Source organism: Amphibalanus amphitrite, unplaced genomic scaffold (assembly GCF_019059575.1).
Source record: "Amphibalanus amphitrite isolate SeventyFive unplaced genomic scaffold, NRLGWU_Aamphi_draft 001256F_arrow, whole genome shotgun sequence".
NCBI classification, from domain to species: Eukaryota; Metazoa; Arthropoda; class Thecostraca; order Balanomorpha; family Balanidae; genus Amphibalanus; species Amphibalanus amphitrite.
The window spans coordinates 1-142,964 of record NW_024882749.1 but is presented as its reverse complement, the minus strand read 5'-3'; the positions used below and the strand labels follow the sequence as shown (position 1 = coordinate 142,964).

Below are 142,964 nucleotides of genomic sequence, written 5' to 3'. Positions count from 1 at the left end.
GATCCGTTAATTGGTTTGGAAATTCGAGTCTGTCAATATTTCTTTCTTCTCTGGACGCCAGAACCGACACGGAGAGCCGTTCGTTTCACCTAATCCTGCCTCACAGGGCAATACTTAACGTTGCGCATTGAAGCGAAGGCCAGGACATGACCCATGCATGCCATGGCTGGCAGCGGCCCAAACTTTAACCCCAGATGCCCGGTCACCGCCTAAACAAGTAGCCATGTAGGCGGATTGGCCACCAGCCGAGACGAGCACCTACATTTGGAGGAACTATTGCTTAGTTGCGTATAGTTTTGAAACTAACTTAGGTCTACATGTGCATATTTTTATGCATATTTGTGAAAACTGAAAAGAGTTTATATGAGTCGCATGTCTCCGCGCCTCGAAATTCAAAGAGCCCAGAGTCGAGTGTGGGAAGTGATTTCAAGTTCATGGCCTAGTGAAATTGGGCCCAATGTCCAAGAATGTGTTTATCTTTCTGTGTGGATTATCAACACGAAGTTGATGGTGAGTGTGAGTTTGCATGCTTCTTTTGCCGTCACGTGCATACAACGCACGTCCATACGCCTCCGTCCGTGGCCGGTATTCCCGACCCTGAGATGCCGTCTCTCCTCTCGCGGTTCTCCGCTGAAGGTGCGGCGGCCATTTTGTGGCTGAGCGTCACGAGACGGCGCCCGTGGCACAGCACCCGACCGGCAATGACAGCTCTGACACTATGTGAACGGCCGACACTGTAAAAAAATGTTACAAATTTCTTAGTTAACCGGCCACTTTTCACTAACAAATTGCGAGTACGTACACTTCATTGTTCACTAACAAAATGCGAGTAGACTTCAAGTCTACTCGCAGTTTATTAGTGAAAAGTGGCCGGATAACTAGGAAATTAGTAGACATTTTTTACAGTATAGGGGAGACCGGGGCAAAGCGGCCACCCTAACGCTTTTTATGATGCCGACGCTTTTTTTGATAAAATTAGAAAGATTCTTTATATGCCACTGTGATCCCTATTAAATTGGCTTTTAACCTGCGCCCCACTGGGGTCTGCGTATAACACAATGGCATAACACAGTGGCACTGGGGGGGGGGCTATTCATAGCCCCCCTCCTAACTCCGAAACTACTGGGCCGATCGTCAAAATTCAAACGGCGTCTGATAGCCCCGGGAAAACTGTCGAGCGAAACCTAATTTCATTGACCTCGAGATCACCGATGACTCACAGGTCAGGTCAAAGTAAAAATTTTTGCATTTTGGCTTGTTCACATTTTGGGCTCTGGCCGCCGTCTTACAAGTCAGATCAGGCTCATTTTTGGTTCACACACTCGTGAACAGATGCTCTAGATACCCTGAGGGTACCAAACTTGTATTTTGATTTTCAGGTCAAGGTCAGGTCATCACAGGTTTATATGCCTGTGACGAAAATATTATATCATGCGTCGGTCACGTGACACATGTTTTATGGTCCGTTTAGGCCAAAGATTTCGAATTTGATGTCGTCTGTGTCATTCGAGGTCATTTTGAGTCGAATTTAGCTTAGATCAGGTCACTTTCAGGTAAAAAAAGGTCAAATTTTGAAGTTAGAATTTTTCAACAGAAAAGGTGTCTATTAGATGCAGTTTGAGCTCAGGAACACGGTGGTGCTATTTATATGGCGTACGATGTCAAATACGTGCTGAAAAATTGATTTGAAAAATTAATAGTTGTGAATTTTTTGCAATAATGCGTATAACTTGGCCATTTTTGAAGATATTTAGCTAAAACTTGCTAGAGTTAGTCATAATAACGCGTTCTATCACATATATTCCGGTTTTTTCGAAAAGTCAAAAACTTTTTGAAAAAAAATGTAAAAATGTAAATTTTGAATTTCATTATATAACATTTTCGAAATTTTCAAAATTTCGAAAATCCGAGATAGCAGTTTGATAGCGCAGTCTATTTTAAGTCCTATCATGCAAATAAATTGGATCTAGCTTAAAAACTGAGCCCTTGGGAGCGATTGCCGTGGTTCAATGTTTTGCGTCGAAATCGGCCGAACATGACGTCACTCTGACGTCATTTCCGGCCGACCTATGATAGCTTCGAAGTTCAAATTTTGACACAAGGTGTCAAATTGATGCGGCCGAAGGTACTGAAAGTTTGGCGTCGATACGTCAAGCGGTTTGGAAGTTATTGCAGAAAAACGGGAGGGGCTATAAATAGCCCCCCCAGTGGGGCGCGGGTTAACGTATTTTAACCCGCGCCACTGGGGGGGGGGGCTATTTATAGCCCCCCCTCCCGTTTTTCTGCAATAACTTCCAAACACCTTGACGGATCGACACCAAACTTTCAGTACCTTCGGCTGCATCAATTTGACACTTGTGTCAAAATTTGAACTTCGTAGCTACCATAGGTCGGCCGGAAATGACGTCAGAGTGACGTCATGTTCGTCCGATTTCGGCGCAAAACATTGAACCACAGCAATCGCTCCCAAGAGCTCAGTTTTAAGCTAGATCCAATTTCTTTGCATGAAAGGACTCAGAATTGACCGCGCTATCAAACTGCTATCTCGGATTTGCAAAATTTTGAAAATTTCGAAAATGTTATAATAATATTCAAAATTTATATTTTTATTTTTTTTCAAAAAGTTTTTGACTTTACGAAAAAACCGGAATATATGTGACAGAACGCATGATTATGACTAACTCTAGCAAGTTTTAGCTAAATATCTTCAAAAATGGCCAAGTTATACGCATTTTGCAAAAAATTCACAATTATTAATTTTCAAATCAATTTTTCAGTACGTATTTGACATCGTACACCAATATAAATGGCACCATCGTGTTCCTGAGCTCAAACTGCATCCAATAGACACCTTTTTTGTTAAAAAATTTTAACTTCAAAATTTGACCTTTTTGACCTGAAAGTGACCTGACCTCAGCTAAATTCGACTCAAAATGACCTCGAATGACACAGACGACATCAAATTCGAAATCTATGGCCTAAATGGACCATAAAACATGTGTCACGTGACCGACGTATGATATAATATTTTCGTGACCTGTGATGACCTGACCCTGACCTGAAAATCAAAGTACAAGTTTGGTACCCTCAAGGTATCTAGAGCATCTGCTCACGAGTGTGCAAACCAAAAATGAGCCTGATCTGACTTGTACGACGGCGGCCAGAGCCCAAAATGTGAACAAGCCAAAGTGCTAATAATTTTTACTTTGGCCTGACCTGTGACGTCATCGGTGACCTCGAGGTCAATGAAATTAAGTTTCGCTCGACAGTTTTTCCGGGGCTATCAGACGCGTTTGAATTTTGACGATCGGCCCAGTAGTTTCGGAGTTAGGAGGGGGGGCTATGAATAGCCCCCCCCCCAGTAGGGCGTGTTATACACAGACCCCAGTGGGGCGCGGGTTAACTTCGTTTTATTTCTAAAGGCCTTCACATATAGGAAATATTGGCACACCTTAAACCTATGCATATTGGTTACTTTGCCCTAGACCCCGGGGCAAAGCGGCCACCGGCGATTTTCTTCTCCCCCATAACTAGTTACCTCATGTAGGAATGAAGTTATTGATGGTAAAAAGGTTTAAAAAAGGACGGACGTTTATTTTGCCATCATTCACTTGTAGGTAAACAATGCAAGGACATTCATGGAAAACATTGAATTGCATTATTTGGGTAACATATGTGACCGAAAAGTGGCCGAGATGAGCGCATGACGATACATTTCAATATCAAAAACGTTTTTTGTCCAAATGGAAGCAATTTATGGAATTAGGGGCTGTTCACATGTTCACTCCGCCCAGACCACTTTGCCCCGCTCCTACCATCCGAGACAAAACATCTTCCAGCTATGAGGGAAAACACATTAAAAGTGGCAGAGGAAATGTGCGATAACCACTCATTGCAGGAATGAGAACACTTAAATAAACTTCCAAACGGTTATGGCATCAAATAACGTTTAAGAGGCGTAAGCATATTAAGATAAAAAGAGCAACCTGGGAAAATACACCTTTCGTCTGTCACGGAAAATGGCAACGCGTCGGAAGCTCCAGTCTGGCTCATTCGAACGACCGCAAAGAGGAGCATAATTGGCAACCATAAACTGGAGCTGACGCCAGTTGTGCTGGGCTTAAGCGAAGGGTGACCACTTTGCCCCGGGCGGCCGCTTTGCCCCGGTCTCCCCTACGCCTTCCCTAAAACTGACGGTAATCGATCCAGTCATCAAGTTTTCACTGTTTTAAGAGGCCTCGCCCTTTTGCGCCGTTTACCTACGAAGTTCAGTTGTTGTTTTTTTAGGAGAGGGACTGTATTTTTATCGGAAAAAAGTTTGTTTAAGATAAAATCGGCGGTGGTTTCAGACGAAGGGTTGGTTTTATAGGTGAAGAAATAAGGGAAGGGACGATGATTTTAGAGGAAAGGATAGTGGTTTTGGAGGTGTGCGGCCGATACAGAGGGGAAAGGGCTGTGATGACGGAGTTTGGTAGGGGCGATGGTGACGGAATTTGGTAGGGGTGGCGGCGACTGAATGGTGAGGACGGCGGTGGCGGAAGGGGTAACACGAGAGGGTAACACGGGCGGTGGTGGAGGGGGTAACACGGGCGGTGGTGGAGGGGGTAACACGGGCGGTGGTGGAGGGCGTTCCCCTCCGTCACCACAGCGGTGGTAACGGAAGGGGACCACGGTGGAGCAGAGGTGCCGCGGCGGTGACGGAGGAGAGGAGCCGTGCCCGTGACAGATGGGCCCTGGTGCGGAGGTAGTGACGGCGCCGACCCGGTCCTGCACTCACCCTCTGAGCCGGGATAGCACGGTAGCCGGTCCAGATCAGGGATCAGCAGCCGTGTCCAGCGCAGCTCTGACACGGCACGGGTCGTGTTCGGCACCCCTGCTACCACAGACATCCGACAGCATCGCCAGAAATGATGAACGAGGAAATCACAGAACATGATCAACATGACAGCCTCTGCTTAACACAGAGGCGCAGGCTTTATCGTCGTTGTGTTTTGGGAAGGCCATGAGCGAGTGCTTTTCACCGGAAATTGACATTCGCTCCTTCTTTTGTCAACTGTCCACACCACAAATGTAAAGCCGTGTTGAAAAATATTAATATTCGCTAGGATTTCGCAGTGGCGGATCCAAGGGGGGGGGGTCACATGGGTCATGGCCCCCCCCCCTTGAGGCCCGGGGGCCCAAAGACTTGCCAGGGGCACCACCGGCCTATCAGGGGTATCACAGTCCTGACAGGGGCACCACAGGACCGCCAGGGGCATCACAGGCCTAGCAGGGACACCACGGGCCTGGTGCCCCTGACAAGCCTGAGGCGCCCCTGCAAGGCCGGTGGTGCCCCTGGCAGGTCTGTGGTGTCCATGGCAGGCCTGTGGTGCCCTTCCTAGGCCTCTGGTGCCCCTGACAGGCTTGTAATGCCCCTGGAAGGACTGTGGTGCCCTGGGCCCTGACAAGCCTGAGGTGCCCCTGACAGGCCAGTGGTGCCCTTGCTCGGCCTGTGGTGCCCCTGGCAGGCCTCTGGTGCCCCTGACAGGCTTGCGGTGCCCTTGGAAGGACTGTGGTGTCCCTGGGCCCTGACAAGCCTTAGGTGCCCCTGACAGGCCCGTGGTGCCCTTGTTAGGCCTGTGGTGCCCCTGGCAGGCCTCTGGTGCTCTTGCTAGGCCGCTGGTACCCCTGCGCCCGGAGAGGACTGGTGCCCCTGAAAAGTCTGAAGTGCCCCTCGGCAGGCCCGTGGTGCCCCTGACAGGCCCAAGGTGCCCCTGCGAAGCCGGTGGTGCCCCTGGCAGACCTCTGGTGCCCCTGGCAGGTCTGTGGTGCCCCTGCTAGGTCGCTGGTGCCCCTCACAGACCTGTGGTGCCCCTGGGCCTTGACAAGCCTGAGATGCCTGGCTATGACAGGCTCGTGGTGCCTCTGATAGACCAGTGGTGCCCTTGCTAGGCCTGTAGTGCCCCTGGCAGGCCTCTGGTGCCCCTGCTACCCCTGCGCCCGGAGAGGACTATGGTGCCCCTGAAAAGCCTGAAGTGCCTCTCGACAGGCCCGTGGTGCCCCTGGGCCCTGACAGGCCCAAGTTACCCCTGCGAGATCGGTGGTGCTCCTGGCAGGCCTCTGGTGCCCCTGGCAGGTCTGTGGTGCCCCTGGCAGGCCTGTGTTGACTGGTGCCCCTGCTAGGCCGCTGGTGCCCCTTACAGGCCTGCGGTGCCCCTGGAAGGACTGTGGTGCCCCTGCCCCTAGGGGTGCTCATGGGCCCAACAGGCCCGTTGTGCCCCTGACAGGCCTGTCGTGTATACTTGCTAGACCTGTGGTGCCCCTGCTTCCTGGCAGGCCTGTGGTGCCCCTGGCGGGCCTGTGGCGCCCCTACAAGGCCGTAGTTGCCCGTGACAGGTTTGTGGTGTCCCTGGAAGGACTTTGGTGCTCCTGACAAGCCTGAAGTGTCAAGGACAGACCCTTTAGACGCCAGGGTCAAGTTCGTCGGACTGACAACGATTTGCTTACCTGATAACGTTCCTGGTAAGTACTCACTACTCAGCGTCCACAACATATACACATAGCACATTCATATATACTTGCTTACAATTGGTAAATGTGGTTGTGGCTAAGAGTTAAGATGGGAGAGTGGGGAAAGATGCCCAGGGTTTTGCTATGTCATATATTATTCGAAAATGACGATCGGAAAGCAAAAACTTGGAGTTTCAACGGAAGCCGACATCATTTTTCTCCAAAAATATCACACTTTCGTGCCTAAAATATGATAGCTTTTTTGCTATTAAGCATTTTCCTGAAGAAGTGAAAGGGGCATCTTACCCCACAGGGTGGGAAAGACGCCCCCTGGGGTTGGGGAAGATGCCCCCTGCACTATAAGTGACATAAATGGGCACGTGAATCCCCTGAACGAATCAGTAGTCCCTTCGAGCCTGCAGTAGACACCAAACGTCATCGTAAGGGCCCTCAAAAGTAGTCGTAAGGGGCTTCAGAGGTCATCGTTAGGGCCATCATAGTCCAGCGCGGCCAAACAAGCCTCCGTGGTGGCGTTCGGAGACCACTGTGGGGCCCTTATAGGTCTTCATGATGCTTGAGGGCCCTCGAACCCATCGTGGGGACCTCAGATGCCAGCGCGGCCCGTGGAGCCAGCGTGGGAGCCCTCAAAGGATGTCGTGAGGGGCCCTGGAGCCAATAATGGGGCCCACAGAGGCCGTCGTAAGGGCTCTCAGAGTCAGATGCCGCCCAAAAAGTCGCTGTGTGGGCCGGGAGACCGGCATGGGAAGCACCCGACCGTACTGGACTCTCAATAGTCCCAGGTCGGCTTTTGTCTCTCATCACAAGTATGTAATAAATGATTGACGGGCTGCTTGAAGGACAGCCTACGGATTTAGGGGGCGTCTTTCCCCATCAGGACAGGGGGCATCTTACCCCAAGGTACCGAAGTAACATTAAATTAGTGCAATTTGTTAGTCATAAAACTACACCCTGAAACAAACTGTTTGGGACACAGTACACGCATATTAATGTATCACGACTATAGCAAGGGACGCCAAAATTATCTACCCTCTTTGATATTTACAATGTTTTGACACTAAAATATTTTTTGAAAGCAGCAAATAAAAAACATACAATCACCAGCCAGCCGTTGCCCAACTGAGCTTCGCAAATTGTTGTGCAGTTAACAAGGCTGGCTTCCGCTTTACGCTAAGAACATTAATTTCCAGGTTCGATTTTTTGTTTCGCCGCTAGAGGGGGTGGGGCGTCTTTCCCACCCTGGGCATCTTACCCCACTCTCCCCTACTGACTGAAAATAAAAAATAAAAAGAAAAAAACTGAAAATGGGGGCCCCACCAAAATGAAGTGGACGAAATCCGTTGAGTTTTTAATTTTGGGTATAGGTAGGGGTACCACTTCGATTCATGACCCTCCCCTTGGAGTTTTCCTAGATCCGCCCCTGGGATTTCGAAATCTCGCTATTCAAAACTCATTACGCAATACGCATGTCATTCTCTACCCTACATACATGCTGTAAGCCTCGGCCAGTTCATCGTCCAACGTTTGTGGTTTCTATCAGGATTACTATGCTAAATTTCCAAGAAGCAGTGGTGCATCCAGGGGGTGGGGGCATTTGGGGCAAAAGTCCCTTCGGTGCCCAAAATCGACGAAAATTAACAGTTTTCGAGAACAAAAAGAAAACTTGATAACTTTAATTAGGAAACAATTGTTTCAAACTGCACAGCAGTGCGTAAACAAGCAAAATAGGACGAGCTTTTGGAATTTAAAAAAAACTGTTTTGGGCATATTCCCCCGCAGCATCCAAGCCCGCCAAAACTCTCTGGACCCGCCAGTGCCAAGCAGTTTCCAAAGTTCCCTTACCAATAATTCAAGGTACGTCTTTTCGACTACTAGTCGTTTATTGTTTTCGTTTCGAATTTTCGTTCGAATTTCGATTTTTTCGAAGGAAACTGTTTCTTGCCAACGGCCTCGATGCGAAAGTCGAAAATTCGAAACGAAAATAATAAACAACTAGTTGCCGAAAAACGTACAATGAATTACAATGTCTATGTAGTCACAAAAGCTTGAAATCATACATTCCCTAATCAGGTTGTTATTTTCCTGTTGAATATTGCAATTCTAACTAACCTATGACGTTTCTTATTCATAATTCACTTATCACCCAAGGTGCATGTTAAAACTCAAATGTTCTGCCAATAAAAATACTTGAGGGCAGAGGAGAACTGAAAAGCAAAATGGCAATCGGTCGTAAAACTTTGCGGTTTACACATCCCGGCCATGTGGCGGTAAAACGAATTTTAGTCTTAAATGTTTCCCCGAGTGCCAAAATTTGGTTTGAGCCATGGACATTCCCCTATGCCTACACTTTCTACGAGCACACGTCCAGGGCGCACTAATGTGTGTTCGCTTATTTGTGGCCCAAATATGTAAGCCCAAAACCTTTCTAAATATGCAGACATTAAATAGGAATCACAATTCACAACTGTAAGTAAATGTTTGATACCAAATTCTGAGCAGCACCAGCACACAATCAGGTAAGGTGTATACAATCGTAGAAGGAGTTCTTGCGTAGAACAGCGAAAATGCATATACTCTGTTGGATATGCAACGAAAAACTGGCGTGCCCCATTCCGCAAAAAAAAATCATGCACCCAGAAATAAACTATAAACTACTGTAGGTGTACCTATACTGACATAGAGAAGACTATGACCCAGAGAATCCCAAGCTCGAACTTTGTGGACCAGCTACAAACGCTTATCGATCGTCTGACATCTCATTCCTTCCGTTAAACTCGGTTCGACCTCTGCTCGTATTTCAAGCGCAGACTTTTATAGCGCACAGAGACTCCACACTCACGATTACATTGAGGTAGTATGAATGGGCTGACCAGCGCATTACTGCCACTACTATCAGACTATAACTGTCGGCGGTCTGTCGGGTGCTGGGGTTGCAGAGCGCCGACACGGCGCCGCCCTGCGGTATCCGAGTCAGACCCGGCCCGCCGCCGCGCACTCAGGAAATGCTCCAGTACCGCGGCGTGGCCCCGTCAGTAATGGGGTTCGCTGCAGGATCGCTGCCTGCCGGCGGTCGCAGCCGCCAGTTACGCATTCTCCGAACGCACCGGCCGCCGCCGCCGCCGCCGTCTTTGTCCCCGGCGTCGGTAAGACCCCCGCGTGACCCGCCGACCGGTGCGTGACACCGGTCACAGACCGAAATTACAGAGGCGGCGTAGCCGGTCGGCGCCGGCGGCCGACGGTTTCCAGACGGAACCAGCACGGCAGTTCTGAGCAGTTTGGAAGTGGCTGGGATTGCCGTCTGCGGTCACCGGCTCAGGAGGAGGGCGATCCCGGCCGTCCGCGGCTCCCGGGAGCAGGGAGGTGGCACTGGCGGCCGCTCATAGCACCATTCTCGGGAAGGTCGTCTGGAGTCTGCATTGTCACGACGCAGAGTCCAGGGAACGTGACGCGCGCTTTGGGGAGAGAGAAGTAGAAGTAAAGCCATAACTTGCATAAGCATAATTCAATGTGTCATTGCGGGAACAAGCAATCGATGTGAAATGACGGAACCGGGACAATGAATCTGTACTAGGTCCGACGTACTCAAACTGTTGTTTAACCTTGCACTTTGTTCCCGGGGAGGGAGTCGAGGGGGTCGAGCGGATCCCCCTCCTTGCCTTTAAAACTCGCGCAAAAAGCAGTCGATCACGACGAAAATGTCAGTATCCCAGAGTTAATCAATGTTTTACCTAGCCTTAAAATTCAATGACCCTCAACCAAGTGACCTTTGACCAATGACTTGTCTCGAGGCTATGTCAGGCCGGAATCGCGATTCAGCGTAGGTCAACAAACCTCATCCGTTCGTGCTCATTCTGTTTGTGATTTTAAACGTTCCAACATGTGACTGCTGTTTGTCCCATGCATTGTGGTGGATGTTAAGGTCACGGTTATTTCAGGTGAAGGTAATTGAAATTAACTGCTCTTAGCAGGCACGTACCCAGGATTTCGGCCAGGAGGGGGCCACCTGCTTTCGAAGGGGCCCCCCACAGTGTATAGGGCCCCCCAGGTTCCCGGGGCCCCCGGGAGTCATGAAGAACCTTTTGATGGGGGGGGGGGGGGGGGCATAGTGGGTCCGGTCTCTCCTGCAGACGTAGGTGAGAAAACGCCACTGTGGGGAAAACGCAATTCAGTTCTTTACAACCTAATGTAGCATTTGGCTGTGATTTCTCGCGTTCAACTTCATCAAAGTCAATTAAAACGGTCTCTGTAACGGTCTAAGCCTTGAGAAAATGTGGAAAATTGGAAAGTAAAAATATTTTTGCTTGAGGAGTGTGCATGAAACGCACGGCATTTTATGAGCGAGCGCCTCAATTACTGAACATCCTCCAATTCCGGATATGTAGGTATATAATATAATAGTGGGGAGTAAATGTCTCGTTATCGGAATTCCACTATCTGGCAACTAGCCCTATGTAAACGCGGCTATTATATGTTTCACTAGGAAACGAGCGCAATTGTACTTTTAGCCAGAAAATAAATGCTTGGGTAATTCTGGGAGACTCTGTATTAATTGGAGGAATAGGACTTACGAGGAAATGCGATTGCAAATCGACCCACATCCCTGTGTTAGCCAATGACGCCTTTGGGGCCAAGGTTGGGGGGTATTCAGTTTAGCCTTTTTGTTTTTTCTGTGATATCTCCGGCACCGTGAAAGATATTGGCTCTATGAGACTGTAAAGTCATATTTAAACCCAGGTATATTAATGATAATAAATCGTTTAGCGGACTGACTCTGGGTGTAAAGAAGCTATTTTTCCCTGTACTTCGACCTTTATTGACAGGTCTTCAAAGGGGCAATGCGATTCAAAAAAACAAACAATAATCATGCTATACTGCCATCCACGAAATTCTCAAAATGATCGATGCTAAAACACGTGACACAACTTACAGACAGTTCGTACTCCAGTAGGTCTACTTTTTCAAAACACTATCCCATATAGGGCTAAGCGAGAACTTTCCGACACCCTGATTCAGTGATGGGTTGCATAATCGAGTCTCGATGGCCTCCCTTACGACACGGCGGGACCATGCTGGCTCGACCGCCAGCGTGCTAGCCTGACCTGGGTCAAATGGTTGGCGACACTGGAGCCAGTGTTCAGCTAAAGGGGATGTGTCTGACCTCCCATGCTTTATGGCTGCTACGTGTTCTTTAAGTCGCATGCTTTTAGGACGCCCGACGGGCTGCGACGGAGCAGCAGAGACAGGAGCTGACCGATGGCGATAACCGAGCCCAACCGACCGCTGGGCGACCCGACCGGACAGATCCGGCCGTACCGGACGACCAGACAACCGAACGACCCCGTAGTACGTACATTAGCATCCCCTACGTCAAAGGAACCAGCGAAAGAATTGCTAGGATTTTAGCGCCCCACCAGATTCGGTTAGGATATAGCTCGAAGCCAACACTCAGGGACAAACTAGTTAAAGCCAAGGACGTACCACCAAAGGATTTGCAAAAAGGTGTCATTTACAAGACTACTTGTGATTGTGGTGCCACGTATGTTGGCGAGACCGGGCGTCCTAAAAGCATGCGACTTAAAGAACACGTAGCAGCCATAAAGCATGGGAGGTCAGACACATCCCCTTTAGCTGAACACTGGCTCCAGTGTCGCCAACCATTTGACCCAGGTCAGGCTAGCACGCTGGCGGTCGAGCCAACATGGTCCCGCCGTGTCGTAAGGGAGGCCATCGAGATTCGATTATGCAACCCATCACTGAATCAGGGTGTCGGAAAGTTCTCGCTTAGCCCTATATGGGATAGTGTTTTGAAAAAGTAGACCTACTGGAGTACGAACTGTCTGTAAGTTGTGTCACGTGTTTTAGCATCGATCATTTTGAGAATTTCGTGGATGGCAGTAGGTATAGCATGATTATTGTTTGTTTTTGAATCGCATTGCCCCTTTGAAGACCTGTCAATAAAGGTCGAAGTACAGGGAAAAATAGCTTCTTTACACCCAGAGTCAGTCCGCTAAACGATTTATTATCAGATATTGGCTCCTTCAGATGAGTGCCTACTCCAGTCACTACTTATATCCAGTAGCCAGTAGCCACTCAGATGATTTGGTATCAATCAGGTGATAAGCGTACTTTCAGACGACCAGGGGCCCCCAGGCGACCAGGTCCTCCAGATGACTAGGGGCCCCACTGCCCCAGGCGACCAGGGCCCTCCAGGCGACCAAGGGCCAATGCGATCAGGTCCCCAAAGCGATCAGGGGCCCCCAGGCGACCAGGGGGCCCCCATGCGACCAGGGGCCCCATGCGACCAGGCCCCCGGCTACCAGGGGCCCCCAGGCGACCAGGGGCCCTCTAGTTGACCAGCGGCCCTCAGGCGATCAGGGGCCCCCCAGGCGACCAGGGGATCCCAGGCTACCAGGGGCCCAAGGCGACCAGGGTCCCCCAGGCGACTAGGGGCGACCGGGGGCCCCAGGAAACCAGGGCCCCATGCGACCAGGCCCCCCCGGCTACCAGGGGCCCCCTGGGCGACTAGGTACCCCCAGGCGATCAGGGGCCTCAATATCATGCAACCAGAGGCCCCCCATGCGACTAGGGCCTCCTAGGCCGACTAGGGGCCACAGACTATCAGGGGCCCATACGACGAGGCCCCCGGCTATCAGGGCCCCCTAGGCAACTAGGGGCCCCCAGTCGATCAGGGGCCTCATGCGACCAGAGGCCCCCATGCGACCAGGGCTCCCTAGGCGACTAGGGGCCACAGGCTATCAGGGGCCCCCATGAGACCAGGCCCCCGGCTACCAGAGGCCCCCTAGGCGACCAGGGGCCCAGGAAACTGGGGCCCTTGGATGACTGCAGGGGCCCCTCGGGTACCCAGGGCACATAAATGAAACTTTAATATCAATTTTTCTTCCGAGTAAAAGACGTTTTATCCAGTGTTTAAAAAATATCCTGGGGCCTGAGGGGCCCCCTGAGCGCCTTCGGCGCTCAGGGGGGGGCCTTAGCCCCCGTGGCCCCCCCCTTGGGTACGTCACTGGCTCTTAGTCACTTTTTCAGTCATTAACCCGGCAGGCGGTGGGCCTACCAGCCACCGCGGTGGGGGGGGGGGGGGCATTTTTTTGCCCCCCCCCCGTATCTCCGAAACTACTGGACGGATCCGGAAAATTCAAACGGCGTTCGATAGCCCTGTCAAATTTGTCGAAGGGAACCAAATTTCATTGACCTCGGGGTCACCGATGACGTCACAGGTCAGGTCAAAGATAAAATGTTTCACCGTTCACGGGCTTCTAGGGAAAGCGCTATAACACCGAGTAAAACGCATTTTGTCGAAAATCAGCGATAAGGCGTCAGTTGTCTAGTACATATGTTGCTATTAGAGGTCACTGGTCATACCAGGTCAGGTCACAGGTCAGGTCACCAAAGGTCACCAAGGGTCACCACATGAGCCCAACTTTACTAAGGTTATGCGATGCATGTTTTATGGCCAGTTTTTCATTTCCAACTCAATGGTGTTGGTTATAAGACCATCAGGTACGGTTTAGGTCACTTTCTGGTGGAGGTCAGGTCAAGGCCAGGTAAAAAAGGTCAAATTTCAAAGTTGATATTTTTGCATAAAATGGGTATCGATTCCATGCAGCTCGTCACGGGGAGTCTAATGGTGGTCTTTGTTTTGTGCTACGAGGTCTAGAATTGCTAAAAATTGAGTTTAAAAATTTGACGTCATCAATTTTGAACAGTTTTTTCGCTATAACTTGGCCAAAAAAGAGGTATCGATCTCAAATTTGGTATGTAGATAGAAGGCGGTAGGGACTATCACAAATATTCCGGTTTTTTTCGAAATTCAAAAAACTTTTTGGATTTTTTGGCTATTATATTCAAAAAATATATTTTTTGATTTTTGGGGGTCAAAATCCAAAAAATTCGAAAAACCGAAATAGCAGTTTTGTAGCCCTTTTGATTTCACACCTTTTATGTCTGAAACATTTTTCTGTATCTCTAAAGCTGTAGGCCTGACAGCTCTTCCCGCGAAACCTTGTTTTTGGGTCGAAACTGGCAAAAATGACGTCACTCTGACGTCATTAGCGGCCAACCTATCATAGCCTTTGGAAAAAATTTTGGCCACCATGTGCGCTAGCTGCTCCCGGGAGGGTACTGAAAGTTTGGTGACGATCGGCGCAGCGGTTCTCGAGATATATTGAAAAAACTAAAGGGGGGGGGGCAAAAAAAGGCCCCCCCGACCGCCTGGAAGGTTAACCCGCGCCCCGTTGGGGTCTGCCGAGCAACGCGCCCTGCTGGGGGGGGGGGGGCAATTTGGCCCCCCTAAGATCTCAAGAACCACGCAATATAGCGACAAGCGGCACACGGTGTTGGATAGCCCCAACAGAGAACTATCTTGTGACCCAATTTCATTGACCTAGGTCAAACCGATGACGGCACAGGTCAGGTCAAAGGTCAAATTTTCACCGTTTACAGGCATTTAAAGAAATGCGTTGTAAAATCGAGTAAAGTGCATTTCATTGAAAATCATTTATTAGGAAATGTTCGTCAAACACATATTTTGCTATTTGAGGTCACTGGTACCAGGTCAGGTCACAGAGGTCAGGTCACTGAGGGTCACATTATGAAAATATCATGTGATGCATGTTTTATGGTCCATTTTATGTCAAATACGATTATGTGGGTCAAGCAGCCTTTGGGGTCAGTTAAGATTATGTTCTGGTGAAGGTCAGGTCAAGGTCAGGTCAAGGTCAGGTCAAGGTCAGGTCAAGGTCAGGTCAAGGTCAGGTCAAGGTCAGGTCAAGGTCGGGTCAAATTAGGTCAAATTTTAAAGTTGATATTTTTGCATAAAATGGGTATCGATTCGATGCAGCTCGTCACGGGGAGTTCAATGGTGGTCTTTGTTTTGCGCTACGTGGTCTAGAATTGCTAAAAATTGAGTTAAAAAATTTGACCTCATCAATTTTGAACAGTTTTTTTTCGCTTTAACTTGGCTAAAAAAGGAGGTATCGATCTGAAATTTGATATGTATATAGAAGAGCGTAGGAACTATCACATATATTCCGTTTTTCGAAATTCGGATTTTTTTTTGCGTTTTTTCTTTTAAAAAAAATCATTTTTTTACCGTAGGTGGCCAGAATCAAAAATTACACACACAATGCGAAACTAATGCATGATAATTGATAAGCGTTGTCACCTTTCGCTGTCCTTTACACACGCAAACAAGCATAAGTGTCACAAGAAACACCTCCCCTCCCCCCCACACACACACCCCTGGCGAAGGATAGGTAGATCGTCGGTCTGACCCCAACCGTTCGTGTCTTTATTACGGAGCGAGCGAAGCGAGCGTAGTCTTTCCTTAGATTAACGGAAATTTCTGAGTATGAGCGGCCGGCCGGCCGGCCGTGGTCACGCTTTTGCGAGGCTTATATCTCAGCAACCACTTGACCGATTTACATGCGGTAAATTTTGTAGGGTAGCTTCATTCCTTCTACCAAGTATTGGACTATTCCCGATGCATGTGGGTGACCCCTTATGCACGTGCCACGTGCAAAACGAAGAGGTGTCAGTTTTGTAATTGTTGCAATATCTCGGTAACTACTTGGCCGATTGCGCTGAAAGTTGGCATGTAGGTAGGCACCCACTAGGCACTGCATATCCATGTGCCAGAGTTGGGGTGCTGTTGCACGTGCGCACGTGCAGGGGTCGTTTCCAGATCTCGAGAACGGCTTGACCGATTGCGCTCAAATTTGGTACACAGTTAGGGATCGGTTAGTAGGGTGCCGTGCACAAGTCAGTTGGGACCCATTTTGCACGTGCGCACGTGCAGGGTGCCGCTTCCAGATCTCGAGAACGGCTGGGCCGATTGTGCCCAAATTTGGCACATCGCTAGAGACCGGTTAGATAGGGTGCCGTGCACAAGTCAGTTGGAGGTACCCCCTCGCAATTTCGCACGTGCAAGGCCCACCCTCTCGCTCGCTCCGTTAGTCGCCCCAAAAGGTGTTATACTGGTCAAGCTAGGAGTTTGCGGAAAAACGAACATGCCCCTACATATGTCCCTATGTGAGCGCCCTCCATCAGTTCCCTGGGTGGGGGTGACCCGTCAGGCGTCAGCCCCGTAGGTAGGTATATACAAGGGTTGAGTGAGAATGAGTGAGACAGTGAGTGAGAATTTCTGAAGATGGATGAGACGAAAAATTAAAAGAAAAAATCCAATGGGTAGAAGCTCCAACCCGTAATCCGCAGAGGCCGGAGCAGCACTAGGTAGCGCAGAAGCCACCCGGGCACTGCAGGTGGAGCGATCGCCGCGCCACCTACAAGGTGCCTGAACCAGGGCGACATCTACGCACTGCGTCACAAGTCGCCGATACTTGGACGGAGCCTTGGCTTCAGAATTCAGGCATGGAGCCCGAGCGTGGGAAGTGGGAGCGTGGGAAGGGAAAAGGTGGTACGTGGATTGCTTTAACCCTCGCCGGACCTATTGGTTTTCTACATACGCGCCGGCCGAGGGGGAGGGAGGTCGCTTTCAGCTAGAGCCTCGCGGAAAGAACGAGCGTATGCAGTATGCATGGTTACGAGACGCAGCTACCGGTACCCAATTTTAAGGTCTCAGGTCAACCAGTGACCTCTGAGGTCAGGTAAGGTGGACCAAGGTACGGGTTCGGTTTTTGATAAACAGCTTCGCAAAAAATGGCAGCAGAGCCGCGATTTTGGCATAATCGTATTCGCCTCGCTCAGGCGCCATGTGAAAGCTGCTCTGGCACTGAGGGCATTGCGAAGTTGTGACATCTGAGAACCACGCAGAGGTTCACTTATGACGCCATAGGTCAGCGACCTGACCTGACCTAAAAATGCGCTCGGTGTCACAAGATCCGGCTTGAATCTAAGGTCAGGTATGCCAAGTTTCAGCTCTATATCACCGGCGTGTTCGGAGCTATCGCGAAAAAACCTATGGGGGGGGGGCGGCAACCCCCCCCCTCGGCCCGCGAGGTTCAAGAGGAAAGCGACCACTGGATGAACATAAACACCGATTTCCAGAAGCATGAGTTTGTTTTCATCAGACCTCGATTGCCTATGCATAATTACTTCGTTTAAAAGCACACAAATCTAAGTAATCTAGGGAGGTGATGCACCCCCAGCCAGCAATTCGCTTGGGCTGAACTGTGGCAAACGTCGGGCAGCTTGGGCTTAGCTTGGGTTTGCCCACTTTGATCAAAACCAATGTATTTTTTACTAGGGCTGAGCTGGGGCATGCCGCAGCTATGCCCACGTGCGGATAGCAGTAGCTCAGCCCGACATCTGCCCGCGCATCCAAAACAGGCTTAACTTGGGCGGAGCGCGGGCTGATCAAGCTGGCTGTGTCCTTCGGCTAACTGGAGTAAAGCCGGAGCTTAGCCATACTTGTTCGGCTGTTCGCGCATGCGCAGTTCTGCGCCAATCATGTGCAGCGTTTGTGACAGTCTGCGCGCTGTGCGACGAAACGACACACCGGTACTGAGGCATTTGGTGGTTGATGTTTGGGCGCGTGTGACAGCGCGAAGAAGGGATAGTGCTCACTGCTCTTATCAAGTGGACTGGCATGGAGTTTTACGGTAGGTAAGTGTATTGAATGGTGCGCTTGATCGTATGTAAACGTCATGATTTTGACTGAGTTTCACGCCATCAAACATGAAGCTGAATAGCTGTTCAGCCTGACGACTTATACCCTCGCTCAGAAAAGTCGCACTCCGTGCCTTTATATCTTTGTGAAATACCAGCACTTCTGAACCAGGAAAATGAAATACAAAACACAAATATTTATCTACTTATCACCGAGCACGCTCATTCTCTGTCCGCGTTGAAAATCGAATGAACATTTTATACGGATCAATGAGAAGTGCTTTTACAGTATTAATGCAACAATAAGTTATTCTTAAAGCAAATATGCAATGTAAATTAAACCAATAAATCTCTTTTTCAGGTACGTACCATTAGAGCAAATGGTTCCAAAAAATGGAATAGTTATACAAACCAGGACCGGGTGGACGCCGCAGTCGCCCTCGCCAATTGGTTTAGCGGAAACTGCCTGCTTATAATTAAGTAGGTATACCTACATATACGGAAACTGCGCCGAAAGCTGACCGACCATCTACTGCAGATGTGTGTATTTGTGTGTGTGTGTGGAGGAGCCAGACGCCTCCAAAGCTCTCATTCACCAAAGTGAAGTTCCTTTTAAACGATTGTTTGCTTATTGCTTTATGTCTTATGAGCGATTACTTGCTGTCCTTACTTAATGCTTTCGGTTGGGTGTTCAACTAAGTATTATGAAGGGGGAGGGAGGCTAGCGGGCCTCGTGATTGTTTTATAGTTTTGATGGCGCTTTTTCATGACTCATGCCATATTATTGCTGCAGTTTGCAGTCCACTGTTTCATGTATTTGTGTTTCATTTGACGTGTCTGTAGTCGTTTGAAATATACATTCAATCAAAGTCAACCACTACTTTCCTTTCGCAATGCTCGATGACCGGTTAACAGAGCATATGAGTGACTGTAACAATTTTGAATATGCATTGTAACCGCACAACCTGCTGAAAGTGCATTGGCTGCTCCTTGCTACTTGATCCAGTGTGAAGCAAAAGCAAGATGAAGTCAAGTCGAGACTTGAGAAAACAGGAGCCGTCACTCGAGCTGAACCCGAGCAAAGCCACAGCAGTTTGCAATGTATAAACCCCATTCACTTCTATGGCTTAAGTCGGGATAGACAGGGCACACAGAGTGGGCTTGCCGGAATTCAGCCCGCTCGGGCCCAGAGTAATCTCCATTATATAAATGGATTCACTGCTCGGGCTTAAATCGGGCTAACGCCAATCATCGCTCAACTAGGGCTAAACTACGGCTGTCCGGAGCTCGCAGAGCGGGCATACCTCCGGCAGAGCATGGGCTTTAGTCGGCGTTTTTGTGTCATACGCCGACTTTAGCCCAAGCCCTAGCCGACTTTAGCCCGACTTAAAATCTCGGGCAATCCGCACTTGAGCCTGCTTGGGCCCGGAGCAAAATTGCTGGCTGGGGGCGTGTTCAGGTTCTTTGCAGGTGAATGCATCTATCCCCTTCCACCTCAGGACCAACACGTCCTCATTCTTGAGCGCACTCGTTTGGTCCCCGCTGACGGAAACTCACACAAGCTAACCAGTGAGGGGGGGGGGAGGGGTCCAACATGGGTGTGGTGACCGCTCCATCAGCCAGGTTCCAACTTCCAATCTACAGGCGGATAACGGGTTTTCACAGCCCTGCACTTTCAACGAATCCGGCTGCATGGAATAGCTTACTTTGCAGCCAGTGTCAAGTCGTGGCCCTGCGCCCAATTGTGCGCGCGGACAGCATAAAGCCCGCCTCGTTATCGGCTGAGGACAGCACGAGTCTCGGGTGGCGGCCCCGGACCGTGAAGGACCGCCGGCTCACATCCGTGGCCGGGCGGCAGCGCGGCCGGCCGGCCGAGACGGGCCGCGCACGGGGGAGGCATTGTTAGCGGCCAGGCGCCGCGGGCCCGCAGATATTGGGGTATATAAAGACTGAGAGGTAGTGTTCAGGTACACTCATACATCAGTGCGTGCACCGGCGACTGCTGAGGTCCTGACACCGAGCGCTGCCACCGGGGCGACAGTCAGCTCGGAATTCGACATGAAGGTACGTAGCGATGACCCCGGTGTTTTAGTTAGGACAAGTGATTGATTATTGATTGAGAGAAGCTCAAACAGAGCTTACTTTTAGAACGCCTTTGTACCGAATATTTAAAAGATGTTTTAAGTTTTGATTCTTCCCAGGGAAACTAGCTAGTTAATTCACTACATTTGCGGTGGACAGAGCCAGTGTTAAATCGATAAATCGAGCCTGCGAGTCACTGGCTGTCACCCCTCTAACCCACCTCAGCCCCACCCCTTGTCGCCCCTCTGACGGCCAGCAGCCCCGCTCGCTGTCACTCCTCTGACCCCCTGCCGCCCGCCCCCAGGGTCTGCTACCGCTGCTGCTGCTGACAGTGCCCCGCTCCCTGTCACTCCTCTGACTCCTCTGACCCTCTGCCGCCCGCCCCCAGGGCGTGCTCGTGCTGCTGCTGACAGCGGCCCGCTCCCTATCACCCCTCTGCCTGCTCCCTGTCACTCCTCTGACCTCCTGCCGCCCGTCTTCAGGGCGCGCTACTGCTACTGCTGCTGACTGCCCCACTCCCTGTCACCTCTGACCCCCTGCCGCCCGCCCCCAGGGTCTGCTACCGCTGCTGCTGCTGACAGTGCCCCACTTCCTGCCACCCCTCTGACCCCCTGCCGCCCGCCCCCAGGGCGTGCTCGTGCTGCTGCTGCTCACTGCGGCCGTCGCCAGTGCCGACTACCGAGACGACATCTACTCGCCCACATCCTACGTCCGCTCGACCGGCAGCTCGGTCATCCGGCGGGGCAGCGACGGCTACGTCAGCCTCTACTCGCGGGGCGGGTACGGCAGCTACCGGTCCCGCTACTACCGCCGGTACGACGACGATGACTACGACGACGACTACGGCCGCCGCTACTACAGAACGTCCTACGGCCGCCGGCGCTACTACGACGATGACGACTACTACTACGGACGGCGCTACGGACGGCGCTACGGGTACCGATACGGAGGGCCGTACAGGAGATACGACTACGACGATGATAGATACGACGACGATCGCTATGATGATCTTTATGATGATTAGCGATAGAAATGAATGCACAAATGAATCGACTATTTTAAACACCTTATGGTACCATCAATACGAACCAGCGAAGATAAACCAATCTATTTCCTAGCGTCATCGATATAGGTATATAGCTCAATATGTAGCAGTGCAAATACAGCTCAACTAGCAGCGTCAATTCCGTTTTTGGCTGGAACACGCATGGAATACCTGATTGGGACGGCGCATTTCAGCAGCTTTAGTACGTCGCACAGAGTCGCAAATGGCATTCCAGTGCTACGCTGTCAATATAATTAACGAAATATAATTAACGAACTACATCAGCAAGCTTTAACTTGTATTCATTTACATTGAGACATATTTATAAACACAGCACACTGATACACCGGAGGCGGGCTCGCTCACTGGAGCCATAGAGCGGTCGGAGCTGCCCAGACCCGAATGTGATCGGACCCACCTGACAGGCCCGCCTGCAGCCAGGCGCTGCGGGAGGTCACACTACCGCGACTCAATGGTGACTTTGAACTAACACTCTGGCAAACAGTACCCTGATGAGCCAGCGGCGCAAGCAGAGAGATGACACTTCTTTCATCCTTCGTGCTCCGATAAATACCCTACAAATGAGCATAAACAAGAGATAAGTGGGAAACACTCTGCGCAGTAAACAAGGCTTAACCATAGTCCGAGACCCACCTTAGCGCCAAGGCAGTCTTCAACGAGAGCTCCTGATCAGGTCGAAAGCACAACGGGACGAAGCTGTTATCTACAATCTCCGTCGGAGGACATAAAAAACATGCCGCGTGTGAGGATGATACACAAAATAAAGAGCAACTTGTCCGTAATGTAGCCTAGCAAAGCTCACAGCCACAACAGAAAACAAAGAAATCTGGGTGCTAAACTGATATTGCCCACACGCATGAAGAAGCCGAAAAAGTTGGAGTCCGTCAGAATAAATGCCTTCTCTCTGCCACCACGGGCACATCAGACGCGCCCTATAAAGCGGGATCGACAAATCGCCTGCAGTTATTCAAAGGTAACCGGTTCAACGGATCGGCTCTCGGCTACTCTGATAGATTTTCTCACGGTCCGAAGCAGGAAGATGCTGAAATTTCTAGATTGTCGATCTTGCCACGTGAGTGCTCTCAGAAAGCAGCCGCCACGACCGGCCGCCCGGATACTCTGCGCCAGCGCCTGACAGCCGACGCCTTCTCGCGGAGCTGCCTGAGCGCCACTGGGGCGGCGCGGCGGGGCGCTGGTCTGGTCTGCGCCGGTCCGCCGCCCTCACACCGGCACATACACGCGGTCATACACTTTGTACACACACTGACGATGTCCCTCGCATCACGCAGAGATCATGGCGGGCCGGCCTGACGCCGGCACAAATCCCGTCCCCGTGCCCATCTCCCTGGCACTGACCGCAGCACTGTCCCAAACCGTCCGCGGCGCCGGGCGGGCGGCTCGGCGGCCCACCGCCGGCCGGGCCTCCGACGACCTCCGGACGCACCGGCCGGTGAGAGACGCCGGCGGCGGCGGCGGCGACTGCGGGGCAGAGGTAGCGTCACACACAGCGCCCGGCAATACAGGAACACGGCTGCACCGGGGTAAATCGCTAGGCGAATCGTCAGAACTCCTACTGACCGTTTAGATAACGTCGAATCAATTTGGCAACACATTGGTATGAAATATTAACCATATCCTTTGCTCAACACAGATTCATGAGCACGACTTACCGAAACCATCAAAAGACACTGAGCGAAATCAAACCATACAATTAAACGAAACATTCAAACTGCCCCCCCCCCCCCCAGAAATTTGCTAATGCAGAACATGAATAACAATAAAATAACTCGGAAAATAAAAATACAAGTTGTTGAAGTCACATTAATTTTCTCTGACTAGTGACCTTCCACTTTCTTTGACCGAGTTGTTCTGATCACATAGACGATTTGCGATTCTTACCTTACGCCGTGAAGATATAAAATGTGTTCATAGTTCAATCAGTTCAATGTTCGGACAATACACGTCATCGGATTTCTTCTCTGAAACAGGCGAGACATAGGATTGTTATTGGAACGTAACTTTCATCTTATTTCGGAATCTCCCTCAATTCGATAGAGAACCTAAGGTCGTTTGACATACAGCGAAACTCAAGACGACTATAGACTCGTTGTATCGACAATGACAACAACAACAAAAATTAAAAGTGGACATCTCATTTCCGCAACGTTTGAGTGTGATTAAATTACGAATCCTGGACAAGACAAGCATAAGGGTTCCCTGGCATGTCCCATTTGACTATAAATAAATAAATAAGTAAATAAATAAATAAATAAATAAATAAATAAATAAACAATTCAAACCATTACCCCACCAGTCTCTATGACCGGTAGCAGTGTATCGCGGCGGCACCCACCTGGGGCGGCGCTGACCGCCAGCTCGCCGAGGTCGTCCAGCTCGTCGTCGCTCATGTCCGACTCGTTGAGCAGCGTCACCTCCAGCGGCAGCTTCAGCCGCCGGCGCGCCGGCGCCGCCTCGGCCTCGGCTGGCCGCGGCGACGGCGCCTTCTCGGGGGTGGTGAGGTCGACCAGCGCCGGGGCCAGGTCCGGCCCGTCGCCGCCGCCGCCGCCGCCGGACGGCCGCCGCACAGGCACGCCGTCACAGCGCAGCAGGGTGGGCGGCGGCCGGCCGACCGGCGGACTGAGCCGCGGCGCGGCCGGCTCGCTGGCGTCCGTCCGTGCCGTTTGAGCGTCCGCTGCTGCCGAGGTCTGCGGTGGCGGCGCTGACGGGCTAGCCACCAGCCCCTGCGGCCGGCTAGTCCGCGGGATGTCGGACTTCCTGCGAGCCCGCCGCCGGCTGGCGCCCGGCGTGGTCCAGCTCTGGCGCGCCGCGGGGTTGTCCCAGGAGCGTCGGCGCGGCAGGATGATCCCGGCCGCTTTTTCGACAGCGTTATCTTCGTTGGTCCAGCTCTGGCGCGATGAGGGCAGGTCAGCCCAGCTCTTGCGCCGCACCTTGGGCCGCGCTGGGTCACAGATTCGCGCAGCCGTTCCGTTCGGTGACAGCGGACCTGTTGGTCTTCTGCGCCGAGAACTCTGTCCCGGTCGTGCGCGAGGACCTCGCACCGAAGCAACGGGTGACACAGACTCGGTCGTCTCGGCGATGAAGGATCGTTTCAATAGCGACCGATTGGGATTGACGTCAACGCCAGCCTTTGGTGCCTGTCTTCCGCTGAGTGGTTTCGCTGGGGTAAATGACTTCATCTTTGGCTTTGACTGCCGGGCATCCTTTAGTACTTCAGCAGCAGAGCTATCCTGGGAAAACTCTTGAGCCGATGTCGCCGATGATAAGTTGGCCGATTCTCCCACGACCGATGACGAGCTCTCGGCAGGGTTTGTATCGTTCTTAGAGATCTTCTGTATCACCGACATCAGCACTCCTGTTGCCGACATTGGTTTGGAGGGTTGGCCTGTCGCAGGGGTAGACGGCTTTTTCCGCATCAACGGGGACACTGTCTTTACCACCGTCTTGGGCAGCTTCTTAGTGAGTTCTGTCTTGTCAGCTGTCGGTACCACCTCAACTGTCACACTGTGTAGGCGACTCATCAGCCAGCTGGGTGTTGGTACAGATGGTACTTCGGCTTCCGTGACGGGTGCCGGCATCTCGCACAGCATCCGAGCTTTCTTTGCCGAAACCACCACCACATTATCGCTATCTGCGGTTGCCTTACTGACGTTTCCAGTGGTTGGGCGAGAAACAACCAGCGTTTTGGTCACTGGCTTTGTCGCAGAGAGGAACTTGCCGTTGCTACTACGAGGTTGTGTGGACGCCAACAGGGCCTTCCTCTGCTTGACCTTGTCATCGTCCTTCGCAGTCATTGACCGACGTTCGCTAGACCCACGTCGACGCTTCTTTTTCACCACGTTGGTGTCCCCGCTAGCGGTCCTCTTCTGGCAAGTCGCGTGCTGCTGTTGCTGCTTCTTAGACCTTCCTTGCACGGTGCCGATTACCTGCAGTTCAGCATTGCTATCGTCCACGGTCAGCTTCGTCGATCCGGGTGCGGTGTTGCTGCCTGACTCACCGGAGCCGTGCTGTACCGACTGGGGCGCACCACTTACCTCCGAGCCGGACTCCTTGTCAGGGTGTAGTGTCACCTCTGGCGGCAGGGCACCGATCACCGCAAGCTGCCCAGCGTCCTCCCTTACCACCACGGTGCCCGTCTCGAACACCTCCCGTCTGCCTTTACACCCGACAGCGACACGGCGCAGCCTGTCTCGGCACATCACGCGTACTCGCGACGGCGAGAGCACCAGGCCACCATCCGAACCACTCATCAGCATCTGACCTTGGGAGATGCTGCGGTTGACATCAGCTAGTGACAGCTGAGTCACATTGCCGGCCGGTTTCTCCACATCCACGGAATCCGTGCAGTCGCGATCCTGTGGGTTCCGGAAGCGGCGGCCGTCGGCAGCTACGACAATCACGTCGTCAGCTGGCTGCATTCGCCAAGCCTCGCCCGCGTGGACGTCACCAGGCCCAACACGACAGAGATCGCCACTGGCCAGACGCACACTGTAACACGAGGAGCCGTCACCTGGCCGGACCGGCGTCAGCACCACCACTTCTCGCACATCAGAGACCCGTACGTTTTCCGGAAGACGGAAGCGACGCAGAGGGGGTCTGACGGGAGGCAGCCTAGTCACTGGGAGCGGTGCTCCGTCGGGGATCGGAAGCAGGGCAACACAAGATTCGGCCGTGTGTTTCACACGCACTCCCTTGGGCCGAACACGGCCAAATGTGCGTGCCGTGTGCTGGTGCCGAGCCGGCAGTGCCGGCAGGCGCCCAGTGCGGATGGCCAAGTTTCGCTGTAGTTGTAAAATCCGCGAGCGCTGGGCAGTCATGAAACAGCTGCCGCCAATACGGTATTCCGGGCAGTTGTGCACTTCATGGAAGATGCAAAACGGCCGCACCGCAGTCGGATGAAAACGGGGAAGGTGGACGCATGCGCGAAGGGCTGTTGCGATTTCCGTGTCACAGTCTGAGACTGGAAGTTTCTCCGCCTTTGTTTCATGGGTAATCACGGCAGAGCTTGGACCTCCTGCCCTGGAGAGGGGACGAAGGTCGTCTTTTTCATCAAAAGACTCATCGTTCTTGCAGTTGGCGCTGTCAGCTTGCAGACCTCCCGCGATTGAAGCTTGTTCCCCTGATGCAATCACTTCAGTTTTACAGAAAGAGGCACTGCCGCCACTCAATTTCTGAGACTGGGGTGAATTGGTTTCTTCGCTGCAGGTAGGTTCCATTTTGATCTCCTTCTCACCCGATAGGTCGCGATTTCTTTCCTCGTTTTTGTCAAGCGTCGTCGTTGTCACAGCGCTAGTGGTTTTAAGAAGGGATGCTACCAAAGCCTTTGCCATATCGAGGCCTTCTTTTTTCAAAAACCGGTCGGAGGCACATTCAGTTCCTGAACATGTGCCAGACCCCATCGACACATTCTGAGTGGGTGATGATTGGTCAGTTGACACAGCAGTCTGAACATTTTGGGGCCGACTATATTTCTCCAGCAATGACTTGAAGAATGAAAGGCGATCCACTGGCGAGGCGCTCTCAGACGCTTCATGAGCTGCGTCGACACTTGCAGATTCGGCTGCACTATGCAGTAACACACCAGCATCAGTCGAGTTTTCCCTCTGTAACGCTTGCAGATCGACAGTATCATCATGCTCATCGTTCTCGACCACTTCGACATTTCCTGAAACATTAGCCACAGCACTGAAATCCTCCAGAGTATCTGGCCCGAGGCAGGCTTGTACCTCTGCTTCCTTGCTATCGCTCCGTTTCAGGACAGGTTCGTGGAGAGCCCGATTGGAATCGCATATGAACTCGGTCGTCCCGAAAGTGTCTTTTGTTGTGTCGAAAACCTTCGTCTTTTCAGGGGCACTGTTGGGTAGATTGACAGTCGAATCAGTCTTCTGGCTTTTCGTCTCGACCTTTTGCTGGTCGTTGCTGATGTTGTCTTCCGCGTCGTAATCCTGGTCCCTGTCATACTTCTCTCCATCAGCACAGGTAACGTCATTCTGCTGAGCAAGGGTATGTTCATCGCTCTCTGAAACATGGGAATCTTCCAGCGCCTCCAAACAGCTCCCAGTTGCGCCTAGGTTAACATCAAAACAGCCGGCGACCTCCACCTCTTCATCGGCGCTGTGTGGTGGGTTGGCAAAGGAATCAACATCTTCACTTTTCAGTTTGTCCTTTTGCTGGTCGTTGCCGGATTTGTCGTCCGTGTTGCCCCTGTGGTCTTCTTCACTGTTACCTTCCGCGGTGCATGCTTCGTTCTTTTGGACAAAGACATTACCCTTGTTGTCGGAAGGAGTGGTTTCATGGATGACGACTAAGGCATCCTTTGTTCTGTCTAGGTTGTCATCCCGATAGTCGATAGCCTCAGTCTGTTCAATGGTGCTGCTAGGTGAATCAATTGTGGCGTCGATCTCGTCCTTCTCCAGCCCGTTCTTCCCGTCGCTGTTTTTGTCCGCCATGTCGTTCTCGTTGCCATTGCCAACGGTGTCTTGAATGACACAGGCATCGTCATTCTGCTCGACAAAGGGTACGCCAGAGCTTGAATGATTCTGAACCTCCTCTTCCGAAGCACAGTCCCCGTTGGAATCGTAGCTATTTTCTTTGCAATTCACTGAGGCGTCAGCCCTTCCATCATCATATGTTTCAGCTGCGTCACCGGCTATCCCAGCTTTCTCGTCTGCCCTGCATTCTTCCGCACCAGTCACAATGCCTTCGCCTTGGTGACCTGCCACCTCAAGACGAACACAATCTTTCTGTTCATCAGAAACAGAGCTGTCATGTACACCTTTGTCAACTGTAGCTTCCGCCAGCTTTCGGATGTCACTGCACACAGACTTTTCATCGATGTGACTTTGTTCGTTGGGAACCGACCGAGGCGTGTTATCAACTCTGTGAATCTTTGGCTCGAAAGAATCGATTTCGACTTCAGCGGTCACCTTATCTTCCGGTAAAGACGTTGCCATGTCACCCGAATAGGAGTCCGCAGTTTCGTCCGCGCCTTCAGTTTCCAGTAACAGGCGTCTTCGCGGTCTGGGAGTACGAGAGCTGTGGCGCACAGCAGCCGGACTGAGTCGCAGACTTGGAGTGACGTGACTAGAAGTTGCTGGACTTGGCTGCTCTCGCGAAGGAGTCGGTGGCATGTCTTGGACTGTGGCCGCCGCCAGCAGAGCCCGCTCGCGGCTTACCGACTCCGTCAACACCTGGAAGTCATTTTCACGCCAAGCGTTCACCTTCTCCTCCACCGACTCAGGGCGCAGCAGTTTCCCATACCCACGAGTCGTCGGTCCATCGTTAAGGGATCCAGAGCCGCGGATACGCACCTGGCGATGCCCATCGTATATGAACTGTACGCAGTCGGCGCCCTCTGCTGGTTTGTCCCAGGCTCGCCGCATGTCCAGTGACTTGTGCATGACTTTAGACAGTGGGAGAAGATGGCGACCTCTATGCACTGACAAGTCACGCGAAGATCGAGCTGGGGACAGGTAGCGAGGCGGTAGGAGAAGGGAGTACAGCGGCAGAGCATCAGTCGAGTCGTCTTTGGACGGCGACTGCGCCGGTCGGAGAGCCCTCAGATCCTTTTCGTCGCGCATTCCTAGCCACACCTGCTTCTCTAGCAGTGTTTTGAAGCGCGGTTCTCCTCGTGGCCGCACGATGGCAGGCGGCGGCTGAGCAGGTGGCGGGTACTCTGCATCTCTATCAGTCAGCTTCTCCTTAGGCATAAGACAGTCTGGTACGGGAAAGCTCAACTTCAGTGGAGCCTTCTCCTCGAGAAATCCTTCCAGTGCGCTACTCGTGAAAACACCCTCAGGATCTGAGCCATCAGCCTCGACAATTTTCTGCATACGCTCGGCCAGCTCCGGGTTGCGTGGCAGCGTCACAAGATCGCCGGGTGGCAGAGGGAGGGGAGCAAACACTTCTCGCTTGTGTTCACTGATACTCACGTAGCCGCACTGCGAAGCGACATCGTCCAACGGCACTGTAGGTACTGAACGCCACCCTGTCGATTTGATGCGCTCGTTATCACCTGCACCAACAAAGCGACGCTGATTTTGCACGCTGGCCGGTCTACACCGAGCTGCGCCGCTGCGACGACTCGGCTGACTGCCTGAGCCCATGCGACGCGCTAACGGTCTGTCCTTCCTTACGAGAATAGTCGTCTTCTGATCGCCTTTACAGCTTTCCTTATTTCCGGGAGACAGGGCGACAAACAAATTCTTTTCCGAAACCTGACGATTGTGTGGGCGTGGACCAGCGGGATGGTTTTCAATTTTCTTACTGTCCACTTTAACGGAAACCACACCCGACTTGGACGGCGTCCTTGGTTTGGGAGACGCTCCATCGCCTCCAGTTTTCCCACATCCAGACAGCAGAAGTGTAACGTCGTCGTCTTTCCCGCGGCTGGGGAAATCAGGATGTACCGTGCCACCTTTGTGAGCTTTTTTAGCAGGACTACACTCCAGCAATGACTCTTTCAACATGCTGCTGTCGACCGTGTTTCCAAAGAAGCTCCTTTTGCGAACAATTCCTTTACGTTTACGAGTAACGGCTACCTCTGCCAGCAGCACTGGTGGTTCCTCAAAATCACACGCCGGTTCTTCGTCATCAATGGTAATAACCTCTGGCTGAAGCACAGGCGGCGCAAGTGTTGGTTTCGTGCTTTTGTTGCAGGCGCCGAGCTTCTTTCGGGGCGGCAAAACTTCCCTGTTCTGCTCCGGGTCTGCTGGAGCGTCTGAGGCCGTATAGGGCAGCAATGCTTCCGTCTGTAGGAGAGGCGGGCCAGCTTCATCACCTGACCCAGCGAGATCGCCACTAGCCATCACGTCCACGGTAATGTCAACCGGAGCGTTTGATGATGATGGGCCAGCTTCACGTACATCTTGGACGGTACTGATGGCACAGGTAGCTGCGCTCTGCTCTTCTGAAGTCGAAGCGCTGTTGTTAGAGGATGTCAAGCTAGCTTTGGTGCATGCCTCTACAACTGAACCACTTTCGGGTGAAGCCATCGATGGTACCAAATGCGAGGATGATTCACTTTCAGACGAAAGTTTTGAAGCAGTCCCGACAACGTCTTCTGCCGCCACAGAACTGTCATGCTCAACGGGCTCATCTGGTAAGATCAGCAGTGGTATCTCTGGTGGGCCGCTTTCCATGTTTTGCTTTAACATCTATGCTCTCGGTACAGCAGACCTTCCAATACCTCCCCTACCATATACCGAGCGCATTCGAGCACTCATCGACTTTGATGTGGCAAGCCACCAACACAGCTGACTCGATGTAAGGCTGGACTTTCTTCAGTACTGTACAAATTTTTGCCAGGACCACGTATCCAGCAAACTCATACTGTTCGAGCCTGTTGGGTATTTGAGCTCTTAAAAACACACACAAATAAAGCTTGGTTGGCTTAGTTCTCGGCGACACATCATCCAACAACGCCAAGCAAATCTTCAGTCACATTTAAGTTGCTGGGAATCACTATGGCATTCTTGAATATGATCTGGAATGAAAAACAGAAACAAACATAAGTGCATTGACAACGGCAAAAGGAAGTTCGTGTGGATTTCACGAAAAAAGAGAATGCTTTACTACACGAAAGCGATCACCCACAATAATACGAGTGGATCAATCAACACTCATGCGTGAATGCGGCAGTCGCTGAGCTGATCGGAACCGTCTGAGGTCAGGGAAGGTCAGAGGCCAGTTTTACCAACAGAAAAATAGCCGCCTGCCGGAATGTTTTGCCTAGAGACCGCTTCACACATGGAGCGTAAACGGTAAAGCCCTATCCGCTTACGTGCCCAGCACGTTTACGCTCCGTATGTGAAGAGGTCTTAATGCAAAAAATTTCGGCAGGCGGCTATTTTTCTGTTGGTAAAACTGGCCTCAGGTCGAAATATGGCGGAAAATGCTGGTCGCTCTGAAATAGTGGCGATGAGTGATTGTGGCGCAAAACGCCCATCCTTCATCATTTACATAGTAACACACTGCAGAACAAATGTCTGTCATGCAGGATTGTCAACGTGAGATTAGATGTCCGAATCGGCTAAATTCCATTGCCTCAACTATGGATGGCTGCCGGGTCAAGGGACGCACCATGACATTTATGCAATTAACCGGAAACCATAGACTATTCATGGTTAAGCAACACCCTCCGAGATTTCCACGCCCTGCTGGAGGGGGGGCGTGGAGAACACCCCCTCACTGGCGAGAACATTCCCTCACTGGCTCGGCTCCTGAGCCACTTAGCGACACGCAGAAGACGTTAAAAAAGCACAAAAAAGCATGAGGAAATTCTTTGATTTTGTCAATTTTTGTCAGGTCACCAGAGCTCATCGAAGGCTAGTTTCAGTCTCTTTCGACAATGTTCGACAAATGGGCGCTTAACTCAGAAACGGATAGAGCTACAGCGCCGCGGGAAAGCACATTCGATAGCTCTTTAACCCTCGCCGGCACAGGTCATTTTGCGTACCTACTTCGACGACACAAGGGGGTGGGGGTTGGTACGGCCCTGGTACGACCCCCCCCCCTTGCGTTTGGCCCCTGATCGAGTTAGAGCTTCGAGGAAAAGACGAGCGTGTTGCCCGTGACGAGAGGAAGCCGATGATACCCAATATTAAGGTCCTAGGTCATCGGTTGACCTTCCAGGTCAGGTCAATGACCCAAAAGTCGGGAAATTGGGACCTGTTAAAACGTCGTAAAGTGTGGCTGCTAGGAGATTTTTCGGGGTGTTGATAACGATTATCATGTAAGTTTTGATCACAGATGATGTCTTTGTGCATTTAGGCCATTTCGGGTCGGGTCAGGTCAACCAGAAGGGGTCCTGCCGGGTATTCGTAGTACCTACCTACGTGCCAACCGCCTCTGACAGCTTCGTTACATGTTACGAAGGCACCAAAACTACTTCGTAAATGTTCAAATGGTTGCTAAATTCGATATCAGCTCCAAAAACTAGTCTAGAAACATGTAAAACACGAACAAGTAAACCGAGGTCATCAAAGACCAATGAACTGACCTGACTTTCAGGTGACCTTTACACCCAACCTGATCCATGGGACCAACATCATGTCACATGTTTGAACGCTTGAAACCACGAAGACTGCAAACGCGCGGCCACGGATCACCTAACGGATCGGCAACTCTCCCCGCTTCCCATTGTTATCGGTGTACCCGCGGAGCGGGCTGCCATCTAGCGGCGCGGATATCTTCACTAAGGAGGGAGCCGGCCGCCCGCCGCAACCAGTGTTAAAAGGCACGGGGAAACGGGTGTGAACGCAACACCCGTCCGTCGTTTACATCCTCAGGATGTTCAGATCAAGTTCAAATCCTTCTCCTCCACGCAGCAACTCTCGATCCGGACTGGACAGGCAACTTTATCTCATGCGGGCTGCTCCCTTGAAGCGCACCACTGCTCCCTAGGGAGCACACCCGTAGCCGGGTGCAGAGAGTGCTTGGGGGGCTGGTCGTCCTGTCCATTGGGACGGGCTCAGCCCCGGTGACTCTCTAGGGTGCCTGTCCATACCAATGTTTCCCCCAATTCCTATAATCCTTCCGGCTCTGCAATGGTCTCAATGGACCGAAAGGGCCTAACCCAACAAAACAAAAACAATCAAAGGTTGTGAACGGATTAAATTACAGAGTCTCTCTAACAGCTGGAATGTTACCATAACATGGAAATGTTACATACTTTATTCCCTAATCAGCTGGAGCATGCATAATGATACAAATGTTTCTAGTCATGCTTGAGTTGTATGAGCAAGAAGCACGTCCTCGCAACTTTAACGTCGTTTTTGGCCGTACACGAAGCCACCTTTCCTCATCCGTCTGCCCATAGTACGAGTTCATCCTCTGTTCCTATCTCGATGGTCACAGGCTACCAGTTGGAGTAGATAACATCGGAGCAAATCCAACGAGCTGGCCATTAACGTGACTATAGGTGGATCTCGGCCCCTGTTTCACGATACGACCCTCCCCGCCGCTACAAGGTATTGACACTTAGCCGGTTTCCATTAAGACGTTGGCAACATTGTGAAGTTTGCTTACGTTTCCATAGGAACGGAGGCACCCATACCTGATGATGCTAGGTACTGGGTAACAGCGTGCTGCTAAACAGTGCTCGTATAGCTTTGGCCCCGAGGCTGGTTTAGCCACGTGTTACATCAGACATCTCAAAATATCTGTGGCTTAGAGCCAGGTCAGGTCATTTTGCACCCTATATATTGCCGCATACTCAATACTCTCTCTCTCTCTATATGCATAATAATATGTGTAATACTAATAATAATTCAATAAGAGCAAATTGAAAGGCGTCTCATTTGGTCTGGGCGGGTCATCCTTAACACCCTCAAACATCGGGTTACATGTATGTAAACAGTGGAATAAAAACGTTCACCAGCAGTTTTTTACTATAACTTTTGATAGAGACGTGCTAGAGCGATGAAAACACGTCAGATGTGTTCAGCTCGACGATACGGATCGACTGATATGCAGAATGACCCTTTCCGGTCAGGTCATGACCTTCACCTGACGTAAGATTTTCAAAATGACCTTTCAAGGTCAACCTATAGTTCATTCGACGCGTCTCGACGAGAGGAACACGATGCTGGCAAAAGTAATGTCGTGGCTCGTTTGAGTCAAAAGATATTACCGAAAAAAACGTTTTTCGTAAACACGGCTATTTTTGGAGATTTTGCTCTCTGGACGCTAAACCGTTGACCTGAGGTTAAATCTGTGAATAAAACTCAGAAGGACCTGTGAAAGAGCTATCGAATGCGCTTTTCCGCGCCTCTGTAGTTCTGTTGGTTCCCAAGTTATGCGTCGGATGTTTCGAAAATTGTTGAAATAGACAAAATTTGCCTTTAATGACCTCTGGTGACCCGACCTTTGATCTGACCTAAAAAAATGACCGAAGTATTTCCGCCATTATTTTTACGCCCTTTGGAATGCCGCTTACCCCGTGTGGCTACGTAGCCCAGAAGCCGAGTTAGGAGGGGGCGGGGGTTTCATACACCCTCGGCCCGGCGCGGTTGGTACCGTGTACCGGCCCGGCGTGGGTTTATACTTTATGCAAGTAGGATATTTGTGAAAGTTATAGATTTAATTTAATCGGCAGATGAATATTTATCAAAAATGTACTCATGAAATATATGTAAGAGATGACAGCGATCGGAAAATTACCAATTTAGCGATGGACGCTAGGTCGCCCACGTGGGTATGAAAACAACGATTTTCATGACAAAGGATACGATCTCAAATACTTAACCTGTCTCTAACGATTCTTGCCATTCTCATTTATACCATAGGTATCTTCTGAGCTAGCTGAGAAACCATGTTCCGCAGAAAAATCACTTAAAGGGACCCTCCCACCTTAACATTAGTTTTGAGTTGAGATAGCCAAGTTTGCGGCCAGGCTCAGAAACCACCATTTATCCTGGTCGCAACCCCCGCAGCTTTATGGTGTTCAAGAAATTTCTTCCCTTTACTTGCAGGGTGGGACCAGCGTGGTCCCTATCTCTTAACCATTACGGGAATCTGATGACGTCATCAGGCTTTCGAACGTCCGTTAAATGTTTGACTAAAACGTTTTGTAGCACGCGGTGGTATATGCTGCTTTGCGCGCAACAAATGCCGCCATTTCAAATAAAGTCGCTAGGAACAGCGGAGATCCCAAAAAGTAAACAAAAGTAAAAGTCTAATATCTTGAAAACCGGTGAATATTTTTCGATGAAATTTGGTAGATATTCGTTTTTGCTCTTTCTGAACCGAGCGACATCACTTTCATGCCAATTCATTAACTTTTTTGAAGGTGGGAGGGTCCCTTTAATTAGCTCCGACACGACGCCCTCAACACGCACGAGGCCGGCCGCTTCCTTAGTGAAGATAGTTCACCTAAATGCCCACCAGGTGGCAGGGGAGACAGATCGCGGGGGGGAGTTGCCGATCCGTTATGTGATCCGTGGCGCGGCTAATGCGAGCCGACATATGCCGAACCGCGATTCCAGCCAAACATGATCTCGAGAAATAGGTGACAGGTCAAACGTGCTTTGGGTCAGGGTCATTAAATTTTAAGGGTAGGTGTAAAATTAATTAACTCGAGGGAACTGAAAGTTTCGTGGTGATCGGCCGCTTTTTACGAGAGTTATTCGCGAAAAAATACAAGGGGGTCCGTTCGACATCCTCCCTATACGGGCGAGATATAAGAATAATAACACCATTTCCATAATGTTTTGATGATCTAAAGACTGCCATTCGTCGTTGACCCTACATCAATTAGCACTAGCAGCCCAAATAAAATGGGCATACAATGCCTCAAGCGTCAAAGTGTTATAATCCAGCCATCACTTAGAGTGATGGTGGAACTTGGAAGTGCTAGAATAATAAAAAGTAACAATGCAGCCCAAGTGATCACTTTTGAAAAGTCAGCCATAAATCTTAAATTGTGCCTATGTTTAGGAAAAGACCAACTCTTCTCTCTGCAGATAAGCTTGCTGACAAAAAGACTAAATATTGGCTCAGGCCTGAGGTCTCAGTGTGTACATCTAAGAAGGGATTTGCAGCCACCCACAGACCTTTGGCAATGCTGTTCCTAACTGGATAGAAACATGTGACTATTAAATTGATAAAAATGAACATGCTCAATTCTTAAATGCCTTGATGTCCCTGAAAAAGAATGTCAAACGGCTCAGTCAACAGCAGTTTAAAGATGTGAAATGGTTCCTGAAAGTCATAGCAGGAAAAGGATCTTATCAATCATAATAAACTTGCATAAATGTTGACTGCCTTGAGGGGAATGTCCTCAAGATCAGAAGAAAATGTGATGACAAACTAAACCTTGATGGCTAGACCACATCAACATTTTAGATGTTTGGGTAGCATTAAGCACAAGCATGTTTAGTTGATACCTTATTGCATACTGGTCTGAGTCTTGACTCCCTTCAAATATGCATATTTTACTCATAGAGAAACAGGGGTATAAACCTGAAAGCTGAATAACAGTGACACACTCCACCAATGACAGAATTAATTATAAAATCTGGCAGTTCTAGCATGGCATGAAAGCATAAAGCCCACAAGAAAAAGCACACACATGAAAATTAGGTAGGTATTAGGTAGGTCAGACTTCAGGGCAAACACATGTCTGCAGGTGGCCCAAAACCAAAAGGCAGCTCAACCTTTAGCTACATGCCAAAGCCAACTGAAAATAAGCCTAGGGACATTAGGCACAACACCAATGCTACAAATGTGACAACAGAATACAGATAATGTTATCTAAAAAAGATCTAAAGACAAATGAACGAGTAGGTATCTAATGACAAACACTAAATTGACTGGTCAGGTAGAGGTAAGGGTAGAGCAGCTTACAACAGCTGAAGTTGCATCATGCAAGTTAAAACAGAGTGGATAGATTAAGATACTTTAAATTGTATCATTGTAAGGTAGGTACAGCCTCAGCACACACTCATGACTCAGGCCTACAACTCCACACCAGCAGTAAAAGTTTTAAGCAGCAGAGATGTTTTTCCTCCAAAATATTCTTAGAATACAATGCAATGGCGACTTGAAAACGTCGTCAGGCAGCCATTCCGCCACCACTCGCCATGCAATCCTGTGTCACATTTCCATCACAACTCTAACTTTACAGTCTTGGTCTACTCAGACATGATCAGGACACAAAACAAAATTGTTCTATGATGCAACAATAGTAAACTCAGCGAGGCGCAATTAAACCGTTCAGAAACCCACCCGAACAGTAGCACACACATCCGCCGGAAAAATAAAGCCCAAACACAAACACCACCCCGGTCGGGCTTGGGTCGGGCAGCTGTGTACCGCAGGCGCAGCCGCCGCAGTCCGCGAATGCAGCGCCATCTGTAAATCCTACGCAACCCAAACTCCAGCCAGCCGGCCGACGGTCGCCCGTTCACGGGTGCGGCTAATTGTGGGCTACGCTTTTGCGAAACCGCCCAAGTTGCTGCCCAACTCGACCAAAGCGAGATACCACCATTAGCCGCACCCCACCTGTGGCCGCCGTGCCAAGCCGACGCATGCTGTGACGTCACTGGGTAGGAGAAGATAACGTACCAACTCAGACCGACTCAGATAGACTCAGAACCACTCAAACTGACTCAGACCGACTCAACCGACTCAAATCGATTCCGATCGACTCAGGCAGACTCAAACCGACTCAGCAGACTCACACTGACTCGACCAACTCAAACCGATTCAGATCGACTCAGATAGACTCAGAACGACTCAAACTGACTCAGACCGACTCAACCAACTCAAATCGATCGACTCAGACAGACTCAGAACGACTCAGGCAGACTAAAACCGACTCAGGCAGACTCAAACTGACTCGACCGACTCAATCCGATTCAGATCGACTTGGACCGACTCAGATAGAATCAGAACGACTCAAACTGACTCAGACTGACTCAACCAACTCAAATCGATTCCGATCGACTCAGACAGACTGAGAATGACTCAGACAGACTCAGATAGACTCAAACCGACTCAGGCAGACTCAGACTGACTCGACCGACTCAAACCGATTCAGATCGACTCAGACCGACTCAGATAGATTCAGAACGACTCAAACTGACTCAGACAGACTCAATCGACTTAAGTCGATTCCAATCGACTCAGACAACCTCGGAACGACTCAGGCAGACTCAAACTGACTCGACCGACTTAAACCAATTCAGATCGACTCAGACCGACTCAGGTAGACTCAGAAGGACTTAAACTGACGCAGACCAACTCAACCGACTCAAATCGATTCCGATCGACTCAGACAGACTCAGGCGGACTCAGGCAGACTCAAACCGACTCAGGCAGACTCAAACTGACTTCATCGACTCAGACCGACTCAGATAAACTCAGAACGACTCTCAAACTGACTCAGACCGAATCAACCGACTCAAATCGATTCCGATCGACTCAGACGGACTCACAGACTGTCTGAGTCGTTCTGAGTCTGTCTGAGTCGATCGGAATCGATTTGAGTCGGTTGAGTCGGTCTGAGTCAGACTGAGTCGGTCTGAGTCGATCTGACCGACTCAACCGACTCAAATCGATTCCGATCGACTCAGACAGACTCAGGCGGACTCAGGCAGACTAAAACCGACTCAGGCAGGCTCAAACTGACTCGACCGACTCAAACCGATTCAGATCGACTCAGACCGACTCAGATAGACTCAGAACGACTCTCAAACTGACTCAGACCGAATCAACCGACTCAAATTGATTCCGATTGACTCAGACAGACTCACAGACTGTCTGAATCATTCTGAGTCTGTCTTGAGTCGATCGGAATCGATTTGAGTCGCTGGAGTCGGCCTGAGTCAGATTGAGTCGGTCTGAGTCGATCTGAATCGGATTGAGTCGGTCGAGTCATTCTGAGTCTGCCTGAGTCGGTTTGAGTCTGTCTGAGTATGTCTGAGTCGTTCTGAGTCTGTCTGAGTCGATCGGAATTGATTTGAGTCGGTTGAGTCGGTCTGAGTCATTCTGAGTCTATCTGAGTCGATCTGAATCGGTTTGAGTCGGTCGAGTCAGTTAGATTCTGCCTGAGTCGTTTTGAGTCTGCCTGAGTCTGTCTGAGCCGTTCTGAGTCTGTCTGAGTCGATCTGAATCGATTTGAGTCGTTTGAGTCGGTCTGAGTTAGTTTGAGTCGATCTGAGTCGGTCTGAGTCGATCTGAATCGGTTTGAGTCGGTCGAGTCAGTTTGAGTCTGCCTGAGTCGGTTTGAGTTTGCCTGGGTCCGCCTGAGTCTGTCAGAGTCGATCGTAATCGATTTGAATGGGTTGAGTCGGTCTGAGTCAGTTTGAGTCGTTCTGAGTCTATCTGAGTCGGTCTGAGCCGATCGGAATCGGTCGAGTCTACCTAAATCGGTTTGAGCCTGTCTGAGTCGTTCTGAGTATGTCTGAGTCGATCGGCATCGATTTGAGTCGGTCTGAGTCGATCTGAATCGGTTTGAGTCGGTCGAGTCAGTTTGAGTCTGCCTGAGTCGGTTTGAGTCTGCCTGAGTCGTTCTGAGTCTGTCTGAGTCGATCGGAATCGATTTGAGTCGGTTGAGCCGGTCTGAGTCAGTTTGAGTCGTTCTGAGTCGGTCTGACAGGTTACCAGGATGGTTCTAGGCGTATTTCGCTTTGGTCGAGTTGGGCTGCCAAACTTGGCAGTTTCGCAAAAGCGTAGCCCACAATTAGCCGCACCCCCCGTTCACCGGCGCAAAGCGACAGGTAGCGACATCTGTTGGTCTGTGACCGAAACCTGGGGGGGACAGGATAGGGAATACCAACGCCATGATTTGATAATGGAATGATTATGATCCTACCTGAGGATGTTTATTCCATCGAAAACCAATTATTGCACTGGCAATTGACATAGCTACCTACCTACAACGTCGTTTTTCGCCGGCGCCGGTAAATGCTACGACAATGGCTTCCAGTTCCGGTCAAGTTCAAGCTCAACTTAAAATGGTTTCCGCGCACAGCACATTACATTTTAAGACGGGAGCACCTGGAATACGAAGCTAACTCGTTAGGAAACATGTACGAAACCCAAATCCGAGCATCTCATTAAAATGCTATTTGTTGCCCAAACCCCCATGCCCCGTAACAATCCAGCCTCATCGGTCGAGCTTAGGAAAAAAGATCGGCTTATTTCAAGGGAATGTTACTATGGGTTCTCACGAGGCCAGTCTCCCCAAAAAAGTCAGTGATAAACTCACAGGAATCGCTGTATCCAAGGCCGTAATGGATCCAAGGTCGTTCCGCATCAATCCGCCAGCGACATGCGGCGAGAAATCCATTCGGATTTATAGCGTTTGCAAGTAAGCATGTTCTATGCGATTCACACTGCGCAAGCAGCCGATGCGGCTGGAAGAGTAACATCGAAGTTCGTTGATTCATGATCAGTGTTAAAAAGATTACGCTCATTTTTATTTATATGAAATATTCTCTTCTGAATTTCTCAGTTTTCCTACGCCAATATTTGATAACTTTCAAATAACAAGTGATTTTCAAATGTCTTTCTGTTACACCATTTTAAGTTCACAGAATTAAGAACACACCATAGGGGACAAACACGGCGAACCCCTTGCGCATTCTGTTGTCGGCTAGGAGGGAATCCCACTCAAGTGAACGGAAAAATGAGCCTTATTGATTTCCGATATTTGCCTCGGCGGAAAGTGGACGCACGCGGGTCCCGCGGGTCCAAGGCAAACCCGCGGGTCTGAGAAGAAAACGGTTGTTTTTTTGTGATTTAAAAGCTGAATTTTGGTTGTTTATAGAGTGTAAATTTAATTTAATTGGTAAGTAGCTACTTTCCCAATGTTTCCAATGGTGTTAATAATTGTAAAAATGTCAACAGTTGCATTGCATTTCTTGTTGCAAGATTCATATCAATATCAGTTGGGGAAACTACGAGGCGAAGATCCAAAAAATTGATCGGTCAATTAATAGACTTTTGATGACCATATATCGGCATAAATGCAGCCCTCGCTACTACGGGTGAAAAACGGTTTAACGTGCCGGTATTTGCACTTTGCAGTATGGCTCCCACTTATTAGAGAGCAAAGGTTTCCATTTTCCACTAGGGATTAATGTGGTTTGATTAAATTCCGCAAATTCACTGGAAAACGTTGATAGGAAAACAGCTTTTCTGCAGCCTGCAGGTTCTGGGTGTCACAATTATAGTCAATTTTTTTTCAAAAGGCGCACGGCCCGAAAATCGATTTTAGAATTGTCACGTGCAAAGTGATGGTTTTTACAGAAATCAACGAACACCGGCTTGGCACGTTTGACTGGCCGGCTCGATCGGCTGGTCTCTGACTTGCGATAGTTTGGAAAAAAGTATAGACAATAGACATACGACTCATAATGAGGAACTGTGAATCGAAAATGCTTCCACACGGGGTCTAGCCATAGGCACTAAACAAATGATTAAACTGATCACGTGGATGACCTGTTTGCAGACCTACAAAAGTAACACACGGATTGACATTTTGTTTTAGATTTATTTCTGCTGAGTACAAAAAGAAACATGAGCCAGCATATCTGCCGATCTATTACAATGCTGATCGAACGATTTCTGCACTGGGAAGAAGTCGGGTATGCGCCAACTAAATCTGGAAAGACTTTGACTTATAAAAAGACGACTGAAGTTTGTAGGTAGCACGCGAGAACACAGTGTAAGACAACAACATGGAACGTCACCAGCTTCAGCAGCTGACAATGGCATGTTTTCCATGAGCTTGCCGTTCAGAATTCCGGCCCCCGACAGATTCCGTCTCGAATGTTTAAATAGTTGCCGCTTGCTATTTCTCAAGTGATGGGCTGGCTGTGGAATCAAGGTTAATACAGGAGTGACGTTAAATTTGCATTCAAAATCAACAGGATGGCTCAAATCTATGAATTTACTAACATTCTGTAATGTGACACGATTTAAAAGCTAAATTGAACAACTCGCTCCGTTATATGGCCTTGCGTTGCACTGTGCTTATCTTTCAAAAATGGCCGCGAAATTCTTCTCGGCTTGCGTTATTTTCTAGCGTCTGGCACGTGCCTACTCCAAAATAATACTTCGGGCCATGAGCCTTTTGAAAAAAAAATGGACTATAGCTGGTCATTCCAATTCCATAAATGGATCGGTGTTTTGAAAGAAAATTGTTAAAAGATTTGATTTAATTACAATAAATATGGATATTTAACTTAAAATCATAATTTAACCAAAATGTAAAACCATCAACAAAATAATAAAAATTATGACATTTTGAAACCATGGTGCCGGGTGCTGCTTACATTTTTTGGTGCGTCTGGTCTGTTTCAATCCGCCATATTTATCAATTGCTGTTTGACCTTGTATTGTAACTCTGCGATTTAGAGCCACCAGTGCATTGTGCACCGAGTGAGTGTAGGCCTTGTGTGGTTAAAAACATTCTTATGCCTTATTTTTCATTTGAATGCTAGGATGCATGGAAAAGATGAAGTTTTCTGATTTTATGACCGTATAGTCATTGCCCCGCCCACTCTAGCCGTTGATTGGCTGATCACATTTTAGTTTGGCGCCTCATAGTTTCTCCAACTGATATATATATATATATATATATATATATATATATATATATATATATATATATATATATATATATATATATATATATATATATATATATATATATATATATATATATATATATATATACCGTAAAACGGGGTGTTAAGGGACAGTTTCGAGGTGTTTTGTTATATAACTCAAGAAGGGTTGGAGATAGAAGCATCAAATTGTCAGCGTTTTATGTGGAATTTGGTGCTTTACATGCCTGCCACATTAAAGTTTTTAAGATTTATACCTGCATATTATTTTTTATTATTTTTCATCACTGTCCCTTAGCACCCCAATGTGGGGTGTTAAGGGACACCTATATTATTCCAAGAAATGGTCATCAAATGCCCACAATTGGGGTGTGGAAGGGCACACAATTTATTTATTGAAATGTTTTGCATATTCTGTCACAAAACAAGTCAGGTTCATTCACCACTAATGACCTTTTTAGCCAATTACGTGTAATGCAGTTTACGTTTGTGGAAAATGTGCTAATTATACAGTAAACAGAACCAAAAAGTAATCTTCTGTCATCAATTAAAACCCATGTTGAAGCTAGTCACTTGTCATTATGTTGCCCTCTTTGTTTTAGCCTTTTTATGATGACATCACATTTACCTACATCAGTCTCCATTGACCCATCATTGTAAAAGAGAGTGTTGAGATGTTTTGTTACATAACTTAAGATGTGTTAGAGATAAAAGCATGAACTTGCCAGCATTTTATGTGGAATTTGGTGTTTTCCATGCCTACTGAAAGAAAACTTAATGAAATTATATTTAGATATTATTTTCTATTTTTTCTTCCCTGTCCCTTAGCACCCCACATCCACCTCAAAATATGCATGTATCCGGAAAAGAGGAAGAGCATGATGAATGAATGGGTGGATTTGCACAAGCTTTTCAGGAAACATGTGCAATACATGTGACAATACACCTATGCATTCATTTTCCCTGTACACCCACCAGTTTATGTGGTACACACAGAGTTTTGGAGATGTTTCAATTTTGTGAAAATGTAGCATGATTTTCAAATCCATCTTTGAACCAAATCACTTGCATGAAAAACCATACCATTTTGTCCTATGGTCAAGAGCAAAACAGTGTCAACTACCACACTGAAGTTTTTATTGAACCTTCTCAAATTAGGAAGTTAATATGACTCAAAGTTTTTCCCATGCAACTGTCCCTTAACACCCCACTGTCCCTTAACACCCCATTTTACGGTATATATATATATATATATATATATATATATATATATATATATATATATATATATATATATATATATATATATATATATATATATATATAGATATATATATATATATATATATATATATATATATATATATATATATATATATATATATGATACCATGAGATTTTGGCATTAGTAGAGCAGACATCACACGAAGGTTTTCCAACCGAGGAGAGGCACTGTAGGTTTGTAGGTTGTAGGGTAGGTTTGTAGGGGTATGTACTTTGTAGGTTTTTAGGTTGTAGGTTGGGTTAGGTCAGGTTAGGTTAGGTTTGCTTAGGTTTTCCTAGAAAGAAGCACCTCTGGGTATGGCGCCTCTCCTTGGTTGGAAAATCTTCATGTGACGTCTGCTCTAGGTACTAATACTGACATTTTCCGTTAAGTAGACTTTCTTCAATTTTTGGTCCTCAGCTTTTCGTCCTACTTTTTTGGGTATTCTCTTAGCAGACGTCGCCCCTGCTGCCATATCTAGTAGGGTAGGTTGTAGGTGTAGGTTGTAGGTTTGTAAGTTGTATGTTTGTACAAGACGTCTCTCACCTGGTAGGGCTCTCCTTGCCTAGCAGCCATTAAGATATGGGAGCAGATATGATGGGAACCCAGGATCAGAAGACACGCCAGTTCACCAACGAGATTGCCCATTGTCTGTTGCTGTGGTTTAACTGGATTTGATTGTCCACCGATGACATATGTCATCGGTGATGACTGTGTAGATAATCATTGGTTTCTGGATAATAAATACATTTAGCAAGGTTTATTGTGTTTTGAGTTGGTAATCACGCAACAAAATTGTACAGGTCATCATGTATTACGCGAGACCATGCAGTTTTGAAAGTGCCCAGGCTTCCTGCGGCTACTACATCATCAGGCAGTCTGGTCCAGAGGGCTACGCTTCTGTGTGAGAAACATCGCTTGCGCACATCTGAGACAGCTTGTGTTACATGGATTTTGAAGTGATGCCCACTACTACCACTATGAGGAAGCCGAGAGTCACGACACGAGCACGAGGCACGAACGTCATGGGCGATGCTGTTCACCTGATATCTGTCTCTGTTTCCAGGCGGGGCAGCTGCCGGGCGGGCGGTGCCACCATGGCTGTCTACCCGTGCCAGGTCAGCGAGGACCTGGTGGACCTGTCGCGCGCCGACGGCCTCTACCTGCGGCCGACGGCGTGCATCAACATCTCGGTGCAGTTGCCGCAGCTCAGCTCGCCCAGCCAGTCCATCTCCAGCGGCACCGTCAAGGACAAGCTGCTGGCGCTCATCACGCAGGGCTCGCTTGTCTCGCTCAAAGGTGGGAGCCCGTGGACGGGCAGCAGAGGCCACGGCGTGTCACGACCAGCGGCGGTCGAAGTAAAGTAAAGCCTTGAAATGATGACGACCTATTTTCTTTTTCATCATTATACCAGATGGCCCTGAAAAATGAAAAACCTAAATCAATATTCCTCAGAAAGTGATTAAGGTATAACATTGAAACTTCGAATGTTCAATGTGGCTAATATTTTCAGTAAATTATGTTATTTTTATGTTAATGACTGAATAACTTTTTGAACCGTTAATGTTTCAAGCATGCCATATAGGTAAAAATAGTTTTTTTTTTTGCGCAGGCGTTTCATAAAAAATAAACCAAACATCATGATGGCTCAATGACGGCAAAAAAAGTAAAACGTGCCGCTTTATTCAACGTAAGAGTGCTGGCTTGAAAAGGATGGCACAGCTTTATAATTTGACATATCAGTGTGCTAAAGAAGTAAGAAGTGTCGAAAACTTGACGAAAGTTTGGCTCGTTATTTTCATTCGAATTTGATATGTGGGCCTCAAAAGCTGGAAACGCCTTTTTTGGGAGGGGGCACCTGTATATTTTGTTTCCGGACATGAACAAACGGTTGTCATTCACATTTTATTAATTTGTTTCCTCTGACGACGCGTGGGCTCATTTTTGGTGTACTATGCCCGTTTGACTCATCCTTCACTGTTTCCCTGCAGATGATTGATTTTGTCACTTAAATGTCAGTGACAAAATACCCTGATGTCATTTATCAAGGCCTTCGGTGCTCACTACTGACAGTCATCAAAACTGTCAGCGGCTAGGACAATCGCTGATGTCCTTTGTACCAAACGATCAAGGTGTCGTTATGCCGTGGAATGCGCACAGCACAGTGCACACAGCGTCATGCCATCAAGATAATGATACTGATCACTGGACAGTGGACACTACGCTCTTGGTTTTGTGGAGCAGAACATTTACAGCAAATTCGGTTGACAAATTTCAGAAGAAAATGTTTTGATGTGAAATTGATGCATAACATGTTCAGTAAATAACTCTGATGTCATATATTTTGCTCATCAATGCATCGACGCTGGCGTCCATCATTGTTTTCAACCAGGACGGGAACAAGAGTACAAGAACCTAGACATGGAAGCATGTTGTGATGAAACTGAGGTAGATTTATCCTTTTTAATAGCGGTCCTACACACGTGTTTTATGTAGTAGAAAAGTTATACCTTACAAGGTGCCAACCTTGCGTCAGTAACATGGGTGAAACCAATACTCGTGTAAAGTGCAAGTGACATGTTATTACATTGGAACAATTTATCCGCTTCCAAGACCATGTGAACAGAGGATGTCCCTATTGTGAACGGGTCAACTCAAAAGATGCATTAAACAGGCGGGTCAAAATGATATCGTGGAAGCCAGCTGTGGACCAGTGTCATCTGCCGCACACGATGGAAAACAATCAAACCGTTGATTGTTGTAACTGAAGTGGCCACGCACTGCTTGTACTTAACCCATCTAAGCTGTTAAAAAATAGTGGTGAATTTTCATGTCATCGGTAGATAACTAGGAGGTAAGTACGAATATTCATCGGTGAAAGTTTACACCGGTCCTCCCGTCACCGGAAACCGCACACCTACTTGTCTGCTGACCGGAATGTTCGTAATTGGCTGTACCCACTTCATTGACAGTTTTTCGACAGTTTTTCTGGATTCTTTCAGTCATTTGTAGTCCTTTGAGTTCATGGGTTGGCGGTTATTTGCTAGTTTTCGGTACTCAATTTTTTTTTGCGAAGAAGATTTGTTTTTTAGTACTTAATTTTGTGTGTGAAAAATATTTGAATATTACTCAACATGTCATGTAATTTTATCTACGTTTTTTTCTTCTATAAATCAATTATTCATATTGTAAAACGTCATTTATAGCGATTCGGTGGGATGGTACAGTCTGTCTTAGAAGTACCACGCAAAGTAACGGTGGATCCATCAAGCCTGACCGAGGAAGGGACTGCTATAATTTGAAAGTCACCGAACCAATTGACCTGGGGAATGGACGAGGATGTCAATTGCTTCGGTGACTCAAATTTAGCAGCCCTTCCTCGGTCAGGCTTGATGGATCCATCGTTACTTTGCGCGGTACTTTTAAGACAGACTGTACATCAGACGATTAGTACCCGTTGCACTATTTAAGTTTGTTTGACAGGGTATAGTTATATGCATTAAATAGCTTTGGCTCTTCTTGTCTGTAGTGTCTTTTCCCTGTAGGTACCCATGGATTCCACTCAAAATGACAATAAACAGACTCACTGACAGCAGATAACTTGTTTCCACCGTCCCCACACACAGGCACTTCCCCGTCCCAGCCGCGCTTTGACCGCGCGGCACCGCCACTTCCCCTCCCCCACACGCCCCCCCCCCCCACCCATACACACGCACACCTCCCCGCCCTAGCGGCGTCCTGACCGGGCGGCCCCGTCCCTCCCCCCCCCCCACGCACACACGCACACCTACCCGCCCCAGCGGCGTTCTGACCGGGCGGCCCCGTCCCGCTGGCAGTGACCAAGTCGTCACTGGAGTTTATCCGGTTCGAGGGCGAGGTGGAGAGCCGCCGGCTGCTCAAGTCACTGCTCGGCCAGCTCGACAACCGCACCATCAAGCTGCCAGGCTTCACGGACCTGCTGCGGGTACGCGCCGCCGAGGCGCGCATCCCCTTCCCCACGCGACACGAGTGGGACTCGTTCTTCCGCGACGACCCGACCATGAACGAGATGCGGCCGGGCGAGCGGCCCGACACGCTGCACCTGCAGCAGCTGCCCGTGCGCTGGTTCGCCAACAGCGCCACCGGCCGCGTCGACGAGGCGCTGGTGCGCCGCGTGTTCGCCCAGTGGGGCGACATCCGCTGTATCGACGTGCCGGCGCTGGACCGGCTGCGGCGCAAAATGCGCGCCTCTATCTCGGGCGTGCGCGGCACGTTCGACTTCAGCAACGACGTGGCGTTCGAGGCGTTCGTCCAGTACAAGGAGTACATGGGCTTCGTGAAGGCCATGACCTCGCTGAAGGCAATGCGTCTGGTGTACCGCGAGGGTGACCGCTGCTGGGCGGCGCCAATCCGTGTCGACTTTGATCGCTCGCGCCACCTGAGCGAGCGCAACATCAAGCTGCGGCGCGCCGAGCGCGAGCGCCTGCTGCTGGAGGACAAGGAGCTGGACGAGAGGAGCCGACGCGAGCGGCAGCTGGACGAGCTCAAGGACGCCTCGGCTTTGTGAGTTTACAGAGAGCAGCCTCAGTAGTCAGGGTGGGTCTGGTGGGGTATAGCGACGGGGCTGTCCCTGACAGGGTGGTGGAAGTTCGAGACATTTATGGCTATATTACGTTTTCATATTAAAGAAACGAACCGATTTGCAATTGTATGGATGACATAGTGCCATTGCAGATCTTTTGCTCGCCGCACTTCAGTGATTCTCTGTTTCGCAGGCGTAAAATTGAAGACGAGGAGCGTGAGAAGAAAATGCGCGAGAAGCGAAAGCGTAAGCTGGAGGCGGAGCGGCGCCGCAAGAAGGAGGAGCGGCGCCGCTCCAAGGAGCTGCGGCGCCAGCGCCAGGAGGAGGAGGCCATGCAGCTCAAGATCGAGCTCGAGGAGCGCAAGCTGCTGATCGCCCAGCGCAAGCTGGAGAGTATCCGCCTGCTGGACACCCTGTTTGACCGGGTCAAGGTGAGCAGGCTGGCGTCGGTCGGCGCCGCCCGGCCGGGGCTGGGGACCGCCAGCCGGGGACACCCCGATACCCCTCCGCCGACTGGCTCACTCCCAGTCTGCTGTGAATCGAACCAGCCTCAATATTTCTGTCGGGCTCTTGTACCATTGGTAGTTCGCGCCTACCTTACACAGGCCGATCAGATACATTCCCATGTGATATTTTTCTATGCTTGTCTTAGCTTAACAGGAGGGGTTTGCATAGCAGTAGATTAAAGGCATCCGTTTCATATTTCCTTCTACATTTTTGGCATAAGGTTTCTTGTCCAGTTATCCTGAAACAATACTCCATTCATCGGATTCACTTTAATCGTTATTACGGCAGCAGTCTTTTTTATCGATTTCGTTTGATCACAAAGATAGCTTTTCTAGCGTGCGTGTGCCCGTCCTTTGCAGGCAGTGTGCTGTTGTATTGTTCGTCCCCTCAATGACGCATGCACGGCTGTTTTCAGATCAAGCAAATAACAGTGAATATAACTCTGAAGATCTTTTATTTAATTACATGACATGAAGATTTATATGTTACCAAATCCTGATCTTGCTTACCCTAGAGATGCAACAGCAAAATGCATGGAATGGTACATCATATGTGGACTAGATAGGCGCCTTGTGTCTTCGGATTAACTGGCCATCGCCAGATGTGCGTATGACATGGTCACGCATAATTAGTGGGACGCAAGGCTCGTCAGTATGGCTAAAATGGGCTTGGTAAGTTGATCGATTTGTGGCGATAGTTTAACATCAATCGTCATCGTCGCGGATGCTGATAAACTCCATTTTCAGCTATGGGCTGATGCAGTTCGGGTCCTGTGTTGAGGTGCTAGCTTGGTGTGAAGGAAGACCTAGTAATCCTTCAGTGTGGTAACAAATCATAGGGGATGTGGGTGGCGACAGCGTGGAATAGGGATATAGGTGACGACACGCTGGCGACAGCGTAGGATGGGAGGCGTTTTAGGGCCCATTTACGTGGCGTCCTTTGGATGAGAAGCTCGTCGGACGCAAAAAAAGCTGGGTGCATTGAATGTTGTGCCTCGTTTGGCTTCGAATTGGTCATCCCACTTATCTATCGCTGTTGATCAGCAATCAGGCTAAATTATTTTTCGGAGCCGTTAATGTTCGTTCTGCTACTTCACCATATTTGCAACGGTAATCCTTTTTTATCATTTTGGGTAGCAAGACGATGCTCTTCACTCGATAGCTAGTAATTGCTTCGCTCAGTACTGGATGCAAACATGGCCAATTGATGTCTGGTAACATGTGAAAATGAGCATGAAGTACGCTACGCTAAAAGGTTTTACTTGTATATTGATAAGGTCGGCCCCCTTGAGCCCCGTAGTAAAAATATTATGGACGTCATGATGGGTGATAGACCGGCACGGCGCTCTGTCAGTATTCTGAGACTCCGGGTCTCGTGGAAAGTCGGCGAATGAAGGGCCGGCAAATCTACGCATGCGTCCTTGTTGTACATACGTACGTTAAAGAGTAAATGATTCCTTCAAAACGATTTCATTATTACCCATAGATTGTGGCTCATGGCTATTTTGTTATTGATGTCACGCTTTGAGCGAGGTTGACTCGGGTGTAGTGCGCTCTGTTCAATGCCTCGTCTCTGTGTGATGTTTGTTCGTGCTTTTCCCTCACCCTGTCAGAGAACCCGGCGCTGTCCCCCCCCCCCCCCCGAGTAAGGTGTGGTTGACGCCCCGCGGCCGGCCCCCTGAGTCAGCCGTATCTGACGCCCCGGCCCGCTCTAGACGGAGCGGCTGAGAGCCGAGGCCCGCCGCAAGGAGGCCGAGGTGCAGAACATCATCGCCAAACACCGCAACGGCGCCTCGGAGAAGCTGCGACTGGTGAGTGGCGCCGCCGTCCGGTGTGGGGACGGAGGTCCGACGGAGTCCTACTCCTATCCGAACCGACCGGCTCCGAGCGAACCGACCTGAACCGACTCCGAACCAGTCCTGAGCCGACCCGACACTGACCTGACCCGACCCGGACCCCGAACATACACGATCTTCAGCCCCGAACCGACCCGACCTCGACCACGGCCCCGGCCTGAGGTGTGGCTCCTCCGGTCCTTTCCGCCTGTCCTAGGTAGCCCGTTTTCGCGCCTGATAATCCGCCTGTTTACCCAGTGTGTCTCCTCTCCGGCCCCGCTGCATCCGAGTCCCGCGGAGCTGGTCGTCTGTCCAGCTGTGTTCGGCAGTTCGCCGGTGATTTTGAAGGGTGCCGATGTACGCCTGCTGTTTCCCACTATCCACACGTCCTCCGATGGACTCGGAATGCAGCGTGCTCACGTGGCGTGGTGGCCTCACTTAGCCCGGATCTATTGCAGGCGAAAGAAAAGGAAGAGAAGGATAAACTGCAACAGAAAGAGATGAAGCTGCGAGACAAGCTAGTCACGACATACAAGGTTTTCGAGGAGAAACGGATGGAGGAGCAGAGAGAAAAACTCAGGAAGGCAATCGAAGGCAAAAAGAAGGTAGGTACTTTGTCTGCCGTCTGGGGAGATGTGTGGTTTCATTATCAAACATTCTGGGCTTTCAAAAAGGAAATGTGATGCTTATTTTCAGCTTAATTGACTTTATCAGGGATTTGTCTTTATCTCTGGAGGCTAGCCGCGGCAGGCAGGTGGTGTGATGATTGCCAGCTCTTCAGATTATGTTCCGCTCGTGTGTGTTGGTAAAATAGCTGCGTTATCAAATATCAAATATTCAGCGTACAGTAAATGCAGTTATCGTGAAACACTGACAGTACTCGCCACGTCAGGTTTCATAAGAGCTCCTCAATGAATTTGACGTTTACCACAAATATTCACCTTTTGTTGTCATACTGAGCTGGGAGTTGGGTTCACAATGCGGTTTTTCAGTGTGTCGTATTCTTTAGGCTCTTAGGTGTTGTTTTTAGACAGGTGGTTTGTGTCGCTCTTTGTGTCAGCCCGTTTTATGTGAGCTTGCGAGTTGGGCTCCGCGCTGTGCCATGTACCGGCCCTATAATATGTATGATGTGTCCCCGTGTGCCAGTGTCCCGCCCTGTATTGTATGCACGGATGCTCTGGTGCCCCAGAGTCCCGCCATGTGTGTGTGACCCGCGCCGCTCTGTGTCGCCAGCTGCGCAGCGTGCTGGCGCGCGCGCGCCGCTCGTCCACCAGCAGCTCGAGCTCGTCGCTGTCGTCCGTCTCGCGGTCACCGTCCCGCTCGCGGCTGCGCTCCGAGTCCAGGTCGACCATCTCGTCCCGGTCTCTGTCGCGCTCCCGCTCCCGCTCTCGCTCCCGCTCACGGTCCCGGTCCGGCTCCCGGTCCCGGTCGGGCAGCGGCGGCAGGCGCTATGGTGAGTGTGTCTGTTCGGCGCAGTTTCCGATTTTGCCAGCTGTTGCCAGCGTTGGTTGCTTGGTGCCAGCTGCATTGCAGCTATTTTGTCGAAATATCGTCCCTAAAATTCGCAAGTAAATGCCTTCATATTACTGTTTTTTTCTTGTCGTCTAAGAGCGGGACATGACAGTACTTTTGTGAAGCAAATAGGTCAGGATGTTATTATGATCAGCCTAGATGTTCCTTAAAATGTGTGCGGCCTAGTGTCTGTGAATGTTAAGAAGACCGTTAGGTAGTTGGGCTGGCTCACCGCCTGACCTGTGACTCCCCGTCCCTCCGCCGCCGCAGGTCGGATGCGGATGGACAACAGTCCGTCCCGCGACTACTGGTCCGACGAGGACGGGCCGCCGGCCGATCCGCGCGTGGCCGCCTTCCGCGCGCGCGGCCGCGCCCCGTTCCGCGGCCGACCGGGCATGCGCGGCCGCGGCTTCGCGCCCTTCCTGTACGACGCCGACGGGAACGAGTGGCGGGGCCGTGGCGGCCGCGGCATGCGGCGCCCCTGGGGCCGCGGCGCCCTGCCGCCCCTGCGCGTCAACCCCGACGACGAGCGATTCCACTACAAACGGCAGAAGGGCCGCCAGCGCTCGCACTCGTCTGGCTCGAGCAGCCACGGCGAGGCGGAGATCCGGGTGCGCGAGGACACCAGCGACTCGGGCGGCGAGAAGACGCGTCCGGAGTCGGCCGACGGGGACGCGCCGCGGCGCGTCTTCAGCCGCGTCTGGTCCAAGGTGGACGGCTGGGTGGACAGGGAGTGGGTGGAGCGCGGACGCGGCACCCCGCGGCCGTTCGTGGCGCGCGGCGGCCGCGGCGGCCGGCCGTTCCGACCGTTCCGCGGTGGCTTCCGAGGCCGATGGCAGCCGCGCGGCCGTGGGCGCGGTCGCGGCCGCTCGTGGTCCCGCTCCCGCTCGCGGTCGCGTTCTCGCTCCCGCTCTCGTTCCCGCTCGCGTTCTCGCTCCTACTCACGTTCTCCGCCGCGACACGAGGGCTACTACGAGGCCTACGAGCGCTACTTCATGCGGCTGGCGGAGCGCGACCGGCGCGCCGCCTCGTCGCGCTCGTCGTCGCCGTCGACGGGCGACAGCGACAGCTCGCGCCGGCGCCGCGCCCGGCGGAAGAAGGAGCGCCGCCGCTCGCCGAGCTCCAGCAGCTCGTCGAGCACCAGCTGAGCCGGCGGACGGCGGATGGCGCGCGGTGGGCGTACTGAACGGGATACGAGCCGTGCTGTGTGCGGGCAGAGCACGCGGCGCGCGGCGCTCGACGGTAGCTGTGAGGGATCCTGCCCGGTCGCTGGCTGTGCCTGTCGCCAGCGACTTCTGCCGGAGTTGTGCGTGAGATTGGTCACTTTGGTATGAGTGTGTCGCTGCCATTACACGATGCGAGCATGTAGTAGTCGCCAAGATGAATGCATCGGGAATCGTATTGTACTGCTTTTCATGTCGTTACTTCCATCTGATGTACTGCCCGTTCTGGTCCGGCATGTTGCATTTTGACACCCCTGTATAGTCTCCGCGGTAGGGAATAAAGGTTTGTGTCGCAATGTTATTCTTTTTCACAGTTCAGGGTGAAGCTTCAGGTCATGATCTGGCGTCTGATACCAAGTGAGGGTCGAAGTCAGAGTCGCAGGATCCCAAATATTTTAATCAGCCAACGGCAGTAATGAGTCACCCGCGGTGACCGGCCGAGCTGAAGAGCCTACGTTAGCAATATATACTATGGAACTTCACGTGACGCCAGCCGCAAAGGAACGGATTTTCTGGTGCTCGTCCATTTGGTGTGGCCTGGAACGCATATTACAAATCCTGTCGTTTCACCGCTTTTACGGACCCCGGCTGGCGGCTATTGTTGGGACGGCAAATAGCAGGGCCCTGTTTCACGAAATGGCGCCGCAGTGCGTCACGCTTTCCGTGGTATTGGGTTTGCTTGGACGATGGAAACCGAACTAGGACAGAAATGCAACGAGCGGCGCTGCATGCAGATGTAGGCATCATGCAATATTACTTATGAGTTATGATTCTTGTATGTTGTAGGACAGGTCTTGATTCTTACAGAAAGGCAGGTCAGGCTGGGTTAGGTTATTTATATACACTGTGGGTTAGGTTAGGTGCAAGGGGTGCAAGTGTCTCAGTGGGCGGCAGATTCAATTGACGTCACCGAAGTCGTGGAGTATCGTCAAGTGATATTTCCCCTAAATCTCACTTTAAATCAAGAACAGTGTTCATTCAATCATCAATGACTTTCAATAGCTAATTTTGATCTTCAAATAAAGGCCCTATATGCTTCCGAATGTCATTTGAGGAAATAAATTTGTGATAAATACTATTTGGTTTTTGCAGTGAATTAGTGGGAAATGTTGCTGCATTTTAGAGGACATTTTATGAAAAGATACGGTTCTGACGCAGATGTTTCAAAGATAACAATCGTTCGATGCAAGGTCCTGTTCGATAAGTCTCGGATGACGAAGATCCTACTCGTCCGGCCAATCCGGGATCAAGGTCAGCAGGGGCTTTGCTGCGGTTATGGAACGTGATTGGCCGGATGACGTAGAATCTTCATAGTTCGAGAGACATCGAACGCGGGGTGGTCAAGATATCAATATGAAACGGGTGAGTTATGAATCATCATTGTAGGGGTATGTAATGATGAATCATCAAAACTTACCGTGGATCTGCCTTGCCGGGTGAGACTAAATGCTTACTTCGAAATCTAAGCTGCGTTGCGGCATTGGCGGTTATGTGCGGCGTGTATGCCGCATGATTAGTAAGCGGCGACCACTAAATTAAAAATTTAATAGCTTTGACCTGTTTTCAATGGATAACACTGTATACCAAAAATGTCCATCGCTCTCGTCATAGGATATTTAGATTTAAATAACTAACTTATCTACATAATTGTTTTGAACCAAATTAATACTCAGCCGCGAACGTATAAGGTATAACCCCTTGCCGTTTCGCTCCTGATCAAGCTAGAGCTTCGCGGAAAAAACGAGCGTGTTGCCCGTGACGAGAGAAAGCCGATGATACCCAATTTTAAGGTCCTAGGTCATCGGTTGACCTTCCAGGTCAGGTCAATGACCCAAAAGGCGGGAAAATTGGGACCTGTTAGAACGTCGTAGTGTGGCTGCTATGGGTTTTTTCGGGGTGCTGATCACGAATATCATGCTAGTTTTGATCACAGATGATGTCTTCATTCATTTAGGCCAGGTCGGGTTAGGTCAGGTCAGGTCAACCAGTAGAGGTCATGCCAGGTATTTGTAGTAGGTGTCAACCGCCTCTGACAGCCTCGTAACATGTTACGAAGGCACCAAAACTACTTTGTAAACGTTCATGTGGTTGCTTAATTCGAATTCAGCTCGAAAAAACTGACCTAGAAACATGTCAAACTCGAAAAAGTGAACCGAGGTCACCAAAGGTCAATGACCTGACCTGACCTTCAGGTGACCTTGACACCCACCCTAATGCATGGGGGCAACATCATATCACATGTTTGAACGCTTGAAACCACGAAAAGACTGCAAACGCGCTGCTAATGCGAGCCGACATACGCTGAATCGCGGTTCCGGCCAAACATGGTCTCGAAAAGTAGGTCACAGGTCAAAGGTCATTTGGGTCAGGGTCATGGAATTTTAAAGGGACCCTCCCACCTTCAAAAAAGTTAATGAATTGGCATGAAAGTGATGTCGCTCGGTTCAGAAAGAGCAAAAACGAATATCTACCAAATTTCATCGAAAAATATTCACCGGTTTTCAAGATATTAGACTTTTACTTTTGTTTATTTTTTGGGATATCCGCTGTTCCTAGCGACTTTATTTGAAAGTGCGGCATTTGTTGCGCGCAAAGCAGCATATACCACCGCGTGCTACAAAACGTGTTAGTCAAACATTTAACGGACGTTCGAAAGCCTGATGACGTCATCAGATTCCCATAATGGTTAAGAGATAGGGACCAAGCTGGTCCCACCCTGCAAGTAAAGGGAAGAAATTTCTTGAACACCATAAAGCTGCGGGGGTTGCGACCAGAATAAATGGTGGTTTCTGAGTCTGGCCGCAAACTTGGCTATCTCAACTCAAAACTAATGTTAAGGTGGGAGGGTCCCTTTAAGGATGGGTGTTAAATTGATCAATGCGAGGGTACTGAAAGTTTCGTCGCGATCAGCCGCTTTTTAAGCGAGTTATTCGCGAAAAACCTTAGGGGGGTTGCATCACCCCCCCCCCCTGTGCGGGCGAGGTCATGTTTTGATAGCAAGACTGAAACAGACTTTTTTGGGTAGCCAGGAAATCGCATGCCAGAGCCTATTCAAATTCTTTTATCGGCCTTTATATGCACCAGTCGCATACAGGTACGGGATTTAGCATACGATTTCCAGACAATCGAAAGACTGTTTGGAGACAACAAAGGAAGGAATGAGTGAGTTAAGTTGAAAGTATTAATTTGGTTCAAAATGATGATATAGATAACCTAGTTATTTAAAGCTGAATATCTTATGACGAGAGCGGTTGGCATTTTTGGTATGCAGTGTTATTCATTGAGAACCGGTCGGAGCGTTTGAGTCTTTAATTTAGTGGTCGCCGCTTACTAATCATGCGGCATACACGCCGCACATAACCGCCAATGCCGCAACGTAGCTTAGATTTCGAAGTAAGCATTTAGTCCCACCCGCCTTGCCCCGTGGATGGTTGCTGATGATTATTTTTTTTTTTTTTAGTACGTATACGCGGTGTATACAGTTTGCTTAGTCCAAGGTTTTGTCTTTGATAGGAACCAGCAAGGACTGGAACTCTAGTCTGAACCAGGTGAGATAACTGTTAACTGCCTATCAAGTAGGGCGACAGTTATTTTCTGATTTTTTGAAAAAGCAAAAAAGCAGTTCATTTTATGGTCTCATATAAAAACATCATATGCAAAGTTTGGTAAATGTCAAGTTTAAGTCCTAAGAAGATTTCATTGATAAATTTTTCATATTTTTACATTATTTGACATCCTGAATCCAAAAATGATACTCATATGTCTCGCAAATAAAAGAAAAAAACATAATCAAACCTGACCTAACCTTACCTACTTACCTATAACCTACCAACCTACCACCTACAAACCTACCCTAACCTAACCTAACCTACAAACCTACCTACCTACAACCTAAAACCTACAAACCTACAACCTAACCTAACCTAAAACCTAAAGTTTTTGCTGTTTCATATTCGTATCAAAAGTGCCACAATTGTAGTTAGGACCTAAACTTGACATATACCCAAAGTTTCATCGGGATCGGATTATATTTAACCGTGCCTCCTCAAACTTGAATGTGTACGCTTTTAGCCATTGGGCCAGCAGTGTAGACCTTTCTGGTATGTAAACCATAAGCATCGTCTCTCAGCTATTCATAACGATGCAATCATGAAACAAAAGACGGTGGTACACGAGAACTAGTGATGCATTGTAAAACGATAAAAAAACTGAGATAAGACTCAATGCGTCTTGTGGCAGTTGGCAAACTTGGACCTCCTGACGAGTCTGAGCATCTGCGTCGAATGCTATCGCTCATTACTGCAGATTCCGGGGGACGGTGCCTTTATTAACGTTCGGAAACTTTCCATGGTGTGCCTCTACCGCCTGCAGGTTGTACTACCTCTGGTCCCATCCTTGGTGAGGGTCAAGTTGTACGTTTCCATCAGAGCGACGCCACGCTCGGCGAAGTCGTTCAACACCGTGATGCCGTTGGCCTTCCCCGCTGCGGCGACATAGCGGGGGTCGTCATGCCGCTCGGCAGGGTCGGGCTCGAGGAAGCCGTCGTCAATTCCAAGAGTGACGAAGAACGGAGTCCAGGAAAGGATTCCGGAGTCCAGCGACTTCCTGAACAGAGTGCACAGCGGGAGAGCAAGGCCGTTTGCAGAATCTCGCAAGGCTCTAGGATGAATGGAGTCCGGTCCTGGGGCACTGGTTGTCTTCAACGAGGAGAGCTTCTCAGCAACAGTCGCGGGCGTGATCTCAATGTCATCAGCTGGTTGACAAACCGGCTCGACTGTCAGTACTGGTAGATCATCGCTGCCTTCCTCTGTGAAGTTACTGGCAAAGAACCTGTTCAATATACAGGCTTTTTCATGATTTGATGTAGCGACTTCGCCCCTTTCGTCCCTGAGGTCACCAACTCCACATCTTGTTTTCAATCTTGATGACGTGTACCTCCAGAAAGCTTTTGGATCGTCCTTTATCCTTGATGCTAGTTGTTTTTCGAAGCTCCTACGAATATATATATATATATATATATATATATATATATATATATATATATATATATATATATATATATATATATATATATATATATATATAATATATATATATATATATATATATCACCAAGGATGGGACCAGAGGTAGTACAACCTGCATATATATATATATATATATATATATATATATATATATATATATATATATATATATAATATATATATATATATATATATATATATATATATATATATATATATATATATATTCGTAGGAGCTTCGAAAAACAACTAGCATCAAGGATAAAGGACGATCCAAAAGCTTTCTGGAGGTACACGTCATCAAGATTGAAAACAAGATGTGGAGTTGGTGACCTCAGGGACGAAAGGGGCGAAGTCGCTACATCAAATCATGAAAAAGCCTGTATATTGAACAGGTTCTTTGCCAGTAACTTCACAGAGGAAGGCAGCGATGATCTACCAGTACTGACAGTCGAGCCGGTTTGTCAACCAGCTGATGACATTGAGATCACGCCCGCGACTGTTGCTGAGAAGCTCTCCTCGTTGAAGACAACCAGTGCCCCAGGACCGGACTCCATTCATCCTAGAGCCTTGCGAGATTCTGCAAACGGCCTTGCTCTCCCGCTGTGCACTCTGTTCAGGAAGTCGCTGGACTCCGGAATCCTTCCTCCGGACTGGAAGACTGGGAATGTGATCCCGATCCACAAGAAGGGAGACAAACGGTCCCCGGGAAACTACCGGCCGGTGAGCCTCACCTCTGTCCCCTCCAAGATACTTGAGTCCATGGTGAGAGACCGACTGATCTCGCACCTGACTGACAATGACCTGCTGCACCCAGCTCAATATGGGTTTCTGCCGAAGCGGTCTTGTACTTCTCAGCTCTTGGAAGTTCTGGATGACTGGAGCGCAGCTATTGAGGATGGTAAACCAGTCGACGTATGCTACCTCGATTTTGCAAAAGCCTTCGACTCGGTCCCTCATAAGCGCCTCCTCGGGAAACTGAAGGCATATGGCATCTCCGGCAAACTCCTACGGTGGATAGGATCATTCTTGACTGGCCGCTTGCAGAGGGTGCAGGTCCAGGGAGACGCATCAGACTGGTCCCCAGTTACAAGCGGAATCCCTCAAGGATCTGTCTTGGGTCCTACCTTGTTTATTATCTATGTTAACGACCTACCCGAATGTGTAACGAACTGCGTTCGGATGTTCGCCGATGACACCAAGATGTACTGCCGCGTTCCTACTGCGCTTTCCATGCCAACTCTTCAGCAGGACCTTGACGCCCTCCTTCGCTGGTCGGAAACGTGGCTCCTCCGCTTCAACGCAAGTAAATGCAAGATTATGCACATTGGGACCAGAAACCCTCGCATGCACTACAGCCTCGGAGACAGTGCCATCAGCGAGGCGACCGTAGAGAAGGACCTCGGCGTCATCATAGATCACCAACTCAAGTTTCATGAGCAGACAGCGGCTGCAGTGTCGAAGGCTTCTCAGGTGTTGTCGGTCATCAGGCGGTCATTTGCGAACCTGGACTCAAACACCCTCCCATTACTATTCAAGACACTGGTGAGACCGCTGTTGGAGTATGGGAACCTCGTATGGGGACCGTTTAGTAAGCTGGACCAGAAGAAGGTTGAGCGGGTGCAACGAAGAGCTACTCGCCTGGTACAAACTGTCCGACACCTGTCGTATCCAGAGAGGTTGCGCGCACTGAAGCTCCCTTCGCTATACTACAGACGTCAACGGGGTGATATGATAGCCGTCTATCAGATTCTGCATGGTGGCATGGCGGTCCCCACCGAGAAGCTGCTCACCAGATCAACTTCAGGAAGAACAAGAGGCCATGAGTGGAAACTAGCGAAACCGCGGGCCACGACGTTCATCCGAAGACACTCTTTTAGTACACGTGTTATTAACCCATGGAATGCTCTCCCGCAAGCGGTCGTATCAGCTACGTCAGTCAACCAATTCAAGACCAGGCTGGATGCCCACTGGGCTGACATCATGCAAAGCCTTCCCACCTGAACCCGATCTTACCCAACCTGAGGCTGACTGTCGATAAGCACTGGGAGCTCGCTGAGACCGGGCCCCACAGGCCAAATTGGCCTCCCACAACCCGTATACCGTAACGTAAGGTAAGGTATATATATATGATACCATGAGATTTTGGCATTAGTAGAGCAGACGTCACACGAAGGTTTTCCAACCGAGGAGAGGCACTGTAGGTTTGTAGGTTGTAGGGTAGGTTTGTAGGGGTATGTACTTTGTAGGTTTTTAGGTTGTAGGTTGGGTTAGGTCAGGTTAGGTTATGTTTGCTTAGGTTTTCCTAGAAAGAAGCACCTCTGGGTATGGCGCCTCTCCTTGGTTGGAAAATCTTCATGTGACGTCTGCTCTAGGTACTAATACTGACATTTTTCGTTAAGTAGACTTTCTTCAATTTTTGGTCCTCAGCTTTTCGTCCTACTTTTTTGGGTATTCTCTTAGCAGACGTCGCCCCTGCTGCCATATCTAGTAGGGTAGGTTGTAGGTGTAGTAGGTTGTAGGTTTGTAAGTTGTAGGTTTGTACAAGACCTGTCTCTCACCTGGTAGGGCTCTCCTTGCCTAGCAGCCATTAAGATATGGGAGCAGATATGATGGGAACCCAGGATCAGAAGACACGCCAGTTCACCAACGAGATTGCCCGTTGTCTGTTGCTGTGGTTTAACTGGATTTGATTGTCCACCGATGACATATGTCATCGGTGATGACTGTGTAGATAATCATTGGTTTCTGGATAATAAATACATTTAGCAAGGTTTATTGTGTTTTGAGTTGGTAATCACGCAACAAAATTGTACAGGTCATCATGTATTACGCGAGACCATGCAGTTTTGAAAGTGCCCAGGCTTCCTGCGGCTACTACATCATCAGGCAGTCTGGTCCAGAGGGCTACGCTTCTGTGTGAGAAACATCGCTTGCGCACATCTGAGACAGCTTGTGTTACATGGATTTTGAAGTGATGCCCACTACTACCACTATGAGGAAGCCGAGAGTCACGACACGAGCACGAGGCACGAACGTCATGGGCGGTGCTGTTCACCTGATATCTGTCTCTGTTTCCAGGCGGGGCAGCTGCCGGGCAGGCGGTGCCACCATGGCTGTCTACCCGTGCCAGGTCAGCGAGGACCTGGTGGACCTGTCGCGCGCCGACGGCCTCTACCTGCGGCCGACGGCGTGCATCAACATCTCGGTGCAGCTGCCGCAGCTCAGCTCGCCCAGCCAGTCCATCTCCAGCGGCACCGTCAAGGACAAGCTGCTGGCGCTCATCACGCAGGGCTCGCTGGTCTCGCTCAAAGGTGGGAGCCCGGTGGACGGGCAGCAGAGGCCACGGCGTGTCACGACCAGCGGCGGTCGATGTAAAGTAAAGCCTTGAAATGATGACCTATTTTCTTTTTCATCATTATACCAGATGGCCCTGAAAAATGAAAAACAAATCAACATTCCTCAGAAAGTGATTAAGGTATAACACTGAAACTTCGAATGTTCAATGTGGCTAATATTTTCAGTAAATTATGTTATTTTTATGTCATTGACTGAATAAATTTTTGAACCGTTTGTGTTTTAAACCGTAACCGGACAAATCTTCGTATGGCATTTCTTCGTCGCGCAATTCTTCGTCCGCATTTCTTCGTCCGCAAATCTTCGTCGGCGCATTTATTCGTGTCGCATTACTTCGTCTCGCATTTCTTCGTAGGTGCAAAAATTCGTAGCGCATTTCTTCGTATCCGCATTTCTTCGTCGGCGCATTTCTTCGTCAAGCATTTTTTCGTCCACGCATTTCTTCGTCTACGCAAATCTTCGTCCGCATTTCTTCGTCCACGCAAATCTTCGTCTGCGCATATCTTCGTCCGCAAATCTTCGTCCCCGCAAATCTTCGTCCGCAAATCTTCGTCCGCATTTTTTCGTCCACGCATTTCTTCGTCTACGCAAATCTTCGTCCGCATTTCTTCGTCCACGCAAATCTTCGTCCCCGCAAATCTTCGTCCGCAAATCTTCGTCCGCAAATCTTCGTCCGCAAATCTTCGTCCGCAAATTTTCGTCCGCATTTTTCGTCCACGCATTTCTTCGTCCGCAAAACTTTGTCTGCGCTGTCTTCGTCTCCGCAAACATTCGTCCACAAATGTGGTTCAATAAAACCATGAAGAAATATCAGACAGTCAAGTGAATGATGAATTTGATGCATGGAATGGATGATCGAAACTTTTGAAGTCAGGTAGATGAGGTCAGTCAGGTGAAGCTATTGTATTTGGGAGCCGACAATTGTAACATTTCATATCATTTGTGTCCCGGACATTCTTTTTTTTTCGCGGTCGTTGAATGACAATATAACCCTCGCGGGCCCGGGGGGGGGGCGTTTTTCGCCCCCCCCCCTCGCGAATATTTGAGATAGCTCACGAACGCTTAGGGTTAGGAAAGCGAAACTTTCAGTACCTTTTCTCCCATCAATTTGACATCTTCTGAAGTAAAAAATTTGGACCTAGCCCCCTTGATGACGTCACAAGGTCCATTTTTCTAGACCTCTGCACGGCAAACTTCGGCGTCACAGACGCAAACTTCAAATAGCGGCTAAAAATAGAGTTTTAGAGATAAAGACAAATTACGAGCACGGTTGTGTAGCGTTTGACCTAGAGAAAAATAGAAAAATAGTTTTGGTGACCTGAGGTCAGAGGTCAGGTCAACGACCCCAAAATGTGGTTTTAGTTTTTCACAAATAACTTCGACAAAAATGGTCCTAGAGCTACGGCAGTGGTACCATCGCATTTGCCTTGTCAAGCCGCGTCGAATGATATATATTTTGTTCGGAAAAGGTCAAGTTTTATGTTGACCTCATGTGACCTCGAATGACCTCTGGTTGACCTTGACACATGAAAGGTCGTTTAAAATGGATTTGTACCCGCTGATCACGAATCTGGTATCTATTTTCCTCTAAGCCTTCATTTAGAGCTTCCGGATGGCAAAATTGTCTTATTTATTATTACTAACTTGAATCAGTGAAATAGCCTCTAGCAGGGATACTCTTCTGTGACCTTGACCTTTGAGCAGCTTTGTATCGTAAGATGAACCACAAATAGGGAGCTGATAAGCCTCAAAACATTTCAAAACATCTTGGAAGTTAGCAGGCAAGATGTGCGAAAAAGTGCCAAGTTTGAGGTCAATTTTGAGCGTGACCTTGACCTTGACCTTTGCTTTGGAGCACATTTTCGGAATCCTCAGATTCTCTTCTTTCGTTTGACACCCAATTTTGCCGGTTTGATGCAGTCTGCCGTCCTCTAGGAGGCTTACTTTGAGATAACTACACATGTGCCGGTTTTTGCCTTTGACCTTGACCTCTGACCTTGAAAATTGACCTGAGGTCAAAATTTTTAGGTGCTTTAGAATCGTCTCGTAAGGACCTTTCGTTTGGTATCGCTTTTGTTTCCGTAGCTCCCTTCTTTACGGAGTTAGACAGGGGGGGGGGGGCGAAAAACGCCCCCCCCCCCGGGCTGCGGTGGTTGGGATTACCCCCGGGCCCGGCCGGGATAATCTCCTGTACCTTCGCCGGCATAGGCGGCGGAACGGGGAGGGCACCGGGGCACCGTTCCCCTCTTTAATTTTGGCCTTTTAACAGTAGCCCTATGGGCGTTGCATGGAAAGCATTGGACCAAAAGTCGGCAGTGTCGTGCCCCCCCCCCCCCCCTTAATTGAAGATGTTCCGCCGCTACTGCCCGCCGGACCTATTTGTTTTCTACGGTACACGCCGGCCGATGGGGCGGGTACGACCCCCCCCCCCCCCATCGCCGTTTCGCCACTGGTGGAGCTAGCGCGTCGCGGAAAAAACGAGCGTGTGCGCCGTTACGAGCCGCAGAGATTAATACCCGATTTTAATGCCTTCTAGGTCAGGGGTCGGCATACGGCCCGCGGGCAGTACGGCCCGCGGGCAGTATGCCGACCCCTGACCTAGAAGGCCTTAAAATCGGGTATTAATCTCTGCGGCTCGTAACGGCGCACACGCTCGTTTTTTTCCGCGACGCGCTAGCTCCACCAGTGCAGTGGCGAAACGGCGATGGGGGGGGGGGGTCGTACCCGCCCCATCGGCCGGCGTGTACCGTAGAAAACAAATAGGTCCGGCGGGCAGTAACGGCGGAACATCTTCAATTAGGGGGGGGGGGGGCACAACACTGCCGACTTTTGGTCCAATGCTTTCCATGCAACGCCCATAGGGCTACTGTTAAAAGGCCAAAATTAAAGAGGGGAACGGTGCCCCGGTGCCCTCCCCGTTCCGCCGCCTATGCCGGCGAAGGTACAGCAGATTATATTGTCATTCAACGACCGCGAAAAAAAAGAATGTCCGGGACACAAATGATATGAAATGTTACAATTGTCGGCTCCCAAATACAATAGCTTCACCTGACTGACCTCATCTACCTGACTTCAAAAGTTTCGATCATCCATTCCATGCATCAAATTCATCATTCACTTGACTGTCTGATATTTCTTCATGGTTTTATTGAACCACATTTGTGGACGAATGTTTGCGGAGACGAAGACAGCGCAGACAAAGTTTTGCGGACGAAGAAATGCGTGGACGAAAAATGCGGACGAAAATTTGCGGACGAAGATTTGCGGACGAAGATTTGCGGACGAAGATTTGCGGACGAAGATTTGCGGACGAAGATTTGCGGACGAAGATTTGCGGGGACGAAGATTTGCGTGGACGAAGAAATGCGGACGAAGATTTGCGTAGACGAAGAAATGCGTGGACGAAAAAATGCGGACGAAGATTTGCGGACGAAGATTTGCGGGGACGAAGATTTGCGGACGAAGATATGCGCAGACGAAGATTTGCGTGGACGAAGAAATGCGGACGAAGATTTGCGTAGACGAAGAAATGCGTGGACGGGACGAAAAAATGCTTGACGAAGAAATGCGCCGACGAAGAAATGCGGATACGAAGAAATGCGCTACGAATTTTTGCACCTACGAAGAAATGCGAGACGAAGTAATGCGACACGAATAAATGCGCCGACGAAGATTTGCGGACGAAGAAATGCGGACGAAGAATTGCGCGACGAAGAAATGCCATACGAAGATTTGTCCTGGAATCGTTTTAAACATGCCATATAAAAATAGTTTTTTTTTTGCGCAGGCCTTTCATAAAAAATAAACCAAACATCATGATGGCTCAACGACGGCAAAAAAGTAAAAGGTGCCACTTTATTCAACGTAAGAGTGCTGGCTTGAAAAGGATGGCACAGCTTTATAATTACGGAGCGAGCGAAGCGAGCGTAGTCTTTCCTTAGATTAACGGAAATTTCTGAGTATGAGCGGCCGGCCGGCCGGCCGGCCGGCCGGCCGGCCGGCCGTGGTCACGCTTTTGCGAGGCTTATATCTCAGCAACCACTTGACCGATTTACATGCGGTAATTTTTGTAGGGTAGCTCCATTCCTTCTACCAAGTATTGCACTATTCCCGATGCATGTGGGTGACCCCTTATGCACGTGCCACGTGCAAAACGAAGAGGTGTCACTTTTGTAATTGTTGCAATATCTCGGTAACTACTGAGCCGATTGCGCTGAGAGTTGGCATGTAGGTAGGCACCCACTAGGCAATGCATATCCATGTGCCAGAGTTGGGGTGCTGCTGCACGTGCGCACGTGCAGGGGTCGTTTCCAGATCTCGAGAACGGCTGGACCGATTGCGCTCAAATTTGGTACACGGTTACGGAGCAGTTAGTAGGGTGCCGTGCACAAGTCAGTTGGGACCCATTTTGCACGTGCGCACGTGCAGGGTGCCGCTTCCAGATCTCGAGAACGGCTGGGCCGATTGTGCTCAAATTTGGCACATCGCTAGAGACCGGTTAGTAAGGTGCCGTGCACAAGTCAGTTGGAGGTACCCCCTCGCAATTTCGCACGTGCAAGGCCCACCCTCTCGCTCGCTCCGTTAGTCGCCACAAAAGGCGTTATACTGGTTTGACATATCAGTGTGCTAAAGAAGTAAGAAGTGTCAAAAACTTGACGAAAGTTTGGCTCGTTATTTTCATTCGAATTTGATATGTGGGCCTCAAAAGCTGGAAACGCGTTTTTTTTTTGGAGGGGGCACCTGTATATTTTGTTTTCGGACATGAACAAACAGCTGTTGTCATTCACCTTTTATTAATTTGTTTGCTCTGACGACGCGTGGGCTCATTTTTGGTGTATTATGCCCGTTTGACTCATCCTTCACTGTTTCCCTGCAGATGAGTGATTTTGTCACTTAAATGTCAGTGACAAAATACCCTGATGTCATTTATCAAGGCCTTCGGCGCTCACTACTGACAGTCATCAAAACTGTCAGCGGCTAGGACAATCGCTGATGTCCTTCGTACCAAACGATCAAGGTGTCGTTATGCCGTGGAATGCGCACAGCACAGTGCACACAGCGTCATGCCATCAAGATAATGATCCTGATCACTGGACAGTGGACACTACGCTCTTGGTTTTGTGGAGCAGAACATTTACAGCAAATTCGGTTGACAAATTTCAGAAGAAAATTTTTGATATGAAATTGATGCATAACATGTTCAGTAAATAACTCTGATGTCATATATTTTGATCATCAATGCATCGACGCTGGCGTCCATCATTGTTTTCAACCAGGACGGGAGCAAGACTACAAGAACCTAGACATCGAAGCATGTTGTGATGAAACTGAGGTAGATTTATCCTTTTTAATAGCGGTCCTACACACGTGTTTTATTAGTAGAACAGTTATACCTTACAAGGTGCCAACCTTGCGTCAGCAACATTGGTGAAACCAATACTCGTGTAAAGTGCAAGTAACATGTTATTACATTGGAGGAATTTATCTGCTTCCAAGACCATGTGAACAGAGGAGGTCCCTATTGTAAACGGGTCAACTCAAAAGATGCATAAAACAGGCGGGTCAAAATGATATCGTGGAAGCCAGCTGTGGACCAGTGTCATCTGCCGCATACGATTGAAAACAATCAAACCGTTGATTGTTGTAACTGAAGTGTCCACGCACTGCTTGTCCTTAACCCATCAACGCTGTTAAAAAATAGTGGTGAATTTTCATGTCATCGGTAGATAACTAGGAGGTAAGTACGAATATTCATCGGTGAAAGTTTACACCGGTCCCGACACCGGAAGCAGCACACCTACTTGTCTGCTGAGCGGAATGTTCGTAATTGGCTGTACCCACTTCACTGACAGTCTTTCGACAGTTTTCTGGATTCTTTCAGTCATTTGTAGTCCTTTGCGTTCATGGGTTGGCGGTTATTTGCTACTTTTGGTACTTATTTTTTTTTTGCGAAGAATATCTGTTTTTTAGTACTTACTTTTTTGCGAAAAATATTTGAATGTTACCCAACATGTCATAATAATGAACTCATGTAATTGTATCCATGTTTTTTTCTATATATCAATTATTCATGCTGTAAAACGTCATTTATAATTATAGCGATTCGGTGGGATGGTACATCAGACGATTAGTACCCGTTGCATTGTTTAAGTTTGTTTGACAGGGTATAGTCGGTATAGTTATATGCATTAACTAGCTTTGGCTGTTCTTGTCTGTAGTGTCTTTTCACTGTACAGTGGGTCTATTTAAGATCTCCAGAGCCACCACGTGGCGCTACGGTCGGGGTAGGGCGAGTCCAAATCCCGAGGGAAGTGAGGTCACCGGTCATTGTGGGGGAAGGAGGGAGGGGGAGTGACGCGGTATCACGGCGCATGGGGCGTGCGTAGCGCCGGGAGTGGGCCGCCCGCCAATGCGCCAAGGCTGAGGGGAGGGGATGATGGTTGCGGGTGCGTTCACTCCGGTATGGTGGTATCCTGTTCATGTGGAACCGGCAAGAATGCGACTGAAGGGAATCATTATCTAAAAAAAAAAAACGGGCAAGCCAGCGGCAGCGTCAGTTCCAGCCAAAATGTTGAACAATGATAATTGAAATCTAGGACGTATTCATAGCATGCAACTATTCAGAAACTGTTATTTGAGTTAGATATTTTCCATTTGGCACGTTCAGTTTTGGTGGGTTTTGTCGGGTCGAAAAGAAGCAGAAAAGAAAAAAAAGTTGAAATGGCTCCAGACAAATGACCAAAAATATTTTCTTAAAAAATGAAACTTAGCTAAACATTTATTAGCGATGATTTTGACTTTTGGAGAGGATGTTGGGGAAAGATATTGGAGAAAGATGTCATCGTGCTGATCTGTGTTGCAGTAGAAGGTTTTGGTTCGTGTCTAGAAAAAACCAGACCCAGGAGTGGGGCTCGAACTCACGACATCGCATTCAGCTCACAGGTTACCCATCCTCAACGCTACGAGCACCTATCGGCCTGCGCAGCCTGCTCAGTGTTTCGGCTAAAGTTCGGCCAAAGTGTCTGACGTCTGTCAATGTCACGAGGCGAAACCCCAAGGTAAATGTCCGTCCCGGTAGCTAGGTCGGTAGAGCGTTGGACTCTATGTGCCATGTGGTGAGAGCGCACGTCCCGGTTGCAAAAGTCCGGGTTCGAAACGCGACGTGTGCTTGACGTTTTTGAGCGGCTCCTGACGGGTATGGTTGTGGTTGGTGGCAGGCCACTGCCAGGCGAAGTCAGTGAGGGGACCGGCCGTGCGCCAGCAAAGGCAAAAAAAGCAAAAAAAAAACAGCAAACAAACCACCAGCAAAAAAAAAAATCACCTGCGTGATAATTGGGAGGGCGCCGCATGAAACGCCAGCCGGTCAAAAAACTGGCGAACGATGCGATCTTTCTATTGCTTGAATTATATTCAATGAAAATTTCAGGAGACATAAATAATCTTAATCCTTATAGCTACTGGGCGCCCGGAGCATTCGCTAGCATTCCATTGCCAGCTCCATTACCAACATCACATTTGCATTACTTTGGGTTCACCATAGTTGACAGTAGATGAGCCGGCCACAGCAAACCCATGCCTCATTATCCTTTCCTTTCAAGCAGCCAACTGCCAACCTAACCGGCCGCCCGGCCCACCACCGCGATATGGAACAACGCTGGAGTGCGCCATTTGCCTGCGGCAGTGCCCCACCGCGCCGGGGCTGTTTGACAGGTCACCTGCACCGTGACCTCGCCACCCGCCCATCGGGCCCAGCTCGGTAGTGACCTCTCCTTGAATATCACATGGACTCGACTAAGGCTCAACGCCATCTAGTTGCGTCTGGAGATCCTTACTAGATCCACTGTACCTATGGATTCCACTCAAAATGACAATAAACAGACTCACCGACAGCAGATAACTTGTTTCCACCGTCCTCACACACAGGCACCTCCCCATTCCAGCCGCGCTTTGGCCGCGCGGCACCGCCCCTCCCCCCACACCCCCCATACACACGCACACCTCCCCGCCCCAGCGGCGCTCTGACCGGCCGACCCCGCCCCTCCCCCTCCCCCCATACACACGCACACCTCCCCGCCCCAGCGGCGTTCTGGCCGCGCGACACCGCCCCTCCCCTCCCCCCCCACACGCACACCTACCCGCCCCAGCTGCGTTCTGACCGGGCGGCACCGCCGCTCCCCCTCCCCCCACCCATACACACGCACACCTACCCGTCCCAGCGGCGTTCTGACCGGGCGGCCCCGTCCCGCTGGCAGTGACCAAGTCGTCACTGGAGTTTATCCGGTTCGAGGGCGAGGTGGAGAGCCGACGGCTGCTCAAGTCGCTGCTGGGCCAGCTGGACAACCGCACCATCAAGCTGCCCGGCTTCACGGACCTACTGCGGGTACGCGCCGCCGAGGCGCGCATCCCCTTCCCCACGCGACACGAGTGGGACTCGTTCTTCCGCGACGACCCGACCATGAACGAGATGCGGCCCGGCGAGCGTCCCGACACGCTGCACCTGCAGCAGCTGCCCGTGCGCTGGTTCGCCAACAGCGCCACCGGCCGCGTCGACGAGGCGCTGGTGCGCCGCGTTTTCGCCCAGTGGGGCGACATCCGCTGTATCGACGTGCCGGCGCTGGACCGGCTGCGGCGCAAAATGCGCGCCTCTATCTCGGGCGTGCGCGGCACGTTCGACTTCAGCAACGACGTGGCGTTCGAGGCGTTTGTCCAGTATAAGGAGTACATGGGCTTCGTGAAGGCCATGACCTCGCTGAAGGCCATGCGTCTGGTGTACCGCGAGGGAGACCGATGCTGGGCGGCGCCGATCCGTGTCGACTTTGACCGGTCGCGCCACCTGAGCGAGCGCAACATCAAGCTGCGGCGCGCCGAGCGCGAGCGCCTGCTGCTGGAAGACAAGGAGCTGGACGAGCGGAGCCGGCGCGAGCGGCAGCTGGACGAGCTCAAGGACGCCTCGGCTTTGTGAGTTTACAGAGAGCAGCCTCAGTAGTCAGGGTGGGTCTGGTGGGGTATAGCGACGGGGCTGTCCCTGACAGGGTGGTGGAAGTTCGAGACATTTATGGCTATATTACGTTTTCATATAAAAGAAACGAACCGATTTGCAATTGTATGGATGACATAGTGCCATTGCAGATCTTTTGCTCGCCGCACTTCAGTGATTCTCTGTTTTGCAGGCGTAAAATTGAAGACGAGGAGCGTGAGAAGAAAATGCGCGAGAAGCGGAAGCGTAAGCTGGAGGCGGAGCGGCGCCGCAAGAAGGAGGAGCGGCGCCGCTCCAAGGAGCTGCGGCGCCAGCGCCAGGAGGAGGAGGCCATGCAGCTCAAGATTGAGCTCGAGGAGCGCAAGCTGCTGATCGCCCAGCGCAAGCTGGAGAGTATCCGCCTGCTGGACACCCTGTTTGACCGGGTCAAGGTGAGCAGGCTGGCGTCGGTCGGGGCTGGGGCCGGGACCGGGGCTGGGGCCGGGGACCGCAGCCGGGGACATCCCGATACCTGTCCGCCGACTGGCCACTCCCAGTCTGCTGTGAATCGGACCAGCCTCAATATTTCTGTCGGGCTCTTGTACCATTGGTAGCTTTCGCTTATCTTACACAGCGCGATTAGTTACATGCCCGTGTGATAGTTTTCTATGCTGATCTTAGCTTAACAGGAGGGGTTTGCATAGCAGTAGATTAAATGTATCCGTTTCATATTTCCTTCTTCATTTTTGGCATAAGGTTTTCTTGCCCAGTTATCCTGAAACAATACTCCATTCATCGGATTCACTTTAGTCGTTATTACGGCATCAGTCTTTTTCATCTACCTATTTCGTTTGATCACAAAGATAACTTTACTAGCGTACGTGTCCCGTCCTTTGCAGGCAGTGTGCTGTCGTATTGTTCGTCCCGTCAATGACGCATGCACGGCTATTTTCAGATCAAGCAAATAACAGTGAATATAACTCTGAAGATCTTTTATTTAATTACATGACATGAAGATTTATATGTTACCAAATCCTGATTTTGCTTACCCTAGAGATGCAACAGCAAAATGCATGGAATCGTACATCATATGTGGATTAGATAGGCGCCTTGTTGTCTTCGGATTAACTGGCCATCGCCTGATGTGCGTGTGACATGGTCACGCATAATTAGTGGGACGCAAGGCTCGTCGGTATGGCTAAAATGGGCTTGGTAAGTTGATCGATTTGCGGCGATAGTTTAACATCAATCGTCATCGTCGCGGATGCTGATTAACTCCATTTTCAGCTATGGGCTGATGCAGTTCCGGTCCTGTGTTGAGGTGCTAGCTTGGTGTCAAGACCTTATAATCCCTCCGTGTGGTAACAAGGTATATGGGATGTGGGTGGCGACAGCGTGGAATAGGGATATAGGTGACGACACGCTGACGACAGCGTAGGATGGGAGGCGTTTTAGGGCCCATTTACGTGGCGTCCTTTGGATGAGAAGCTTGTCGGACGCAAAAATTGAATGTTATGCTTCGTTTGGCTTCGAATTGGTCATCCCACTTACCTGTCGCTGTTGATCAGCAATCAGGCTAAATTATTTTTCGGAGCCGTTAATGTTCGTTCTGCTACTTCACCATATTTGCAACGGTAATCTTTTTTATCATTTTGGGTAGCAAGACGATGCTCTTCACTCGATAGTTAGTAATTGCTTCTCTCAGTACTGGATGCGAACATGGCCAATTGATGTCTGGTAACATGTGAAAATGAGCATGTAGTACGCTACGCTAAAAGGTTTTACTTGTATATTGATAAGGTCGGCCCCCTTGAGCCACGTAGTAAAAATATTATGGACGTCATGATGGGTGATAAGTCTTGGAAACGCAGATCGGCACGGCGCTCTGTCAGTATTCTGAGACTCCGGGTCTCGTGGGAAGTCGGCGAATGAAGGGCCGGCAAATGTACGCATTCGTCCTTGTTGTTGTACGTACCTTAAAGAGTAAATGATTCCCTCAAAACGATTTCATTATTACCCATAGATTGTGGCTCGTGGCTATTTTATTATTGATGTCACGCTTTGAGCGAGGTTGACTCGTATTTGAGCTCGTGCCTCGTCTCTGTGTGATGTTTGTTCGTGCTTTTCCCTCACCCTGTCAGAGAACCCGGCACTGCCACCCCCCCCCCCCCCCCTCCTCGAGTAAGGTGTGTTTGACGCCCCGCGGCCGGCCCCCTGAGTCAGCCGTATCTGACGCCCCGGCCCGCTCTAGACGGAGCGGCTGAGAGCCGAGGCCCGCCGCAAGGAGGCCGAGGTGCAGAACATCATCGCCAAACACCGCAACGGCGCCTCGGAGAAGCTGCGACTGGTGAGTGGCGCCGCCGTCCGGTGTGGGGACGGAGGTCCGATGGAGTCCTATTCGAACCGGTCAGCTCTGAGCGAACCGACCTGAACCAGCCCTGAGCCGACCCGACACCGACCGACCTGACCCGACCTCTCCGGCCCCGCAGCATATCCGAGCCCCGCGGAGCTGGTCGTCGGTCCAGCTTTGTGCGGCAGTTCGCCAGTGATTTTGAAGGGTGCCGATGTACGCCTGCTGTTTCCCACTATCCACACGTCCTCCGATGGACTCGGAATGCAGCGTGCTCACGTGGCGTGGTGGCCTCACACAGCCGGGATCTATTGCAGGCGAAAGAAAAGGAGGAGAAGGATAAACTGCAACAGAAAGAGATGAAGCTGCGAGACAAGCTAGTCACGACGTACAAGGTTTTCGAGGAGAAACGGATGGAGGAGCAGAGAGAAAAACTCAGGAAGGCAATCGAAGGCAAAAAGAAGGTAGGTACTTTGTCTGCCGTCTGGGGAGATGTGTGGTTTCATTATCAAACATTCTGGGCTTTCAAAAAGGAACTGTGATGCTTATTTTCAGCTTAATTGACTTTATCAGGGATTTGTCTTTATCTCTGGAGGCTGACCGCGGCAGGCAGGTGGTGTGATGATTGCCAGCTCTTCAGATTATGTTCCGCTTGTGTGTGTTGGTAAAATAGCTGCGTTATCAAATATCAAATATCCAGCGTACAGTAAATGCAGTTATCGTGAAACACAGTACTCGCCACGTCAGGTTTCACAAGAGCTCCTCAATGACTTTGACTTTTACCACAAACATTCACCTTTTGTTGTCATACTGAGCTGGGAGCTGGGTTCAAAATGCGGTTTTTCAGTGTGTCGTATTCTTTAGGCTCTTAGGTGTTGTTTTTAGACAGGTGGTTTGTGTCGCTCTTTGTGTCAGCCCCTTTTATGTGAGCTTGCGAGTTGGGCTCCGCGCTGTGCCATGTACTGGCCCTATAATATGTATGATGTGTCCCCGTGTGCCAGTGTCCCGCCCTGTATTGTATGCACGGATCAGCTCTGGTGCCCCAGAGTCCCGCCATGTATGACCCGCGCCACTCTGTGTCGCCAGCTGCGCAGCGTGTTGGCGCGCGCGCGCCGCTCGTCCACCAGCAGCTCGAGCTCGTCGCTGTCGTCCGTCTCGCGGTCACCGTCCCGCTCGCGGCTGCGCTCCGAGTCCAGGTCGACCATCTCGTCCCGGTCTCTGTCGCGCTCGCGCTCCCGCTCCCGTTCCCGCTCACGGTCCCGGTCCGGCTCCCGGTCCCGGTCGGGCAGCGGCGGCAGACGCTATGGTGAGTATGTCTGTTCGGCGCAGTTTTCGTTTTTGCCAGCTGTTGCCAGCGTTGGTTGCTTGGTGCCAGCTGCATTGCAGCTATTTTGTCGAAATATCGTCCCTAAAATTCGCAAGTAAATGCCTTCATATTACTGTTTTTTTTCTTGTCGTCTAAGAGCGGGACATGACAGTACTTTTGTGAAGCAAATAGGACAGAATGTTATTATAAACCAGCGTAATGATGCGCTTTAAAGTAATATGGTTCATGTCTGCAGCCTAGTGTCGGTGAATGTTAAAAAGACCGTTAGGTAGTTTGGCTAGCTCATCACCTGACTTGTGACTCCCCGTCCCTCCGCCGCAGGTCGGATGCGAATGGACAACAGTCCGTCCCGCGACTACTGGTCCGACGAGGACGGGCCGCCGGCCGATCCGCGCGTGGCCGCCTTCCGCGCGCGCGGCCGCGCCCCGTTCCGCGGCCGACCGGGCATGCGCGGCCGCGGCTTCGCGCCCTTCCTGTACGACGCCGACGGGAACGAGTGGCGGGGCCGCGGCGGCCGCGGCATGCGGCGCCCCTGGGGCCGCGGCGCCCTGCCGCCCCTGCGCGTCAACCCCGACGACGAGCGATTCCACTACAAACGGCAGAAGGGCCGCCAGCGCTCGCACTCGTCTGGCTCGAGCAGCCACGGCGAGGCGGAGATTCGGGTGCGCGAGGACACCAGCGACTCGGGCGGCGAGAAAACGCGTCCGGAGCCGGCCGACGGGGACGGGGACGCGCCGCGGCGCGTCTTCAGCCGCGTCTGGTCCAAGGTGGACGGCTGGGTGGACAGGGAGTGGGTGGAGCGCGGACGCGGCACCCCGCGGCCGTTCGTGGCGCGCGGCGGCCGGCCATTCCGACCGTTCCGCGGTGGCTTCCGAGGCCGATGGCAGCCGCGCGGCCGTGGGCGCGGTCGCGGCCGCTCGTGGTCCCGCTCCCGCTCGCGGTCGCGTTCTCGCTCCCGCTCTCGTTCCCGCTCGCGTTCTCGCTCCTACTCACGTTCTCCGCCGCGACACGAGGGCTACTACGAGGCCTACGAGCGCTACTTCATGCGGCTGGCGGAGCGCGACCGGCGCGCCGCCTCGTCGCGCTCGTCGTCGCCGTCGACGGGCGACAGCGACAGCTCGCGCCGGCGCCGCGCCCGGCGGAAGAAGGAGCGCCGCCGCTCGCCGAGCTCCAGCAGCTCGTCGAGCACCAGCTGAGCCGGCGGACGGCGGATGGCGCGCGGTGGGCGTACTGAACGGGATACGAGCCGTGCTGTGTGCGGGCAGAGCACGCGGCGCGCGGCGCTCGACGGTAGCTGTGAGGGATCCTGCCCGGTCGCTGGCTGTGCCTGTCGCCAGCGACTTCTGCCGGAGTTGTGCGTGAGATTGGTCACTTTGGTATGAGTGTGTCGCTGCCATTACACGATGCGAGCATGTAGTAGTCGCCAAGATGAATGCATCGGGAATCGTATTGTACTGCTTTTCATGTCGTTACTTCCATCTGATGTACTGCCCGTTCTGGTCCGGCATGTTGCATTTTGACACCCCTGTATAGTCTCCGCGGTAGGGAATAAAGGTTTGTGTCGCAATGTTTTTCTTTTTCACAGTTCAGGGTGAAGCTGCAGGTCATGATCTGGCGTCTGATACCAAGTGAGGGTCGAAGTCAGAGTCGCAGGATCCCAAATATTTTAATCAGCCAACGGCAGTAATGAGTCACCCGCGGTGACCGGCCGAGCTGAAGAGCCTACGTTAGCAATATATACTATGGAACTTCACGTGACGCCAGCCGCAAAGGAACGGATTTTCTGGTGCTCGTCCATTTGGTGTGGCCTGGAACGCATATTACAAATCCTGTCGTTTCACCGCTTTTACGGACCCCGGCTGGCGGCTATTGTTGGGACGGCAAATAGCAGGGCCCTGTTTCACGAAATGGCGCCGCAGTGCGTCACGCTTTCCGTGGTATTGGGTTTGCTTGGACGATGGAAACCGAACTAGGACAGAAATGCAACGAGCGGCGCTGCATGCAGATGTAGGCATCATGCAATATTACTTATGAGTTATGATTCTTGTATGTTGTAGGACAGGTCTTGATTCTTACAGAAAGGCAGGTCAGGCTGGGTTAGGTTATTTATATACACTGTGGGTTAGGTTAGGTGCAAGGGGTGCAAGTGTCTCAGTGGGCGGCAGATTCAATTGACGTCACCGAAGTCGTGGAGTATCGTCAAGTGATATTTCCCCTAAATCTCACTTTAAATCAAGAACAGTGTTCATTCAATCATCAATGACTTTCAATAGCTAATTTTGATCTTCAAATAAAGGCCCTATATGCTTCCGAATGTCATTTGAGGAAATAAATTTGTGATAAATACTATTTGGTTTTTGCAGTGAATTAGTGGGAAATGTTGCTGCATTTTAGAGGACATTTTATGAAAAGATACGGTTCTGACGCAGATGTTTCAAAGATAACAATCGTTCGATGCAAGGTCCTGTTCGATAAGTCTCGGATGACGAAGATCCTACTCGTCCGGCCAATCCGGGATCAAGGTCAGCAGGGGCTTTGCTGCGGTTATGGAACGTGATTGGCCGGATGACGTAGAATCTTCATAGTTCGAGAGACATCGAACGCGGGGTGGTCAAGATATCAATATGAAACGGGTGAGTTATGAATCATCATTGTAGGGGTATGTAATGATGAATCATCAAAACTTACCGTGGATCTGCCTTGCCGGGTGAGACTAAATGCTTACTTCGAAATCTAAGCTGCGTTGCGGCATTGGCGGTTATGTGCGGCGTGTATGCCGCATGATTAGTAAGCGGCGACCACTAAATTAAAAATTTAATAGCTTTGACCTGTTTTCAATGGATAACACTGTATACCAAAAATGTCCATCGCTCTCGTCATAGGATATTTAGATTTAAATAACTAACTTATCTACATAATTGTTTTGAACCAAATTAATACTCAGCCGCGAACGTATAAGGTATAACCCCTTGCCGTTTCGCTCCTGATCAAGCTAGAGCTTCGCGGAAAAAACGAGCGTGTTGCCCGTGACGAGAGAAAGCCGATGATACCCAATTTTAAGGTCCTAGGTCATCGGTTGACCTTCCAGGTCAGGTCAATGACCCAAAAGGCGGGAAAATTGGGACCTGTTAGAACGTCGTAGTGTGGCTGCTATGGTTTTTTTCGGGGTGCTGATCACGAATATCATGCTAGTTTTGATCACAGATGATGTCTTCATTCATTTAGGCCAGGTCGGGTTAGGTCAGGTCAGGTCAACCAGTAGAGGTCATGCCAGGTATTTGTAGTAGGTGTCAACCGCCTCTGACAGCCTCGTAACATGTTACGAAGGCACCAAAACTACTTTGTAAACGTTCATGTGGTTGCTTAATTCGAATTCAGCTCGAAAAAACTGACCTAGAAACATGTCAAACTCGAAAAAGTGAACCGAGGTCACCAAAGGTCAATGACCTGACCTGACCTTCAGGTGACCTTGACACCCACCCTAATGCATGGGGGCAACATCATATCACATGTTTGAACGCTTGAAACCACGAAAAGACTGCAAACGCGCTGCTAATGCGAGCCGACATACGCTGAATCGCGGTTCCGGCCAAACATGGTCTCGAAAAGTAGGTCACAGGTCAAAGGTCATTTGGGTCAGGGTCATGGAATTTTAAGGATGGGTGTTAAATTGATCAATGCGAGGGTACTGAAAGTTTCGTCGCGATCAGCCGCTTTTTAAGCGAGTTATTCGCGAAAAACCTTAGGGGGGTTGCATCACCCCCCCCCCCCCCTGTGCGGGCGAGGTCATGTTTTGATAGCAAGACTGAAACAGACTTTTTTGGGTAGCCAGGAAATCGCATGCCAGAGCCTATTCAAATTCTTTTATCGGCCTTTATATGCACCAGTCGCATACAGGTACGGGATTTAGCATACGATTTCCAGACAATCGAAAGACTGTTTGGAGACAACAAAGGAAGGAATGAGTGAGTTAAGTTGAAAGTATTAATTTGGTTCAAAATGATGATATAGATAACCTAGTTATTTAAAGCTGAATATCTTATGACGAGAGCGGTTGGCATTTTTGGTATGCAGTGTTATTCATTGAGAACCGGTCGGAGCGTTTGAGTCTTTAATTTAGTGGTCGCCGCTTACTAATCATGCGGCATACACGCCGCACATAACCGCCAATGCCGCAACGTAGCTTAGATTTCGAAGTAAGCATTTAGTCCCACCCGCCTTGCCCCGTGGATGGACTGCTGTCAATTTAGCAGCAGTTTGATTATCCAACTACAGTTTGATATTCAGGGTGCGCCGATTTCGCCCAAACCTACCCCAGTGACCAAGTCTGTCACGCTGAGCACGAATCTGGTGTCAGAAATCCGCTATGCTCAACCGATCACCCAAATTTACCGTTTTTGAGTTCGTCCATCTACAGATTGACAAACTCCAGGGGCCCTCGATTTCGCTCAAAAATGGGTCTAGGGAACGAAGTCTGACACGCTGAGCACGAATCTGGTATCAGAAATCCGCTATTCTCAACCGATCACCCAAATTTACCGTTTTTGAGTTCGTCCATCTACAGATTGACAAACTCCAGGGGCCCTCGATTTCGCCCAAAAATGGGTCTAGTGGACCAAGTCTGACACGCTGAGCACGAATCTGGTGTCAGAAATCCGCTATTCTCAACCGATCACCCAAATTTACCGTTTTTGAGTTCGTCCATCTACAGATTGACAAACTCCAGGGGCCATCGATTTTGCCGAAAAATGGGTCTACGGGACCAAGTATGACTCGCTGAGCACGAATCTGGTGTCAGAAATCCGCTATTCTCAACCGATCACCCAAATTTACCGTTTTTGAGTTCTTCCATCTACAGATTGACAAATTCCAGGGGCCCTCGAATTCGCCCTCAAATGGATCTAGGGGATGAAGTCTGACACGCTGAGCACGAATCTGGTGTCAGAAATCCGATATTCTCAACAGATCACCCAAATTTACCGTTTTTGAGTTCGTCCATCTACAGATTGACAAACTCCAGGGGCCCTCGATTTCGCCCAAAAATGGGTCTAGGGGACCAAGTCTGACACGCTGAGCACGAATCTGGTGTCGAAAATCCGCTATTCTCAACCGATCACCCAAATTTACCGTTTTTGAGTTCGTCCATCTACAGATTGACAAACTCCAGGGGCCCTCGATTTCGCCCAAAAATGGGTCTCAGGGACCAAGTCTGACACGCTGAGCACGAATCTGGTGTCAGAAATCCGCTATTCTCAACCGATCACCCAAATTTACCGTTTTTGAGTTCGTCCGTCTACAGATTGACAAACTCCAGGGGCCCTTTATTTCGCCCAAAAATGGGTCTAGGGGACCAAGTCTTACACGCTGAGCACGAATCTGGTGTCAGAAATCCACTATTCTCAACCGATCACCCAAATTTTCCGTTTTTGAGTTCGTCCATCTACAGATTGACAAACTCCAGGGGCCCTCGAATTCGCCCTCAAATGGATCTAGGGGATGAAGTCTGACACGCTGAGCACGAATCTGGTGTCAGAAATCCGCTATTCTCAACCGATCACCCAAATTTACCGTTTTTGAGTTCGTCCATCTACAGATTAACAAACTCCAGGGGCCATCGATTTTGCCGAAAAATGGGTCTATGGGACCAAGTCTGACACGCTGAGCACGATTCTGGTGTCAGAAATCCGCTATTCTCAACAGATCACCCAAATTTACTGTTTTTGAGTTCGTCCATCTACAGATTGACAAACTCCAGGGGCCCTCGATTTCGCCCAAAATGGGTTTAGGGGACCAAGTCTGACACGCTGAGCACGAATCTGGTGTCAGAAATCCGCTATTCTCAACCGATCACCCAAATTTACCGTTTTTGAGTTCGTCCATCTACAAAAGTCCGACTATAACAACAGCGTGTCAGACGTGGTCCCCTAGACCCATTTTTGGGCGAAATCGAGGGCCCCTAGAGTTTACCCAGTAAACATGCCGACGTCGGCCCGACGTCGGCCGACGTCGGGGTGACGTCGGCATCTCGGCATCGGCCGGTCCAACCTCGGCACGACGTCGGCTGGATGTCGGATATGCCTGCATGTACCGACGTCCAGCCGAGGTCCAGCCGACGTCGGGCCGACGTCGGACCGAGATCAATTGCTGAGGTCCAGCCGACGTCGGGCCGACGTCGGGGCGACGTCGGACCGACATCGGCCGCTGTTTTGACCGTTAAAATAATATAAAATACATGTTTCATGTTTCATAAAGAGCTTCTGTATTCAAAATATCCTCAGGAAACTCAAATCTTCCTCCACGCCGCAACCCCCTGATCCGGACTGGACGGGAAACTTTATCCCATTTGGGATTGCCCGTAAGCCGAGCTCGCCCGTAGCAGGGTGCGGTGAGTGTTGGGGGCTGCTCGGCCTATCCTTTGGTCAGGCGCAGCCCCGGCAACTCACCAGGGCCGGGCCCAGTTCATATAGAAAGGCCAGTCGGCAAGTGTCACTTTGCCAAAGTGCCACTTATCAAAGGGACACTTTGGGAAACGTTGGTGCAGGTGTGTAAGAGTGGCTACACACCTGTACCCATTTTGGGCGAAATCGAGGGCCCCTGGAGTTTGTCAATCTGTAGATGGACGAACTCAAAAACGGTAAATTTGGGTGATCTGTTGAGAATAGCGGATTTCTGACACCAGATTCGTGCTCAGCGTGTCAGGCTTGGTCCCGTAGACCCATTTTCGGCAAAATCGATGGCCCCTTCAATCTGTAAATGGACGAACTCAAAAACGGTAAATTTGGGTGATCGGTTGAGAATAGTGGATTTCTGACACCAGATTCGTGCTCAGCGTGTCAGATTTGGTCCCCTAGACCCATTTTTGGGCGAAATCGAGGGCCCCTGGAGTTTGTCAATCTGTAGATGGACGAACTAAAAAACGGTAAATTTGGGTGATCGGTTGAGAATAACGGATTCCTGACACCAGATTCGTGCTCAGCGTGTCAGACTTGGCCCCCTACACTCATTTTTGGGCGAAATCGAGGGCCCCTGGAGTTTGTCAATCTGTAGATGGACGAACTTAAAAACGGTAAATTTGGGTGATCTGTTGAGAATATCGGATTTCTGACACCAGATTCGTGCTCAGCGTGTCAGATTTGGTCCCCTAGACCCATTTTTGGGCGAAATAAAGGGCCCCTGGAGTTTGTCAATCTGTAGATGGACGAACTCAAAAACGGTAAATTTGGGTGATCTGTTGAGAATAGCGGATTTCTGACACCAGATTCGTGCTCAGTGAGTCATACTTGGTCCCGTAGACCCATTTTTCGGCAAAATCGATGGCCCCTGGAGTTTGTCAATCTGTAGATGGACGAACTCAAAAACGGTAAATTTGGGTGATCGGTTGAGAATAGCGGATTTCTGACACCAGATTCGTGCTCAGCGTGTCAGACTCCATCCCCTAGATCCATTTGAGGGCGAATTCGAGGGCCCCTGGGGTTTGTCAATCTGTAGATGGACGAACTCAAAACGGAAAATTTGGGTGATCGGTTGAGAATAGTGGATTTCTGACACCAGATTCGTGCTCAGCGTGTCAGACTTGGTCCCCTAGACCCATTTTTAGGCGAAATCGAGGGCCCCTGGAGTTTGTCAATCTGTAGATGGACGAACTCAAAAACGGTAAATTTGGGTGATCGGTTGAGAATAGCGGATTTCTGACACCAGATTCGTGCTCAGCGTGACAGACTTGGTCCCTGGGGTAGGTTTGGGCGAAATCGGCGCACCCTGAATATCAAACTGTAGTTGGATAATCAAACTGCTGCTAAATTGACAGCAGTCGTGGATGGTTGCTGATGATTATTATTTTTTTTTTTAGTACGTATACGCGGTGTATACAGTTTGCTTAGTCCAAGGTTTTGTCTTTGATAGGAACCAGCAAGGACTGGAACTCTAGTCTGAACCAGGTGAGATAACTGTTAACTGCCTATCAAGTAGGGCGACAGTTATTTTCTGATTTTTTGAAAAAGCAAAAAAGCAGTTCATTTTATGGTCTCATATAAAAACATCATATGCAAAGTTTGGTAAATGTCAAGTTTAAGTCCTAAGAAGATTTCATTGATAAATTTTTCATATTTTTACATTATTTGACATCCTGAATCCAAAAATGATACTCATATGTCTCGCAAATAAAAGAAAAAAACATAATCAAACCTGACCTAACCTTACCTACTTACCTATAACCTACCAACCTACCACCTACAAACCTACCCTAACCTAACCTAACCTACAAACCTACCTACCTACAACCTAAAACCTACAAACCTACAACCTAACCTAACCTAAAACCTAAAGTTTTTGCTGTTTCATATTCGTATCAAAAGTGCCACAATTGTAGTTAGGACCTAAACTTGACATATACCCAAAGTTTCATCGGGATCGGATTATATTTAACCGTGCCTCCTCAAACTTGAATGTGTACGCTTTTAGCCATTGGGCCAGCAGTGTAGACCTTTCTGGTATGTAAACCATAAGCATCGTCTCTCAGCTATTCATAACGATGCAATCATGAAACAAAAGACGGTGGTACACGAGAACTAGTGATGCATTGTAAAACGATAAAAAAACTGAGATAAGACTCAATGCGTCTTGTGGCAGTTGGCAAACTTGGACCTCCTGACGAGTCTGAGCATCTGCGTCGAATGCTATCGCTCATTACTGCAGATTCCGGGGGACGGTGCCTTTATTAACGTTCGGAAACTTTCCATGGTGTGCCTCTACCGCCTGCAGGTTGTACTACCTCTGGTCCCATCCTTGGTGAGGGTCAAGTTGTACGTTTCCATCAGAGCGACGCCACGCTCGGCGAAGTCGTTCAACACCGTGATGCCGTTGGCCTTCCCCGCTGCGGCGACATAGCGGGGGTCGTCATGCCGCTCGGCAGGGTCGGGCTCGAGGAAGCCGTCGTCAATTCCAAGAGTGACGAAGAACGTCCGCGACGATGTGGTCACGAAGTTTGCGAGGGTCTTCTGCGTCAGGTTTGCGCTGAGATCAACGTCGGCCCTCTTGGTAAAAGTCCTACGAGCCCTCGTTCGAGGCGAGGGCCTCAACAATGGCCCGCCTTCCATGCAATGGTAGGGGCTCTCGTCAAAGAACGCCAACGGGACGAGGCCGTCACTCAGATACCACAAGTGACGTCGGACGAAGCCGCTGAGGAGCGTCTTGGCGAGGGACTTGTCCTCGTACCTGGCCAACGTCTTCAGAAGGGAGTGGTCGTTCTTACGCGCCGATGTTGGGCTCGGCGCGGTGTACCACGCGGAAATGTAGACCGACACGGCAAACTTGACGAATCAACGACCAAGAACGACCTCTCCCCTTCTGACGAAACCCCCCTAAGAACGACCTCTCCCTTCTGAAGACGTTGGCCAGGTACAAGGACAAGTCCCACGCAAAGACACTCCTCAGCGGCTTCGCCCGACGTCACTTAAGGTATCTGAGTGAGAGCCTAGTCCCGTTGGCGTTCTTTGACGGGAGCCTACCAATGCATGGAAAGCGGGCCATGGTTGAGGCCCTCGCCTCGAACGAAGGCTCGGAGGACCAAGCGGGCCGTCGTTGATCTCAGCGCAGACCTGACGCAGAACACCCGCGCAGACTTCGTGACCACATCGTCGCGGACGTTCTTCGTCACTCTTGGAATTGACGACGGCTTCCTCGAGACCGACCCTGCCGAGTGCCGAGTGGCATGACGACCCCCGCTATGTCGCCGCAGCGGGGAAGGCCAACGGCATCACGGTGTTGAACGACTTCGCCGAGCGTGGCGTAGCTCTGATGGAAGCGTACAATTTGACCCTCACCATGGATGAGGACCATGGGCAGTACATCGTGCAGGTGCAGTGGAGGCACACCGTGGAAGGTTTCCAAACGCTAGCAAAGGCACCGTCACCCGGCATCTGCAGTAATGCGCGATAGCATTCGACGCAGATGCTCATATTTTTCAGGAGGTCCAAGTTTGCCAACTGCCACTCTATATAGGGCCTTGAACTGCCACAAGACGCATTGAGTCTTATCTCAGTTTTTTTTTAATCGTTTTAAAATACATCACTAGTTTTCCTGTACCACAGTCTTTTGTTTTATGATTGCATCGTTATGAATAGCTGAGAAACACTGCTTATGGTTTACATACCAGAAAGGTCTACACTGCTGGCCCAATAGATAAAAACGTATACATTCAAGTTCGAGGAGGCACGGTTAAATATCATCCGATCCGGATGAAACTTTGCATGTGATGTTTTTATGCTATATGGAACCATAAAATGAACTGCCTTTTTGCTTTTTCAAAAAATCAGAGAATAGCTGTCACCCTACTATCAAGGCTATATAAACCTATCTATATAGGAGGGACCACACTTCGGCTGATCTTGGACTGATCCAATGACTTAAACCATTGCCGTCACAGGCCATTTTAGGTTACGATGGCCTCTCCGACCGGCCATTTTGAGTCCTTCGACGGCACAAGGGGGTTGGTACGACCCCCCTCGCGCTTGGCCCCTGATGGAGCTAGAGCTTCGCGGTAAAAACGAGCGTGTTGCCTGTCACGAGATGAAGCCAATGCTACCCAATTTCAAGGTCCTAGGTCATCGGTTGACCTTCCAGATCAGGTCAATGACCCAAAAATCGGGAATATCGGGACCTGTTAGAAAGTCGTAAAGTGTGGCTGCCAAGGGTTTTATGGGGTGCTGTCTGCTGATCACGAATATCGTGTTAGTTTTGATCACAGATGATGTCGTTAAGCGTTAAGACCAGGTCAGGTCAGGTCAGGTCAACTGGTAGGGGGTCGTGCCCGTGGTGGGTATTCGTAGTACTTACCTGTCATCCGCCTCTGAGGCTCTGACAGCTCCGTAACATGTTACGAAGGCACCAAAACTACTTCGTAAATGTTATAATGGCTGCTAAATTCGAATTCAGCTCCAAAAACTAGCCTAGAAACATGTAAAACTCGTAAAAGTTAACCAGGGTCACCAAAGGACTAGACCTGACCTGACCTTCAGGTGACCTTGACACCCACCCTAATGCATGGGAGCAACATGAAATCACAGGTCGGAGAGGCCATCATAACCAAGCGTTTTCATTGTAGTTCCATGTTTGAAGGTTTGAAACCACGAAAAGCTTGCAAACTCGCGGCTAATGCGAGCCGACATATGCTGAATCGCAATTCCGGCCAAACATGGTCTCGGGAAAGAGGTCACAGGTCAAAGGTCATTTGGGTCAGGGTCATGAAATTTTCAGGGTAGGTGTAAAATTGATCAATGCGAGGGTACTGAAAGTTTCGTCGCGATCGGTCGCTTTTTACGCGAGTTATTCGCGAAAAAACCTTAGGGGGTTGATGCGGGACAATCTGAAGTCTCTGAAGTCTGAGAGGCCTTTGGTCAAGGTATTTATATATGTGTGTCTCCTACCATATATTTATTTTTAATATGTGACTGTGTAATTGGGCTGCCCTGCCAGTTAATGATATGCCCAATAAACTAAACTTAACTTGTACTTTAGAAAAATGACAATTTTTCATCGATTTCGTGCACTTTGGAGTGTGGGGGGAGACCTCCCCCTGAATGCCACCCTGGATCTGCCAGTGAGGTTTTGTGTTTTGGGTCCCCCCCCCCCCAATCCCAATACCTACCGTGGCAGAGCCCCTGCCGGCTGCCACCCGAACATAATCACCCGAGTACATTGTGCGGCATGGGTGTTTGCAGTGTCCCTCGGGCAGCAGGCCTATAAATAACCTGATCAGTCTTTTCGAGCCCTGACAAAACCCACTGAAAAAAACGTCAGTCGCCTCACTTGGACACGGTCCACTGCAGATTCAACTTTTATAGTGAGGAGCCTGAAGATCAACTAGCCATTCCACACCTTAGTCCCAATTGTCCGAGGGCTGTCGGTGATAGACAGGCTGGCATTGGTAGACCAGACGTCACACGAAGGTTTTCCAACCGAGGAGAGGCGCTGTATGTTTGCAGGTTGTAGGATAGGTTTTTTAGGTTGTAGGTTTTTAGGTTTTAGGTTGTAGATGAGGTAAGGATAGGTCAGGTATTGTTTCAAAGTTTGTTTAGGTTTTGTTAGAAAGAAGCGCCTCCTGGTAAAGTGCCTCTCCTTGGTTGGAAAACCTCTGTGTGACGTCTGCTCTACTACTACCGACAGGTGTGCCTACTCATAGGCTCGGGTCTATACCTGTCTGATTTCCTTGCGGGTAAGTGGGTACTTGATTCAAAAATAAGTCCGGCGAGGATTCATGTTTGGCTAGGGTATAGGTTGATACTACTGATTGGCATTTGAAAGGGCGCAGTCAAGTCGGGACCTCCCCCACCCCTTACCGCCATGGTATGTGCATATATTTCTTAAAGGTAGTGTGCCACCTTTGAAAGATTTCCCATTTTATTTTTCCTAGGATAAGAAGCTTCTGTTTTTACCTAATATCGTAAAAAAAAAAATCAAAAATGGGCCTGGAATAGTGCCTTTTTCGCCTAAAAGTTTATCGGTTTTTTGATATGTATAACAACTGTAGTGGGCTGACCTGCAAACAGGCGTCGGCAACAATCGCGAATGCGGCGCACATGTGACAATAAGCAAAGGTCATTATAGAGTTACGACGTACGGGAATGAATATCAGCTGTCTAATCGTAGACAACACAACGTCGAGCCTTAAACTGTAAGCCTGTATTGGTATTGTTTCTTTTATTTGGCTGTCGAACATTATTTATGGTTTGAAATATGATTTTATGTAAAATAATTGATATGAAAAAGCCGTCCCTTAAGTTATGACCCCATTTCACCACACGCAAGTGGCAGAAATGACAATGATCAGCTGACACATTTTTTTTGGCCGAAGTCAGAGCGCGCGGCCCGACGCACCACCACCGCACCACAAAGTATGAGCAGAAGCCGCGCCCAAAGCCAGGGCCCCGGTAACGTGAGGTAGCCGAGTCGGGGCAGCGTGCGCTGACCCAAGCCGGGGCCGCAGCTTTGGGCGCGGTCTACCGCATCTCCGCGGGCAGCCCCGGGCTACCTATCACATGACACCGGGAGGACGCGCGGCCCCGGCTTGGGTCAGCGCACGCTGCCCCGACTCGGCTACCTCACGTTACCGGGGCCCTGGCTTTGGGCGCGGTCTACCGCACCACCTAACAGGCGTGTTCGAAACCGCAGGAGATGATGATGAACGGGTTTATCGAAACCTGATTGGATGAGCATATCGGTAATAGCGATTTCAGTGTGTGAGTTTATTGTTCATAGTGGTGTGAAATGTGGTTGGGGTACGACCGACAACCCGTCGGGGCGAATTTCGCACTGGGGTACTCAAAATTTGAAGAATTTAAGACGTTTCCATGAGTTTTGAAGGTATGGATAACTTCTAAAAATCCGGTTCTCCTTATCTGGGCCATTAACTCCATACGGTCCAGGAAAGCTGGCACACTACCTTTAAGCAAATTTATTTTTTGGCAACCTTACAAAATAAAGTGACTGAAATCCGGGGAGAGAATAGGATTTGGGGTAGGTAAGGTTCTGCGGGCCCCGTCCTAATCAAAACCATTGCCCCATCAAATCAAATCAAAACCATTGCATTGCCCCCCCCCCTTCCAGATGCCCCTGGAATCTGGATCCGCCTTTGCCCCGAACTCTAATCCCCCTCTTAACTTTTCCTGTAAAAGTAACCCTGGTTGTAACTAAAGGCTTGTGTCTCCGTTGCAGCTGGTGACCTGGGACCCAAGAGTATCCCTCAAGTGAATGAATTGTCAGTGGTCAAGATGTGCTGTCAGTGGTTGCGCAAGCTCGCTACTAAAGAAGGCTGGCTTCAACCGCATGCCCCAGATATTGGAATATTTTTCTGGGTTATGTACGTTATAGGCATTGGCTCATACATCGGCACGTTTGCAATGAACATCAAATCACTCGTCAACTACGCTTCCAGTGATGAGTGGTGGTATTTCTCCATCCTGCTCACGGCGGTGGTGCTCCCCCAAGTGCCCATCAACCTGTTCTCGTTCTGGTGGTATCGCAATGACAGCGGTGAATCCTTCGTCTCCTGGACCAACACCGCAGGACACTGCCTTCTCTTAGCAGTGCCCATTCGCATGGGCGAAATAGGAAAAATAGCGTGCGGCACCCGCAGCAAAGAAAAAGGCGCCTCCTACTACCATCGCTTTTTCCTGGCTCAGGCGGACCTGTCGTTTTTACGGCTGGTGGCAGTGTATGCCGGCTCAGCCTCGCAGCTCGTCGTCAAGATCTACAAGCTGTTGAGTAACTGGACTGGCGTGGAGAGCGCGCTCTTGGAGATGGTGTTCGGTGCGCTGGTGTTGGTGTCGCTGGCGCTGAGCACCTTCTCGATGGGCCAGCACTGCCGCAGTCACCGTCACGACAAGCAGGAGCTCTCCTATGCCAGCACCGTTCTGCAGGTCCTCTACAGGATCTGCTTCCTGGCCTCCAGAGTCTTCGCGCTGGCCTGTCTCTTCCACCTCGGCATAACGTACGGCATCTGCGTCTGCGTCGGCGCTTTCATAGTGTGCATCATCTGGTTCCACTTCATGGAGACGGAATTCACGGAGAACTGGAAACAGGAACGCTTCTACCACGCTTTGATGGCGTACCTGCACATCTTTGGGATGTTCAACGTCAAGGATGACCCCGCGAGATATCGGTACGCCTTCTACTATTCCGTAAGCTTTTTCGTGGAGGCCCTCGTGTATGCGGCGTATGCGCTGGGCACGGGGCGCACGTTCGTGTGTCTGTTCCCGGGACTGTTCCTGGTCGGCCTCCTGTGCCACGGCCTCGAGCACGAGTGCTTCCATCCGGGTGGCCGGCTCTACATGAAACGGGCGCCTGCGGAGTGGGAGAACGTCTGTGAGGAGTGCGCCGCAGAAGCAAGTGATTCGGCGGCAAAAGAGAGAGTGGTTGCCGCCGAGGCGTTGTAGCGTTTGTGCTTTTCAACTGAGGTCTGAATGGACTTCAGTCACACTGTTCTGCCGAAAGTCCTCGTTTTCCGAGCGCGTGGTTTTACTATACGATACCTACGAATTACGATATTGTTACTAGTTTGATGTTTTTGCGACATGTTGGGAAGCGCATTTCATTCACTGGCCATTTTATCCGTATGGATGAGCGTAGGCTATCGTGATGTTTGCTGGCATGCGTTGCATATTTTTGTATTATTCATTGGACCTTACCGGACCGGCATTCAGGTGCTATCAAGTATCAATATCTCTGATGGAAGGCCTGGGATTCGCGTTTGTCTTACTCAAAACCCGAGCTTATGTGTCGTGCCACCCACCTTGCTTAGTGACATCCATTTGTAAGGAATGGACTGAGGGAACTGTGCTTTCGTGATCGGTGCTCTTCCAGCGACAGGCGATCGCTTAGGTTGATCGCTGCATGCCTTTTCATGAAGCTGAAGTGTTTCATGAAAACCTGCCTCGGGCCCTGCTTGTTGTGTGTCTTTTCTTGCCTTGCATCTATGCCTTGCCACATTTGTGCTGCTATTGTAGCTAACGTGATAGTGATTTAAAGCTTCAAGGGCCAAAAAATTGTTGTTCATGAAGTGGCACGTATCTTTGATCTCTACTTGTAATTAAAGCTCTTCGAGTGTCGCTTTGGAATCGTGTGCTTTGTAAATCACCATCTTAAGAGTCAAATATTTTTATATGGCATGTAGCATTGCATACACCATGCCTACACATGACGGAAATGATCGAACTGGCTGTTACCGACGACTTTTGGAACATAAGTGTTCGCTGAATCATACCAAATATATATATTGATATCTTATTTCCACAAATGTATTTCATGAGGTACGTAATGTATGCGCCAAACCTAGCCGGAAGAGCCTCTCTATAGGGTCCAAATGGTTTAGAAATGCCGTTGAAAGGAGTAAGCAGCAATTATTTTTATGGCAATTTTCCGATATTTATAGGACAATTATTTGCGAGATGTTTTTTACGCATTCTAGAGGCTAGATAATTGTGCCCGTGATGTTTGTGACGATACGTACACGTGGCCAAGAATCGTTTAGTTGACTTTGATACGAATTTGCCCACCCCGGTATCATCTTGCATGTTACAAAATATCGTAACTATGAAAATACGGCACTTGGTAAGATAGTCTTCAGTTGAATGGGTGGGGATCGCTGGCGGGGGTTTGGCGTTGGCATCTCACGCGTTGACACGGCGATCTCAGTCCGCTGGCACACCAGAGACCGTTGGTGTCTTACGCTCTGAGAGGACGAGTTCCTTCCCGTGACACTCGATCCTCATAGCTGTTTGTCGGTCTGGTCAGTGGCCGTTTCAGCCTGATCCGCACACTGACTGTGGCGCCACATCCTGACCCACCCGCTATCCCCAACCGCTGTTCCAGTGCTACAGCCTGACCCGCCCACTGGCCCCGCCCGCTGTCTCCCGCCAGAACCTTGCACGTAACATGATCCACGTCAGTCTTATTTATGCATGTAGTAGTGGGTTGGTCACATAATCATTAATCATGCTGGTGAAAATAGCCCAGAGATTCATTCTACAACGGCTTACAGACAACCTTCGCTCAAATCACACGCGACGCCTCGGCTTTTTACGTCTTTTATAGGCTGAACGATTATTATATAAGCCAGACCGTTCTTCGGGAGGTCATTCGAAGCTCGGATGGAACTGTTCTCTGGACGTGTCTGTGAAGCTCACCTACAGCTCTCTGTCGGTCGCAGGCGGTCAGTGACGGTCATTTATGTTCCAAATGAAACAGAACACTGGTGGACAGGGGACGGCGTCTCGCGCCTGAGATCGGTGGACGGCCGGCGGTGGTCGGCGGGGCGGCTAGAGTAGGCCGCAGACGGCACTGCCGCCCTTGGCCGGCTGCGGCCGGCAGCAGCCGGACGGCGTGGTCACCACCACCGCCTCCACGCTCTTGGAGTAGTGGCAGCCGGGCTTGGCGGCCGCCGGCGCCGAGTCCAGGTTGGGCGCGTGCGCGGCCGGCTGCACGAGCAGCGGCGCGCCGTGCGTCACGCTGGTGGCCGGTGCCTGGCTCAGGTCGTTCATGGAGCAGTGCAGCAGGGCGGCGAGCGGCGGCGGCGAGCGCGCCACCTCGGCGCAGCTGGCCGACGAGATGGAATGGGCGCGCGAGGTGCGCCCCAGCGGCCCGGCCGGCGGCGCCCGGCTCCGCTGACGCTTGATGTCGATCAGCCGTGACTCGTCGAATGTCAGCAGGTTGGAGACTGCAACAAAGCCGGCAGGGTCAGTCACCTAGGTGGCGCAGTGAGCTCATCACCGACACTGGCGCACTACGCAGGTGGCGCTAGTCGCTGCAAACAGGTCCGGGTCTAATGCTGCATTGGAAACAGTATTAGGAGAGAGAGAGAGAGAGAGAGAGAGAGAGAGAGAGAGAGAGAGAGAGAGAGAGAGAGAGAGAGAGAGAGAGAGAGAGAGAGAGAGAGAGAGAGAGAGAGAGAGAGACAGAGACAGAGAGAGACAGAGACAGACAGAGACAGACAGAGACAGATAGAGACAGATAGAGACAGAGACAGAGACAGACAGAGACAGAGACAGATACAGAGACAGAGAGAGACAGAGACAGAGAGAGACAGAGACAGAGAGAGAGAGAGAGAGACAGAGAGAGAGACAGAGGGAGAGAGAGAGAGAGAGAGAGAGAGAGAGAGAGAGAGAGAGAGAGAGAGAGAGAGAGAGAGAGACAGACAGAGAGACAGAGAGAGAGACAGAGAGAGAGAGAGAGAGAGAGACAGAGAGAGACAGAGAGAGACAGAGAGAGAGAGAGAGACAGAGAGAGACAGAGAGAGAGAGAGAGACAGAGAGAGAGAGAGACAGAGAGAGAGAGAGAGAGACAGAGAGAGAGAGAGAGAGAGACAAAGAGAGAGAGAGAGAGACAGAGAGAGAGAGACATAGAGAGAGACAGAGAGAGAGAGAGAGAGAGAGAGAGAGAGAGAGAGAGAGAGAGAGAGAGAGAGAGAGAGACAGAGAGAGAGAGAGACAGAGAGAGAGAGAGAGACAGAGAGACAGAGAGACAGAGAGACAGAGAGACAGACAGACAGAGAGACAGAGAGACAGAGAGACAGACAGAGAGTCAGACAGAGAGACAGACAGAGAGACAGACAGAGAGACAGACAGAGACAGAGACAGACAGAGAGCGAGAGAGACCGTTTTTTCGGGCAGTCGGCTTTCGCAACTCCGATCTCCACTGTTTGCACAGAATCCGTTTGTGAGTAGATTCAGCAGGACCCCACGGGTTTCCAGATGTGTTTGCCAGTTTGGTGCGTCTCCTCACTGAACGCTTCATCCGTCTCGAATTCCCCCGGGAGTTTGGAGGTTAGATCCCATCGTCCGAGATAGGCACCGCCCGAGATTAGACAATAGACCCCGTCATCCCTTTGAGTCCTACCCCTACTCTCTGTCTATCCTGTTCAGAACATTTGGCCGCTTTATTAATCCATTTGTGTACCGTTCTGCGTTAGGTTCGCCACTCATCCTCATTCCGTCCCCTCTACATATATCTCCGTAACGCTTCTATCCCGTATCTATCCTTATCAGTTTCCTCGTGATGATTCCATCGCCATACTTCTCCTTTCATTGTCCCCCTCTCAGGCCTTCTTTGTTTTTTCGGTCCCCCTTGCCCTTTCGGACCTTTGACTCCTATCACATTTGTTCCATTCCCGACCTGTGCCGACCTTTTCCTTCTCCATCTAGTCGGGGTTCTGTGGCTGGCGCTGTCGCTGCGCTCGGGGTACGCACGTTTCAGTCCGGAGCTGCTCAGGGTCCCGCTGGCCGGCCGGCGATGCTGTGAGTCCTGGCTGACCGGCGTGTAGCTGTTCCTGCCCAGCGAGAGGCGCGGACTGCGCGCGTGCGGCGGACTGCTCGCCTCCGAGTCCGAGTCGGGAATTTTGGCAGAGACCGGGCGCCGGCCGTCCCGCGAGCGCAGCCAGTACGTCTTCATGGCGCCTGCGGCGGAGTGGGGAGGGGGACGGTCAGGGCCAGCCGCTGCCGACCCGACCTGACCGCCGTCAGGGCCCATTTCACCATCGACCAGCGGATGCCGCTCCAGCCGCCGCCGGCCGGCCCGGGTCGAAGCGTTTCCATCAATCTTCCGATGACATGAGAAGCTGCTCGAATGATTGAACGTGAAATGACCAGTACGCTTTATGGCAAGCTGGTGAGTTTATTTTCTGTCAAATGTGGAGCAGAATCAGCGACGACCTTACGTAAGCAATAAGTTTGAAAAGTAATAATAACAGGCAGCGTATCTCGCATCCAATGCCTTAGACAGAGTTGTAACTCATAAGACACAGGGGATGTCCGGTCATAAATTCAAAATTAAGGAGAAAGAGTATCGTAACGTAAGGCCACTGATGCTACTTTTTAAAAATGCTTTTATTGTATCGCTAAAGGTTCGTACCGGTATCCAGGACTCGGTCCGGCTGCCGCGGATGCCGTATATGACAGACATTTTCGGTACGTCAGCGGCCGACTGACCTTTTCCCTTGACGTGGATGCCGCCCCGCTCGACGGTCCGGTAGCTGGGGCCGAGACGCTGCTTAGTCGGCTCCGAGATGTGAATCTGCATGGCCTGACTGTTCGACTCCATACGGGACGCTGCGGGTGGACAGAGAGACGTTACCGAGACGAGAGAACGGCGAGTGAGAGAAGTACGGGAGCTGGAAACGGTTTAAAAATGCCCAACATGGTGGAACTGAGATATTGTTAAGTCTGACTGAATAGGTACACTCGGCTACAGGCTGGTCGATAGGGACTATATGATAGGCGCGGGAGCCAGGGGGCCCACTGGGGGCTCACGGGGTTCACGAGCCCCTCCGACTCTTCGGCTGGGGACTCTTTAGTCGTTATATGTTTTTGAGCCCCCTCCCCCAGCTCAAGATATCTAAATCTAGCAACACCCAGATCTACGAACTCTTCTCGGAGTGAAATAAAACCGGAGATGGACGTCTGCCGACGATCCGAGCCGGTGCCATGCGGCGTGGTTAGGTTGTGCCGCTTAACAAAAAGTCAAGTGACACAGTCTTCCGGTACCAGGTGGCTGCTACTGGCCGTGCTTAGGCAAAAATAATCGATGAATAAATAGTCCGCATCGATCAACCTGTAGCCGAGTGAACTACCCCGCCGCCCTGCGCTGGCTGCCGGCTTCCCTGTCATGCGGAACAGTCTAGATGCAGGCGCTCGCCACCCCTGCCATCTAGTGGCGGAAGCGCGAATCAGCAGTGGCGGGCGGATGGGTGGGCGTAGCGCAAGGCTGTTAGCGTAAACATGAAATTACAACAAAGGGTCTTACCTAGAACTGCATGTTGTCTAGCATGTTGTCTGGGACATTCAGGATATAGTTTTGCGTAATCAGCTACCAACGTCACACATGTGGCGGTGCGTTCAGGATATGGTTTTGCGTAATCTGATGCTGTCGCCACACGTGTGGCGTAAGAGTGTGTGTTGGGCAAACAGCCAGCCAGCGCTCCCGCTGCAGCTGCTCCATTCTAATTTCCGAAACGAGACGATCTTCTCCCTGTTTAGCCGGGTAATGTTAACTCCTTATGAGTACACGTTCCATTATCTAAGCGCGAGCGGGTAGCTGGCCGTTTGGCCGCCTGCGGATAGCACTTGCCTGTGTTGACGGTGTCTCCGAATAGGCAGTAGCGGGGCATTTTCAGCCCCACGACGCCGGCCACCACGGTACCGGAGTGAACGCCGACGCGGATCTCAATATGGTCTCCTGGAGACGGCGCGACCAAAGTCAGACGGGACAAGCGCAGATGTGGTGATTCTACTATTGGGCGACAGTGAAAACGCTTCTACAGTATGGGCAGGGGACAGTATACAAAGAAAACGATTTGCATCTCTATAGCACTTCAAAACTGTATCAAATAGTACTAAAAATACAATGCAGACACTCTTTTAAATTGCCTTGTCATGACCTGGTTCTCATCAAAGCACATCTACAGTTTGTTCACCTGTCGTCTTTTGTTATTATTTTTCATTTAAACACATCCTGTTTGCGTGATTCACGGCGACATTATAGAGCAGCCTGCGGCTCAGAGAGGCGGACAGCGCCGGCTTTACGGAATCTCGCCGCGGTGCTAAATTCTCTGCAGCGCAGCAGAACAGCACAAAAACGATGTGTTTTACCGGCCCTGTTGTGCAGTTATTGGTTCTGCAGTTCCCCAGCCGGAAAGCCGCGGCAGGACGCAGCTGGCGCGCGTTATTTGTATTCTGTCCGAGCGCAGCAAGCCGTGACCCGTGTCAGGGTAGGAAATACCCGTTCTGTCTCCGTCCTTCAGCCTGACCGCCTGCCCTCCACCCCCCCCCTCTCTCTCTCTCTCTCTCTCTCTCTCTCTCTCTCTCTCTCTCTTTCTATCTCTCTGTCTTTTTTCTCTCTCTCCTCTCTCTCCTCTCTCTCTCTCTTTCTCTCTCTCACTTTTTCTTCCTCTCTCACTTTCTTTCTTTTGACTTCTCACTCTCTTTTTACCTCTATGCATCCTGCTAAAAAAGTAAGCATTCCGTCCTCTCTCGATTCTCCAATGAACCTTGCCGACAATTAATGACATCTCGCTGGCGACCACCGTTAGCTGGCGTTTTTTGTCACCCCGGCACACACCCCAGTCGCCAATATATTCTCGGCGCCACCAATCAGGAATCGGCGGCGGTACTGATGCCGTGTTTGGTCGGCGCCCGGGGCCGTTGGCAACACCAGCAGCTGCTAATGACTGCGCTCAGAGGTCAGAAGTCACCGGGAATACGGTAATGGCAGATACACCGCCGCCCTTCGCCGAAACGGGCTCCCCAGTCGGAACGAGACTTCGCGATGACTCCTAATGTGCACGAAAGTTGAGAGCCATTCTAAGAAAATAGTTAAAACTTTTCCGGGATATTTTGATGTAAGCTCGTACGGTGCTGCCGTGATATTACATAGCACATGAGTAAGGGCATCTGTAAGGGCTTCACCACTTGGCATCTGTAAATTGAGTGCATTTACATAAATATCATTAGGTATACTATGCTGCCATCTAAAGAAGCTACGGCATCGTCTGTGACCATTTCCTAAGACGCTCGTGTGCTCACTGCTGCGAGAGACGATTGATAGCAGATGAATCCGGTAAAGTGCCTATTGCAGGTCTCTCCGCTGGCAACTGCCTGATTGGGTCTGGCCCTAGCCCTAGATATGGAGTAATGGGAAAAACACTTTAAAAATAGGTACATCCGGGCACGCTCAAAGCATTGGGAAAGCTGACAACGTATGTAACAATCAGTGTACACTGTACGTTCCCCTGTGAAGCAAGTCCCAGAGGGTGAGCGAGAAATGTGCAGTGTATTGTGATGCTAAACAGAGGACAGATTCGCCGGGAGAAATAACTTTGCATCGTCTTTATTGTCTCTGTCAATGTTCCTTTGTGGCCTAAATGTGTCCGTTTGCTCGTGCTTCAACCTTTATAATAGTTGTGTTTGAACGTTAACTAACCTTTGGAAAAATGGAATGCACAGTTTAAACAAAATAAATGAATTATCCTAATCTAAATATTCTGTTATAGATAATTGCATAAATAACTGGACACATATCTAGTGGATCGCTTATACCTAATGTGGTATTATAGCAGATACACATTTTAATTGTACGTCCATTTGTTGTTTTATTAACGAACTGTAATTTCCAGACTCATTCCCAGTCCTTACTCTTGCATATAGCACTGCACTACGCCTTCCTTTTACGCTCCCCGCTGCTCGCTACATGCGGGGGAGAACGGGTCAGTCTGTTCGCGGTCAAGGAATCGGTGAGAGCGGCGCTACTCACCTGTTAACTAATGAAGCGGCGCTGCTTACCTGGTGAGAGCGACACTGCCCGCCTGCCTGTGGACGGGTGGCTGCTGCTCATCTGATGACATCTCGGTGAGAGCGCCGCTGCTCACCTGTGGACGGGTCGGCGCTGCTCACCTGTTAAGTGAGTTCTGTTCACCTAATGACGGGTGACTGCTGCTCACCTGTGAACGGGTCGGTGAGACCAGCTTTGCTCACCTGTGGACGGGTCGGTGAGACCTGGGCCCTGTTCATGAACCCCGGCGGTCGCTGCGGCCGCTGCGGTCGCTGCGGTCAGCCGGGTTGTTACGTCACGAAAAGGGGCGGGGCTCATGTAGTATGACGAATGTATGACGTCACCTTGCTGCGGCCGCTGCGATCTCTGCGGCCGCAATCCAGCGACCGCCGAGCCGCAAGAAAACTAATGCACTGAACTTGGCGCACTGAAGTCAAATAGGCGCAAGACGTGTTGTCATGGAGACGATTTTGTAAACAAATTATCCAGCGGTGTGCGTCAGTTGTAAACAATTGTCGGAAACTATTTCGGCAGCAGACGCTGTTCATGGAACGCTGCTGCGGCCGAGTGAGTGATGACGTTTCAAAAATGGGCGGGGCATAGAACCTGCGGCCGGCCGCAGCGGCCGCAGACTTCATGAACAGGGCCCAGCTCTGCTCACCTGTGGACGGGTCGGTGAGACCAGCTCTGCTCACCTGTGGACGGGTCGGTGAGACCAGTTCTGCTCACCTGTAGAGCTGTGGACGGGTCGGCTCTGCCCACCTGTTGAGTAAGTTCTGATCACCTGTGGACGCGTCGGTGCTGCCCACCTATTGACGGGTCGGTGAAGTCGGCGCTGCTCAGTTGCGGGGCCACTCACCTGTGAGTGGAGCGGTGAGAGCGCCGCTGCTCACCTGTGGACGGGTCGGTGAGAGCACCGCTGCTCACCTGTGGACGGGTCGGTGAGAGCGCCGCTGCTCACCTGTGGACGGGTCGGTGAGTCCCGTGATGCCGTCCACCATGTCCAGCGCCATGTCACAGATCCTCTCGGCGTGGTTGGTCCTCTTCTCTGGCGCGCCGTCCACCACCATGTAGGAGTCGCCGATCGTCTCCACCTGCGGAGCAGCGGGAGCTGAGACCGTGCAGGTCGTCTCGTGCTGAGGCCACGAGTCGTCTGGCACTGAGACCACAGGTCGTCTCGTACTGAGGCCACAGGTCGTCTCGTACTGAGACCACAGGTCGTCTCGTGCTGAGACCACCAGTCGTCTCGTACTGAGACCACCGGTCGTCTCGTACTGAGGTCACAGGTCGTCTCATGCGGATACCACCATTCGTCTGGCTGGCACTGAGACCACTGCAGTCGTCTGGTACTGAGGCCACAGGTCGTCTCGTACTGAGACCACAGGTTGTCTCGTACTGAGACCACAGGTCGTCTCATGCGGATACCACCAGTCGTCTGGCACTGAAACCACCAGTCGTCTCGTACTGAGGCCACAGGTCGTCTCGTACTGAGACCGTAGGTCGTCTCGTACTGAGACCACCAGTCGTCTCGTGCTGAGCCCACCAGTCGTCTCGTACTGAGACCACAGGTCGTCTCGTACTGAGGCCACAGGTCGTCTCGTACTGAGACTACAGGTTGTCTCGTACTGAGACCACAGGTCGTCTCATGCGGATACCACCAGTCGTCTGGCACTGAAACCACCAGTCGTCTCGTACTGAGGCCACAGGTCGTCTCGTACTGAGACCGTAGGTCGTCTCGTACTGAGACCACCAGTCGTCTCGTGCTGAGCCCACCAGTCGTCTCGTACTGAGACCACAGGTCGTCTCGTACTGAGACCACAGGTCGTCTCGTACTGAGACCGCAGGTCGTCTCATGCGGATACCACCAGTCGTCTGGCACTGAGACCACCAGTCGTCTCGTACTGAGGCCACCAGTCGCCTTCGCCTGCGGAGCTGGGATGGCAAGGCCACCAAGTACCTCCACATCATGGGCACAACGAACCCTCTGAGACCGCGCATGTTAACCCGCGCCCCAGCGCAGTAGCGGTCTCAGCTAACTTCGCCCTAGTGTGGGGGGGGGGGGGGCATATGTTACCACCCACCTCTAACTCAAAAACTAAGAGGGCTAGAAAGACGCGGTAAAAAGCAGTCGATAGCTCTCGATGCGTACGTTTGAGAGTATTTCGATCATTTTTCATCTTAGAGCAATATTGGGGTCACCAGAGGTCATCAAAGGTCAAAATTTGCCAATTGTCGTTATATTTTTCAGAAAACATGCAATTATCTCAGGAACTATGATAGCTAGAAAAACACTGGGAAAACCAATCGATAGCTTTTGAACTCTTCTTTTGATAAGGTCATCATCAAAAATGACCTCAGGTCAACGGTTTAGCCTCCAGAGGGCAAAAACTCCAAAAATAGCTATTTTTACCAGAAGTGTTTTTCGACAATAACTTTTGACTAAAAAAAAGCTAGGAGATTTCTATTGCCAGAATCGTGTTCCTCTCGCCAAGACGCGTCGAATGAACTATAATTTGACCTTGAAAGGTCAACTTCAAAATTTGACCTCAGGTCAAGGTCATGACCTGACCGGGAAAGGTCATGTTGCATATCAGTCGATGCATCTCGGCAAGACAAACACAATGAGGCCAACCCCAGCGTTCTATCTCTTTCCAATCGAGAGTTATTGGCAAAAAGCTGTTTGTAGCCTCAAATGACCTCGGATGACCTTTATAGAGGCTATCAGCAAAAAATGACACCTTGGTCGTCACGGGTGTTCCAAATCATTGTGATTCTGAAATATTTGGACTGTTCCTATGTGTACACACGGATCTAGAGGCATTTTCGCTTTTTCTCCATTGTCTTATAATGGAAAAGTCATGCCACTGACCTGACCTTAGGTCACGCATATAAAAAATCCGAGATATAAAAATTGTAGGCGCCCATTACATCATGCAATCCACCAGGTTTAAAACCTCTCTGACAAACACTGCAGGCTGGACATGATTGCAAACTTTTTTAGGCTTGGTCAGTTAACTTGACCTGGTGACCTGACCTGACATGACCTGGGGTCAAAAATTTCACATATTGTCCAAAATTGATGTGCAAAAAGCTACTCCAAGCGGCGCGGCGCTACGCACCGTGGTTTTTTATTCACACGCAAAAAAACGCGACAAGGTGGTAACATTAAACATATGCCCCCCCTCCCCCACCCCCACTGGGGCGAAGGTTAAGCAAAACGTAAACCGTTGTGTAGTGCCCACCTTGTAGACTTGGTTGAACTCTGTTAGCCTGTCGAAGATGGAGTACATGCTGTTCAGCATGGCGACCACCTGCATGGGCGATATCCTGCTGCAGATCTCGGTGAAGTTGACCACGTCGGAGAACAGAATGGTGACGCTCTCGAAAACCTGCCGCAACGGTGCTCAGTCAGCGCCCAATTTCTAACGTGCAGGTGCACTCAATAACTTCAAAATGTCAGTGTGAAGGAGACAGCTGGACATACGGATGCCTGATTTAAGGGACACCTTTGAATGGTACGCACGTCAGTAGCGGCGGAACACCTTCAATTAAGGGGAGGGGAGGGACACTGCCGACTTTTGGTCCCATTCTTTCCATACAACGCCCATAGGGCTAATGTTAAAATGTCAAAATCAAAGGGGGGGCACGGTGCCCCGGTGCCCCCCCCCCCCCCTCCGTTCCGCCGCCTATGGCGTACGTTAAATATTATGCTAGAACAATCACCGGTGAAGCAGGCGCAGGCAAGTTTCTACATAGGTGGTGGTTTCATGCTGCCATTTGCAACACTGCAACAAGTCGTGCCTTTTTCGCGGCCGAATCCATAGACAACCGTTCATTTATAAGGACAAAGTTAAATAAGAAAAGTAGCCTTCTACAGGGCTTTATCTATGCACACACAGCAGTCACCTTTTCGTTCACAGAAGTCTGTTTTACTATGCAGGCATAAGAACACCTTACAGAACAATACATTAACTTTTAATGAGCAGTTTGAGGGCTTATGACCGTCCGTAGCAATATTCCGGATATTTGAGAATCATTTTTGAAGACTGTGATGCAATACAATCTTATGAAATTTCAACATTCAGATGTTCTACCTTCCTCAATTCTAAGCCGCCTTCTCCTTGTCTTCTAAACAGATCACTCATCCTCTCCGGGATGATGATTCATATACCGCCTTGTCAAGCCGATGAAATAATTTCCATTATAGTGATGCTAATAAGGGAGTCGCAGTAGCAATCGTGCATAAAATGTGAGCAGAATTTGTAAAGCAGTAGCCAGCGGATACCGGGCAGTTTAAAGCTATTGTTCGACTAATGCTCGCTGAATTTTTTTTTTTGTCTTTTACTAAGATGTCATTTTACGTTATTAACTAATGGATACTAATAGATGCATTAGGTACCTACCTACTTGCTTAACCCTCGCATGTGTGCGGCGTTTGCCAGCTTCTAATGTGTAGGGGGGGGTCGGTTGGACCCCCCCCCCCCCCTTGCCGTTTGGCCCCTGATCGAGCTAGAGCTTCGCGGAAAAAACGAGCGTGTTGCCCGTGACGAGAGGAAGCCGATGATACCCAATTTTAACCCTCGCATGTGTGCGGCGTTTGCCAGCTTCTAATGTGTAGGGGGGTCGGTTGGACCCCCCTTGCCGTTTGGCCCCTGATCGAGCTAGAGCTTCGCGGAAAAAACGAGCGTGTTGCCCGTGACGAGAGGAAGCCGATGATACCCAATTTTAAGGTCCTAGGTCATTGGTTGACCTTCCAGATCAGGTCAATGACCCAAAGTCGGGAAAATCGGGACCTGTTAGAAAGTCGTAAAGTGTGGCTGCTAAGGGGTTTTTCGGGGTGCTGATAACGAATATCGTGTTAGTTTTGATCACAGATGATGTCTTGAAGCATTTAGACCAGGTCGGGTCAGGTCAGGTCAGGTCAACCAGTAGGCGTCGTGACGGGTATTCGTAGTACGTGTCAAACGCCTCTGACAGCTTCGTAACATGTTACGAAGTCACCAAAACTACTTCGTAAATGTTCAAATGGTTGCTAAATTCGAATTCAGCTCCAAAAACTAGCCTAGAAACATGTAAAACTCGAAAAAGTGACCCGAGGTCACCCGAGGTCACCAAAGGTCAATGACCTGACCTGACCTTCAGGTGACCTTGACACACACGGGAGTAACATCAAATCACATGTTTGAACGTTTGAAACCACGAAAAGCTTGCAAACACGCGGCTAGTGCGAGCCGACATACGCGAAATCGCGATTCCGGCCAAACATGGTCTCGGAAAAGAGGTCACAGGTCAAAGGTCATTTGGGTCAGGGTCATGAAATTTTCAGGGTAGGTGTCAAATTGATCAATGCGAGGGTACTGAAAGTTTCGTCGCGATCGGCCGCTTTTTACGCGAGTTATTCGCGAAAAACCATGGGGGGGTCCATCCGACCCCCCCCCCCCTACACATGCGAGGGTTAAGGTCCTAAGTCATTGGTTGACCTTCCAGGTCAGGTCAATGACCCAAAGTCGGGAAAATCGGGACCTGTTAGAAAGTCGTAAAGTGTGGCTGCTAAGGGGTTTTTCGGGGTGCTGATCACGAATATCGTGTTAGTTTTGATCACAGATGATGTCTTGAAGCATTTAGACCAGGTCGGGTCAGGTCAGGTCAGGTCAACCAGTAGGCGTCGTGACGGGTATTCGTAGTACGTGTCAACCGCCTCTGACAGCTTCGTAACATGTTACGAATTCACCAAAACTACTTCGTAAATGTTCAAATGGTTGCTAAATTCGAATTCAGCTCCAAAAACTAGCCTAGAAACTTGTAAAACTCGAAAAAGTGACCCGAGGTCACCCGAGGTCACCAAAGGTCAATTACCTGACCTGACCTTCAGGTGACCTTGACACACACGGGAGTAACATCAAATCACATGTTTGAACGTTTGAAACCACGAAAAGCTTGCAAACACGCGGCTAGTGCGAGCCGACATACGCGAAATCGCGATTCCGGCCAAACATGGTCTCGGAAAAGAGGTCACAGGTCAAAGGTCATTTGGGTCAGGGTCATGAAATTTTCAGGGTAGGTGTAAAATTGATCAATGCGAGGGTACTAAAAGTTTCGTCGCGATCGGCCGCTTTTTACGCGAGTTATTCGCGAAAAACCATGGGGGGGGGGTCCATCCGACCCCCCCCCCCCTACACATGCGAGGGTTAAAAGCATATCGAAGAAAAAAAGTAATCCATATCCGCAATGATGCAACAGCAACGCCACTGCGTTGGAAAGGAAATAGTTTCAGAGACCGATTGGTTCGATTGCCATATTGACAAGCCCTTGCATGAGAGTAGAGTTTTATTGAAGTGCGTCGATGGTTAGCATGGAATTGGTTTCGGAATGACGCAACGGTGAATGGCCACGCCCTTGTCGGAAACTTTTCGATACTCTGAACTCGGCCCCACAAATGAATAGAGCCATTCGGGGTAGTCGGCGGATGCGTCTGCACTTGTAACGCGTCACTGTCGTTTGGTCTTTTATTTACTCTGCCGGGTAATTATGGTCTAATGCAGTGGTCATGGTCACACCCATAGACCTACACCACAGAGCTCTATGGCACACCATATACATACAACTCTCTTGATGCAATAGATAAACGGTGCGATAAACATTTGAAATAAATTGACCTGAAGGTAATGCATAATTTATTGCAAACTTTAATGCAAATAAACAAATGAGTAAGGTGCGAATACAAGCTACAGAAGGGTTAAAAGTATTGCCTAAAAATGACAGCTTCCCCAGCGAGCCACAGCGAGTTATGAGCGGTACTGTTAGTTTCCCGCCAGTATCCAATTCCATCTATCAAATCCTAATAAGGCGCCTTTCACTGAATTCGGCTCTGCCGCACAAAGACCAAAGGGTTTTTATGTTACGAGGGCTGGAAAATTGTGGAGACAGCTTGATGCCTACTGGCCATCGTCGATTAACTTTCGAACATGACACTTATTTGTCGTGAATTGAAGGCACTTCAGTGTGGGTTTTGATGACGTTATAAGACGTCACAAAGGCAAGGTCTGTGGCCCTTTGTCAGGAAGTCTGATGAAACCAGGGACAGCGATCCCATGGGGTCACGACGTTGTTAGGTCTCTTTATGATAGGTGCATGCCAAGACAAATTGAACTCATTTGCTGCCAACACAGATTCCAGCCAGGTCTTTTCCGAGTGCTGATTGAGGAGTTCGCTTAAAATGGACACCGATACCATCAATAGGTGTTCGATTTAATGTCGCAGTCACGAGGAGTTACGAGTGCGTGCCTGTGTGAAATATGATAATCATAGCTCCCTTTTCAACTGTGTTTCACGTTTAACTGCATTCGATAAGATTAAGTTCATTCAACTGTGTCCATCATACCACAATTATGCACACGATTAGCCATGCTTAATGAAAACATCACACACAATAGCTGTCACACATCACTTAGACCTTAGCCATAACAGTGCGATAACACAGTCTATTGCGCCACTTGAGTGGTGACTGCTCTCTCCGGAATGGAGAATCTGTCTCTCACCTCACACGTGTCAACGGGGTTGGCGCCCTTCCTGAGCCGGTTGGCCACCTCCTTGGGGATCATCTGGTACAGCAGCTCATCCGTCCTCCGCATCTCATCGTCCAGCTTCTTCATCGACTCCTCGAGCTTCTTCGACTTGAGCTGCTCCTGGTCCAGCGCCAGCTTGAGCTCGATCGACTGCTGCGTGCTCGCCAGCATCAGGTCCCTGGAGGGAGGGAGCGACACGCGCCATCAGCCCGCCACCAGGGGCCCGGGGCTTGTGCATTCGCAGTGCAACAGGCGGATCTATCAGTGGTGCAGACTGACCTGCACTACGCTTTAAACGGCCTAGAACGGTTCAAAGCGCCTGTCCCTGCATTATATAACTAAAAGTCTGACAGCAACGCAACAATGAGTCAAGCTAAGTTTTGCTTTGAAAGGGTTGATTTAATACCGTGTTCACTTGCAGCGATCTCATGCCACCATCGCACACTGACTGAATCCGTTGGTTCACACCACGCTGCTGACCTGCTGAAGTCGTGCATCGAGAGGTCGTTGATGAAGAGTCCGGTGTGAATCATGGCGTCCAGATCTGGCATCACGGGCGTGCCCAGGAACAGGATCATCCGCCACTCGTCAAAGTACATCATCTGACCTGGCGGCACGGCCAGCGCCCGGTAGAGTGGCGGCTCCAGTCGGTACATTACTCGGCGCCAGCGGTAAGGTGAACAGCGGTTCACAGGACAGTTTGTTAGGAACCGTCATCTGCACTGATCTACCTTGACTACCCTCTCAATGTTCTTTTTTCTGTCTCTTTTTGAGGATATGAAAGAACGCTTTTTATTGCTGTTGTTGTGGAGCAATACAATTACAGCTTTGCACTTTGGTGTACTTTTATTTCTCTGGAAACTAAAGGATAAACTTATGTGACAGACTTTAGAATGGGGTGAAAATTGACAACTGAGTTAGTAACATGGACACATATTTTCAGAATAGTTCGAGTAAAATGCAATTAATTGTAGCAATTTGGATGGACCATGCAAACTGTCACATGTGTACCGTTTCACCTTTGAAGCTTATCAGATAAAAGAGCAGGTTCAATCGATTGTCGTTAACATTTTTATATTGCAACATTTATTTAAGCTTAAATTGCATCAAACTTTAAATAGGCTTATGGCGTTTTCACCCATGGAGCAAAAAAGAAAGTTTTTGTCAAAACCCAGCCAATAAGACCTACGTACGTACCTAGCCGGGGTCCCCTTCGGGCCACTATGTTAGTCTCACTACATTAGGCCACCATTACAGAATGGCCTGTGTCTGCGACGGTTAAAGACTCTTCCAGACCCAGTTCCTCTACCCACCACAGCCTCATTTTTGGCAGCCGCGCAATGGTCGCACCTTTGAGTCGCAGATTTTTCTCCTTGATGATGAGGTCGTCGTCGAAGTCGTCGACCATGCCGTTGGTGTTGACCTTGCTGTCCAGCGCCCGTAGGCGAGACGGGGCGTCGATTGTTACCAGCTCGAAAATGTTGTTGGTCTTTTTCAGAATCTGCAGCGCGGCACCGTGTCAGTTTCGCATTGTAAGTGGTGTATTGTGTCGGAAAAAGGAACTCGGACGCGGACAGACGGGAGTTCTGTGTCTCCGCACCAGAGCTGGAGGCGGAGAACAATGCAACAGACACCACAAAAATAAAAGCAATAAAGTAAAAGAATGCTGCTGGCGTTTCATATGTTGTTGACAGAAAGCTTACAACAATCCTCCTTTCGACATATCAATGGAAGAATGTCCACGCCGTGAGCTCGTGAATCGGTTGGATGTCGGATGGCGCTTGTAAAATGCATGGTTTCCTCATGAAATACGGCTTTCAAAGACACCTCCAATCCATTTTAAATCGCAGGCTTTCTCGGAACCCAAAGTTACACCATCTGCATCGACTGAGATAGGCGAGAAGCTTACCCCTGAGAATCTAAACTCCACCAGCGGCCGGACCAGGTCGAACCACTCATCAATTTTCCTTCCGATCAGCTCCGGCAGAATGGTCATCATCGACTGACCGAGGTTCTTTACAACCATATTTGATCTGTCGGAAAATAGTGCACGAGTCATTCCACAGCTCTGAATCGCTTTCGATGTGTTGTAAATTGTGATGTGATCTTCCGCAGTTCTCGATTTAGTTTTGTGTGAAGAAGATTCCCACAAGATGTCACAAGGTATTGGTCACTAGGTCTAGGCCAAGTCTCGTTATCATCGAATATCCTCATCAAATTCCTTTTCATAAAGCATAATTCATGCCAGCGTTAGTATCATCACCGTTATGGCCGATTCTGGATCGCAGTTATAATTGATTATGTGATGCCTCACGCGGCGATGAGGGAAACTGCACCGAGCGACGGTCTGGCTGGTGGCCAGGGCGCGTGCCGGCGGCCACAGTGGGGCAATCTCCGTACCGGCAGCGCCGGATGGCCGCTGCCGATCGGCCGCCGGCTCGGCCGAGGTCGATGCGATTTGTCCGCTCGGTCACCGGTGGCCGGTGACGCCGGCGATCCTGGCAGTCGACACCAGTGCCGTCCGGTCGTGCGGTCACGGCCGAAGTGGCGCGAGGCCGACACTTCCCGTCCCTGGGAGCTGGCCCAGTCAGGCCGCGGCGTGGGATTCCCAGCTGTCAGCTTTGTCTGAGGGGTGAGCCGAGATCTCTGAATGGAGCGGCCCACTCCGCTGCTGTTGTGGCGCGGTATTTGGGAGAGCTCGCTGCACCCACGTCCCGGCAGCGGCGGCTCAGCGAGCCGCTGATATTGACCGTGGTAATGTGTTTACCGTGTATTGAATGGTAACCGAATTAGCGCCCGGCGGCCGGAAACACACGGGTCGCGCAGCTCCGCGTCACACAGCGATATTCGGGGAAGGAAGGTCAACTATAAAAAGACAGCCCAAAAACTGCCCGAGGATTCCCCGGGCAGATCTTGTGTTTTAATTTGTGAAACAACTTATATTTGGGAGAGCTCGCTGCACCCACGTCCCGGCAGCGGCGGCTCAGCGAGCCGCTGATATTGACCGTGGTAATGTGTTTACCGTGTATTGAATGGTAACCGAATTAGCGCCCGGCGGCCGGAAACACACGGGTCGCGCAGCTCCGCGTCACACAGCGATATTCGGGGAAGGAAGGTCAACTATAAAAAGACAGCCCAAAAACTGCCCGAGGATTCCCCGGGCAGATCTTGTGTTTTAATTTGTGAAACAACTGCTTCAGCGGCCTTTGCTACATTAAAATCCCTTCCAAAGCAATATCTTTAAAATAATAGTGTGCCTTCACTGAATTGACTCTGCTCTGTCCAGTGAAAAGAAAACGTTTTATGTGTGGCCTACTGGCTGAAGCTCGTTAACCCGCGCCCCGCTGGGCTATTCAGCCATACGCGCCCTGCTGGGGGGGGGGGGGCAGATTCTGCCCCCCCCCCTGTCTAACTTCCGAACCGATGGTCGTAGAAAGACGGGGAAAACGGCAATCGAAAGCTCTCAACAAGGCGGAATTTAGGAGCCCAATTTTTTTTTGCTTAAGTAGGTCAGAGGTCAGGTCAAGGTCAGGTCAAGGGTACAAAATGCAAGTTTCTACAGTATCGGCCTTGCACCGTAGTTGCCGAAGAATGGACTGAGACTGATTGCCCAAAACGTGTTCTTAGACTACCAAGACAATATTCGTTGCATACAATGTCATTCAAAGGTCAAGGTCAAGGTCAGGTCAGGTCAGGTCACCAAAAACAAAATATAGAAAAGGGCATGTGCGACACATGCTTTATGGGTCATTTTACTCATAGAATTCAATAGGCACACTCAATAAGTGATATGGACCACCTCTGGATGAATTTCAGGTCGAGGTCAGGTCAAGGTCAGGTCAAGTGAGGTCAAATTTTGAAATTGGTTGTTAAGGCCTCAAAAGGTGTCTATCTGATGCAGTTTTTCACGGTGAATCGAATGGTGCTAGTTTTGTTTCCGTACGAGGTCTAGAACTTCCAAAAAAAATCATTTTAAAAAAAAAATTGTTTGTCGTGACGTCATACAGTTTTGAATAACTCCCACATTTTTGAACCGATTCTTCTAAAAATTGGTATGTAGGTGCACATAGACCACTTCTCTGACATATATTCCAGTTTTTTTTCGATACACACAAAATTTTGGATTTTATAATTATTTTCCCAAAAAAGTCAGCTTTTGAAGAAAAAATGGGCCAAAATCGAAAATTTTCAAAAAACCGAGATAGCCATTTGATAGACAAAGTAGAATCACGAATAACTCTTTTTGTAACGTCTTGATTCCTTTAAAAATGAAGATGTTATCGGCGTTTGAAATTTTGGCGTTTTTGAGGCGAAAATGGCGAACATGACGTCACTAAAACGTCAATTTCTCAAAAGTTTCCCGTCGGATTTCGCTCAAATTTTCAGGAAACGTGTCAAATTGATGTATGATAAGGTACCGCAAGTTTGACGTTGCTGGCGTAACGCGTTTAGAAGTTATTGGTGAAAAACGGTAGGGGGCAGATTCTGCCCCCCCCCCCCCCAGCGGGGCGCGGGTTAACAATCAGGATACAGAGTTGCCTTGTGAAATACGTTTGTCATAACTGAAACAGCAATCCGTGTCAAAGTTTCAACTGTTACACTGCATCTCAGTCTGATTTTAATGCCATAAAGGCATATTTGACACCGTGCGTCTGAATAATCTTGCAAATCCGACGTAAACCTTCCATTAGGTCACAAGTTAATTGAATTCAAGTGCGTTAAGAGTGTGCTGTGTCTCAGTCCAAACACCACTGAGGGCGGTGTCGACCTAGTCACATGAAGAAGCCGCAGGAAGCGGCTGCGGGGCAGCTGCAGCTCGTGCTCACGTGAAGGCGATGGAGAATGGGAACAGCTCGAAGATGATGCCGGCGCGGATGGGCAGGCTCTGCTCGTCGCGCACCAGCCGGATGGCGTGGCTCTCGCGGAAGGCGTGGTTGTCGAACGTCAGCTGGAAGGTGACGTGGTACGAGTCGACCAGTGAGTCCTCGCGCACTAGCTCGATCTCCATCTCGGTGTCGTAGAAATGCCGAGCCACCTGCGGTCGGCGGAGACGGGAGAGTGGGCAGTCCCGTCAGGCTGCTGATACTCTGAATACTTACAGATATTTATCTATACTCTGAATATTTTTGCCGCAATTTGTTAGCTCTGGAATTTTCAGTTATGCTCTTTTTTTTGTCAGCATTAAAAACACATTGCGATGACAAAATGCGTTCATTTTTCAATCGACGCAGGTCATGATGGTTCTCTGAAGTACAAGGCATTCAACAGATTCATGTTTCCTATCGGGGTAAGAATTTATGAACAAACTTGCTAATTCCATCGTATTATCTGGCGGATATCTTCACTTGCTACATACCATGCTCAATAGCCATGGTGTAGCCTCGGATCTACCTCTTAGATTCGCTCCATGAACATAACTAGGCTCGGTCATGCCTGTTTGCATCGTTGCACGGTGAAGCCGCAGTCGTTACATACCTGTTTGATTTGTCCCATGGTGTAGCCTCCGTAGCCCCGTCGTTTGCTCCGGTAGTGTAACACCATGCCGGTTGGTGTTTCGTTCTCGCAGAAAAACGACGGCGGCCTCATGCGCGGATACGAGAACTTGAGGTACTCGTGCAGGTTGTCCAGACCTGTCGGAGAAACGTGAGAGCGCTCTGACCGGCTCGGGTGCCGGTGAGGCATTACTTACACTCTATAACAGTCCATGGCTGATTTTTTAGGAATCACTGACCAGTTTCGGACCAAGATGAGCCAAACTATGAGCGAGTATCAATTGACGAGCATCTAAATGACGGCGTGTTTCGTGGCTGAAGCACTCTCAAGAATTGCTGCTGGCTGGAATTTGTTGGCTACTTATCGCAGCTTGGCCAAGGCGCACTAACTAATTTCCCGAGGCTCAGTGGGTACGCGGCTGACTGGTTGGATTCCGCCGGCGGAGCCGATCGGTTCTTTACCAGGAAGTTGGAGAGCGGAACGATTCATTATAACGGCCAATAAGTGGAAGTTTGTCGGAAACGATTCCAGAAAAATTGTCACTGTCGCGGAACGCTGCAGAGGATAAACCCATGTCGACATAATCCGATGTTAGCTATAATGCACCAGACAGCGAAGGATCAACACATCGAGACAAGTGAGCGATGATAAAACGATTGTAAACAACATCGCGAAACGCTCTTCTTCAGCTCATACTTTTTTTTTGCCATTTTGAAGCAGATTTACCTACCGTCTGAGCTGGCATTTATAAGGCCTTAGGTACTAAGGCTCCATCAAGCAATTTTTGCGCCTTAGGCGGCGCGGAAGACAGGTTTACTGGTCCCCGTTGACGTGTCTTATTGAAAAATATCATTTCTTTCAAAATCATGTGTGGATCATTTGCATGAAAGACCAGTACGACTTCGGTGGATTAACCAACAGACCAGTAGGGCTATTAGGTCATGAAGCGGCTGCCGAGCGAGCACCATGCTCACCTTGTGCACTATCAGCGCACCGCCACCATGGTCGCATTAGTGAGCCAGATGACATTGCTTTGTGACTCACCCTACACTCTACGCTCTGTGACTCACTGAAGATACTCAAACATGTGTTTATCTGATAGACCATACCTTGTAGTGTGGGGATTTTCACCATTACTGAATAAGTCGGTATGGTTGAACACGCGATGTAGCACGAATGGTATTAACGATCTAAGGACTGGCAGGGAGAAAACGTATGTCCCCCTATTCATCACTGCCGGGACATTATTTATTGTGTCAGGCTATGCATCAAAACACGAGTCGGGCTGAACCATAGAGGGGCGAGGCAGACCAGCCATCGGGAGGTTAATTCCAGACTGGTAGAGTCAGGGTTCTGTTATCTTCCCTCGGGAAGTAATTATGTCAGAGTCAAACTACTATGGGGTGGAAAAAAGGTCTCGACCGTTGCTGTCCTGTCCGTGTCGCATCAGAGTCTGTCTGTCCGGTCAAGGCCGTGTCGTGTGTGATTGGAGCGATTCGGCTGCTGCTCGCCGAATCGCTCCTCAGTCCGGACATGACACGGCTTTGACTGGACAGACATGCTCCGGTGGGGTGCGGACGGGACAACAGCAGCCGAGAGGTGCAGCCAAGCCAGCACCGACCAAAGCAGTTTCGACAGTGCCCTGTGTCAGCTCTGTACCTATTAGGGCGGCCAATCTCTATCGGTAGAACAAGAGCCTGTGGGCTGTGGCTCATGTTCTTTTTTTTGCATGCTTCTGCTATTAATACTTTTATCATAAATAATAGCTCCACTGGAAGCTCTCCTATGTTTATAGTAACTTTTTATTCTATTTAGCAGCGCCGAGCATAATGTAACTCTGCACTTTGATAGGGATTATGTAAATCCCAAAATGTTTTCCGGGAAACTCTCCCTAGCGAGAATCGCATGGCTATTTGGTAACCGGAACTCCATTGACCTCTAATTATGATATGTAAAATGCATTATCTGGTCTTAAAAGTCATCACATTACTTCCCCTGATATAATTCTGAGGCTAAAATTTGTTTGGTCCTAGTGATCTATACATGCCGACTTACAAGACAGGCAGCACCGGGAAAAGTTAAAAGAGACTACACATCCATTAACATAGAGACTTCGTTTTTTCTCAAACAAATTTCAACGTTTCCTAAGCATGTTTGTGGTGGCGATTTTTATGACTAAGTGAGTACGTGACAAAACAATTTCTGACAAAAATAAATGACGTTTATGTTACCTTGGGCGATCGGGCCTTCCCTGGCATAGGCGGGAAAATTTCGGGTCGAGCGCTTAGCGTGTCCACAGATGCCAAGCGCGACCCATCTCAATGGCAGACTTCATGTGGCCTGCAAACGACCACTTCCATTGACCAGTGGCCATTCCCGTCAGGAGCAAATAGCGAGTGGCTCAAACCGAGCTGTCGCCAGCATTCCGCCGCGAAATCGGATCATCTCTCCATCCGGCTATAGGGTGGATTTGGTCCAGCGTTTGTGTCTGCAGTGCTGGCTGTACTATTGGACATCCAATGAATTGCCGATCACCATTTGTTCGGCCGAGCACCTGTCGCCGGCAGCCCGGTCACCATTGATCGACGGACCATTAATGAGACGGCGTGCCGAGATGAAGCCGTTCGGCGCCCGTCGCCGGCTCCAACGGGCTGCGTTTGTGCGTGACCCGGCCGCCGGCACGTGGGGCCGCTCGGCCCCTCCCTGTGCTGAATTGTGGCCGCAGGGCCTTTATTGAACCAGGCTGCGGAGGAACGGCCAGCGGGTGACAGCATACTGGCCCGACACCGAGTGGAGGGGTAGGGTGTCCTCAAAGAATGAGAGCCGATATTAGTCTGTGAAATACTTTCTTCACACATATAACGGGGCAGTTTGCTAATCCCGCCGTATTGTGATAGAAATGATCGAAATGAAATTATCAGAAAAGCTAGTGCCAAAGTTCCGTTAACAGTGGGCAGTCGGTTGTAACTGGTAAATAGTAATGATTTAATAATACGTATTCAAGCATCCGGGTTTGGGTAATATTATGACATCCTTTTAAGACTATATTTAAAAAAAATTGTCCTTCCCATGTACAAAAAAAAAATAATTTATACAGGCAATGTAAGTAGTTGTCCATGCATGAATATGTAAATATGTATGATCATGGTCATACAAAAGTAGATCGCTTATTATTCACACTAAAAATATGGTCCACAACTCTGCTGAGAAGTTGCAGAGATCCGGACCTGGGTTCAGTGAAAAATTCCACTCCACAGCTCTAAGGTCACGTTATGTAACCACACCCCCGCCACGCGGGCCGCGGTCGGTCTGTTCGATAGCGGCGCCGACGGCTGGTTCTGCTCACCGTTCAGAAAGTCGCGCACGTGCCGCCCCAGCACGGAGAGCACCCGGTCGTAGCCGTACTGGCCGACGAAGCCCACAAAGTAGACGCCCATGTTCTCAAAGAACTCCTGCTCCTTGAGGTTGAGAATCTGAAACGGCGCCCGAGCGTCAGTAAAAGCAAACCTTGTGTTTTTCTGGCATCTGTTTTGGGCTGGCTGCGTGCCACAAATTAAATTCCTAATGCCTATACATACATTCTCGGTCACCTAAAAACATTTCACAGTTGTGCTCTATAAAGAATAAACAGCATGTTAGCAACGCTTTTACTTCGCTAATAATATAAAATAATGAACCAAGAAGGAAGCGAAATGCTGTCCAACTGCCATGCCAATTTGTCACTCGAACACGCACGAACGAGCGAATATGAATGGTGGGGTATGGATGGTTCAAACAGGGGTGCGCTATGTTTTCGTTGGAATTCGATAAAAATTGGGTTCCTATTTGTTCTACGCATTTGAGCAGAGATGTGCGTTGTGCCATGTTTGCGTGTTGGCATTTATGTCCTGGGTTTACGTCTGACAGGGATATGACGCTTATGTATGTCAGGAATGCGTAGGTGTGTTCATGTACGAGACAGTTGTAGCCTGTAGGGTATTTTATGTTCATAGCGACTGCGCAAGAAAAAAAAATATGTCAAGATATGCTGTCTCAAGCTGGTTTTCTCGATCTAGATCACTATTTGCGGTATTCCATTTTTGATTAGTTTAAAATTTGAATGCATGCATATTTCAACAATACGTCACTGCGTGGGAGTGGATGATGGGCATTGTGCGTCCAAAATGGTTCGAATGCCGCGGGCAGCTCGGGAATTCATCTGGCCACGAGTTAACAACGGTGAATTGATCACCTGTCCGAGTTAAGCTCTTTATCGGCCCGAGACTGCGGATAAGGTTCAAATATGAATTTGACTGCTCTGACAATGTTTGCTGTAGGTCAACGAACGATGTCAACTTAACTAGGAACTTAGGAAGTGTACAGTACCGAATTCCTTCCTTCAACTATTCAAAGGAATTTGTATTCGGGACTTTGAAATTCTTCCATAAAAATGAGCACATGCGTGTTGCTTATTTCCGCTATATGAGACAAGCGTATTGAGTCCAAGCAGATTTTCAAAACGTCAGCAATAGCATTGTCTCTCACTTCTCAGTTTATCCAGTTTAGCGGGTTGGCTCCAGAGAGCTAAGCTGCCTTAGCTCACAGGCCTGCATGAAATCATCGTATTTTTACGACGCTGGGATGATCACTGAAGCTTCGACTCAAATATGTCAAAGGATAAGATGCATGGTAAGTACATGGCAGATAGGCTATAAAGTTTACCCTTAAAGTCTCTCTCTCTCTCTCTCTCTCTCTCTCTCTCTCTCTCTCTCTCTCTCTCTCTCTCTCTCTCTCTCTCTCTCTCTCTCTCTCTCTCTCTCTCTCTCTCTCTCTCTCTCTCTCTCTCTCTCTCTCTCTCTCTCTCTCTCTCTCTCTCTCTCTCTCTCTCTCTCTCTCTCTCCCTCTCTCTCTCTCTCTCTCCTCAGCTCTGCTAAATAGAACGCCATCTTTTTCCGAATATATGCAACCCTCGCCCGCACATGGGGGCCCCCCCAGGTAGTCTTTCTGCTCTGCACTCAACATTTTTAGAGCTAGAAAACTGATTTTTCGTATAGCTGCTCCTCTATCCTTTCTTGATGTCCACTGAAAATTTCAAGTTTCTGTGATTTTTTGGTTTTGGAGATATGACCTTGTTTTTCAGGTCATGTCATGACCCAAATGGCCAATTCTCAACATCTTGCGCTTGCCATGGGCCTTATGAGCTTTTGACACCCTGATTTCGGCCTTTTTTGCCAGTCTTACCTCCCACCTATCAATGAACATGTTGTTCGACGATGTACAGGGGTCAAGGTCAGGGTCAAGGTCAACCTAGGTCATCTAAGATAGTGGCGTTTTAGGCAAGCTGAATTTACTTTTTTTTGAAGTTTTTTGACTGCATTTCTGGTGAAAGCTTCTCAGATCATGATTTCATGTAATATGGACCCAAAAACAATCGGTGCGCACATCAGTATACACACAGAAACACACAGACATACAAACACATATAATTGACCTTGACCTAACTTGACCTGAAATGACCTCAGCAGCAAAATTCTGGTCGGGTAGTGTGACAAAGAGGTTCTAGCTGGCTTGGCACCAGAAAACAGCATCGTCATCGGTATTTGATAAGCAGCGCACTTGATATCCAACGGTGACCCAAAACAGCAACATTTTTTAGTTTGACCTGACCTGGAAGGTCAATGACTGACCTGAGAAGGTAAAACTGGGTATCATTGGATTCGTCTCTTCCCAAAGAATCTTTTTGGTCTTTACCGCTAAGCTCTATCTCCAACAGGAACGAAATGGCGCGGGGGTGGCAACCTCCCCCCCCCCCCCCCCATGTGCGTTCTAGGATGGGAAAATGGCATGTGCGGGCGAGGGTTAACTACGGCAGTGTCGACTATAGGGAAATTATGTCGTGGAAACTTGCAACAATGTTTTTGTTCCATTCTTTCTTCGCCACTTCATTTGAAGCAGTCATTTCATTCAACATCCTTTCGTGGTCGTAATGTTAACAAACGATCTACACCAATCACCAAAGTAGAGATTGCGGAAATAATCAAACGATCTCATAGCAGTTTGCAGGGTCTCCGGAAACCAGCTTTAAAAGAACAATCAATAATGTTCTCATTTTTCAGCTGATGTTTATCTTTCAATGACTTTTTGATCATCACATGTTTTACGATAGATTGAAGAGCGTAGGTCAATCATCTTTCAACTGTTTTGGTTCGTTCAATACAGATCATCTTTTACATGGGAGTTAGGGAGAATATTGGCTGCCCTAACTTGAGCTCTACTGGGAATTCTTTCAACGCTCTTTGATGCTGGGTATTTTTCACACTGATTTGTGAGTCCAGATTAACAGTGTTGGAAATCGGTTCTGTGCGTCTCTGACACGTGTGCCGGTGTCTGTTTGATGAAGGGCTGCGCTGAACCGGCCGCTGGCCCGGAGAGACGGATCGATCGGACCGTGTTCCGGTGACGGATCGGTGCTCTGTACACGGCACCGGGCCCATATGAGCCGCGGCCGACACCCGCCCCGAGAACTGCACTCCGAAAACGGCTTACAAGAGAGGCAGCTGGGGTCCGAGCCGGGCCTTACATCACAATAGTCTGACCGAGTGTTGTCCGACAGTTTGCGCTAATTTGACTGATATTTGATCGGCGGTAGCTCCGGCCAGTCAGAGAGTGACGGATGCACCGTCACTCATTCCGTATGCTCCCGGAAAGTATTTTCTACGTATTACTCGAGGAATTTGCTTTCCAAGAAACACATTCTGATACCAAAGTACCGCAAACTTGCGGTGAACATCTGTTTTAGTATGAGAAATAATTGCCGAGTTTGATGTATCCCAGCACACTTTTTGTCCATCATCCAACCAGTAGTCTCCGATGTTCATGTTCCAAGTTCCACGACCCGAACACAGACAGAACATCAGCCATGTGAAGGATGAAATTAGCGCAGAGCACTCTGCATCCAATGCTGTGATTCCCATCCTAAATCATAATATGTGTTGTTGACCTAGAACCTTAGACCCAGTGAAACCAAAAGATGTGACCGGTTTTGCGTCTCCTTTATCACTAATCACTAAGCGCTCAGCGTCCCCTCGAGAGCTGAGCCGTCGCGTTGGCCGGCCGGGCTCACTGTCATCCATCGTCCAGGATTCTAATACCACAGGGGCGCTCTGATTTACGGCGTCTGTCGCGGTGTAAAAGTTCACAGGTCCGGCGCGGCGCGGCTCCCCGCTCACTCACCTTGCAGGCGGCCCTGGCCAGACGCGGGATCAGCGACTCGGGGTACACCTGGTGCGTCGAGAACGACGGCACGTCCACCAGCGCCTCGCGCCGCACCGTCTCCCACATGTCCTCGCCGTAGCCGACCTTGATGTACTCGGCCAGGTTCTCCAGCAGCAGGCCGTACATGGCGCCGCCGCCAGTGGTGCGACTGGTGCTGGGGCTGGTGCTGTCACTGGTGCTGTGCCTGGCACTGAGTCTGGTCCTGGGCCTGGTGATAGGCTCGTTGCTGAGTCCCGCTCGTGCTCAGCGCTGCCTCTTGTACTGCTAACCTCGAGTCGGAATTAATTCTGACGTCCTCAGACGAACTGAGTGATGCTACGACCACCCCCGGAGTCTAGGGAGAACGGTCTAAAATTGGAACAACTTTAACTCAGTTCTCCTGGGAAGCACTGTCGCACAGATTGTCACACAGTCCTATTAGCGAAATCCAGCGCGGCATTTCTGGTCTACACCTACATCACGGTCCATGGGCCGCTCGGCAGTCCTCGACTGAGGTCAGTGGCCCGCACCACGTGTACCCTCCGGTTGTCTGGCTCCACTCGCACTGTGAACCCACTGTGGCTCCGAACAGACTGTGAACTCGTCTAAAACTGCGGACGCACTTCTGTTGCGATGTCCGCCGGACCGACCCGCAGACTCCGAGAAAATATCACCGACCAGCAGTTAATGGTCTGTGCGCGAGGCTTGAAACCATGCGTGAAACAAAGGCTTCATGAGATCAGCTTGAAGATCACCGGCGCAGCATCACGTATCTGCAAGCAAGGTCAAACATTTGTCAGACGAGAGCCGATGAAGTGGAAGATGAATAAGAATGAGACGCACGAGTTATCAAACGGGGGTAATTGGAGATCGCCTGTAGCTTGTGTTCATTGCAAAAGTCGTCCTCAGTATTACCAGGATCGATAGAAAAAAATGTAGCTAACTTAACCAGGGTATACATGCTCAGAAGTGAAGCTGTTATATGACTGTGTTCTCTTACGAACCGTGGCTTGTGGTATTAGTGTGCTGTGAAGCAATCTCGACTTGTATGGTTGAGTATCGGCTCTGAATATTCCGAGAACAGTGCCAAACGAAAATAGCAGTCTTTCGACTATCATATAACTAAGTATGTACACATTAAACACCATCACGAATGACAGGAAGACAAGCTTTTAAGCACATGCAGCTTGATATAATTTGTCTGAATCCTGCTGCATTATTGGTCATTTTCATATAAGTGGCCATTGTTAGCCGTTTTCACGGCGGGCTATCTGGCGAATACACCTAATTTGACCAAATTTGCACCAAATCTCTTTTACAACAAATTTCTTCATATCATGAATTTATTTCTGTGTTTTAACCGAAAATAATGGATCATACTTTGAAAAAAGAGATTATCTGTTCAACCAGAACTGACAATCTTTAAGAAACACGATGATCATTTTTGACCAACTCTGCACCAAATCTGCACATAATCTGCACCAAATGTGTACCAGATGGACGCCGTGAAAACGGCTATTATTGGTCATATCATTGGTCGTCATTGGTTATTGTCCAAGAGCACTGACGCGTAAATATCTCACCAGACCGGCCAATGTTCTGCAGCTCGTGATATTTGCCCTTTGCGTACTAACCATGGCCAGAACCGTTGTGAAATATAAATGTCATAAATCACCAAACTGGTCGAGTGATTTGACTATTGTACCATCATTGCTCTAAACTCATCCGCCTTTTGCTGTCCCGATAGATGTCCATCCAGTCGCCAGTGCGAATGGTATCCACTCTGACTCACTTTGGTCAGTCCTCCTCCGCTCTACTACTTGCCCCTGTCCTCTCTCCTGTCACACTCCCTGTCCTCGCTCCAGTCCCGCTTTCTGTTCTCCAGCTCCAGTCGTGCTCTCTGTCCTCTCTCCGACCACGCTATCTGTTCTCTCCAGCCCACTCCACCCGCCGTGCCGGTGGCCCTGTCCGCACGCACTGTGACCGGTCTGGTCTGCCGCAGTCCATACAGTTCCGCGGTCCTTTGCAGCCCACACGACCTGCAGCCCCGTGGCCCGCCGCAGCCCGCACTGACTGACCGTGGCCCGCCGCAGCCCGCACTGACTGACCGTGGCCCGCCGCAGCCCGCACTGACTGACCGTGGCCCGCCGTCGGCACCGATGGGAACCGGCCGACGCGCGCCGACCCACCGACGATCGCCGAGACGGCTCTCCCCGGAACAGTCACAGCACGGCTCGGCGAGCACTTAGAAATGGCTCACCGCATAGAAATTCGGCTGACAGTGCCCTCTGCGGGAGACTGGGTTATAATTTATCGTCAAAATATGCATTTCGCTTGATTGTAACAGTTGTGAGTACTTAGTATGCTGTTTTTCACCTCTCTTTTCATTACTTGTATGATTTGCTTGCCAAGTGCACTGATATCATGCAATAATGTTTTTCTACTTTGAATAAGCGATTTTACCAATGGCATTGCATTTTGAAGCTCCTAATATATTGTTTAAAGCAAATGCCTGTTTATTGATGCGACTTGCGAAATAATATGCAACTGATAATCTTCACTGATATCAGTTCAAAGATGCGTAATGGAGAGCTATTTTCCCTGAAAACATTACCCACTAAATGGAGGGCAGCGATACCAGAATATCCGGCACTCTGTATACCATAATTTCCCGCAAACAACAGTATCTATGCGACTGGGGTGCATGACAACAGCCGCTATTATTCTATGCGATGAACGGGACCCCTGGATGTGTCCTGGTTTGCGATACGGCTCCTTTGGCCGCCCTGTGCACGGCACGGAGACCTGACAGGTGCGGCCTGGCTGCAGGACCGAACCGGGCACACTTTTATGACATGTAAATAGGGCAACATGATGTGCCTGGCTGGCCTACGAGCAGAAAGTGTTGTGGTGCAAGTGTTTGTGGTGCAAGTATTTGATTCATTAAAAGAAGGCCTTTCGACGAGAGAATGGCGCATTACAGAGCACGTATTTTCGTTTATTTTGAGTACACAACCGATCGCTGCTCAGAGTATACTTCTGCAATAAACGTTGGCTCAGCCAAGGCTCCGCTCGCTCACTGCCTATGATTTATATGAAACATTGACAAAGGTAATGAACCATGTTAAAGCCCTGCATCAACAGTGCATTTAAATCATAACAGGATGACAGTACCCAACAGGGAGGATTTGTGAGAAAAGTAAAAGCATAGTGAAAAATTGCCTTTTAAAATGACTGTTTACTTTAGATAAAATGATGTGTTTAAAAATGAAAATCATAAATGCTGGGCTGACTTAATGCTTAAGGTGATAGGGCAAAGCAAAAGCATGTTTACCATTTTAGCAAATACCTTTGCCACACATGCGTGGTACATACCATCCTAAATAACATTTCAAGTCTTGAAATCAGGGCAAGAAAAAGTGTTGTTCCATTGACAGCTCGGTAAACATCCCTTTGTTATTTCACACATTAACCCGGCCGGGCCCGGGGGGTAATCCCAACCACCGCAGCCCGGGGGGGGCGTTTTTCGCCCACCCCCCTGTCTAACTCCGTAAATAAGGGAGTTACGGAAACAAAAGCGATACCAAACGAAAGGTCCTTACGAGACAATTCTAATGCACCTAAAATTTTTGACCTCAGGTCAATTTTCAAGGTCAGAGGTCAAGGTCAAAGGCCAAAACCGGCACATGTGTAGTGATCTCAAAGTAAGCCTTCTAGAGGACGGCAGGCTGCATCAAACCGACAAAATTGGGTGTCAAACGAAAGAAGAGAATCTGAGGATTCTGAAAATGTGCTCCAAATCAAAGGTCAAGGTCAAGATCACGCTAAAAATTGACCTCAAACTTGGCACTTTTTCGCACATCTTGCGTGCTAACTTCCAAGATGTTTTGAAATGTTTTGAGGCTTATCAGTTCCCTATTTGTGGTTCATCTTACGATACAAGGCTGCTCAAAGGTCAAGGTCACAGAAGAGTATCCCTGCTAGAGGCTATTTCACTGATTCAAGTTAGTAATAATAAATAAGACAATTTTGCCATCCGGAAGCTCTAAATGAAGGCTTAGAGGAAAATAGATGCCAGATTCGTGATCAGCGGGTACAAATCCATCATAAACGACCTTTCATCTGTCAAGGTCAACAAGAGGTCATTCGAGGTCACATGAGGTCAACATGAAACTTGACCTTTTCCGAACAAAATATATATCATTCGACGCGGCTTGACAAGGCAAATGCGATGGTACCACTGCCGTAGCTCTAGGACCATTTTTGTCGAAGTTATTTGCGAAAAACTAAAACCACATTTCGGGGTCGTTGACCTGACCTCTGACCTCAGGTCACCAAAACTATTTTTCTATTTTTCTCTAGGTCAAACGCTACACAGCTGTGCTCGTAATTTGTCTTTATCTCTAAAACTCTATTTTTAGCAGCTATTTGAAGTTTGCGTCTGTGACGCCGAAGTTTGCCGTGCAGGGGTCTAGAAAAATGGACCTTGTGACGTCATCAAGGGGGCTAGGTCCAAATTTTTTACTTCAGAAGATGTCAAATTGATGGGAGAAAAGGTACTGAAAGTTTCGCCTTCCTATCCCTAAGCGTTCGGGAGTTATCGCAAATATTCGCCAGGGGGGCGAAAAACGCCCCCCCCCCGGGCCCGCGAGGGTTAACACATTGAAAAAGAATGAAACAATGCCAGCGGTTTTTTAACTGACATTTGGACTTCGTTTTCAATGGGATATGCCTATTGGCGATGTTGCAAAAAAATGAATAAACAAATCGTTTGTTGACGTTATTACGATTAATGTAATTGCTTATCCCCGTATCATTTGACCCTTTTCTCCTATAGGTATTAGAGCGTATTGTCCATAAATTGCCGGCGATTGCTAGTTGTGTCGTATTGGTGCATGCCTGCAGAGCCAGTGCGGGCCAATGAGCGTACCTATTGACCCCGCCGGGCTAGTCTTCCTCCAGTCGGGATATTTCCTGGAGATTTGATATGAAATAGATCTCTCTGCCAGATAATAGAGCTATTTGTCATGAACGCCCGGAGTCGAGGTCGGCAACAATTACTCAAATTATCTGTGACGGGAAGTTGTGATAAACAATAGATGAAAATGTATCACAGTGTCCACATTGTTTTTCGTGATGTGCTGTTCCGGTGTTCCATAGAGTTCAATTCAAAGACGAGTCCTATGGCTAAATTTATCACTTACGGATTACGGAATGAAATGATGAATATGCTCTGCAATCTGCATACTTTATAAATATAATGAAGGCTGGCGTGGAATTGAAAAACGCATGACCGTCCAATGACCACCTAACATCCATGACATTTTAAAAACTATAGTTCGTTCTTTTCAAAAGGCTCCGGCTGGAGTCGATGGTTTTAGGGTGACTCCGACTCCAACTCCGACTCCGGCTTCAAAAGTCGGCTCCGTTTCCAGAGGGTTCTATTAAAATCGATGTCATGATATTAAAGAGCATAATGGAGATGTTCTATTTTGCCTGAAACGATCCCTTGTGCGTTCCAAGGCTTTGCGTTGCAAATATGCATTATAAATAGCATGCAGAATTAAAAAGCAGGTTCTGGGGAATTCACCGTCTTCTGCTTCTTTCGCTGAAAACGTTGGTCCAAAACAGCAAAATGGTCTTTTTTCGACAAAATCGAATTTCGAGCGTAGTATCGTCAATCAAAAAGGTGCAGTGCATGACGTTGAGCCATGCAGCGTTAACTCCGACTCCGGAGTCGGAGCCAGTAAGATTTTGGCGAATCCGACTCCGACTCCGACTCCGGGCAGAACTGTTGACTCCGACCGACTCCAACTTCGACTCAGACTCATACTCCGCATCCCTAGACCAGGCATTTCCCACGCCTATAGATACTGTCATAGGGGGTTCTTGGTACGCATAAAAGAGAACATGAATACCATCTTAAGGTTATTTATAGATATTCACCATTGTTTTCAGTTATTCAGATTATGTCCGGTTAAATCCACCGAAGCGTCTTTATGATTTCCCAAGTAATGTTTGCTTTTGCCTCATATTTCCTCATCGTCGCATAAACATGAGCAATGAATATCCGTTTTGTTTTTGTCAGAATGTGCAATGTACCTACAGTGCTGCGGAAACTTCCTGTGATGTTCCAGGCACGTGCTTTTGCAGTATTGTGACATAGGCAATAGGCATTGAAACGTTAAGTCTACTATTCAAGTGCAGTCCTTTCCATAAGTAAGAGATTGCTAAGCGGTAACATTCAAGCTATGTGCATGGAACTCGTGAACTTAATTATCAAATTTAAGCACACTACCAATGTTAGCAAAAAGAGCATGAGAGTCGATTAATAATTTGGCTTGGTGTGGTCTAAACCCTATCAATGATTTCGGAATTGTAACATTAGCGCTATAGCGCTGCATGGTAAGAGTGGCTTTGGTATCCCAATAAGCCATTAGAGCCCTGCTAATAACTTTCGAAAAGCGATGCCCGCGAAAAGAAGAAAAATACTAATAGGCTTCGAAAGACATGCTAAGTTAACCCTATTCCTGGCGGGCTCCGCCGGGACAAGAAACTGGCGGGGGGCCGATTCGGCCCCCCCTTCAGATCTCAAAAACTACACATCGCAGCGACAAACGGTAAACGGCATCGGATACGCACGGTCAAGATCTACAATTTTTACTAAGGTCATTTTCAGGTCAGGTCAAAGATGACGTCACAGGGGTCGAAAAAGTCAAAATGGCGGCGCTAGATATGGAGAGAGTTTTTCTCGAATAACTTTCGAATTAGTCAAGATAGGAACAAACTAAGGGCATCATCGTGATCCTCTCGTCAATCCGCATCGAATGATATATATGTTGACCTCGAAAGGTCAAGGTCAAAGGTTGACCTCAGGTCACGTGACCTCGAGGTCATCATGTAAATCATTCGATGCGTCTTGACGAGCTGAACACAATGAGACCATCCACGCGCCTGTATCTTGTTCCTGTACGGAGTTATTGGCCAAAACCTTTGGTGACCTTTGATGACGTCACATGACCTCACAGCTGCCCAACAGCAAAACAGACCTCAAGGTAGTGAAGGTTGATCGTATATGAAGTCATGTATGGTATGTGGGGCCATTCCGACCCGTTTTAGTGGTAAAAACAGGGAGTTGATTTTTCCCCCATTGACTTATAATGGGGAGGTCGCGAAACTGACCTGACCTTAGGTCACCGATATCAAAATTCCGAGATATACAAATTGCACATACTGGTACCCTAACTAAAGCCTGAAGAGAAGAAATTGATCGGTCAAAAACTCTAGCTCTGGCGTGATTGCAAACTTTTCTGAGGTAGGGTCACCAAACCGCCTCTGGTGACCTGACCTGAGGTCAGATCAACTCAAAATTTTCAGACATGTTGCGTATAAGCCTTTTAGAAAAAGTCAGAAGATTTGAGCTTCCTAGCTCAACGCGTTTGGGAGAAATAACCAAAAAACCTCAGGGGGGGGGGCTCCTGAGGCCCCCCCCCCCCGCCAGGAATAGGGTTAAATAATATGCGGCATGACATCTTCCAACTGGCGTCATGACCTGAGAGGTTGTGAACTGACCTTGTCCTGAGGTACGTTGTTTTCACCCAAACAAAAAATATATCATTAGCCCACGCCCGGGTGGGCCTCTCTGCCAACTTCGCCATGGTGGGGGGCCGTACTGACCACACCACGTTATCTCGGAAAGTAACCAAGCTAGAAAGACGCGGTAAAAAAAGCACTGGATAGTTCGCTATAAGATCTTTCAGAATTATACAAGTCATTTTCGATCAGGTCATCGCTGAGATCACTGATCACCAAAGGTAGATTTTTTACGATTTTTTTTTCCAGATTTTGTCAACTTTTCACAAATCGGCGTATAAGTCGAGAACCAATAGATCTTCAGCGCTGCGGAAAAGTGAATTTGATAGGCATTTTGTCGTTTTTTCTTATGCTGTACTCAGATTTGACCTAAGGCAAACGATTTACCCACCAGAGGGCAAAAACCCAAAATTTGACGTTTTTGCGGAAAACGTTTTTGTATAACTTTTGACACCAAGCTTGTATTACGCTGATTTTGCAGGCATCGCGTTTGTCTTGTTGAGACCCGACGAATGAACTATAAATATGACCTGAAAAGGTCAACTTAACCCTCGCATGTGTCGGGGGTTAGATGGACGCCCGCTCGGTTTTTCTCGAATGACTCGTGCAAAAGCGGGCGATTACGACGAAACTTTTATCACCCTCGAGTTAATCAATTTTACACCTACTCTGAAATTTCCATAACCCTGACTCCAATGACCTTTGACTTGTGACCTATTTCTCGAGACCATGTTTGGCCGGAATCGCGATTCGGCGTATGTCGGCACGCATTAGCCGCGCGGTTGCACGCTTCTTGTGGTTTCAAACGTTCAAACATGTGAGTTGATGTTGCTCACATGCATTAGGGTGGATGTCAAGATCACCTGAAGGTCAGGCCAGATCATTGACCTTTGGTGACCTCGGTTTACTTTTTCGAGCTTTACAGGCTAGGCTAGTGTTTGGTGCTGAATTCGAATTTAGAAACTATTTGAATATTCACGAAGTAGTTTTGGTGCCTTCGTAATAGGTTACGAAGCTGTCAGAGGCGGTGACATGTACTACGAATATCCGTCACGACCCCTACTGGTTGACCTGACCTGACCTGACCCGACCTGGTCTGAATGTTTAAAGACATCATCTCTGATCAAAACTAACACGATATCCGTGACCAGCACCCCGAAAAACCCCTTAGCGGCCACACTTCTAACAGGTCCCAATTTTCCCGACTTTTGGGTCATTGACCTGACCTGGAAGGTCAACCAATGACCTAGGACCTTAAAATTGGGTATCATCGGCTTCCTCTCGTCACGGGCAACACGCTCGTTTTTCCGTGAAGCTCTAGCTCGATCAGGGGCCAAACGGCAAGGGGGTCCCCCCTCCCCCCTCCCCCCTACACGTTAGAAGCTGGCAAATGCCGCACACATGCGAGGGTTAAGATACATGTTTCATAAAAGAGCGAAGAGCGACTAACTTACTCCACTCTCCTCTTTCCACCTTTTGCAAGTTTCAGCGCGATCACCTTGGTCGTTGCAAAGTTAGTGCAAACGGAACTATTCTTGTACCTCTGAGATGGCAAATTGCACATGCCAGATGGTCACCTAGAGGTACGCATCAGGTACGCATAGCTACCCATCAGAAGCATTTTAGGGGAAGCGGGGGTAGCACCGCCATGTGGGAAACACCGCCATCCGCTCTATCGGCAAAACTCTGAATTGTAAATGTAAACACCCGCCATTTCGGTGTCCGAACGGAAACGGGACGCCGCGTGAGGTAAGTTTCGCTAAGATTTATTTGATTTTGAGATCGCAATTGCCCATTTTGTGAATTTCAAACCATCGTTGTAATCATTTGGCATGTTTTAGCAGCAAGTAAGTGGTCATTTCAAGTCAAAATGCCTTGATTTTTACGTTAAATTTGAGGGCATGAAGTGCTCTTCGTTGAGAAAGGAATTACAGAAGAATCGCGTCCCGGCTTGTTTTGCTGTCGGGGCGTTGACGGTCCATGACTGTGTGTGGGTAACACCGCCATGCTCGGCGGTGCTACCCCAAGGGGTGGCAAAATGGATAATGCCGCAATGATGATTCACTCAGCTCGGAGAAGAGCTTTAGTTAGGCCGCAAACGTCGTCTGTTTTTTAACCTCACGTTTGACTTCACTGGATGTTTCGAAATAAACGTGAATTTGTCATGCTTTGTATGAATATTGTCCGCAACAAACAGTCTGATCTGTGACAAACTAACAACCAACTCTTGTGTGTCTTATATGAGTTTGAGTTACTATTTCAGACAGCAGTAACGCTTCCAAGGGTGGCTGTCACCGTAAGGCCGATCTGTGGATAACATCGCCATCAGTGGCGGTGCTACCCGCACATTTTTTGGAGGACGGAAAATGCAGGACTTGTTTTCAATGTCTGTAAAGTAGCGAAATTTTATAATGGAGCGCTGGAAACTATGCCAACATGTAGGAAAACATTCCTACTTTCACATGAATGCAAAAGAGCTTCGTTTTTACTACGCATATCAGCTCGGTGAGCAGAAATGCTTAAGGTGGCGGTGCTCCCCCCGCTTCCCCTAATCAATTACGTAAAAGATGGGGCTATCTAATGCAGCCGACCACTTATTTATCGGTTGAGTGGTTGCCTCGGGGTGGTTTGGCCGCTCATATTGATTTCGTCCCCTGGAATCGTGGATAAGCTCGCATGATCGCTAGTTCTCTAAAATGTTGATGCATTTGATCTTAATTCTAGCTATGAAAAACTTCTAGAAATCAACAAACAAAATGGCTGGATATAGCATCGCAAAGCAGGAAAAGGACAGACTTGTTACGCTCTCATAGCCATCCTGGATGTGGTGTCACTTGCCGTTCGCTATTTGCTCTGGGCAATGAAATATATCCGGTCCATTTGTTGTGCGTTGTCCAGATGCGGTTACATCGCTCACCTGCTCAGATCGTGTCCAGATACTGTTCAGATACTGGTCAGGCTTCAGACGCTGTTCAGACGCTGTTCAGACGCTGTTCAGCCGCTGTTCAGACGCTGTTCAGCCGCTGTTCAGACGCTGTTCAGACGCTGTTCAGACGCTGTTCAGACGCCGTTTCTGCTGTGTGACGGCTCCGAGGTGCTGGGCTCAGTGTATGAGGCTGTTCGCCGTGCCGCCCGGCTCCGGTCTGTTCCTGAGTGCATCAGGAAACCTCCCGCACCTTATCGCTCGCTGCTCAACACTACCGCCAAATCAACACTGCCTGGCTCGGGCCTGCTCTGCTTATGAGCGCGCGTATGGGAGTGTGTGGGTACCGATTTCCCTGCTAGTGCCGTCAGTCTGTCCATCCACCCGCCCACCCCTCCACTAGGCGGGGGGGGGGGGGGTCGGTCAGCTGCCCACGAGAGGAAACTGCACCAGACAGCGAAGGACAGGAAACAACTTTTCGGGATGAGTGGAAATCACAGGGGAAAACGGGCCCCTCTGCTCGGCTGTGACATAACTGCACTCGGTGTCCAGTCTCGCGGCGAATGTCATACCTAACCGCAGTTGACGTCAATCAGCGGTATTCGCTGAACGCGGACGGCGCGCTGACTGATCGGTGACGCAGCTGCGCCCACCTTTCCCCTACCACATCGGCCGGGAACACTTTATGGCCGCACCGCGTAGTAAAGCTCGCACTGCATCGGACATAAAATGGAACGTCATGGGCTGGGCGATATTTTGTGTGTCGCGCACCGCCGGATACACCGACCGCTGAAATGTCAACTCCCGTGTTAGCCATGTCGCTATTTTTATCGACAAATAGGTGAGGAGCGCTCCCGGCGGCGCGCTTAGCACCTTGTTTCCGCTAGATTATGGTCTGATTTTTTAATAGCTTTTTATCCACCCACAGAGAGGGACGGTAGACACATATCACTAGCTGACGTAACAAATATATTTGTACTATATTGATTTTTAGCCCTATGATTGACGATGCCATCTCTCCAACCATTTTCTGTGTCCGCTCAAACGGTCAGGTCAGGTCCTTATTATTATTTGGCACTTTTTGGGGAAAATTGCTCTTAGATTAAGGAAGTATTAAGCGTTTATTGATGATTCGGTGCAAAATGTGACGTTTCACATATTTCTTGTAATGGATGCAGTAATGAAGGTAGGAACTGCTGGATACAAATGCGTAGATGACTGCTAGTAAACGATGCTAGCGGTCAATATGAACATGAACACTGCCCGGGGGCAGCCATTATAAAGATCTGAGCTTTATATCTGGACGAGAAGTAAGCTCAAGGTGGAAGAAAAAAAATCTGCTGATGATGGTCAGTGCATCACTCAGATTGTGCGTCTGATAAAGTTAGTCGTGTTTTGATCTTTGTTTATTTCTACGACTATGTAGTAGTTACCTTACCATGATTCGAGAACCGTTTCAAATGGTTTGCTTGGTATGCTACGAACGTTTTCAATTTTCATTTTGCCCTTGTTCCACTACCCTTTGACATAGACTCTACAATTCTTAGATGTTAGTATTATCCGACCGAACCACATTCTCTCTGTCTCTGAACCCGGCATCATAGCGCGTATGGGGTGAGTCACGCGGCAGCCGATTTAGCCGGCGGCTGTCGGAAATGGACCTGGTCCCAGCCCCGTCCGATCTCGGATCTGAGCTGACAGAGCCGTCCCGACGGCATCGTACGTAACGCCGAGGTCAGTGCCGAGCCGGGCAGATGGCATAGCTCAGGCCGACTCCGATCTGCAAACTGCCGCGCTGGGGCCGCGTCCGATCTAAACTGAGGCCGGGGAACGATTGGCCTGTCAAGGCGATGAAGTGAGTGGCCCTGATCTCGTAACGTATGTATAATTGGCCTAATACACACGGCCCTAACTAAAATGCCTAGTCTCACGTTGTCATTTACCGTTTCACGCCTCGGCCCTGCGTGTGTCAGGTCACAGGGTCTGTCCCCGGGCGGACCACCCGTCCCACCCCAGGCACCTGCCGTCGCCGCAGGGTTGCCGCCGTCACCTCTCCGTGTACGGTGATCGGTCAGCGGCGGCCGGCCGACGGGGGCGGAGGGGCGTCCGGTGGGGGTGGAGGGGGCGATCGGAGGGGATGGAGGGGGCGGACAGCGGGTCGGCGGGGGACGGCCGACGCCGCCGGCTGAGAGCAGAACCGTGTTGTGACCGGCTGTCAGCGGCCGGCCGCGCGGCGACGCGACACGGAGCACTAATCCGACCAGCCGACGACTCATCGGTCTGATTGGCGCGCCGTCACCGGCCGGCGGGACTACATTGCGCCCCGGGGGTGACCGGGGGCCCCAGGGGAGGGCGGATCCGACGGGGTGATCACGTAGTGCGGGAGGTGAGAGGATTAGACACCTCTCCGGGAAGGTGCAACACAGGTGTTGACAGCGGATGCTCATTGCGCGTCTAATATGGGCGTGCCAGGCCGTGATACTGCAGCCAGTGACATAGCAGGATCAAGACTGGCATTTATTTCGAGGAGCGTTTATTATGCAACCATCACGAGTAGTACAAAGTGATTACAAATCACACTCATCCCATCCATATACAGCAGTCTCACAAATACTGCACGTCTGTCGCCTCGCATTGCCACTCAGTATAAATAACACCAGTACATCTCCATCTTCATATCGGTCATTGACAGGAGAAGCAACGATGAATGCAACAAAAATATCCTATTTGAGTAACATTGGGGTTTAAAATTTCTAGCTAATGACACTGGAATGCATCATTATTTATGCCGAAAACCAAAGCATTTTGCTTTGCTAGTTTCCAACATCATTGCGAGCGTTCACTTGCTACAAAGTAGACATTTCATTGTTATGATTAACGAAATACTCATAAATACTAGCTATGGATTCCACGTGAAGCTTTCTTCCCTCTATTTCATAGCTTACATGGCCAGTCACACGCAAAAACACTCGTCTACACCGTGGGTATGTCGCAAATGTCACCGGGCGTTTAAAACGCTCGATGTGTTCTTTAATGTCGCAAATTGCCAAAACGCGCTTTTATATAACCGCATTCGACACCTTTTTTAAACCCCACATTTGTTCTCCGGTGAATTTCAGACCAGTTGGTTAGAGACCTTCAAAAAAGGTACAATCACTCGATTTTTCTCAAGTTTGTCTGTCTTGGCAGATAAAGTACCAGAACAGGCCTACGAACACACATATTTGATCAGGATCGGACGATTGGACACTTTTAAAAGGAGATTTTTCGTGCCTCCCGGAAATTCACGGGAGAGAAGATGTGGGGTTTTAAAAAAAGGTGTCGATATGTATATGACGATACGGATCAAACATACGCGAACGATAACATTTCAAGCACGATGCCACATACCTATTTCTATTCTATAAAATCGTGCACCAAAAGTGACATTTGGACGGGTAGTTAATATGGACGGATGGCTATTTCAATGGACATTGTTGGGAGTCAAATATTCTGTTTCACACTTAACCCTATTAGTGGCAGGGGGGGGGGGTGTTTTTATCCACCCCTCAGGTTTTTCGGGAATATCTCCGAAACCGCTGAAGCTACGATGCTGAAATTTTCTGACTTTTCCTAAAACTAAATTGGGCACATTCCCTGAAAATTTCAAGTTCATAACTTTGCCAGGGGCGGCTCCAGAGCACTGGGAATTGGGGGTCCTATTCGTGAAGCGAGTCATTTGGGCGAAGATCAGAGAGAGAGACGGTATATTTTCAGTACATGGCTTTGAGGATTCTCTCATACAGCACATGTTCCATGCAGTACAAAACGCGCACACACCAAACACGTTCTACAGTTCCATACACATGTCTTCATTGAGGAGTGAGGTCATGTACGGGATTGCTGATTTTCTTACGCGAGCACTGCAGCAGAAGGGCTGCAGCATATCCATGTTGCGAGTGTTCCGTCCGCTTACATCTGCTCTCGTAGGTGGCAGCATTTCTCGGTGAGCCGCATTTTTTAGCAATTGCCTCGCCCGATGCTGCACCAGTTTTACGAACAGTGAATGAAAGGTATCATGTGATAACATATACAAAGTTATTGTGCATCCTCTTTTGACACGTTTTTGCTATAATAGGCGGATCCAGGCGTCCAAAAAGGGGGGTTATTTTTTACCCCCCAACATAGGTGCCCTGACACCGCCTATGCATGACCAATGCAATTTTAGTCGTTCTCTCATAAGAAAATTGTAACATAACAAGACCATTGCCACCCTTTTTAGAAACAGTACCAACAAAAACCTTATTTACTATACTTTTTGTGTACCCGCAATCTCAATGATCTGTATCCGCCTACGATTTTTGAAAATGCATATTTTTAGGATCCATGTGAATTCCTGGTTCATTGTCTATCGATCGGCAAAAGTTGCGTTAAGATTGGTTCAGAAACCTGGCCGTGATAAACAGTCTAAAATGTATCTGCAATTTGCCCGTTTTTACCCCCCTCTACCCCCCTATTGACATTTTTTATTTTTTTTTTAGAAATATAGATCCCGTTGAGCCAAATCGAATGCCGTTTGAATTTTGAAAATCGGCCGGTTAGATCTCGAGATATCAAGGGGGGTCGTAAACAGCCCCCCTGCCACTAATATGGGGTAGCCAGAAGCCTGCCACTAATAGGGTTAAACTATCATCTAAAAGTTCGTAGGCCTGGAGAGATAGCGTAACATCCTTCAGTTGAGCGTTCAAGAATGCCTACTGGCTCTCTTATTCATCGCTTGTATAAAATCGCAACTAATTATCTAACAGCACAGCATATACCAAGTGGCACAGTCACACACGCCTTACATATAAATTGTCCTGCATTTTCATGTGTCTTTTCCCTTCCATCTATGCAAACAATGTGTAATGCTGCACAAATATTTTGTCCTTGATTTCTTTGCGTTGGTTTTGCTCGCCTATTTGCAAAACAAGTTGCTCGGTGGCTCTATTTTTCTTCATTGAGTAAAGGATCCGATAGATTGCGTGCAGTCTCTCTTGCCAAAATTGTGCATCTGAAACGGCTCCACTCTATCTCGCCGTGCTGTAATATCAAGCCACTGCACAGTGCACTGGCTTACCATCTGATCCTCCAGCTTCATGCAATAGTTTTCAGGGCACCGAGCATTCATAGAGTCCACTCTGTCGCCGCCTTTGGTACTGATTTCTGCCGCCGGCTGCTCCCCCACAATCCATGAAAATCCATGAGAGTCCACAGCCTTCTCATGGATTTTCAGGGCTTGATATTAGCACCTGTAACAAGACTGATGGCCCTTCGAGCGTCCGTATCCTGTCCGTCCGCCTGTCCGTCCGTCCGTCCGTCGATCCTCAGACGTCCGTGTCGCCGGTGGGCACGCTGTGTCCGTCCGTCCGTCCATCCTCAGACGTCCGTGTCGCCGGTGGGCACGCTGTGTCCGTCCGTCCGTCCATCCTCAGACGTCCGTGTCGCCGGTGGGCACGCTGTGTCCGTCCGTCCGTCCATCCTCAGACGTCCGTGTCGCCGGTGGGCACGCTGTGTCCGTCCGTCCGTCCATCCTCAGACGTCCGTGTCGCCGGTGGGCACGCTGTGTCCGTCCGTCCGTCCATCCTCAGACGTCCGTGTCGCCGGTGGGCACGCTGTCCCCGAACCGGCGCAGCTCAGCCTGGATGGCGCGGATGAGCGGCACCGCCGGGTCGTCGGCACAGAGCGGCTCGCCCGGCTCCAGCGGCGACAGCCCGCCGCGACGCATCGGGCTCGACGCGACGCCGGTGCGGCCGGGCAGCAGCCGGAGCGGCGGCGACCCGGCGGCGGTCGCGGCCGAGCGGCTCAGATCGTCGGTGGTGGTCCAGGCCGACTTGTGACCCGGCGAGGAGGGGGACAGCGATACCTGTGTGGGCACGGAGCGGCGCTCCAGCGCGCTGGCCGGCCGCCGAGGGGGCGACACCGCTAGCTCGGGGCCGTCGGCCGACCTGGGGGCACGGCACGGGGAATTACAGTCCCCGGCCCGTCACCGACCGATGGGGGTACGGCGCGGGTAGTTAGTTGCAGCTAGCTCAGACCCCTCACTGATCTGGGGGCGCGGCACGGGGGGGGGAGTTACAACTCGCCCCGGCCCGTCACCGACCTGAGGGCGGCACGTCAGGGATGTCTCCAGGGCTTTGCTGGGCCGGGCGGGGGAGGGGTGGCGGCGCTGTGAAAGGGTTGATGGTGGTGTAAATAAATCGGTGCGACAGCAGCGGTCTCGGGAGTAAACAGAACAAAGTGACGTCGGCGGTAGAGGCCGTGAAAACAGGACGAGACAATGGCAGAGAGATGGCGGAGAGATAAATTATGTCGGAACGCTGAGAGACTGCGGTCATTAAAAGTTTGGATGGGAAAAGGGGCTCCATTTTATGTCTTCATTTTTCACTGTTCATTAGGCATCTTAGCGAGACAAAAAGGTTGGGTAAAGACAATGACTTCAAAGAATAGCTATGAATAAAAACAAAAATAGAATATGGGAAACACGCATTGACAGTATATACTTAGATATAAAAATGTAAATTTGGATTAACAATAAAAATTGTGATCACGAAGAATCGGTTCAAAATCAGCTTGAGTCGCTCCAACGTTCCGGCCAGCAGTCCAGAGATTGGTACCCGACACATATGGAGCAGACTGGTTTGCACACTATTTTCAAAATTATCAGAAAGTGACCAAAACAAAAAACGATACACGTCTAACGATACACGTCTTGGAAAACATTTAATGATGCACTGCATTTCTGGTCATTTTACAAATGCATGATGACCTAAAAGACAATACGATATGAAAGCCTTTGAACGGTGTAGCGGGCTAAAAGGTTAACTTTCAATGTGTGAGCTCAACTTAGTTATTTGAAAGGCTCATTGATTCAAATCATATTATTCATGATAACTATGTGTTTTGTAGACTGATCACACGTGTCTGTCAACTATTCTCCAGAGAAGTAGGTACGGCTCTCGCGAGATTAAGTGGTAGGTTTTGCACTTATACATTTCCGGTTATATCTCAGAAAGTAATCAATCTACGATGAAGCAATTTTACACGATCATGGCCGGCTTGTTACCCAACAAGTCGATCGCATCTTCAACACTTAAAAGCTTACGACGACGAAGATATAGCCTGAAGTACACTAAATTTTATAGGTGCAAAACCTACCGCTAAAACCCGCGAGACCTGTACCTATGCTCTCTTACAGCTGTTGGATTGAACGGTGTTTCTTATTATTATTCATATTCAACGTATGTACAAATTAAGCATGCAAATGGTAAAAAAGTTAGCAATCCCGGATAAATACGAATATTGGTGTTTGCATGACGGAGAAGCATTGTCAGCGACGACCACGCTGTGGCCGTTGGCATTGCAACATTGAACAGTCAGCCATGAGCCTACGCCGTACGTAATGCATCCTAAAGCAACCCTCGTGTGCCAGGCATTGCAAGTGCTCCAAGCGGAGGAGTTATAGACACACACATTGCAGAGAATATGTAAGTATATTGTACAGGTCGATTGGTTTAGGATAATTTCCTCTGTAACTGCATGGATCGACTTCAGCATGCCGATCATATTTGATTCTTAAATGCAAGTTAATGCGGTTCATAAACATAGTTCATTGAAGGATTATCTCACAAAGCACTTTATCATATAGCTGTGCACTGCGCAGGCTCGGATAATTACAAATGGAAGTTGAAATTTTGTCTTTTCTGACTCGGCGAGTCACTCTGATTTAGTTGATTGGTCAGCGGCCCATCTGCGAGTCATAATTGTCGATAGTATGTCACATGTTAGTTTCATTTAGCTACTGAAGATACCAACCTTATGAAGCAGGGGTAAGGTGGTTGCAAATTTATACCGATATAGGTATTACATAGTGTCACACACTTGAAATCAATGTGCTGCCAATTTGAGATCACATTACTGTACCTAACATATGAGAAGAAAAGGATAATGCTGTTTCTGATATTATGGAATAGACATCAAACATAAGAAGAACACAATTTTCCTTTAAATCAATGAAGGCATTGACGCGGGTGCTGGTGTCTCGGGTATGGTAACAAGCGTATGCGGGAGCAAGGGGCGATGCGCCCTGCACACATAAAGCAGCGGATGCCAGGCAAGCATCTAACAAAATCAATGTCAGAGCACCGTCTAGGCTGTTACGCGTCAAAAGGAAAATATGGCACATGGGTTCGCCGGAAATACGTAGCGGGCCATAAGTTTTGGATAAGCAAAGCTTGAAAATATCCTCCAAAGAGAGAGAAAGAGGGGGGAGGTTATCCTGCACTAGTCAAAATGTATAATTATATGCATTCTTAATTTACATATTACATAATGGACAAAACATAAGTGGGGGTGTGGCCCTGATAGTTAAGTTAAGACCGTCAATAACCTTAAATACACGAGAAAATAACTTCGCGCTGCATATACAATATGCGGTTGCATACACCACTGCGACCAATGCTTAATCCAAACTCTATTTTTTGCTAACGCGCATTTACTTGCTCCTGTATAAGCAGTATATTTTTCAAAGGTCTTGTGACGGATTTCTCAGTAATTTTGAGCCGTGGCGCGAAGTCATTGATTTTGTCAAATGCGGTTGTGCGGGGCAGGCGGCGGCTCTACGATGGCTGTTTTTAGGACCTGGCGCTATCGTCGGCTGTACCTGAGGGCTCCTCCTGTATAACAATGGGGACAATCCTGCAACACGGAGCGGCCACGGGTTCCGTCAATTATCACACAGTAACCGGATGGTCGGTACACATCAGAAGTGCATCATCAAAAGCGAGAGCCGTTTCAAATTCAAAGTGTTCCGGAAACCAACCAGCAAAGAAGACTATGTCCATTTCTACTCAGGTCACAGTGAGAAAGTAAAAAGTGGAATAGTGATTGGGTTCTTTTTGCGTGCTTTTCGTGTATGCGACGACGAATATTTACAAGATGAGATCGAGCATATCTACTCTTCGTTTATGAGGCTCAAGTACCCAAAAGGATTTTTGATCAAACAAAAAGAAACGGCCAAGAAGATAAGAAACAGGTCTCAGAGGGAAGCGAGGCCAAAGTCGAAAAGATGGATAACGATTCCGAACTCGAAAGAAGCCAACGAAATATCACGAACTCTACAGAAGGGAGGTGTGAACGTGGCGATCAGTTCTGGAAAGAAGATAGGCGAACTGATCGAACGACGTAAAACGAAACATGGTTCCGAAGCGAATGCGAAAAGTGTTGTGTATGAAATTCCATGTAAGGGGTGTGGACAAAGTTACGTCGGGGAAACGGGGAGGGGGGTAGATGTAAGGGTAAAGGAGCACAAGAATGACGTCAGGTTCCATCGCACATCGAATGCGATCGTACTTCACATTGAAAAGTGTGACCATCTGCCTGACTGGGATGGGACGCATATCTTAGGAAAGAACATGACAAAACGAAAACGCAAAATCATCGAAGCCGCTCATATTATCTCACGCGAAACATTTAATACTAGGAGTGGGTTCATTCCTTTAGCGTCTGGTGCTGTTCGTCTAGTTATAGGTAGTCCCTGAACTGTATCCCGTGCGATGAAGTCAATTTGCCTTTTGAAATATTTGAAAATATTCCTTCATTTTAGCATACACACAGTGATCAAGGTATTTGTTACCGAAAGCTCTGTTTTTTAATTGTGTATTTGAATATATTGTCGTTTTTTATATACATCAGAAGTATTGACGAATCTCACACAGTCGTGTCTGGTGTAGTTTTACGCGTGAAAATATGCTTCCAGCAGGCGTACAGAAATGGATGGATCGAAGTATGAGATTGCATAGTTTTGAGTTTTTTGACAGTGCTGATCACGCCTGCCAAATTCAAATATTTACGAGTACCAATACAAATGACCAATACCTCATTCGTCATTCATTTAACTTTACGATAAAATGTTTTGTTAACGCACAAATCTGTGCAATAACTAACATCAATAGCAAATAATGTATTATGATTCAGAATATCTACACAGTGATAAAACAAAATATCGCAGGATTCAGCTTTGTTTGGTGTTATGGGGCAGTTCACAAAATCGAATTAATGAATAAATGCCGACGGAAAACTGAGAAGTGTTCTTTTGTTCACCAATCATAAGCAAATGTGACGAGAATGAAAATATAAATTGCTCTCTAATACTGTGTGTTAACTCGCGCGGGGCTGGGGGGGTAAATTTTACCCCCCCTCGCGAATTTTTGCGATATCTCAAAAACGGCGGCGCGCAGCGCCGCCAAACTTTCAGTACCTTTTTTTACATCAATTTGACACATTCCCTGAAAATTTGAGCGAAATCCGTCGGAAAATTTTTGAGAAATTGACGTTTTAGTGACGTCATGTTCGCCATTTTCGCCTCAACAACGGCAAAAGTTCAAACGATGCTAACATCTTCATTTTTAAAGGAATCAAGACGTAACAAAAAAGGTTATACGTAATTTTACTTTGTCTATCAAATGGCTATCTCGGTTTTTTGAAAATTTTGGATTTTGGCCTAATTTTTTTCAAAAAACTGACTTTTTTGGGAAAATCATTATAAAATCCAAAATTTTGAGTCTATCGAAAAAACCGGAATATATGTCAGTGGAGTGGTCTATGTGCACCTACATACCAAATTTTAGAAGAATCGGTTCAAAAATGTGGGAGTTATTCAAAATTTTATGACGTCACGACACACAAAATTTTTGAAAAATGACTTTTTTGGAAGTTCTAGACCTCGTACGGAAACAAAAAAAAGCACCATTCGATTCGCCGTGAAAAACTGCATCAGATAGACACCTTTTTAGGCCTTAACAACCAACTTCAAAATTTGACCTCACTTGACCTGACCTTGACCTGACCTCGCCCTGAAATTCATCCAGAGGTGGTCCATATCACTTATTGAGTGTGCCTATTGAATTCTATGAGTAAAATGACCCATAAAACATGTGTCGCACATGCCCTTTTCTATATTTTGTTTTTGGTGACCTGACCTGACCTGACCTGACCTTGACCTTGACCTCTGAATGATATTGTATGCAACGAATATTGTCTTGGTAGCCTAAGAACACGTTTTGGGCGATCAGTCTCAGTCCATGACTCCATTCTTCGGCAACTACGGTGCAAGGCCGATACTGTAGAGACTTGCAATTTGTACCCTTGACCTGACCTTGACCTTGACCTCAAACTTTAAATTAAGTACATGTTTTTAGTAGTTCGTGATGAGAGCTTTCGATTGGCGTTTGAATTTTCCAAATCGGACAATTAGTTCGGGAGATAACAGGGGGGGTAAAATTTACCCCCCCCCCCAGCCCCGCGCGTTCGGCTGGAGACCCCAGCCCCGCGCGGGTTAAGCATTTTAATGCGTTGTTTTCTAAATATGTACTCTAGTTTGCACTGCAGAAGCAAGCAAGCTTGCTCTGTCCTGCCATATTAACCATATTAAACTGTGTTTGTTACGGACACTTAATTCTGCTTTTGACATTTGGCAGAGGTAATTTGCATACAAACTGGGTTCAAATTCCATCTCTCTGCTACGCTGGTTGAAGAACGGCGTAATCTAAATTCCAGTCTTGTCTACGTGTGTAACTATGTGCGTGAGCCGCCAGCCGCCGTTTAGAAGAAGCTCGCTAATGTAGTGTGTGGGAGCTTGTGGCAATGCGGGGCACGTGTCACTGCTCGCTTCAGTGTTCGCCGCTGTTGTTAGCAGAGCTGAGAAGCCACAAAGTGCAGTATGTTATGTAACAGAGCACAAGCCGTGTGTTCCCTCCGAAATGGACGTTAATGCTGACAAAATGGCCATCGAGAAAGGAATATCGCAAGCTTGTCGTTTGTGATACGAAGATGTAGTACACCAAGGCTTACTGGCAGCGCCCACGATGGTAAATGGAATAAAAAAGCAGGGAGACAGTTTGTCTTTTTGCGTAGCTTGGTGTCGTTGAGTTCAAGCTCAACATGCCTAGATTAATAATGATGTACCGAAAATACAAGGTTCCCTACATGACCTCAGCAATTGGAAGGTCAAGTCCCGGCCCTCCCCGCTGACTTGTTTAAGAGCACAATCTCCATAGGGCGCCAGCTCCCAACTCACTCAATGTCACTCAAAGAGGACCCTCCCACCCAGCTGGTCTGTTTTGGAGGACCCCCAGCCGACTCATTTAGGTTGATTCCCTCCTCCAAGATGACCTGTTTAGGAGGCCCCTCCCCAGCTGACCTGTTTCGGGGATCCTGCTGACCTGTTTCTGGAGGGCGCCGCCGAGCGGCAGCGCCACCGGCCGCCGCGGCTCTGGCTGTCCAGTGAGTTGAACGCGTCGTCTAGCAGTGTGTGGAAGCGGCGCCGCATCCTGCCAATGTCGGCGGCCGACTCCGGACCGGCGCCGAGGCGCGACCGCACCGGCTCCGCCCACGAGGAGCCGTCCTCGCTCTCGGAGCCGGAGCCGCTGACGATCTCCACCGTCTCCGTCTCCACGCGCACCTGCACGTCGTCACCATGGCGGCCGTGGCGGCGGCGGCGGCCGTCACGGCGCGTCCGCTGCTCCGCGTGCCGGTCACGGGAGTCGCGCAGGTCACCCGAGTCCTGCCGGTACCGGCGCGGCGGCACGGACGGCGCCGGGCTCTCCGGACGGTACGCCTCGAACGGCAGCGGCAGCGCGCGCGCCGGCACACGGGCCGTGAACAGGCGCGCCGCCTCGTCCGCTCCAGGTGGGTAGGTGGACCGGTAGGGTGTCACCTCGCGCTGTGCCGCAGCAGGAGGAGGAGGGCGGCCGGCAGAGGCGGGCCGTCGGCCGGCCGGGGCCCGCCGCGCCGCTGGCAGGGGGGCAGGGACGGCGGAGGGCGCGGCCGCCGGCGCCACGGTGGCAGAGGACGGTCGACTGGCCGGCAGCGGCGGCGGCGGCGGCGGCGGGCCGGCCGCTGGCTCGTTGACGGGCGTCAGAGACCGGTCGCTGCCGTGGCGCGCCGTCACCGAGGTGCGCAGGCCCAGCGAGGCGTACATTGAGTCCTCCTGCTCGCTGTCATCGCTGCCGTCGACGGCGTACTTGCGGCGCGCGTCGGCCTGCTGCGGCGGCCCGGCGCCCTGGCCGGCCTTGACCCTGATGAGCCGCTCTGTGGAGGGTGTGTTGCCCTCCTCGGGTGAAGTCTGGCAGCTGGCCGCCACTGTAGTGGTCGGCGGCGCCGCGCCGCTGCCGCCCGGCTGTAAACAACACACGGCGCTCAGTGACGGCGGCCACACTCGGCCCACACCACCGACAGACACACGGGACCAAACAGCATCCCGGGATGTATCGATTTCCTATCTCACTAAAATAACTTCAAAATTATGCAAATCAATAGCATCAGCACCATATTCAGCATGCAGCGGGAGTCTGCTAAGGGCTCATTAACGGGCACCCTCTCGCCGCCGCTGCTGGCTCGCGGGGGATTTATTGTTGATACAGCGGGGCACGTCTGGCGGTGTGTGCCCGCAGCCGTGTCGGCGGCTGTGCCGGCTTGTATCGTCACTCCCGACGCAGCCGATGACGCGGCGGCCATTAACTAATTTGTCTGGCGCTGCGCCGAGTGCGCGGTCGCCGGGGGCTAGCAGGCCGTGTCTGGAGGGCACGGTGACTGGATCGACTGTGCCTCCAGGCTCAGCAGACGAGCGCCTCCAGTTCAGGAGGCAACTTGCTGGCAGGAGCTGCTTGAACAGTGAACTTTGAATATACATTACTCGTCACGTAAGGGAAATATTCGACTTTGACATGGAGTTTTGAACTGAAATAGCAGTTTTGTGGCTTGAGCTGAAAATAGCACAAGTCACAACTTAGAAGCTCTTACGGCCCAACAATTAACCTAGCCAAAAGAGATTTCAGTCTCAGATCCGAATCGAGTCTTATCCAGGAATGTGACCTTTATGATCTAGGAATTCTTAGACATGATGGCGGAACACAATTAAAACGCGCGGATTCACCACGTGAGCAGAATCGTTCAAAGACGATTGGCTGGTCGGTTATTCGTGTCCTATTCTTTTATCGTCATAATAAAGAGAACGGCTTTATACTCGTAGAATAGAGTGGCTTTGCTTCGGAAGAAATCTAAAAATTGTTCCTCACATGTCGAACTTACGTTTGAAATCAATTTTGTTTTCAACATATTTTTGGAAGGTGAAGCATTCACTTTGGTGCAGCCATATTCTTGTTAACAATAAAGCAATCACCTTGTCGATTAAAACACTGTAACAGTGTAACACGTCTAATGGCATCGCGTGCTCCTGACATGGTATGGTTCCTTTTCTTTGTTCTCTGCCGTAGGCACTTACGCTTTGGAGCTATTTTAGTCCTGCCTGAGCACGCAATCAAAGCTCTAATGATCCTGTCATCGATTCAATTGAATCCAATTTTCTCGTTTTACCTTTGCCTCAGACCCCTGAGAGCACGTCCAATAACGCTGCACACGCAACTACTAATCGACTTGAACGCAAAATCTCCGAAAGGGTTTAAGGCTCACTGAAGCAAAGGGAACTTTTCCAGCGTTTGGTTTTCGACAGTTGAGTCAGCGAAATGCACGCTGAGGCACCGGCTATGAAATCAAATCACGAATCGGAAATGGAGTTCAGGCTTTCTTGTCAGGCTGCTTTGAAGGCCAATCGTTACTGAAGTAGAGCGCGATAGGAACTAGACAAATGGTTCTTCCGGCGCCATATCGGTGTCAATTGTGATTCACGTCATATATTCAGTAACACAGTGGCCGTGGAATTCGGCTGGAAACATCCGTATTATCGTTTCCTTTTCCAGTAGTCTAATCATTATCCCTGTCCAATAATCCACTGACATTAACGAATGAACGCTTATTTAAGAACCTTCTACCATCGCCTATCCCTTCTCGTCACGGCCACCTTTTCAGTTCTCCCCTCTCACCTCCCTCATCACTAGTTCCGTCCTTATCTTGCCCTTCCCCCTCTCTCTCTCTCTCTCTCCTCTCTCTCTCTCTCTCTCTCTCTCTCCTCTCTCTCTCTCTCTCTCTCTCTCTCTCTGTCCCTGTCTCTGTCTCTGTCCTGTCTCTGTCTCTGTCTCTGTCTCTGTCTGTCTCCGTCTTCTCTCTCCTCTCTTCTCTC

At 49.5% G+C, this 142,964-nt stretch overlaps 6 protein-coding genes across 7 annotated transcripts; 4 read left to right on the top strand and 2 right to left on the bottom strand.

Moving 5' to 3' along the window:
- The first annotated feature begins 12,478 nt into the window (after positions 1-12,478).
- LOC122371543 (probable peroxisomal membrane protein PEX13) lies at positions 12,479-21,356 on the top strand. Its single transcript, XM_043347934.1, has 3 exons — positions 12,479-12,505; positions 19,756-20,154; positions 20,801-21,356. The coding sequence occupies exons 2-3, from the start codon at positions 20,149-20,151 to the stop codon at positions 21,194-21,196; spliced, it is 402 nt and encodes a 133-aa protein (XP_043203869.1). The 5' UTR covers positions 12,479-12,505; positions 19,756-20,148; the 3' UTR covers positions 21,197-21,356.
- A 142-nt stretch (positions 21,357-21,498) lies between these two features.
- LOC122371542 lies at positions 21,499-40,028 on the bottom strand. 2 transcript variants are annotated; one of them, XM_043347932.1, is made up of 4 exons: positions 39,969-40,028; positions 23,592-30,740; positions 23,138-23,217; positions 21,499-22,717 (listed from the first exon to the last, which is right to left on the bottom strand). In XM_043347932.1, exons 2-3 carry the CDS (start codon positions 30,409-30,411, stop codon positions 23,165-23,167), a joined length of 6,873 nt encoding a protein of 2,290 aa, XP_043203867.1. In that variant the 5' UTR covers positions 30,412-30,740; positions 39,969-40,028; the 3' UTR covers positions 21,499-22,717; positions 23,138-23,164. The 2 variants fall into 2 exon arrangements, with proteins under 2 accessions (XP_043203867.1, XP_043203868.1); XM_043347933.1 differs by lacking the exon at positions 39,969-40,028 and adding an exon at positions 36,983-37,053.
- A 354-nt stretch (positions 40,029-40,382) lies between these two features.
- LOC122371539 (A-kinase anchor protein 17A-like) lies at positions 40,383-53,530 on the top strand. Its single transcript, XM_043347928.1, has 8 exons — positions 40,383-40,550; positions 44,664-44,896; positions 47,434-48,139; positions 48,352-48,589; positions 50,380-50,475; positions 50,958-51,104; positions 51,733-51,952; positions 52,282-53,530. The coding sequence occupies exons 2-8, from the start codon at positions 44,695-44,697 to the stop codon at positions 53,157-53,159; spliced, it is 2,487 nt and encodes an 828-aa protein (XP_043203863.1). The 5' UTR covers positions 40,383-40,550; positions 44,664-44,694; the 3' UTR covers positions 53,160-53,530.
- A 3,165-nt stretch (positions 53,531-56,695) lies between these two features.
- Positions 56,696-75,818, top strand: LOC122371540 (A-kinase anchor protein 17A-like). Its single transcript, XM_043347929.1, has 8 exons — positions 56,696-56,782; positions 61,343-61,575; positions 69,871-70,576; positions 70,789-71,026; positions 72,826-72,921; positions 73,242-73,388; positions 74,011-74,230; positions 74,573-75,818. The coding sequence occupies exons 2-8, from the start codon at positions 61,374-61,376 to the stop codon at positions 75,445-75,447; spliced, it is 2,484 nt and encodes an 827-aa protein (XP_043203864.1). The 5' UTR covers positions 56,696-56,782; positions 61,343-61,373; the 3' UTR covers positions 75,448-75,818.
- A 6,354-nt stretch (positions 75,819-82,172) lies between these two features.
- LOC122371541 lies at positions 82,173-90,031 on the top strand. Its single transcript, XM_043347930.1, has 2 exons — positions 82,173-82,177; positions 87,962-90,031. Exon 2 carries the CDS (start codon positions 88,018-88,020, stop codon positions 89,179-89,181), a length of 1,164 nt encoding a protein of 387 aa, XP_043203865.1. The 5' UTR covers positions 82,173-82,177; positions 87,962-88,017; the 3' UTR covers positions 89,182-90,031.
- A 644-nt stretch (positions 90,032-90,675) lies between these two features.
- On the bottom strand, positions 90,676-140,217 carry LOC122371544 (soluble guanylate cyclase 88E-like). Its single transcript, XM_043347935.1, has 15 exons — positions 140,110-140,217; positions 117,334-118,127; positions 113,468-113,594; positions 110,104-110,258; positions 109,455-109,663; positions 106,538-106,661; positions 105,979-106,129; positions 105,109-105,235; positions 104,602-104,806; positions 100,306-100,452; positions 98,025-98,157; positions 94,865-94,972; positions 93,727-93,846; positions 92,989-93,195; positions 90,676-91,460 (listed from the first exon to the last, which is right to left on the bottom strand). Exons 2-15 carry the CDS (start codon positions 117,499-117,501, stop codon positions 91,063-91,065), a joined length of 2,379 nt encoding a protein of 792 aa, XP_043203870.1. The 5' UTR covers positions 117,502-118,127; positions 140,110-140,217; the 3' UTR covers positions 90,676-91,062.
- Positions 140,218-142,964: the final 2,747 nt, after the last annotated feature.

What these genes read in the sequence shown, in the direction of transcription:
- LOC122371542 (XM_043347932.1), bottom strand. Translation starts at nt 30,411, where the DNA reads ATGTTAAAGCAAAACATGGAAAGCGGCCCACCAGAGATACCACTGCTG. An exon ending in GGCGGTCAGCGCCGCCCCAG is followed by an intron (nt 23,218 to 23,591) that starts GTGGGTGCCGCC and finishes CGCCTGTTTCAG; the next exon opens with AGAAGAAATCCGATGACGTG.
- LOC122371539 (XM_043347928.1), top strand. Translation starts at nt 44,695, where the DNA reads ATGGCTGTCTACCCGTGCCAGGTCAGCGAGGACCTGGTGGACCTGTCG. An exon ending in CCCTGTTTGACCGGGTCAAG is followed by an intron (nt 48,590 to 50,379) that starts GTGAGCAGGCTG and finishes GGCCCGCTCTAG; the next exon opens with ACGGAGCGGCTGAGAGCCGA. An exon ending in CAATCGAAGGCAAAAAGAAG is followed by an intron (nt 51,105 to 51,732) that starts GTAGGTACTTTG and finishes CTGTGTCGCCAG; the next exon opens with CTGCGCAGCGTGCTGGCGCG.
- LOC122371540 (XM_043347929.1), top strand. Translation starts at nt 61,374, where the DNA reads ATGGCTGTCTACCCGTGCCAGGTCAGCGAGGACCTGGTGGACCTGTCG. An exon ending in CTCAAGGACGCCTCGGCTTT is followed by an intron (nt 70,577 to 70,788) that starts GTGAGTTTACAG and finishes TCTGTTTTGCAG; the next exon opens with GCGTAAAATTGAAGACGAGG. An exon ending in CAGCGGCGGCAGACGCTATG is followed by an intron (nt 74,231 to 74,572) that starts GTGAGTATGTCT and finishes CCTCCGCCGCAG; the next exon opens with GTCGGATGCGAATGGACAAC.
- LOC122371541 (XM_043347930.1), top strand. Translation starts at nt 88,018, where the DNA reads ATGTGCTGTCAGTGGTTGCGCAAGCTCGCTACTAAAGAAGGCTGGCTT.
- LOC122371544 (XM_043347935.1), bottom strand. Translation starts at nt 117,501, where the DNA reads ATGTACGGCCTGCTGCTGGAGAACCTGGCCGAGTACATCAAGGTCGGC. An exon ending in GAAAAATCTGCGACTCAAAG is followed by an intron (nt 105,236 to 105,978) that starts GTGCGACCATTG and finishes CCGTGCCGCCAG; the next exon opens with GTCAGATGATGTACTTTGAC. An exon ending in CATCCACGTCAAGGGAAAAG is followed by an intron (nt 93,196 to 93,726) that starts GTCAGTCGGCCG and finishes ACTCCGCCGCAG; the next exon opens with GCGCCATGAAGACGTACTGG.